Source organism: Indicator indicator, chromosome 1, assembly GCF_027791375.1.
Source record: "Indicator indicator isolate 239-I01 chromosome 1, UM_Iind_1.1, whole genome shotgun sequence".
Lineage (NCBI taxonomy): Eukaryota > Metazoa > Chordata > Aves > Piciformes > Indicatoridae > Indicator > Indicator indicator.
Window position 1 is genome coordinate 120,615,658 of NC_072010.1, and position 144,179 is coordinate 120,759,836.

Genomic DNA, 144,179 nt, shown 5'->3' on the forward strand with positions numbered 1-144,179 from the left:
AACTTCAAGGAGGCGTGTAGATAATTAAATGTTATCTCTGATCCTTTTGAGCTTTTAAATTGTTTTGTTCTGTTTGGGGTTTTTTGTTTTGTTTGTTTTGGTTTGTTTTCAGATTTTAGAACTGAGCAACACACAGGGAATCTGACAATGATATACCTGGAAAAAAAAAAAAAAGAGCAGAGCAGTTACCTCTGTTGTTTCTTATGGATGCTGTATTCAACACAGTGACATGAACACAATCCTTGCCTGAAGGAGTGGAAGGCACTGACAGGGTGGCGTGCTAACTCCACTTCTTTTGTTCTAGCTGAATAAGGTAGCATTTTTAAAAGAATTCAAGTGCAGTTCTGGTTGAGAAGTCGCATGTCTGAGTTAGCTCCATGTGCTGCCAGACTTAAGAACCCCTGCTGAGAGGCAAGGGCCATGTTTGCATGACTATCCAGGATTCTGGACTGGAGCTGGATAGCAAATCTTATTTTCAAAGTCACTAAGTGGCATTCAAAAATAAATATTTAGACATCTACACTTAGAAATGCACACTTGACAGGTTTATAGAAGTGCTTATGTAGTTAGGCACCTGTGAACCTGAAGTAATTAAATCCACCTAGGAATCCCACTAAGTGTCATGTTCGGTCTTCCACCTAAATATTCTACAAGATTTGGCCCAATGACTGTCAATGAAGCCTTAAGTACCTGTATGGCTCAGTTCTCTCAGAAAATGGGCTGGAGGCCTCTGTGTCATGTAAATACTTTCACTATTTCTATTGTTTTCAGCCATGTGAAAAAGAGGTCAAACCAAAGATTACACACACAATCTCTAACAAGGCAGCATCCTTACTGCTATCCATATCAACCTGTATCACTTCCTCTTCCTTTGCTTCAAGACATTATGCTGTGAGCATGAGAAGAATATGTCCAGAACAGAAAAGATACAGAAAGGTGTTGGCATGTCTAGGGCAGCAAGGAGCACACCTTCTGCATCAGAATATTTCACAGACTCATAGAATGCTTGAGGTTGGAAGTGACCTTTAAAGGTTATCTTGCTCGACCCGCCTGCAGTGAGCAGGGCCACAGAATCGCAGAATCACAGTACATCAGAGGTTGGAAGGGACCTCCAGAGATCATCAGGTCCAACCCCCCCTGCCAAAGCAGGATCACCTAGGGTAGTCCACACAGGAATGCATCCAGGCAGGTTTTGAAAGTCTCCATCTAGGTGTCCCCCAGCTAGATCAGGTTGCTCAGACCCTAACCTGTTTCACTGTTTTACCACCCTCACTGTAAAAGAATATTCTTCCTTGTATCTATTCACAATCTCCCCTCTTCTAGTTTAAAACCATCACACCTTGTCCTGTCACAAGAGGCCTTGCTAAAATGATTGTCTTCATCCTTCTTACAGGCCCACTTCAAGTACTGAAAGGTCCCCAAGGTCAACAATGTCCCCATACTGCCTTCTCTTCTCCAGACTGAACAACCCCAACTCTCTCAACCTGTCCTCGTAGGAGATGTGCTCCAGCCCTCAGAGCAGTTTTGTGGCCCTCCTCTGGAACTGCTGCAACAGCTTAATGTCCTCCTTCTACTGTGAGTTCCAGACCTGGACACAGTACTCCACATGAAGTCTCACCAGAGCAGAGTGGCAGAATCACCTCTCTTGAGCTGCTGGCCACGCTTCTGTTGATGCAGCCCGGGATGCAATTTGCCTTCTAGGCTGCAAGTGCACGTTGTTGGCTCATATCCACCTTTTTGTCCACCAGTACTCCCAAGTCCTTTTTGGTAGGGTTGATCTCTATCACATCTTCCTCCAGCCTGTATTGACACTGGGGACTGCCCCAACCCAGGTGCAGGACCTTGCACATGGCCTTGTTGAACCTCATGAGGTTCACACAGGTCCACTTCTTGAGTTCACCCAGGTCCCTCTGGATGACATCTTGTCCCTCAGGCATGTCAACTGCACCACTCAGCTTGGTGTTATCTGCAAACTTGCTGAGGGTGCACTCAATCTCGTTATGTCATTGCTGAAGATACTGAACAGCACTGGTCCCACTACAGACTCCTGAGGGACACCCCAGCCTACACTCCCACAGCCCCAGGTTCAAAACCAATTAGTAGGGCTGGGCATGCTGCTGCACAGCACTGGCACAAAGCTGTAACGCCACATGTAATGTAGCAGTGATAGTCACAGAATCACAGAATCAACCAGGTTGGAAAAGACCTTTGAGATCATCGAGTCCAACCAATCACCCAACCCTATCTAATCAGCTAGACCATGGCACTAAGTGCCTCATCCAGGCTTTTCTTAAACACCTCCAGGCAGGTTGACTCCACCCCCTCCCTGGGCAGCACATTCCAATGGGCAATCACTCTTTCTGTGAAGAACTTCTGTCTAAGATCAAGCCTAACTGGGTCCTAGAGAAAGAGGCATTTTCTGCATGAATGGAGAGCAATGTCCTTTGGCCTGGCAGGGACCTTCACAGGTCATTCTGGAGGCCCTGCATTCACAGTAATGAGGTTTCTGATGCAACTGCCCAAATTTTCCTCTCAATTCTCTCCTCCTTCTTGCATTTACTTATGGTACCTTGGACTAACACATCTGCAACAAACTCTAGGCTCAGTCACTGGACTGGCTGTCAATAACAGTCAGATGACAGCCTGGCCTACTTTATATGTTGACAGCATCTCACAGCTGAATGAAGAGTTGATTAAGAGCAATCACTGCAGAGCAATCTGTAGAGACTGTTCTACCTGTGACTGATAGGCAGACTGTGCCCCTTTCTTACCATCTGAAGGATCTGCGCTTGACCAGAGTTATAAATGTATTTATGAATTCCAAGCTTTATTCTTGTAATTCCCTACTCCTGCATATACAATTGCCAAGTTTAAAGTGAAAATCAATTCAGAACATCCCATCTTCTCAAAGGCACAGCCTGAAACCAACAATACCTCATCCTTTGTACCCTATTCTCTCCTCTGCTGCTGCTCTGAGTACTGAAAGAAATTGAAAAATCCTATTTTCCTTCCCAGTGATAATCTACCCAAGGGCTGGCTTCACAGCATGTCATTTGGATCTCCCACAACAGCTCCCATGGACAACTGTAAAGAGTAAGTTTGTGTCAGGGCAACAACTGGCTCTTTTTAGAAGTGAACAAGAATGAGCTATGCTTGTTTTGAACAGAAATCCAAGGCAATTTCTTCAGCTCTAGTCCTGCTATTTACCATTTCTGAGGGATATTTAGACTGCTATGAAGAGTGCTATAGAGACACATATTTAGAATAGGTGAGAGGAAATTGTATGCAGAGCCACAAAAATGATTCCTTTGGAGGAGAGACTGAGGGAGCTGGGGCTCTTTCGCTTGGAGAGGAGAAGACTTTCCAAGGGGTGACCACATTCATGTTTATAAACATGTAAAGGGTGAGTGCCAAGAGGATGGAGCCAGGCTCTGCCCAGTGATACCCAATGACAGGACAAGGGGCAATGGGTGGAAGTTAAGACACAGGAAGTTCCATGGAAATATGAGGAAAAAAATTTTCTGTGAGGCTGACAGAACACTGGAACAGGCTGCCCAGGGGAGTTGTGGAATCTCCCTCTCTGGAGGTATTCAAGACCTGCCTGGATGTGTTCCTGTGTGATCTGGTATAGGTGATCCTGCTCTGGCAGCAGGGTTGACTAGGTGGTTTTTTGAGGTCCCTTCCAAACCCCTAACGTTCTACGATTCTGTGAAAATACACAGATAGGAACACACATCTCCATGCATTCTTTTAAAAGCTGCTCAATTTACTAGGTACAATAATACAATCCTGTATTCTGGAATTATCCTGCAAAGGTTTGAACTCCTTCAGAAAAAAAAAAAATGACTGTTGCAGTATGGGGGTTACTAAGTACTTACCACAAACACCACTGATAATTAAACCACTTTTCCCCCCCTATATTTATCCATTTAATAACTCAAACATCTTTCTGCAGCCAGCTGAACTCCAGCTGGTACAGGCCACATCTTGAAGGGGAAAGCTGTCAGCATAGGAGGCTCTATGACACAGTGCAATGGGCACATTTCATCTCAGGGGCAAGATGTAGCAAATCCCAAGGGAGCATTGCACTGTGGAATTCACCTCATACTCTCATACAGAAAATGCCCCAGAGTTTGGTGGCATGGCAAGGGGCCAATGGCTCAGCTATTTGAGTAACATAATGGCTCGTGTCTTCCACAGCAAAAAAAAAGTTGTACCTGAGAGGTTACAACCAATACTGATTCTCAAATTACACTTTCAGCCTTGCTGTTGCAAGAGGGAAGTTTCTCGGATGTTGCATTATCTGAAAGCCAGAAAGTCAGTTGAGCAGACCTCTGAGGATCCATTGATTATTTTAAAAAGCTTCATGAAAGGTAATTATGAAAATATTTGTTACAGGGGGGGAAATCCTTTGAAATCTATAAGGGGGAAAAAAAGCCTGAAAATCACAGGTTTAGACTGCTGCCCTCTTCTTCCTTTCTTCAAGCCTCTACTGGCAAGGCATGGAAATGCTTTCAATTATCTCCAAAAATGACAGAAAATGAAGGCACTCAGCACCTTGCACAATCAGATGCTTACTGTCCTTACCTTCCCTGGGGCTCTGCCACTGATAACAAATGAACCGATAGCTCCTGCTGCTCCCACCAGCCTGGTTCTCTGTGTCATCCACCTACACACACTCACAGGTTTATTCTCTCCTTCATAATTTATTAATTCAATTTATTTATTTATGTAGGTCATTTTCAGTAGTAGTTTTACAAATAATGGCAGAAGTGAAAAGAATTTCTGACAAGATCTACACCACATTAACACAAGGGATAACTTCTTTACTGTAAGGAACAGGCTGCCAAAAGGTTGTGGAGTCTCCTTCTCTGAAGACTTTCAAGACCCATCTGGATGTATTCCTGTGTGACCTGCCCTAGGTAATGCTGCTTTGGCAGGGTGGTTGGACTCGATGATCTCCAGAGGTCCCTTCCAACCCCTACCATTCTATGATTCTATGATTTTTCTCCTCAGTCAGAGCCTGAGCAAATTCCAAGTGACGTCAGCTTCACCAACCTCTGCTCAACACTGACTTCATACAGTAAATACACCTGGTGCTCACTCTCTGCTCTATGGATTTACATGGTCTGTCTGATTGTACTTGAGGTGTTTCAGAGCTGTCTGAAGACTACTTCCTCATTTAGAGATCATTACTTTGGTATTCCAGACATTTACCCATTTAGTTATTATGTATTAAAGCTTTACTTTTTGAAGTAAAGAACAGGCATATTTACATTGCCTAATCTATGCATTTAAATTAGATTACTTCTCTATATTTCTTTTTCAGTCACCCTCTAAAGAAATTCCTTTTTCTACAGTGATTCCCCAGGAACTCTAAGGAAAATTGCCTTCCTAAAGATGTAATCAGACAAGGTGAGATCAGCTAATCTTAAGGCTTTTTGTTGTTGAAAGAAGCAGTCTTATTCCTTCATCTTGTGTTCTTTTTCCTCTTCCTTCCCCGAATTCCATCCATGCTTCCTCACGTTACTTTTGACACTCACCTGACCCCTTGCTGAGTTGATTCAGCTCACTGAGCTGGCAGAATATAAATCCAGAGAAATTTTAAAAAGGGACCGTTTTCTGATGGGTTAATGAGCTGGATAAGCTCAGTGAATATGAAAGTCAGCCCAGGGGTGAGTCAGGATCATGTAGGAGGGAGTAAGAGGAGGAAGGAGGATTGACCCTTCTCATAACCGAGAGTGATCAGAAGAGCTCAGCTTGTTTCCACTAACAGTATCCCTACTGAGAACATAATATAGATGCCCAGAAACAGAGGGAATTTATCCTCTCTTCTAGCTATGCAGTAATGAATTGCTATGCCATTTTCTTTCCCTTCTATGATCAGTTGGCATATTTTACTACAATCCATAGCCTGAGAGTGTTTAAGAGACCTCCTTCAAGCACAACATTTTACAGCAAATACATGAAACACTAAGAACTATTAACTATGACCTGGCTTGTTATGGAATCTGGTAGAGGAGTGCATAAGTGGAGCAGCACAGTTGTCAAACTGTGAAAGTGATTCTGCTCTGAAATGAAACCTTGGCCGCTCCATCTTTTCGTACCTTCAGACCAAGACTGAACACTTGCTTCCAGAAACATTAGGTCAAAGACAAGGTATACTACATGGAACCTGTTATGCTCTGTAGCAGGGTTAGTTTGTGAAACCAAAGGGTCTGTGATATATAGTGGAGGTCAAGGGAGATAATCTTACACTCCAAAAATCTGTGAAGTACAGATTACAAAGGACAAAACCAAACCAAAGCAAAACAAAGACCAAAAAGACCAAAGCAAGACTTTTCTGGGTAATGAGCATAACCAAGTCCTGTAGTTCTTTCAAAACAAAGATTTCTCACTGTTCACTTCATCTCGGACTAGTAGTTCATCCCTACTGATACCACCATCCTTCCTCATGTAACAGGATGAGAGCTCCCTCTTTTTTGAGCTGTGGACTTGAGCACCAAACCAGCAACTGCAGAAATTGCAAGTCCTGTTCAGAAGTTTGGGGTTTTTTTAATGTACACGCAGCATCTCAGCGTTCTCTTGGGAATGCACTGGAAATGCTTTTGTCATTTATGCTTCTTCCATGACAGTAACAAATGATGTGCTCTGACTCAACCTTTCGTGCTCAGACTGTGATGAAAGCACATGCAGAGTGCATACTCCAAAAGGTGCAACATTACATACCAAGTGGAGATCTCTGAATCCCTCAAAATGTAATCTCTATTCTGATGACAAACTTTGTGGAAGATACTTTATTTTGGCAAGGCTCTCAGCCTCTCTTCATGGGTTAAGCAGAAATACATTCAGCTCCTATCTTCATCATAATTTTACACATTCAGAATGCACACAGAAAAATAGTCTGAACAACAGGTATTGAAGCACTAGGTGGCTGCCCTAGCAAGAGATTCAATAAAAAGTACTTTTTTTTTAATACTCCTTTAACCAGAGTCCTCCAGTGGCCTAATCAGCATCCTAGTTAGCTCTCATTCCCATCAGTCATGACAAGTTAGGTATCACATTTCTCCTGCCTCAATTTAAAAACATTCTGGCTTCTTCTCTGGCATCCTAAAATGTCTTCATTTCTTTAACTTTCTCCTTTTTTTCCTATGACTAACATTTTTTTTCTGAGTCAAAATTCGTCACAGGAGTACTGTAAATAGTGAGCCTCTTTCTATAGCAAGTTGGTTTCCTCTTGCTGCATCACACACTGAGACAGTCCACATCTGTTCAGTGATGGACCCGTTTTAAGAACAGTTATTTGTGGGTTGTAGAACATTATCAGTCATTGAGAGAAAGGGTTCAAATGACTCCTAAATAATTGGGAGAGTAGGGAAGGCTGCCTGACATACTGAGATGCTGGAGTTAGGTGAGAGAAATATCATTTGCAGGTCAATAGTTTGAGAGTTTGAAAATGAAACAGTGCTCTGAAGGGACAGGCTGTTAAACTGACTATTGAATGAAATTTTTCTGGGCTGTAAGACAGGCTTTCCTACTTTTTGGAGGCAAGAGGGGTGGCAGGGAAGGATGACAGCCCTTATCTTCAATGCTCTTTGCTATTTCTCCTGCACTTTCTGGATACTGTGATTTATGACCCTTATCATTGGAGAGATGAATGGCTCTGGTTAGGTTCAGCCCTCCCTGCTGCTATGCACTGTGTACACAAGACACACACCTCCACTACCCACATCTGTGCATGTGCACAGAAGCTGAATTCACATCAGCTCCTTCGGGCATCAAGATTAGGTGCAGTTCAGAGCATGTGAAGAATCCAAGTTCTCCCATACTCAGGCATGCACATAAAACACTTACAACTGATAAACACTTGCCATGTCATTCACTTGTCCTTCTGCCTCCCTCTCCAAGAGGTGTGTATACAATTTACCAGCATAGTGAACTCCTAGAAACAATTTACTCAATTTGTTTGTAATATTACAAACAAAGCAATGATATAATACAAACATAAGCTGTGAATCTTTTTAACAGACAAACTTGGGGGTAGAATGGAGAGCTCCATGAGAAGGCTCACACTCAGCACTCTCTGGAGAAGTTTTCATTGTTTTCTTGTCACATTTTAGACTGACAAATACCTCTTATGCATAGAGATGTGTTGCTTTTTTTCCAGACTGTACTAACTACAATTAATCTAGAACTTCTTTGCATAGAGGAATGAGTCTAAGCAGCTATTCTGCAGCATATTACACATATTCTGTACTAGAGGACCATGTGGTCTCATTTCACTTTTCAGAAACACATTAAGATAACTGCAAAGGGACACTGTATGAAATTAAAGGATCTATGGAGGGGAAAATACAGAATAATCAGGGTTTAAGTATATATATCAATGTTTATAACTACATAAAGGGCGAGTCCCAAGAGGATGGAGCCAGGCTCTCCTTGGTGGTGCCTGATGACAGGACAAGGGGCAATGGGTGGAAGTTGAGGCATAGGAAGTTTCGCGTAAATATGAGGAAAATTTTTTTCACTGTGAGGGTGATGGAGCACTGGAACAGGCTGCCCAGGGAGGTTGTGGAGTCTCCCTCTCTGGAGATATTCAAAACTCGCCTGGATGTGTTCCTGTGTAATCTGGTGTAGGTGATCCTGCTCTGGCAGGGGGGTTGGACTGGATGGTCTTTCCAGGTCACTTCCAGCCTCTGAAATTCTGTGATTCTGTGATTCATTACATCTATTTAGAAGTATATGTATGAAGTAAATATATTTTATATTCACTGATTTCCTAGAAGCTTTTCCATATACACAAACCCATTCCCAGAAATGTTAATTTTCTTTTTATCTACCTTCTAGCAAGATGAAGGAAGAGGAATTGGTTTTGCTTTGTACTCCTCCTTTTCCTTCAGACAATGTTCAGTGGGGCATTACTGTTCCATGTTCTAAATTCTTACACCCTGCTATACTGTATTTTATGTACTGCACCTCTGACTAATGCTCTACCAGACACTAAAGAGTCTTTTGTGTATGTCTCTGTAAGCAAGGCCATCATAGATTTAGGGGGGAAAAAAAATCAGAAAGACCTCTGTAAGATTTTCCCTGCTGCAGAGCAGCCTTAACATAAACTACCTGATAACTCTAGTTTGTATGCTTGTGAAGAGAGCAGGTTTCCAAAGACCTGTCCCTGACAGCCCTGATTAGATGATACATAACAGAGAGAAGCCATGGTTTAGAAGACTTTGTTTTCATTTGCAGCTCATTAGAGGCAGCCCAAAGCTAACTTTAGCCTCCTGGCTGGGTGATACTGGATCAAGATAAAACCAGGCACAGACAAAACAGGACTGTTTATGGTTGATGCAGCTGTACTCTGAGTTCCCACATGACCACAAAACACTGAGCCACCGGAAGGAAGACGAGCTATCTTCAAAAGCCTCAAACCCCATCCCTTCCAGTCGCTGCAATCCAGTACTTGCAGAGATACTCACAGAGGTACTTGCAATACAAACTGCTCAAGGGTCATTGCCCTTTGCCAAAAAGGCCTAAATCTAGGAAGGTGACCTTAGCCTCCCAAAGCGTCAGACTGTGAGAGGTTCTACTAGAGCAGATCCAGAGAGGGGATTCTACCACTTTGCTCTGGTGAGACCTCACCTGGAGTGCTGTGTACAGGTCTGGAGCCCTCAATATAGGGAGGACATGGACCTGATGGAGAGGGTCCAGAGGAGGGCCATGAAAATGATCAGGAGGTTGGAAATGATCAAGGAGTTGGAGCAGCTCTGCTACAAGGACAGGCTGAGGGAGCTGAGGTTGTTCAGCCTGGAGAAGAGAAGACTCTGGGGAGACCTAAAAGCAGCCTTCCAGTACCTGAAGGGGACCTACAGGAAGGATGGGGAGAGACTGTTTACAAGGGCCTGGGGTGACAGGACAAGGGGCAATGGCTTCAAAGTAGAGAAGGGAAAATTTAGATTGGTGGATATCAGGAAGAGGTTCTTCACTATGAGGGTGGTGGAACACTGGAACAGGTTGCCCAGGGAGGTAGTTGAGACTCCTTCCCTGGAGGTATTCAAGGTGAGGCTTGACGAGGCCCTGGGCAGCCTGATCTAGTTGGGGATGTCCCTGCTGACTGCGGGGAGGTCGGACTGGATGACCTTTGGAGGCCCCTTCTGTCCTGGACCATTCTGTGATTCTAAAGTCTCCTCCCGCTGCAGAGGATCAGACCCATGGGTGAAGGCAGACCTCTACCAGTTTTACCTACACTGCAACTCTTCAGCCAAATCAAGGCAGCCACAGAAGGGAGAGGAAAAGGAAGAAGGTGCAGGTTTAAATAATTCCATTTCTAAATTAATTTAGTTAAATCAGTATAACTTTTGTGTGTGAGCAAGGTTTATTGTTGGAAAGCTTATCCTAAATTTGAATGAGAAATAGAGTGGTGTCAACCATTACAAAGCAGACATGGTCTCAAAGTCCTGCTGAAATGCAAGATAGCTTCTAAAAATACCAGAATGCAAGGATTAAGTACAAGTGACTCAATAAGGTACTACACTGCATTCTAAAGGCTGCTTAAAATTATCTGTGACTGCACTTTTGCTTGTCCTAAATACACTCCAGAAAGACACTTTTGGAGGAGTTTTTTGCATCTTTCAGTCCTTTTCTGAGCTGTCATACTCCTAAAAGTCTGATTCTGTAGGCACTAGAGGGAGAGAGATAGCTTCAGTACTGTTTTTCTTTCCAATCATGCTTTCAAGCCTGAAGGAAATCAATTCTAATAAGCGATGTATGGAGGTGAAACTCACTCATTTCCCCATGTGATTTATTCTGTGTGTGCTACAGTGCCATTGTACAGTGCTGTTTTCTGTTCAGAAGGCATTTCCACAAGAAACACCCCTTTTCAGGATCAGATAATTTTCTAATAAACAAGCAAATACAGAAGGGGCTACAGCTCCCCTGGCTGAACCTCAATTAAAAACATTGCTTGGATTTACTGAGTTTCTACTGCATTTTGCAGATTCATTTTGCAGACTCACAGAGCACTGCAGCATGCCACAGGTTGTCAATCACTTCCACAATCAGTGGGGCAGGAAACCCTCTTCTTCTAAGCTAAAATGTAAGTTGAATGAATTGTAAACCACATACAGACCTCAGGACATGGCCTGGGCCCCATAAAAGTCCCTAAACAAGTGCTAGGGCAGGTGCTGCCTAACCCCATACAAAGCACTGCATATGCCTCTAGTACAATAGGCTGTATTTAGTCAGGTTTAAGAAGTTTGTGCTTCCAGAGCTAGGATCCTTGCACAAAGGTGATTCCACCATCAATCTACATTGTTTGATCTTCTAAATCTGTTGCTGAATGGAATTGCTGCCTGTGTGCATGACCCTGTGGCATCTGAGAGCAATCTGCTCTTGTTACCCATAAGTAAAATATCCTATAACTCATCAGAGGACCAGTATTCCTGCACTGCAACAGATAAAACATCCTGACTTTTCACTGAACTTTTTTTTTTCTATTTTCCCAGTTTCAATGGACAGTGACTAGTTGCTGGAGTTCACTTAGTCAACCAGGTTTGCAGTCATAGAGTTAAACATGCAATCAGCTCTTCAGTCCCCAAACCCATTCGGGCATCCCCTTTTGTCAAAGCTGACATCTTGGGAGTTTTGTGACAAAGGCAGTTTAGATAAGTTTCTTATAACTGCCATACAAAGTGCTGGTTTAGCCTTTATGGAAGGGAAAAAGAAAGAAAAAATTCCTGTTCCAGAAACTGTGTAAGAAAAAAAACTTCTTGGAGAGCATATTAATCCAGAAACTTCCTTGACATCCAAAGACTGGGTGGAGAATGGCACCTCAGGCATAATTCTATGTGTCCTTGCCTCTGAAAGTGAGGGCCAGCATTTAAACATTATGACCACAGCTGCAGATCTACAAAGCATCTGCAATTAAGCATGTTCTGGTACCCACCCTTGTCTTTAGAAGAGCGTGAGAGCTTGCACTGTCTGAATGTATTAGCCAGCAGCAGTTAAACACAATCGAGCTGTCTACTTCTAAGTTTAGGACAGAACACTTCACAGCTGCAGTCCTTCTCCCACTGGGTATGACTAATCAGATCTACTTCCCTGATATTCTCTCCATCTCTTTAGATGTTTGCAGAGATAAATCCTCTCAGCCAAAAGTACATTCATGTTGAAATAAGTGCTCACTTTGTCTTTTTCTAGGATATGTGTATTTTTTAAAATTCTGTGAATAACACTCAGGGACTTGTTAGCCAGGGAGAAATCACAGGTTATGGATAGCATTGTCAAGTTGTTCAAGTCAATGATTGAACAGTGCAATTCATCACTTCATTGCCATGTGCTAGATCAGGGGTTCTTTCTCCTTTGTTAGCTTTTCAAAGATGCAGGGTTCAGAAAGGATGTTACTGGTTTGCTCCTATTTCACAATTACTTGTGAACAAAGCGGTTTTTTTTCTTTTAACCCACAGGAAAAAAAAATGCAGCTGGTATAGCTGAAATAGTAAATTGAGTTGTAATTAATTTAATTACAATAATAATGAAAATACACTCTTTTGAGGATAAGCAAGGCTTTTAGCTAGCTTTAGTTCCAGTCTGACAAGAAACAAACCAATTTAAAATTTACAGTAGATATCAACACGCTGGTAAAGAAGGCCAAAAAGAAGCTTGGACTTAATAGGACTATGCTCAGCATTTGAAAAAAATGCTCCATGTCACATTATTTTAAGAAAGGGGACTTTTGTAAATTCAAATATAATCAAAGATTCTATTTTATGACTTGGAGAATGTTTCTTTTCTTAGGTTGTTCACAACGTATAATTAGAACCGTAGTGTGCTTTACTACAGGCTGCTGCACAAGAGATTCTCTGTCTCCCAGCAGCACACTGTCTCACAAACCATGAATGACTGACAGAAAACTTTCAGTCTGATACTATAAGTTTCCTACCATTTCAAAAAAAAGAGCTGCCAAGCTTAGTCCTATTAACAAAGTAGATAGGAAAAAACCCCAGAGACATAACTGACAATTCTAAAGCTTAGAGGTTGTTTTGGCTTTGTTTCCCTTTGTAGCCCTTTTAACAGACAGAAAAAAAAGCAGAGCACTTGTGGAGCAACCAGCTACAACCCCCCCTTCTTTCAATACACACACATACACTTCAGCAGAGAATCCTTTACTGTGGGTACAACAGCCCTGCACAATTCACAAACCAGCGACTTCTGCCATGAAGTACTGAACTGTGAACGAGTAAGGCTATCACTAATAAAAGATAGAGGCCATAAAACAGTCTTATAGGCCATAAAATAATTTTTGATGGAAAGGCCATAAATATTTTTTCAATTGGACTTTTAGCATAAGAGAGGAACCTAATGAGGTTCAACAAGGATAAGTGCAGAGTCCTTCAGCTGGAAAGGAATAATAAACTGCAGCAGTACAGGTTAGGAGGTGATCTGCTGGAGAGCAGCCCTGTGGAGAAGGACCTGGGAGTCCTGGTGGATCACAAGTTATCCATGGGTCAGCAATGTGCCCTTGTGGCCAAGAAGGCCAATGGGATCCTGGGGTGCATTCAGAGGAGTGTGTCCAGCAGATCAAGGGAGGTTCTCCTGCCCCTCTACTCTGCCATGGTGAGACCTCACCTGGAATATTGCATCCAGTTTTGGGCTCCCCAGTTCAAGAGGGACAGGGATCTGCTGGAGAGAGTCTAACAGAGAGCTACCAGGTTGATTAAGGGACTGGAACACTGCCCTATGAGGAGAGGCTGAGAGCCCTGGGGCTGCTTAGTCTGGAGAAGACTGAGGGCAGATTTGATAAATGTTTCTAAATATCTGAGGGCTGGGTGTCAAGAGGGAGGGGGCAGGCTCTGCTCCATTGCACCCTGTGCGAGGACAAGGGGCAATGGATATAAACTACAGCACAGGAGGTTCCACCTCAACGTGAGGAGGAACTTCACTGTGAAGGTCAGAGAGCACTGGAACAGGCTTCCCAGAGAGGTTGTGGAGTCTCTTTCCCTGGAGACTTTCAAGACCCATCTGGACGTGTTCCTGTGCGACCTGGTCCTGCTCTGGCAGGGGGGTTGGACTTGATGAGGTTTGGAGCTCTCTTCCAATCCCAACATCCTATGATCCCATCACAGAAAAAGTCTTATGTGCATACAAGTGCTACAATGGAAAAGTCTGAATATTTTTTGGCTATTGGTGTGTGTTTGATGTGTAGCAATGCATGAGATCTCATTAGAACTTAAACACATACCTTAACTTTTATTATCAGGTTAAAGCTTTCTTTGTTCATAGTATCAGCTACTGCAATGCTGCATATCATGTGTGGCAACGCTCCCACACCATATCTGATTCTCTGATATCTTCTGAAAAGGATGAAAGATATCAAGCTGCTATTTAGTCACAATTTATCTAGGTGTTTGGATGTAACATTGCTAAATGTCTCAACACTTTGTAACTCGAGTAATTTAACAAGAAATCTTTGTACTACATACAATAATAATACAACAACAACAATATGCTTAAATGTTAAATTCAGAAGATGCCTTATGTGATTAAACAGTTCTCTGATTAAAGAATTGACAAAGAAATGGAATGGCCAAGCTCTAAAACACACACAGGAGGCTGTCTCATATGTCTCATGATACGGTCTACCTCCCCTCCCACTTAACATTTGTCCCATGGCCCCAAAGAACAGTAAATGTTTAACTTCTCTGGAAATAGAAAGTCATCTGCTGTGGTTCCCATTAGCTCTATAAGGTTGTTAGCTCCACAGCTAAATATCAACAGGTTTAATCAACCAACAAACCCCTATTTGAAGTTAGGCTTCTAGGCTCAACATTATGGCAACAAGGAAGAGTCAATTTAAAACACCTGGCTGCATGTTTGGATAAATATTCATGTACAGAGGGGTGCAATGACTACTGTAGCTCTTTCTCAAGAGGGGAAGCTGAAGCATGGAGAAGAAATGGCTTCCCTTGGACTCACAAAGTATATTAATGATGATGTTGGAAGGGGTAGTCAATGTTCTGATTCCTCAGCACAAGGGAGCTCTGGCAGTAGCCTTGGGCTGGGAACAGCCAAGCCATTCTTCAGCACAGGCATCACAGAATCACCCAACATTAGGGGTTGGAAGGTACCTCAAAAGATCATCAAGTCCAACCCCCCCTACCAGAGCAGGATCACCTAGAGTAGGTTACACAAGAATGTGTTCAGGTGGGTTTTGAATGTATCCAGAGAAGGAGGCATCCTTTAAGGCAGACTAAGCAATGCATCATGACAGCAGCACAGTCCTGATGTAGTAGACTACCATGCTGCCTGTGCAACCTGACAGACAGAGAGACACACAGCAGAGCATCTGATGCACATCGCAGGAGCTGGCCAGGCTGATGTCTGGAGAAAGGCTGCAATGCTGGGCAGTTCCCCAAAGGCCATCACTCTGTGCCTACAAGATCCTCCTGCCAGGCACTTCCCCAGTTCCTCTGTGGCTCTAAGGCCTTGTTCCATGATGAGATGAGCCAGGTAGAGATGACCATCAAGATAAACGTACGGAATCAGCCAGTCCTGGCACAAAAGGTGACTCAGCTGGAAAGGGCTCCCAGTGCTGTACTTCATGTGTGTGTGACATGTTGCCTGTCTACAAGAAAGCCTGAGGAGAGAGCCAACTACATGCAAGAGACTCACCAGGCCTATTGCTGGCGTTAAATGGCAGAAGATTGAAACCTGCTGAATTAAGAGAATGAACACAAATGAAAGTACAGTAGAAACCTGTATGTAAATAGCCTGAAAACCCCACATGAACACAGCCACCCCTCTCTGCCCCACAAACAGGCACTGCCTACCTCTTAGCAAGAAGCCAACAGAAAGCAGAACACAAATCTCAAGGTTGTTAAAATGTCACTGCTTTAAAAAAGTGCTCCCCAGTGGATTCAGAGGTTTTGCTAAAATAGCATAATCCCAGTAATTAGGCTGTATAGAAACAGATCAACTATAATCAGAAAAATAAAACACACCTACCAAATAAAATCAGATTATATGTTATGACAAATTATCCTTTTACCCTTGCAAACTGCAAAGATTTGTAGCTCAAAATGAATCTCCCAGGGCATACAATTTAGCGACATGCACTACTGTATGAAAGAACACAATTTGGAGTAAGTTTCAGCATGATTCATTGCTTCTGCTTGACTACTCTCCTGAAATGCACCATTGTATTGTATCTGGAATCTGCAGGTGAACTGCATCTGCAGAGTGCTATTTATTCTGAAGTATTAGATTTCAGACATTTTGTTATCTATGAAGACGTTTTGTTATCCAACAAGTTTTCCTACGTAACAGGCCTGACCTGCAGTCCACAATCAAATATCACAGAATGTTAGGGGTTGGCAGGGATCTTGAAAGATCATCTTGTCCAACCCCCCTGCCAGAGCAGGATTATCTAGAATAGGTCACACAGGAATGCATCCAGGTGGGTTTTGAATGTCTCCAGAGAAGGAGACTCCACAACCTCTCCGGGTAGCCTGTCCCAGTGAAAAAGTTTTTCCTTATGTTCACATGGAACCTTCTGTGCTCCAGCTTGCACCTATTGCCCCTTGTCCTGTCATTGCACATCATTGAGAAGTGCCTGGCTCTGTCCTCCTGACACTCACCCTTCACATATTTATAAACACAAATGAGGTCACCTCTCAGTCTCCTCCAAGCTAAAAAGCCCCAGCTCCCTCAGCCTTTCCTGGTAAGGGAGATGTTCCACTCCCTCAATCAAACACATAATTTTTCATCAACGTACTTAAACAGTAAGAAATCGAGGATCTGTATGATTGCAGGACTCAACAGCCCCAATCAGAACTGAAGCTTCATCATCCTTTTTAATACCCTGAAAGATCCAACTCTGTTCATCACCCTCAGGGAGAAGGATACATCATACAGGGGTTATCATCTGCCTTACAACAATGCAATTCATCAGGTCCATGTGAAAGCGCTGTGCAGCAAGCCTTCTCTCCCCTACAAGTCCTGTTACTCTTTCTAGTAAACCCACTGCCCCAGCTTTTTCCCTCCCAGAGTTTTGCCTTTGCCATCCCTGACTTCTGAAACCTATTTCCAGTTCCTGTAAGCTGGAGTTTTGAGTTCAGAGACAATGCTCATCCTTCTTAAAAGCAATTGTATCAACAAAGAGTGGTAGTGCTGCCAACCTCAGAAAAGCAAGAAGCAATAAACATATATATATATTTAATTTTACACAAGTATTACATAGGCCAGCCACCTGATTTCTGAACAGCTTACTGTTAACTGATCTTGCACACAAGAATAAGCCCTGAGCTTCTGAAATTCCTCTGCAGCTGCTCCTCCTTTGAAAACAGCATTAAGAGCTTCTTCCCTATGCAGTAACATGAGAGAAAAGTTCAGCATGATGCCTTCTGCAGATCTCATAAACCTCTCCTCTCCAGAACTGGAGAAAGGCATCCAAGCTGAGGAAATATTCCCCCTCTCCAGTAAGGCTGAAAAACTTACCAAGAAACCAGAGTTTCTCCAAGCAAGAACAGCTCTAACAAGGACAAAGTCAAATTGCATCACAAAAATTTCCCACCTGCCTTTTTATCAACAAAGTCTGAGCCTGTGCTGCTGAAATCAATGAGAATTTTATTAGGGACTAAATTGGAAGAGCAGAGATGGGAAGAAGGGAAAAGAACAATAAAGAAAGCCTGTATGTCTAATTTATAGTTCTCATAGATAGCCTAATCACATCCCAGTGCACATAAGTCAGTGTTTTCTTCAACTGTACCACTACTTGACCATAAAATGTCATGCATGGTTATTCATGCATATAAAGGATAAAAAAAAAAAATCTTAAGCACACTTGGAAAAACACATCTTTGCAGTAGGAAGAACTTAACATACACTAAGCAAATAACTATTTTGTAGCAAAATATGATCCAGACAATATTTGTCATTCTAGCCTTTTCAAATTAATTTTTATCAATAGCATAAAGTAGGCATCTCTTCCACCCATACCGAAAAAACCCAAACAAAACCAAAACAGCTCCTTTCACCTAAACAAAAAAGAAAGAAATGCAAAACTTATGTCTAAAAACATTCCAGTGACTTTAGGACTACAAAACTCCCTACCATCAGCACCCATCTCCCACTCTAAGGCTCCCAGGTTCATCTCCTTACCACTGAAGCAGCTCACAAAACTACAGGCCAGCAAAGCTCTCCAGCACTTCCACTGCCACTTCCAACCCTGGTGGGTTAGGCATTGCACTCCTCTACAGGTGGTATTTCTTTGCTCCTTAGAGCTGTGGCACCAGCTGTGCAGCAACACAGGAGCTGGTTTGCCAGCCTGGAATTAACAGTCCACCTTCTTCAATACACCATTTTATGCTCCACTATGGGCTATGGGAGAGCTTGGCTGTCAGTTCTTAGCTGGTATCTGGCTCATAACCCGGAGCAAGAAACACACTCCCAGTAGACATATAACTGACCATTCTTGTCACAAATACTTTTAATTACTATTAAACTGTCAGTTACACACTTTACAGTTTGAAAAATGCTCCCTTCTATTTTTTACTTTCCCAGTCGAAAGAGATGAGAGGCTTTTGCAGTCAGGATTTAACAGAAAACAAGTCAGACCTTTTCTTCATTTTATTAAACTTTGAAACGTTTGGTTATTTATAGTCTATGATGTGCCTGTTTCAGGTACTTCTTTGTAATCCCAAAGCAAGAATTTAACACTTGAGTGACTGTGATGGTTTGAAACTGTCTAATTTTTCTTCTCAAAGTTCAAGCAGAGTGTAAATAAGTCACTATTGGGTGTAAGAAAAGCAAAATAATGATTGTTCTAAACACTTCCATTGGATAGATAGAAATGTTTAAGAATTATTACTCAAAACAAAGTGGGCACTCTGCAATCTGCAGTTGGGGCAGCTTGCTGGGGTGTCTGGCTGCTGTTTCTTCTTCTCTTCTGGTTGAACACACTGACCTTGGCAAGCTAAGTTGTTAACTTTTCTGCTTTAGCTAACTCTGCTTTCTGCCAGGGGGGTCTGGGGGGTGGGGGGGAGGCCCCTGGGAGAGAGGCCCCTTGGGAAAGGTCCCCTTTGGGGGGAAGCAAAGGGAGCTTGGTTGTGTTTTTCTATTGATTGTATACATTTGTAAATGTTGTGAATTTTGTATATTTGTACATATTCATTGCATTTCATCATAGATTGTAGATTTTGCTTGTAAATACAGCTTTCACTTGCTTCCAGACTGAGCTAGCCTGGTTATTGTCAGTGGGAGGGAATTTCAGCTCACACTGACACAGTGACTTCTGACACAAAACACAGGGGATTTATGTTGTTCCTTTCCTTACACAGCCTACTCCGGTAACCAGTACATTAAAAAAAAAAAAAAATCAATTTTCGGCTGTTTACAGACCTTCCCTCTCCCTTCAGAGGCGTCAGATAATCTGGAAGACAGAAATATGCCAGGGTTCCCATAGTTTTGTGTTTATCACCAGACCTCACCCACCACTCTGCTGCTCACTGCTCCTTTTCCTAGCTTTAACAGCGACTCTAAAGGGAGAACGTATAGTTCACTACCTCTGGTCCTCATTACCCGGCATCGCTTTGCACCCTTTACAAATGTTTCACATTTCCCAAGTCATTAGAAAGGGATTAGCCAACCCTGCGCCTAACACGGAGCGTTGTTTCCTTGACAGCCTAAAGAGCCGCATCAAAGGCTCTCTGAGGCGCTTAGTCTGTGATCTGGTTCTCCCTCACCCCCTATTTCATTAACACGGCCAAATACAATGGAAGAGCCATCCCTAGTTTTGCCCCCATTATCTTTTACAATGTTTCAATGGGGCGCTGCCGGGAAGCGCTTCTCGTCAGGCAGCCAGCTCCAGCCTTCGTTCCCAGCGCACCCTTCCCAGAACCGCGCCATTTCCCCACACTTCCGCGCCTCCACCACGCTGTGCCCCACGACGAGGCAGCCAAGCTAGGCTCCCCAGCTTCCCCGCCCACCAGACCGGTGAACGACGCGCAAACCGCCTCCCAGGCACAGGCCACCATCTCACTTCACCCCGCCCGCGGCCTAAGGAGAGGTGTGCCGGGACAGGCGACACGCCAACCCGCCACCCAGCCCCGCGTTCTGACCCTCAGGCAGCAGCCACACCGCCCCGCCCCAACGGCTCCGCGGCTGCAGAGCGCCCCAGCGCTACCGCTACCGCCACCGCCTGCTGGCACCGCCCCCCCACCCCCCACCCGCCAAGTTAGGCTTTCCCGGAAAGGTTCTCTTTCCGGTCCGCCACAGCTGTTAGCTTCCGGTTCCGTGCCCCCAACATGGCGGCGGCCCCTGCACCAAGCGGGCTCTGATCGCTGCGGAGCCCCCTCGGTGGTGCCGCCGCCCGCCCCAGGGCCGGGGCCCGCGCCTGTCCACGCCGCTGGCCTCCACGCTTTCTCCGTGCGGGGCGAGTCGGGCTGGGTGCTGGTGCCGCTGTGAGCGCCGGGCACCCCGGGCTGCTCAAGCGGTTCCTGCCCGGGGTTGAGGCGCTGCTGCCGCCGCCGCCATGGCGCCGGTGCAGCTGGAGAGCAACCAGCTGGTGCCGGCCGGCGGGGGCCTCGCGTCAGCCCCGGCCCCGCCGGCCCCCGGGGCAGTGACAGCTGCCGCCAGCCCCGGCTATCGGCTCAGCACCCTTATCGACTTTCTCTTGCACCGGACCTACGCCGAGCTCACCGTACTGGCTGACCTGTGAGTGTCCCAGATTCCCCCCGGCTCGTTCCCGCGCCTCTTCCAGCCCTGCTGCCAGGGCTACCAGTGCCACCTCCTCGCATCCCAAGAGGATGAGGAGGCCTCACTGGGCATCTGTCCTGAACCAGCGCCAGGGATGGAGTGGGGGGGGATGTGGTTTCTTCTTCCCTTTCTTCCACCCTGGGGACATGCGGGCTTGTCTCAACATCGGGCTCTGTTCAGGGGCCGAGTGAAAGCTGCTGAATGATCAGTCATACACAGAGAAAATGATGTGAGGAATGCAGATTGTCTGGTTAAATATTTAAGTTCCCCCGGCCCCCAAGTTACTACGAAAAAACCTAACTAGCGTTTGTGCTGGTACCAAAATACACAAAAATGAAATGTGTGAAACTGACATGTTAGATTTCAAACGCTGCAACTCCTTGAGTTACTAACGTGTCTTTGAAAATACCATTGTATTATTCGGGGGAAATAAAAGTAGTTATTTGCGTTTACTTTATGAACTGCTGTGTGCTGATGTTGTTGTGTTTGAAGTGGCAAAACAAAGGGATGTTTTTGGGCCAAGAAAAACCTTCCTGAAAGCGTTTGGACTCTGAATAAACCTGTTCCCCTTTTACTTTGTTTAACTTTAGAGGTTCTTGTGGGGAGCCAGTATGTTGTAAGACATGACATACAGAACAAATGGGGATGGGGGGGGGAAATGATGTAGTTCTTGTAAAATACCATATCTGATAAGTATGCAAGCAGTTTTGCTTGACTAGGGGTTAAGAGCATTCAAACTCTAGAAAGGATGAGGAATTTGAGAATTTGAGTTTGCTTTGGAAGAATTTCTAAAATGTCAGTCAAGAATTTTCTCCTGTATGTCTATGGTGTGTGTAAACAATAATTGATACTTACGCATTTTTGTATGAGCAGCTGCCTGTGATGTCTTCTAGTCTTGTTTTAAGGTGTAGAACAGGTCTCTCAGACTTAAATACGTAATTAAGGTACAAAATAAAATGGGTGGTGTGAATGCTTTGGGAACTTTGACTCACCAAGTGGTTTAGAAGCTATGGTTTTGGCTAGTAGAAAGTCCAGCTAGGAAATATCTTCCTCTTTCCTTCAAAGGAAATATTTTCTACTTCTTTCACAAGCATCAGTCTAGTCCTAGAATACAAAAAAAAAAAAAACTTTTTTATTGAGATGCCTATGGTACGTGTAGAACGTAAGAAATACATTTCTCTCTCTGCAGTAGTATCTGTCTGATCTAGTTGAGGATGCTTCTGCTTACTGCAGAGGGGGATGGACTAGATGACCTTCAGAGGTCCCTTCCAACCCAAACCATGCTATGATCTGTCACACAGGGTGTTGATAAAGTTCGGGTGTTTCATATTTCTCCGCTTCTAGATTGATTTTTAAAAGGAAGAGAAACTTATTTAAGGCAAGTCAGGGCAGAGCCAGCTTTCACACCTGCTGCAGATGTTCTAGGATTGCTGCTATTAATTCATTAACTCTAGTCATGGATGCTTAGTGAGAGTTACCAATTACAAATATGTGGCTCACTAGATGAGCAGAAGTCTTGAGATGTCAGCACCCTTCATCCACCTTTGAAATTAATTTGACCAGTTCCATCTTACCTAGCACAGAGTAGTGGCAGGTGTCTTGTGGTACTATTATACACCTGATTTTATTTCTTCCCCCCCTTTAACTGGGCTGCTTTCTAGACCTTCTTTTAGCAAACATGTAACTTCATTGTATTGAGGAAACATTTATAATTGTAGAAATTTTGAAATGCTTTTTATAGGTATGTAGAAGTTTTTCTTGTATTTAGTCAAAGGTTACTAACTAATTTTCTTGCCATTTGAAATGTAATAGAACATTAAGTAATATGCATTTTTTTTCTCTCACCCCCCCTTTTTTTTAATATAGATTACCAAGAAAGACTGATATGGAAAGGTGAGTTACAATAAGACAAACTATAATGCATGTTAAAATCTAGAACTTTACTTAGGATGTTAATATTCATACAGAACTGTTCTAATAAATATTTTCCTCCTGATTTTAGATGTTTTTTTTTTTTGCAAGAAAATTAGCAGTGTCTGTCTTGCTGTCACTACACAGTTTCAAGATTTTTCTCAGCATCAATGGTGTTACTGGTTTTTGGTGTTTGGGTTTTTTGTTTTGTATGTATGTGTGTGGTTTCTTTGGGTTTTGTTGTTTGTGCAACAAAACCAGAAAGCCCTGTTCAGTGACACAGTGTTGCTGTTGGAGTAGGTGAACTCATAAAAGCATTTTTCTCTTCATGAATCTTGAAGCAGTGAAGTGACAGTAAAGCTGATGTGAAAGGAAACTAGAGAACCTAAATAGATACTAGTTAGTGTGATAAAGAAACTTTTTGTTCAGAAGCAGCAGCTCAGCAATGAAAATGAGGTGAAAAGCCCTCTTTCCCATGTTACTTGATCTTTCTTATCATAAGCACTGTTATCTGCTTCTGTTCTATGTGGTTTTAAAGTGTTTTTTTCTTCCTGCTACCACACCCCTCAAGATGAGAGAAGCTGATTTACTATTTTTTGTTTATTTTAATAAATTTTATGGAACTTGTGAGAAAATAATTTCCTATATTTGTGTTGACATGCTACTTAATCTAATTTTCTTTAGAGACTTAGAGCAACTATGATACTCCTAAGAATGTTAATAAACAATTCCATGTGCTGGATGATCATTGATTCAGTTATCTCAAATATTTCAAAACTGTCATAACATGTGGTAAAATAAATCCCATTTTCAGGGAATCGTTCCTTGTTCCCCTTTTCCCTATAACTATTTTATGAAGAAAACCAATATTGGTTAGTGATAGGACTAGGGGGAATGGAGCAAAATTAGAAGTGGGTAGATTCAGATTGGATGTTAGGAGGAAATTCTTCACCATGAGGATGGTAAGACACTGCAACAGGTTGTCCAGGGAGTGGTGGAAACCTCATCCCTGGAGGTTTTTAAGGCCAGGCTGGATGTGGCTGTAAGCAACCTGATCTAGTGTGAGGTGTCCCTGTCCATGGGTTGGAACTAGATGATCCTTGAGGTCCCTTCCAACCCTGACAGCTCTGTGATTCTGTAATTTGGGGGGTTGGTTTGTTTGTTTTGCTGGGGACTTTTTTGTGGGTTTTGTTGTTATTGTTGTTGCTGGGTTTTATTTGTTTTCTTTGGGTTTTTTTGGGGGGTTGGTTGTGGGGTTTTGAGGGAGGGGTTTGGTTGGTTTTGTTCATTTGTTGGTGGTTTTTAGTTTTCACTCTATTTGCTAAGGAAATTACATTCCACTGAGGTTGAGAGCTCACTCTCATACTGGTGCAGAGGAGACTTTTTTCACCTAGCTGGTTAGCATTTCTTGGTGAAGCTGGAATCTACGTTGTAGGGCACACAGGTCTGGAGTAACAACTTAAATCCTAATGGATTTAAGATAAAAGAAAATAAAATAGCCTTCAATGGTTACAAAGAATGTCCTGCAGTTGAAGTTGCCTTGAAATTAAATGTTCCCATTGTTGTTAGTTTTGACTTAGAACTCTTCCTGGTGAAGGGAGACTTTCTAACTCTTGGCCGCTCATAGCTTGGATGGGTGTATGCTTGTCTGGATAAAAAGCTTACTGCATGACCAGACCTAAAGTGTGGTGGTGAATGGAGTTAAACCAGTTGGTATCTGGTCACAAGTGGAGTCCCCCAGGGCTCAGTGTTGGAGCTTGTTCTCTGTAATATCTTTTATCAGTGATTTGGACAAAGGGACTGTGTGCCCCCTCAGTTAGATTGCAGATGGCACCAAATTTGGCAGTAATGTTGATCTATTTGTGGGTAGGAAGACTTTACAAAGGGACCTGTGCAGGCTGGATCAGTGTGCCAAGGCCAACTGTGTAAGGTTCAACAAAGCCAAGTGCCTGAAATTGCACTTCAGTCACAACAACCCCATGCAACGTTACAGGCCTGGGGAAGAGTGGTTGGAAAGCTGCCTGGCAGAAAAGCACTTGGGAGTATTGGTTGACAGCTGGGTGAGTGAGAGCCAGCAGTGTGCTCAGGTGACAAGAAGGCCAACAGCATCCTGGCTTCTATCAGGAATAGTGTGGCCAGCAGGAGTAGGGAAGTGATTGTCTGCCTACCCAGCAGTTTTGGACCCATCGCTACAAGAAGGACATTGAGGTTCTGGAGCATGTCCAAAGAAGGGCATGCAAAGGTGGTTGAAGAGTTCAGAACATAAGTCTTGTGAGGAGCAGCTGAGAGAACCAGGGTTGTTGAGCCTGAAGGAAAGGAAGCTGAGGGGAGACCTTACTACTCTCTGTAACTGAAAGGAGGTTCTAGTGAGGTGGAGATCGGTCTCTTCTCCCAAGCGGTAGGGAGCAGTTACAAGCAGTAGGACAAAAGGGAACAGTCTCAGGTTGTGCCAGAGGAGGGTTAGGCTGGACATTAGGGAAAAGTTCTTCACCAGAAGCGTTGTCAAGCACTGGAACAGGCTGCCTGGGGAAACGGTGGAGTCACCATCCCCGGAGGTTTTTAAAAGACACATAGATGTGGCACACAGGGACATGGTTTAGTGGTGGGAAGTGTGGTGGGAAGCACTTGGAAGTGCTAGGTTAACTTGGTTTGCAACCAAACAATCCTATAATCCTATAAAGTCTCTAAGGAACGTAGTTTAATTATCCAAGTTATTCTATTTTCCTAACTTTGAGAGCTGTAAAAGCAGCAGTAGTTAGGCTTCAAGCTGTGTTTCTTGAAGTTAGCCTGGAGACACTGCATGCATACTTTGGTGCAAACATGGTGGTATTATCCTCTAATAAAGTTCACATAAATCTACATTCATTACTACAGTGCCTAGCTGAAAGATGTTGTCATAAGAAAAACTGATAGGAAATCCCTTATTGTAGCATAATATGGCTTTTCTTTGTAAAGGGTCATTTATTTGGTTATCAGTGATAGGAAGAAATAGCTTTTGCTACAAGAAGGAAGTGATAGGATTGAAAAAAAACTTTATTATTGTGGTATAAAGTTAGCAGTGCTGAGTTCTGGGGAAAATCCAGGGGTTTGCTTCTTGATAATGGAGACTCTTTTTTGCTCAGTATTCTTAATCTTCTCCTTTTTATCTTCCAGTGAAGTGTAGTATGTGGGAAACTTTTGTCTAAATACAGTAATGGATGTTTAAGATTTAACTGGAACTTGGATTATAGTAATTTTGCAAGGCCCTATCCTCTGTTGTGGGGAAATGGAAGGTAAAACCTTGTACCTGCATTCCTGCTGAGTTCCTGCTGAGAAGTTATTTTTAAAAGAATTATTGTTAAATTACTATATAAGTACTACATAAAAACTATGCATGCTGTTTTCCTAAAAACAGGCAGTTTTCCTACTAGCTTTGCAATAGTGAACAAACTTGAAGAAGACTCTACATCTCCACAAAATGGAAAAAGAAAACCCCAACAACATAAAAAATCCCAAACAAACAAAACCCCAAATCCCCCAAAAAACCCCAAAACAACAAACCCAAACCAGTCATAACTCTTATAAAAACCTGGTATTAGTGGCTTCAATAACAGTGCAGTCGCACACGTAATGTTTGTCAAATGCCGAGTTCCATTATCTGCTAATGACAAAATTACTCATTTCACTCCTTTCTTAGAGATAATAATTTTGGTTGGAGTGCCACTTTGGAGATACCTAGTCCAATCCTCTGCTCGAAGTAAAAGACAGTTTCAAAGTTAGCTCAGGTTGTGTTCTAAATAACTTCAAGGATGGAAATACTGCAGCCTGCTTCAGTGTATGCTTGTCTCACTCTGTGTCTCTGTTTTCCTGATGTCTAACTTCTCACTGGTTTTATTTCTGGCTATTGTCCCTCAGCCTTTTGCCCTTTGGAGAATAGTCTGGTTGCTTCTTCTCATTAACACCCCTTTAGATGTTTGAAGGTGGCAGCAGGATCTCACCATAGCCTTCTCACGCAGAAGCAGACACAACTTCCTCAGCCTCTCATTGTCATGTGCTCCAGCACCTAACCCACTTCTGTACAGCAGTCTCTTTCTTGGCTAGGGAGTATAAAATTGGACATAGTGCTTCAGATGTAGCCTCACAAATGCTAACTCAAGGTGAATAATTGTCTGCCTTGTCCTAGCTTGCACTGGTGCTAATGCAGTCTCTCATTGTTGCAAGGGTACGTTGCTGATGCCTGTTCACCTGTCCACCAAGACCCCACCCAGGGTCTATTTCTGCAGAGCTGCTTCCCAGCAGCTGCTTAGTACCCAGCCTGTGCTGTTACATAAAACTGATTCCAGATGCACATAAACTTCATGAGGTTCCTGTCAGCCAGTTCCTCTCATCAGTTGAGGTCACTCTGTTTGCACACACCAGTTTGGCATCACCTGCAAACTTCCAAAGACTGCATTCTGTCATACCATGCAGGTTGTTAATGGAAGTGTTAAATTGTATTTGCCCCAGTACTGACCCTTTAGGAACACTATTAGTAACCATCATTAAAAAAATCCAAATCGTAGCCTGCTACAGCCTTTTATTCCTGTCAGTTCAGCCAATTTTTCACCCACCTTGAGTTCCACTTACCCATGCCATATCTCACCACAAGGATACCACAAGAGATCTTGTATAAAGCCCTTCAGAAGTCAGTGTAAGTGCCCCTTCTGTTCTCCTCCTGATCGCAGAGCTGTTCATCCTTTAGAAGGCAATTGTGCTAATCAAGGATGCCTCACATCTTGGCAAATCTTTGCTGCCCGTTCCCAGGCTACTTTAATGTTTGTTATTGTGGTGGCTTGAAAATTCCCCCGCCCAACATTAACTTTGCCAAACCAGCTGTATATTGCCAAATGAAAGCTGTACTTACAAGCAAAACTATAATCTACAATGAAATGCGATGAATATGTACAAATATACAATATTTGCAGGTATTTACTATTAATGAAAAGCACAAGGACCCCCCTGGCCAAAGACCAGGGGAGCTGCAACAGCTTCTCCCTTCCCCGCCTCTTCCCCTACCCCCTGTACACAAGGGACAAGAAGCAGAGAAGTTAATACCAGTCAAAACAATGCAGCCACGGTCAAGCAGAAGCAAATTAGTCTTTCCCAGAGTGAAGAAGCTAGAAGAGGGAGAGGTTGTTTTGGGAACCAAATCTTGTGGTAGATACCTCTCCAATGTGATTGGTTAGAATTAGCTTTATTTTCCTTTTACACCCAATAGTGATTTATTTACATTTTATTACTTTCTGTTCAAGATCTGTGAAAATTTTTAAAGGCGTAGCCTAAAGCTACCACAATGATTTATCTGTACTTAGCTTCTGGAAGTACTTGTTTTGTGAATTTTCATCTTAACTGAGCTTAGGTCAACTGACCTATAGATCCTTCTTGAAGAGCATGATGTTTGGTACTTCCCAGTCATCAAGAACTTTGATCACTGTGACCTTTTGAAAATGCAAGAGAGGAGCTTTACAGCAGTACATGCCAGCTCTCTCAGTACCTTTGGGTGCATCCTATCCAAACAATTTACTTTTGTATCCCAGGCTTGCTTTGGTGGCTCTTAACTTGATGTTCTTCTGTAGCTAGTGCTTCACGCTCAGGTACTAATCTGAAAGATCTGAAACCTCTCAACTAGTGCTTGCCAGTAAAGAACACGCTGAGAACCATGGCCAGTAGAAAGACTTTTAATGTGCTTTATTTTGCCTTTGTAGGTCTTGTAAATGTCCTCTTTCCTTAAGTTTCATCTTCCTTGAATAAAGTTTTTGTGCAACCCAGCATAAGTTCCTGTATCTATAATGAGGGACAAAAAAAGACCACAAAATTGGATGAATTTGGTCTCTTGGTAGAGAAGTAGGTGGCTGTGAATTCCCAGTGCAATTGTCATTCAGGGGTGATTATGGTGGTTTTGGAAGCAGGATTCTGTTAATTAGAAGTTACAAGTCTTCTGTGAGTTCATGTGTGTGTTACTAATGGAACAGTTACTGGAATACTTTGTCTAGTTTTATCAATAATTTTCATTATTAATTTGCTATACTTTATTCTGGTTTGGGGGTGATGTCTCTGCCTTTGATTTTCCGTCACAGAACAGCAGTGTCGATTTTTCTTGCTAGCTTGCTCTTTTCACTACAGAAGTTCGGTTGATACAACTACTAGATTTTTAGCAGCTTCTATGTGGAGTTTGTCTAAGAGATACAATTTTCTGAAATCTCACTGTAGACATCTTCCAAATTCCATAAAGTTTTTCTTGAATCCTTCAAAATTTTCTACATCTTGTTTTCATAGTGGGGTTAGTCTTAGAGCAGTATGTACACATAGTGGCTTGTCTGCATCTTGAAATCTTAGTATCTGGCTGAGTGACATTTGAAAACATATGCTCTAGAACACAGGGAAGTTACTGGCTTAATGCCCAAGTTCTTGGATGAAGTTTATAGTATGTAATGCAAGAAACTGATCCAGATGGTATTAGTTGTGCTTCTAGCCTAATTGTTCATCTACTGCAAGTAGATTATGCTTTACTTAGTGCACAAAGGAGTTAAACTCATTACAGGAACACTTTCAGCAGAAACAGGCTCTGTCTATATTGTAATCATAGAATGGTTTGGGTTGGAAGGGACCTTAAAGAGCATCTGGTTTCAACCCCTTTGCCATGGGCAGGGACACCTTCCAATTGATCAGGTCCTATGTCTGGGTCGGGGCAATCCCAAGCACTGATACAGGCTGGGCAGTGACTGGCTAGAGAACAGCCCTGAAGAAAGGAACTTAGGGGTGCTGGTGGATGAGAAGCTCAACATGAGCCAGCAGTGTGCACTGGCAGCCCAGAAAGCCAATGGCATCCTGGGCTGCATCAAGAGAAGCATAGCCAGCAGGGTGAGGGAGGGGATTCTCCCCCTCTGCTCCACTCTGGTGAGACCCCACCTGGAGTACTGCAACCAGTTCTGGAGCCCCTGTTACAAGAAGGATCTGGAGGTGCTGGAACATGTCCAGAGGATGATCAGAGAGCTGGAGCACCTCTCCTATGAGGAAAGACTGACAAGAGTTGGGGCTGTTCAGTCTGGAGAAGAGAAGGCTCTGAGGAGACCTAATTGTGGCCTTCCAGTATCTGAAGGGGGCTACAAGAAAGCTGGGGAGGGACTTTTTAGGATATCAGGTAATGATAGAACTAGGGGGAATGGAGCAAAACTAGAAATGGAACTAGAAAAAAACTAGAAATTCAGATTGGATGTTAGGAAGAAGTTTTACACCATGAGGGTGGTGAGACACTGGAACAGGTTGCCCAGGGAGGTGGTAGAAGCCTCATCCCTGGAGGTTTTTGCAGCCAGGCTGGATGTGGCTGTGAGCAACCTGCTCTGGTGTGAGGTGTCCCTGCCCATGGCGGGGGGGTTGGAAATGGATGATCCTTGAGGTCCCTTCCAACCCTAACAATTCTGTGATTCTAGGAGTGTGTGTAGATTGTGTTCTACAGATTAGGATCAGAAGGAGGTGCAACTTCTGTTTGGTAGAGGCCGATGTCTATTGCACTGATTGATGTGCTGGTTTTTTTTTCCCAACGCTTTTGTTACTTTAGAAAGCTGTATGAGGAAGACATCTTGGCTTTGTAGTTTTGGGGTTTTTTTCAAAGTAACTAGAAAAAACATGGCAAAATAGTGAATGCATAAAAAGGGAGGAAAACCCTTATAAACAGTAGATGAAATGGTATTTCAGAATGTAAAATATTATGGATCTACACTGTAGATCTGCATGTGATCTGAGATGATTCTGCCACTCTACTCTGGTGAGACCTCACCTGGAGTACTGCGTCCAGCTCTGGAGCCCTCAATATAGGAAGGACATGGACCTGATGGAGAGGGTCCAGAGGAGGGCTACAAAAATAATCAGGGGGTTGGAGCATCTCTGCTGAGGACAGACTGAAGGAGCTGGGGTTGTTCAGCCTGGAGAAGAGGAGGCTCTGAGGAGACCTAATAGCAGCCTTCCAGTACCTGTAGGGGGCTTACAAGAAGGATGGTGAGAGACTGTTTATTAAGGCACCTGGGGATAGGACAAAGGGCAATGGCTTCAAACTAGGAAAGAGTACATTTAGATTGCAGGGTCTTTACTATGAGGGTGGTGGAACACTGGAACAGGTTGCTCAGGGAGGTGGTTGAAGCCCCATCCCTGGAGATAGTCAAAGTGAGGCTCGACAGAGCTCTGGACAGCCTATCTACTTGAGGATGCCCCTGCTGACTGCAGAGGAGGTTGGAATAGATGACCTTCGGATGTCCCTTCCAACCCAGACCATTCTATGATTCTATGTCTTACCTGCTGCAGCTACAATGCAGATCTGTAATGAAGGTGGAAAAGCTGGGTGTGCCCCTGTTTTCTCTTAGGAAAAATAACTCTTAAGACAGGCAAAAATACACTGTCTCATTTTGACTATCTCACAGAAAGTACAGAAGGAGAAATACTGACTATCAGTAATTTCTTCTTACTCCAATTTCTTTACAAGACAGAAAGGAATGGAGAGGAAAATAAAAGTATGGGAATTTTCTGGTGATCTTCAACACCCCTTTTCTTGGCAAAATGGTAGAATATTGTAACATACTGTGTAAATACATCTTAAAATTACTAGAGTGATATTTTTGTTTAGTATCTGATTTATTTTCTTTTTCTTTTTTTTTGGTGATTGTCACTGTAATGTTACTGCCTGGCAGTGTAACCCTTAGGTGTATTGTCTACTCTAATTATAAACCCTGGGGAAATCCTGTAAAAACATTGAAATAATTCAGCTGAGTTCACCATGGAATTGTTTCTTCTAAAATTAATTCTCCTGAGTATCGTTTTTGTTTGCTCAGATAATCTTGGCTGGTTAGAATCCATTTAGGTACTCAGAGTAATGACCTTTTTATTTTATTTTATTTCCCCCTCCCCATTCTAATCAAACAAACCATTGATTAGTGACGCCCACATTAACAGAATTAGATGTTATCATTACGGCTTTTATTATTTGCACAAATTTAAACTGCAGCTTTACTATCTATCTGAGCCTTGGCTTGATGTACATTTGGGGGTTTGGGTTTGTTTTGTTTTGTTTCAGAAAAATAGAAATCGTGCAGTTCGCAAGTCGCACTCGGCAACTGTTCGTTCGTTTGTTAGCCTTGGTCAAGTGGGCCAATAATGCTGGAAAGGTGGAAAAATGTGCGGTAAGTTAGCAACAGTTTGGTCTGAAATAATCTCTTAAGGGATGCAGGATTTAGTACACATTCTTACTACAGAAGTTTTGGGTTTGTTTTTTTTTTTTTTTTAAGCCTATTTCATAGGCTTATCAATATTCAATCACGTTCAGTTTGTTCCCATTTAGAAATTACGTAATCTTTTAACTCTTTGTGTTCCCAAAAACTCATCAGTGGCAAAAAAAAACCTAAAAAATGAAAGGATTAGTCACCGCATGGTTTCAGAAGTGCTTTGGGGGAAAGGAAAATGGTGATCTTGGTGTGTCAGTTCTTATCACTTTCATCTTGCACTAGGTTAAATAAGAATAAAGTCCAGAATGTTGCAGAAAACAAGCCCTGAGTGATTACGAACAAGCACAGTTGCATTCCAGTAGTAGTTATCAGATAAAGAGCTGTGAGGCTTTACAGACCCTCCACAGCATCAGAAGTGACATGCAGATTTAAGGTGTCCTTGCACACAAATGTAACAAATGGGCAGAATATTTGTTCTTTCTGTGTTTTATAGATACAAAATTACTTGAATTGGAAGTGGCAGATAAAGTCATCTCAGTCATATGCACTAGATGAACTGAATATAAATGGGTATTGACTGGTGCATTTTATGTTGGTTTTTTTTTTCCCCTCCTCTCCTCTTGCCCTCTGTAGATGATATCAAGTTTTTTAGATCAGCAAGCCATTCTTTTTGTGGACACTGCTGACCGTCTGGCATCGCTAGCTAGAGATGCTTTGGTTCACGCTCGTCTACCTAGTTTTGCTATCCCCTATGCTATTGATGTCCTGACAACTGGATCATATCCACGGCTGCCCACCTGCATTAGGGTGAGTAATGCTGCCATATATCAAGGTAGGGGGGAAACCCCCTATGCAATACCAAATGCACGTTAATAGAACTAATCTGTGTGCAAATGGAACTGTAGTTCATAATACAGACCTGGTGCAGTCCCTGTAGTGTCAGTTTTTCATGCAGAGGACTTCCTGCTTGAACAAGCTGTGCTTTCCCAGTAAAACATTCTCTCCATTTAAACCAGTTTTGCTCTAGGCTGCACATAGTAGCAGCTCCTCTTCCTTATTTCTTTAAGTATTTGCACAAGCTAAGCCACCATCCTAGAAGGATGAAGGAGGTACTGACATCTATTCCTAGAGGTCTTGCATGTCTTTGGAAATATACTGAAATACTCCACAGCTGCTGCATTTTCTTACTGTTAAAATGCCAGAATAACAGGATTTTGTGGAGTATCTTGAAAGTAGTACCTGTGACTTTGACTTGCAGCTACAGATAAGGATTGGCTTTCGAATCTTAGTATTTAAAAACAAGTTTAGAATGATATAAGGCCCTGACTTTATTTAACTGATCCAAGCTGAACAGTTTTATTCAGTGGTCAGTCTTGGGTAAAATGTAACCAACTAGGAAACAAATCTTAGTGTAAGTTATAAAACTTAACTGATGTAGAGGCCTGTGGCATTTAGATTTTCTAGTCTGGTGAGTTTTCACCACTGCTACTGAATTACAGCTTTGAGATACGTGGATTTGTTTGTGTTGATTGTAACAGGATAAAATAATCCCTCCTGACCCAATAACAAAGAGTGAGAAGCAAACCACACTTCATCAGCTCAACCAGATTCTTCGACATCGACTAGTGACTACAGATCTCCCTCCACAGCTGGCAAATCTTACAGTTGGTAAGTACTGGAATTATCTTTTGAAGAATACATTATTGCAGACTGATTTAAATGTGTTGCTTTAGTGCTGAAGTAAAGCTAAAAGCTTAAATGAGACCATTAGGTGTGATTCATCTATTAAGACTGTGATACTGTCTCTGTATGTACATCAAAATATGTATTTTCTCCTTCTGAGAAATGATGGCACTGATAATACTGATGAAATACTATTTGCCTTTAAGAAGAAATCCCATGCAAGTAAAAGGAGAAAAAGCTGTAGACATTGTCGTGCTCTTTCAGCAGGTGTGTTAGGAGGGAGTCTTAGGCCTTAGTTTTGTTAACAATGTAATGACTTTGAAAATGCAATTTAATTAAACTGTTAGGTCTTTCTGTAGAAACTCTTTGGACTTTAGCTTAAACAAGTTACTCTAATGTTGCCTTTTTGATCTGTCTTGATAGTCATCTTCATGCACAGAATATCTTCATATTTATCCCTGTTTTTTGTTCCTTGGCTCTACAGCAGTGACTGAGCTGTTAATCTTTTTTCAGATCTCCATTTTCATCTAGCCCAAGTAGTGGTGGAAATTAAGATGATGTTGTTTTGCAGGAAGGGTGGCTCTGTATCGGCAAGGTTATTGCAGAATCACAGAGAATAGGGCTAGAATGGACCTAGTCAATGTTTTTCATGAAGACAAGGTTAGCCATGTGTAAACCATACTCTACAGATCTAATCTGAATATTCTCTTTCTCACATGAGAACAGAGTTATAATATTTTAAAGTTAAATAAAAGTCTTTAGTGAGATGTATTTCTGTGGCTAAATTTCTGGCTAGATTTCAGTCTGGGCTGAGATCATGTTCTGAACCTCTTTTGAATATTACTTAAAGTAGACATTGTTGGTACAGCAAATAATAGGAGAATTTACCTTTTGTCATTGCAACTTGTCAGCCTAGTAGTCAACTCAGTGTGACTCTATAGCACAAAGGTAAACAAATCATTGTGGCCCAAGTACTGCTCTTCAGGACAGCTTGGTATGGATGTCCATGCTACTGGTTCTGTTGTGAAGTCTTAAGAGTTGCACAGAAACATGCAGCAGAGCAGAAACCATAGAGAAGTAATCCATAGCCAGGAGCTACCATACTAATATTTTGAGGCATCTTACAAATAAATAAATAAACTGTATGTATTTATTTATGTGTGTGTGTTTGTTTGTTTGTTTGTTTTCTGTAATTCCTTAGCCAATGGCCGTGTGAAGTTCCGAGTTGAGGGTGAGTTTGAGGCCACATTGACGGTGATGGGTGATGACCCTGACATCCCCTGGCGCCTTCTCAAACTGGAAATTTTGGTTGAAGACAAGGAAACTGGTGGTAGGAAAAATAATAAAATCAAACCTTTACATGTGCTTTTTAAAAACATGTTGTTCATCTCCAATGCTACATAATTCTTGCTTATACTGGGTCTTCTGCATATCTCACTTTAAGACAATGAATCTGTAGATACTTTTTGTCACCTTGCTCTATATGCTTTTAACACCTTAACAATGGTAGACTGAACAGTGTTGTAGACTGAAACTTCTGGAATAAACCAAAGATTTTGTTATTTTGTTAGAAATTATGGTAGGGAAAATTGTTCGCTGCAGTTGTATATGTTTTTTATTTTAATTTATTAAGCATTTTAAAAACCTAGTTTCCTGATGTCTATTTTTAATTCATGAAAGATGGTCGAGCCTTGGTTCACAGCATGCAGATCAACTTCATCCATCAGCTGGTCCAGTCACGGCTGTTCGCTGATGAAAAGCCACTTCAGGACATGTACAGCTGTCTGCGTATCCTTCTGAAAGCTGCTTCCAAATAAGCTGTTTAATGTAGCTTCACTCAGCCTGGTAGCTGGAGGTCAAGAAAGGTGGATCCCCTATTAAGCTAGAGGGACATGTCTGCTCGTGGAGTAAAAATTTTTGCCTTGGAAAAAGTTATTGTCAGGTGTTAGCATGTGAATTTTGATTTTACACACTTAATCAGCAAAAGTAAAGGTGGGGTACTCGAAGCAGCAAGTTGTGTGTTAAGCCAGTGTAACAGCAGCTGGCTACCTGTGCTGATTTCAGAGACACATACAGTGCTGACTTGGAAGGTAATGGCTGTTGCTACCAAGAACTGCACTAAGGTGATGATGGTGTGTTAATTGTATTGCAGCTGTGTGAATAATAAAATGAGATACAGCACATGCAGGAAGTAGTGCAGTGATTTTCCTGTGTGCAAAGGGGAAATTGCCTAACAATGTGAAACAGTTTCCACAGAAACAACAAATTTAAGTTATTTTAGTGACCATGGGAGATGGGCTTAGTGATCACTGTAGAGTGAATATAGTATAAATCAATGGGCTGAGGTCAATGGAATGAAGATTAACAAGACCAAATGCTGGGTCTTGCACTTTGGTCACAACAACCCTAAGCAACTCCCCTAAGCCCCTACAGGCTTGGGGAGGAGTGGGGCTGGAAAGCAGCCCAGTGGAAAAGGATCTGAGGTTGCTGATGGACAGCTGGCTGAACATGAGCCAGCAGAGTGCCCAGGTGGCCAAGAAGGCCATCAGCAAGGACAGTAGGAGTAGGGAAGTGATTGTGTCCCTGTACTCAGCCCTGGTGAGGCCACAGCTTGAATAATGTGTTAAGTTCTGACCACCACAGTATAGGAAAGACACTGAGCTCCTGAGTGTATCCAGAGAAGAGCAACAAGGCTGGTGAGGGTTTTGGAGGCCATGTCATATGAGCAGTGGCTGAGGGAGCTGGGATTGTTTCTGTGGAGAAGAGAAGGCTAAGGGGAGGTCTTATTGCTCTTTACAGCTACTTGAAAGGAGGTTGTAGTGAGGCTGGTGTTGATTTCTTTACAGAATCACAGAATATTGGGGGTTGGAAGGGACCTTGAAAGATCGTCTAGCCCAACTCCCCTGCCAGAGCAGGATCACCTAGAGTAGGTGAATGTCTCCACAGAAGGAGACTCCACACCCTCTCTGGGCAGCCTGGTCCAGTGTTTTGTCATCCTCACAGTGAAAAAGTTTTTCCTTATATTCATATTGTCCCTTGTCCTATCACTGTCCTGTCAAAACCCAACAGTCAAACTAACTACAGTTCCCATTCATTCAATCTATTCCTGAAGCTACTGCTACTATTAATGTGCTTTCACTCTTGAATCCGGATTACCTTATTTCTCAGCCAGGCTTTCCCCAAGTAACTAGCAATAGGACGAGAGGAAATGGGTTTTAAGTCGTGCCAGGGGAGGTTTAGATTAGACATAGGAAAACCTTCTTTAATGAGAGAGTGGTGAGGCATTGGAACAGGCTGCCCAGGGAGGCGGTAAAGTTGCCATCCCTGGAGGTGTTCAAGACTTATGTAGATGTAGTGCTTCAGGATATAGTTTAGTGGTCATGGTAGTTGGGTTACAGTTGGACTCGATGATCTTAAAGGTCTTTTCCAGCCTTAGTGATTCTATGAATTTCTTTGTTAGTAATGGCATTGTGACATTCTTGTCTTAACACCATGCCCTAGATAAGACCCAAAAAAACCCAAAGGGGAAAATAACACTTTGAGAAATCTTTGGTGCTGTTTATAGATCTTTGTCTGGATTAGTACATCAGTGTGTTTTCAGAGGACATTTTGTTCTGACTTTTGTGACGAATGGATTTATGCAGTGGTCAGAAACAGATGTATGTATTGTACAGACTTTTTGGAGGCCTTGTGTTTTCTTAACTCTGTTCATTAAGACTCCTTCTGCCTAGCACTTCAGCTGGAAGTCTTGCATTCACAAACACTAATGCTGATTCGAGAGCGCTGGGGTGATCTCGTGCAAGTGGAGCGATATCATGCAGGGAAATGTCTCTCGCTCTCTGTTTGGAAGTAAGTTAATTTTTAAAGGGCTATTAACAAATAATGAATGATGTAATAGGAGGGTTCTCATTTACCAAGCCAGAATTTTCAGAATTGTGCTTTCTTTTTGATGTGAGACTTCTGAGTTCTTGTCATTAAGTACTGAAACATGATGCTTGACTTGCAAAGAAATGAGGGATGTACATTAATGTACAGGAGAACAATGGATGCAGTTATAAATCAGCCTATATGCAGACATCTAAATTCATTAGTTGTCAGTCCTCTACTATATTTATTGCATGACTTACACTGGAGAAAATGTTAAAAGCAGTGCTTTTCTGATGGTGTTGAATTTGCAGCCATCTAAAACTTCTTTAGATAGTTATAGTTTACCAGCAGGTCTGCATTAAAATGGAAACTAAGACAAATACTTTTTTCAAAGTTATTTTTAACTGGCACTCTCTAGACTAACCTTTCAGTAGCCAATCAAGGATTAGCTACTGAAAAGCATATTTTCAGCTATTCCATTTACATGGTTTAATTATTCTCTTTATTTTAAGTCAACAGGTGCTTGGCAGGAAAACGGGGACTGCATCTGTTCATAAGGTCACTATTAAGATTGATGAGACTGATGTCTCAAAACCCTTACAAATATCTCATGAGCCACCGCTGCCAGCCTGTGATTCCAAACTGATGGAAAGAGCCATGAAGGTAGAGGTTCGCTTTGCAGTAGGCATTTAGTTTGTCAGTTTGTCTCACTTTGACTCTATTTAAGAGCTGTTTGTGGGATTTTTAATCAGTAGTTACTGTAGATTATGTTCTGTTTATATTGGAACCTAAAGTTGTCATTACAAATTGCTGGCCTTGACTTCATCTTAAAAATTGCACCTACTTGGCAGTGTACTATGTATGAGAGAGAACACTATGTATGAGACAGAATGCTGAGCCTGGGTGGGGTTGGAAACAATAGCAAAGTTTCAGTTATGCTTTGCATTTGGTTTGAAATGCTTTCCAGGGAGGCAGTTCTTCCCTTTCCTGTCTTGGAGATGGTGTGTCAACTTCCTCTGAAAATCAGGTTCCCCATGCCACTTGAGTTGGCTACCGAACAGTTTGATTTGCTTCAGAAAATCTTACGTTATGATTTGGAAATCCTGTGTGAAAGATCTAAGATGGTTTGCTTGTTACAAAGGTTAAGTGAATCTTGGGTTTACATTTTCAGTAACCAGGTTGTCATGTGGACTGTTCGGATGTGGCTTTGTGTTGTTAAAGGTGAGATGGTTGCTCCAAAATGACTGACTGCAGTCAGCTTCCTACTTGGATGAGGCTTCACTGGTGATAATTGTAGATCATGGTTAATGATAGTAAAGAACAGAGAAACTGCAGTCTAGGTTTTTTAACAAGTCTTCTGTAAGTTTCCCAGCAAGTTTGGCTGTGATATATCAGGCTTTAAGAGTTAATAAACTAGAGCGAATGGTGTAGTTTTCAAACTTTCAGTACAGTTTTTCTACAAGGTAGAACTCTCCAGCTTAGATTCTTCACCTGGTTTACACAACTTTCTGCTGCTGATAGCCTTCACATACTTTGTATCTCAGCCTCTTGGGCCATCTTTTTTTACCAACTCCGACAGACAAGTCTCTGTATGGTAAATGTCAAGAATTTCATATAGCATCATGGAAGGGTTTGGGTTGGAAGGGACCTCTAAAGGTTGTCTACTCCAAACCCCTGTAGTGAGCAAGGACATCCTCCACTAGATCAGATTGCTCAGAGCCTTGTCAAACCTGACCTTGAGTATCTCCAGGGGTGGAGCCTCAACTACCACCCTGGGCAACTTGTTCTGATATTCCACCACCCTCATGGTAAAGAACTTGTTCTTCACATCCAATCTAAATCTGCTCTTCTCTGATGTAAAACCATTGCCCCTCATCCTGTCACTGCAGGCCTTCGTAAACAGCCCTTCTGCAGCCTTCTTGTAGGCCCCTTTCAGGTACTGGAAGGCCACTATTAGGTGTCACTGCAGTCTCCCCCAGGCTGAACAGCTACAGATGAATATGGGAAACTTAGTGGAGCATAGTAGTCATCTGCTGCTAGAGTATCACACAGTATCACAGCACATTAGAGGTTGGATGGGGACCCTCAGAGGTCCTTGGGTCCAGCCCCCCTGCCAAAGTAGGATCACATAGGGTAGTCCACACAGGAATGCATCCAGGTGGGTTTTGAATGGCTCCAGAGAAGGAGACTCCACAACCTCCCTAGGCAGCCTGTTCCAATGTTACAGTTATTGTAGTAAATATATACCAAATATACTCATTTAATAGCTTAAAAGCCCACATTTAGGCTACTCATTATATAGTTACTTTAGCGACGATACTGTATTTATGCCTAAATCCAGGAAAACGCTTTATCTAGAACTTCTGCTGAAGTTCCACTGGAGCTGATGCAATCTGAGATCACTGAATCAGGTCTCTGTAGATTAAGATAGGAGGCCACTGTAAATTTGAGAATTATGAAAGTTAACACTGACTCCCTCTATAACTGCATGCTCTCAGCTTAAAATATCAGTGGTGGTATATGCGCTGCTGTCCTAGTGTTTGATAACGATCTCAGCTGCAATGACGTAGGTAGCACACTGTGTTTCTGTTTGTTCAAGATACTATATAAAACAGTGGTGTGAACAAATATGTTTGAGCAGGTTATTATACATTAACCTACTGAAAATTGGATGCAGCTACGGAACATGTAGTCACTTATTTGTGAAGAAGATTTAACTCGCAGCAGCTGCTAGTTGAAAAGCTCCTGTGGATGGATAACCACGTGATTTGGAAGGCCTTGTCTTGGAAAGCTAGCCTTTAAGGGAAAGGCATGCACTGAAATTCTGTGTAATTTTATTCTGATATGAACCTCTTCCTTGTTTATCTCTTATGCTAAAATCTAATTTGAGTTTAATTCACCTTGAACAGTTTTCAAAGCAATATGAGGTTAACTAAGAAAAAAAAAAAAGGTTGCAGTAATTTGCAGCTTTGCTTATGCAAAATATGTAAATAATATGACTGTAATGTGCATAATATAAAAGCAAATGCTTTATTTCAGGTTGCACAAGTGAATTACAGTGAATATAAGTAGTGGCATAAGCTTCAGTGCTGGCAGTGCCTCCAGCTGCCCTAGATCAAGCCTCTAGATGCTCCTAGGTTCAGTAGGGTTGCTCCTATTCAGTGTCTGCCACTACATCTTCACTGCATTGTTACCCCATTAGCAGGGCTAAAACTAGTGTGTTGTATTTCCTGCTAGAGCTGCATGTGTGTTTGTGTAGAGGCAACCATATTCTAATTGTGTTGTTTGGGGGAGATTTTGTGGTTGTGATTTGTTGTTTTGTTTTTTTTTAACGATCTTAAGTTAATTATAAACAGAGAGATGCTAATCTGGAAAATATTCTAGGCTTGATCCACACCTAGAGCATGGTTTTCTCAGGAAGGATTGGACCAGATGATCCTTGAGGTACCTTCCAACCTGATATTCTAGGATTCCATGATTCACAACAAGTAGGTTTGCACAAGGAGTGGAAACAGTATAGTTTAGGAAATTTCTTTCTTCTGTATTTTCTCCTAGTCTTCTCTCAAAAAAACTCTCCCATTCCCTGCTTCACAGACAGAATCTTACATTAGTTTGCTGTATTCATAGTGATCCAAATAAATTAATAGTTTCTTCGGTTCATCACACTTCTAAGCAAATTCTTTCCAAAGTGATTGTTAAGTGACTTTGTTCCAGTGGGCTATTGCATAAAGTCTACACATCAAATTTGAACTTACTCAAGTACATTCCGTTTGGTTTTTTTTTTTTTTTTTGCAGATTGACCACCTGTCAATAGAAAAACTCCTAATAGACAGTGTCCATGCAAGATCTCATCAAAAACTCCAGGAGCTGAAAGCCATTCTTAAGAGCTACAATGTTAATGATAATTGTATGTGTTTTCTACTGACATTTGTTTCAAGTTAATTGCCATTTGTGCCGAGGAATGATTTCCTATTTCCTTGGTCTTTCTTGCTTTCATTAATTTACATTTTAAAATATGAAAAAAATAAAGGGAGGTGTGTTCTGCATTAACAAGACTTAGCTTACTCTACGCTGTTAGTTGTAAAATACTCCTACCTCTGAAGGCAGTACAATATGTGAAGCTGGTAGTACATTAGAGTCTGAGTTGAAGGGTTAAAAGTTGTCTCCTGTAAAACTTGTATACATTCAGAACTGAAAGTAAATTCTTCTCTGTCTTGAGATAGTTTGGGGTGAGTCTTTGCTTAAACTGTTGTAGAAACTATGGGGATTTGAATTGAGTTTATAATTGTGAAGCAGTGAGTTAAAAGATATTCAAGGGTTAATAATCTCCTCCAAATTTGGTCTGTCTTCTTGTGTCACTTTGTTACTCTCACGATTTTCACAATTCTCTTATTTTTGTTAACAGTCTAATAATGTGCTAGTGAAGATTGCTTCAAGAAAAACAAACAGGTTTTGTGGTTATAATGGGCTAAGGTTTTAACTTGATGCACTTGAATTTTGTGTCAAATTGTTAACACCAATTTTTGTTCAGCGTTCATTGAGACGGCTCTTCCAACTCTTGTCATTCCAATTTTGGAACCATGTGGTCGATCAGAGTGCCTGCATGTATTTGTTGATCTCCATTCTGGAATGTTTCAACTGATGCTGTATGGTGTTGGTAAGTAAGTGCAAAACAAGGCTGTATTTCATACTGTGCAGTAATCCTGCATTGTGAGGTAATTTTGTGTGAACAGTTCTGTCAAATCTGCAAATTTCTGTGAGCAAATAAGGGTAATGCAAGTGAACACTGCATTTGAGTCATCATCTAGGTATTGGACTTTGGGGAACGGAGGAGTGGATCTCTGTGCCCAAAAATCACAGTTCAGTTAGGTGGATTTTAAGGGGACAATAAATATTGTTAGGCATCATTGCAGTGCATGTTCTTTATACCTCATGATTCCTGGCTTGTGGTGTTAATGGATGTGGTCATTTTGTATGGACCCGATTGAGAGCTGTGTTATATGACCTAATACACTTGGAGTTACTGCTCAAGTCTGCAGGTTTCAGATCTCTTAAGAAAAGAAGGAAAGTGAGTTCTTTCAGTGTGTTTTTTGCCTAATTACATACTGCTGTGGCTTTACAAGTGTTATGGATCTTTTGTTATGTATTGTAATCTCTTTCTTCACAATGAGCCATGTGGAGAAAACAAGGGGTAACAGTTACAAGTTGCACCAGGAGAGGTTTCATCCAATATAAGAAAGAAGCCTTTTACAGTGAAAACAATCAATCACTGGAACAACCCCCCTAGGGATGCAGTGGAGTCCCCATCACTGGAGGTTTTCAAGATGCCATTGGACAGGGTGTTAGTTCCCTTTCCCGTGAAAGGTTGGACTAGATGATTTTTTTTTAAGGTCTCTTTCCACCTGGACTGCTCTGATTCAATGTTTGTTAAATTAGATAAGACACTTTCATTAGAAGGTCAACATTTTGTTTGAAGAGCAGGTCTTGAGACCATTCACTCACCTAATGTTCTTGCAGATCAACTGACACTTGATGATGTAGAGAAGTCTGTTAATGATGATATGAAGCGTATCATTCCTTGGCTCCAGCAGCTTAAGTAAGTGATTTGGATGGTTCACTTAATTTGCATAGAATAAATCACCCTGTTTATTGTTTGGATGATCACACTTGCATGGTTTTGTGTTTTACCCCAGTAAGGGATAGACTTCCTCAGGATTCTAAGCAATCTTGAGTATTTGCTATACCCTCTAAATGAAGGAAATTCTGCTTTTGCTTGGAGCTGATTCCATAGTCCTCCTCGAGTATTCCCCCTTGCACACAGCCTCATGCATTGCTGTGCACGCACTCTGCATGAAGTCTTTTTCACTTTAAGTCAGTAGCAGTCCACTTGCTTCCTGAGGGTATCATTTTGTGATCATCCCTCATTTTCTGTCTCCTTTACTCCACTCTGTTTCTACAGCTGAACTCTGCTTGTTTCTCAGCAAGAGCAATCTTCCCTTCTCACAATACAGAGGAGAAGCAAGGAAGTGGCCTAGGGTGATTTAAATAATAGCTATTTATCTTCTGACACTTTAAACCTCTAATCTTCCTTCCATAAAGCCCTGGGATTTAAGCACAAGATACCCTTGGCTCCTATAAGAGGTTGTAGCAAATAATACAAATACCATTTGCATCTGCATGAAAAAAGTTCCACCTGCTCTGTCATTTTGGAAATTCCCAGTACTCTGAGCTAATTGCAGGGTGAAACCTCTATTTGAGGAATTTTGCTTCTAAAAGGAGCATTATGACGTGTGAAGCACTGGCACCCCAGAGAAATTAATCAACCTCCCTTTGTTATTAATAATGCACTTGAGATAATGGCTTGGGTAGTGCTAAGGCTTTTGAGGAAGCCAGGCAGTCCCATGAAAAGTCCTTTAGGACAGCTAGATCTAGCATGTATCTACAAGAATAAACCTGGTGCGTTGTGATGGAGAATTGCTGAGCACCCACACCTCCTACTGCTGGTGTTGAGGGGAAGTTTGGCTGAGAAACCAAGCCACACATTTCTGACCCCTTTTTCAAGCCTAGCTAGTCTTTCTGGCCTTGCCACTATAGCGAAAGTCAGTTGGAGGAGGACAAAATTGAATTCCAAACATTAGAATAAATGTAGTGTCTTGTATGTAGTTGAGTTTGTTTATAACATAATCCAGAGTGACAGCCAGCTTTTCCTGGCAGCCAGCATGTGCAAGCAAACATTTTCTTTTCTATACCAAAAAATAATCAAAGATTCCAAATTGTAAAATAACTCTAATGTGCATGGGGTTTAATTTGTCCCTTCTGTTTTTTTTATTCTCATTTCATGTTGTGCATAAAAATTCGCTTATGTGAATAACTTCAGGGCTGCTTTTCCTTAAAGTAACATTTCTTTGTTACTGAGGCTGAAGACAATATGTAAAGGCAGTAATATAAAATCCTGTGATTTTCTGTATGTAACTTGTGCAGCAGTGATAGATGTTGACTTAGAATATGACTGACTCTTGATTTGATACTAATGTTCCAAACAACAGTAAACTAGAATAATGTCAAACAGCCTCGTGGTACTAACACTGTTATTTCAATGCAAGGTTCTGGCTTGGACAACAACGTTGCAAACAGTCTATAAAACATCTGCCTACAGTGAGCAGTGAAACTCTCCAACTAGCTAATTATGCTAGCCATCCAGTGGGAAGCCTTTCCAAACACAAACTGTTTATCAAACTCACTCGCCTTCCACAGTACTACATCGTAAGTAACTGAAAAATGTTTCCATCTTTTGCTCCCAGTCATGGCTCTACTAGTTAGTCTTTTGGACTGTTAATGCTAATGTTAAGAATCAAGTGATTGATGTAATCCTCAACTCTCCCTTCTTAGTCCCTTCTCTCATTAAGTGGGTTTGTTAAGCAGTCAGGTTTATAGAGGAAGGGGCATAAAGATTTATTACTCAGCAACCTTCCCATTCTTTTTTGTTTTCTGAAAGTTTAGTCTCCTTTCTCTTCCTGGATTCCTTTCCTAGCCACAGTATAAATGTCTTGAAATATTTTCCCCACTTGTTTGAAGGGGAGAGGGTAAAGAACTGATGCAGCCATTCTTAGCTTGAGGGTCTTCTCAATTTGTTATTTTGTTTAAATATAGGTTGTAGAGATGTTTGATGTTCCTGGCAACCCCACTGAGCTAGAGTACAAGTACCATTTTCTCTCTGTGAGCTATGCTGAAGGAGATGACAGCCCTGCTACTGCACTTTTACTACAGCAGTTCAAACCAAACATTGAAGAGTTGGTACTAGACACAAAAAGTGGGAAACCAATGAAAAGCGGTGTCAAGCGCAAGGTATGTGCCTCAAAAGCCATTGGGTTGGTTAGAGAGCCTGAAAGCTAAACACATGCTTCTGAGCATCAGTACCAGCTTTAGCAGTGTTCTTTCAAAAGTTTGTATGGCTGGCATCTTACTTGTATTGCAGCTTGGTTCTCTGGACCACTTCCCTAGGGAGATGTTGGGAAAGTATTTTGCAACAGTTGTCTTCTAATTCATTCCAGAGAGCCAAGGCAGAACACAGTGCTGAGGAAGCTAGAGCTCTGTATATGCAGAGCATTGGTATCTTAGGGATATGCTTTATGCAGGTGTAGTCTTTGAAAGACTTGCAGGGGCTGATAAGAGTTACTTCTTGGGGTCAGGCTAGCATGGCTTGGCAATATAGTAAATACTGTTTTAAGGAGGGAGATGATTATAAAATTACTTTAACTGAATTGCTGTAGTCCTGAAGTGGACCAGACCCTCTTAGGAGCTTGTGCTCAGGGTGTGATTCATTTAAAACTTGGATGAATGGGATTTTTCTCTGACATCTTTACAAATACATACTCCAAATGTGCAAGTTCCTTTGTCTGTATTTTTATTCTAGTTATCTGGTGATCCATGTTCCATAGAGCCTAAGAAACCAAAACGGTCGGGAGAAATGTGTGCCTTCAATAAAGTGCTAGCTCATATTGTAGCCATGTGTGACACAAATATGCCATTTATAGGGCTTCGTGTGGAGGTATGTATTTTAAACCACGTTGTTTTCTTCTTCCCTTCTACTGCTCTTGATTCTTTTGTCTAGATGCAAGTATTCAGTAAACTTGTGGTCATGTGTTCACTTTGGAGTTCCCCCACCGGCTGATACTGAGCCACTGGTCTTCTACGCTGGGTTGCTCTAGTCTTGCACTGCAAGAAATCTTGAAAAGTTAAGGGAAAAGGGAAAATGAGAGGGTGAAAGACATACTTATGGGAGACAACTTTACACCAATTTTGCACAGACTGCTTTTTTTGGCTTTCCAGTGCTTGAGGATGTGAAACAGCTGTCACCCTTATGGGGAAAAAATCCTGGGAACATTTGCAATTACTTTGCTTGACTTTTTGCTTGGGATAACATCTTTCTTGTTTCTTCCTAGTTATCTAATATGGATATTCCTCACCAAGGAGTACAAGTAGAAGGAGATGGCTTCAGTCATGCAATACGTCTATTAAAGTAAGAGAATATGCTCCTTTGTTTCATTTTATTACTGTGTATGTAAACTTGAAAGAGAAAAAAGGATTGTTTGGCAAGTAACACTAAAAATATCAGGACAGGGGAGGATTTTTGGTTTTGAGAAGGGTTGTGCTTGGTTGCTTTAATTATTGTCTTGCCCTGTCAGTGCTGAAGAGACAGGAAAATAAAAGTAGACACATTTCTTTTGTTAGCCTAAACTGGGGAGCTCTGAAAACAGTCTGGCAGTCTGCAATCCTAAAATCCAGACAATACTAAAGAAGATACAGTGATGATTCATGAACATGTAATTGCAATTTTAGATCAGGTCAGAGGCCTACATATTCCATATGTTACTTGACAATTACCAGTATGTGACATTGCAGAGGAAGATGCAGGGAATCCCAGAAAAGACATTGCATAGCAAAAATCTCCTAGAGGAAACATCTCAGAATTTTAATTTAAGAGTGGAAGAGACCTGAGGATGTGGTCTGGTCCATCCTTACGCTCTCAGTCCCACTCTGTGCTGTTGCTTGAGGTTATTTAGGCCCACGTGCAGGACTTAGCATTTGCTTTTGTTGAACTTTGTGAGGTTCCTGTAACTTGTTCCTCCAGCCATCTGAGGTCTCTTTGAATGGCAGTGCCAAGTGCTCCCTTCAAAAGTTTGGTGCCATCTGCAAACTTGCTATTCCTTTGCATTAAAATGCTTGAAAAATTGTTAAAAGGTATTGACCTCTGTGTTAATCCTAAGGACTGCCAGCCACTAACTGGACTAGCAACTATTGACCATAGTGCAGTCCAGCTGGTTTTTCACACTTCTTGGAGCCCACTTCAAGCCATGCCAGTTAAACTTCGGATTTTTAGGAAGTAAAACAGACTTCTTATATGCTGCAGAAATCTACAGTAATATAAAGACATCAGTCTCTAAATGCATCAGACCCTACCTTTTTAACTCTTCACATGAGCAGAAAAGTACTGATAAAACTGTGAGCTTCAGTTAAGGCTTGTATGTGAAATTTCTGTATAGACTTTCAAGGGATTTGGAGAAGTGTCTGGCATGTTTTTACTTCAGCTTTATTTAGTCTGTCCCCAGAGTTCAATTCTCACATTGGGATATGAATAAATTAGTGGGTTCTAAGATAACTGCCAGGTTGTGCATTGCTTTTAGAGTGAGGTTGTTCTAGAGTTCAGGTTGCCACAGAACTTTCTCTCTTTCTCTCCTTCTCTCTTTCTCTCCTTCTCTCTTTCTCTCCTTCTCTCTTTCTCTCCTTCTCTCTCTCTCTCCTTCTCTCTTTCTCTCCTTCTCTCTCTCTCTCCTTCTCTCTCTCTCTCCTTCTCTCTCTCTCTCCTTCTCTCTCTCTCTCCTTCTCTCTCTCTCTCCTTCTCTCTCTCTCTCCTTCTCTCTCTCTCTCCTTCTCTCTCTCTCTCCTCTCTCTCCTTCTCTCTTCTCTCCTTCTCTCTCTCTCTCCTTCTCTCTTTCTCTCCTTCTCTCTCCCTCCCCTTCTCTCTCTCTCTCCTTCTCTCTCTCTCTCCTTCTCTCTCTCTCCCCTTCTCTCTCTCTCCCCTTCTCTCTCTCTCTCCCTTCTCTCTTTCTCTCCTTCTCTCTTTCTCTCCTTCTCTCTTTCTCTCCTTCTCTCTTTCTCTCCTTCTCTCTTTCTCTCCTTCTCTCTTTCTCTCCTTCTCTCTTTCTCTCCTTCTCCCTTTCTCTCCTTCTCCCTTTCTCTCCTTCTCCCTTTCTCTCCTTCTCTCTTTCTCTCCTTCTCTCTTTCTCTCCCTTCTCTCTCTCTCTCCTTCTCTCTTCTCTCCCCTTCTCTCTTCTCCTCCTTCTCTCCTTCTCTCCTTCTCTCCTCTCTCCTTCTCTCCTTCTCTCTTCTCTCCTCTCTCTTCTCTCCTTCTCTCTTCTCTCTCCTTCTCTCTTTCTCTCCTTCTCTCTTTCTCTCCTCTCTCCTTCTCTCCTTCTCTCTTCTCTCCTTCTCTCTCTTCTCTCCTTCTCTCTCTTCTCTCCTTCTCCCTCTTCTCTCCTTCTCCCTTCTCTCTCCTTCTCCCTTTCTCTCCTTCTCCCTTTCTCTCCTTCTCCCTTCTCTCCTCTCTCCTTTCTCTCCTTCTCCCTTCTCTCTCCTTCTCCCTCTTCTCTCCTTCTCCCTTTCTCTCCTCTCTCTCCTTTCTCTCCTTCTCCCTTTCTCTCCTTCTCCCTTTCTCTCCTTCTCCCTTTCTCTCCTTCTCCCTTCTTCTCCTTCTCCCTTCTCTCCTTCTCCCTTTCTCTCCTTCTCCCTTCTCCCTCCTTCTCCCTTTCCCTCCTTCTCCCTTTCTCTCCTTCTCCCTTCCCTCCTTCTCCCTTTCCTCTCCTTCTCCCTTTCTCCTCTCCTTCCTCTCCTCTCCTTTCCCTCCTTCTCCCTTTCCCTCCTTCTCCCTTTCCCTCCTTCTCCCTTTCCCTCCTTCTCCCTTTCCCTCCTTCTCCCTTTCCCTCCTTCTCCCTTTCCCTCCTTCTCCCTTTCCCTCCTTCTCCCTTTCCCTCCTTCTCCCTTTCCCTCCTTCTCCCTTTCCCTCCTTCTCCCTTTCCCTCCTTCTCCCTTTCCCTCCTTCTCCCTTTCCCTCCTTCTCCCTTTCCCTCCTTCTCCCTTTCCCTCCTTCTCCCTTCTCCTTCTCCCTCCTTCTTCTCCCTTTCCTCCTCTCCCTTCCCTCCTTCTCTCCTTCCCTCCTTCCTCCCTTCTCCTCTCCTTCTCCCTTTCCCTCCTTCTCCCTTCCTCCTCTCCTTCTCCCTCCTCCCTCCCTTCTCCCTCCTTCTCCCTCCCTCCTTCTCCCCTTCCCTCCTTCTCCCTCCCCTCTCCTTTCCCTCCTTCTCCTTCCTCTCCTCCCTTCCTCCCCTCCTCCTTCTCTCCTTCCCTCCTTCTCCCTTCCCTCCTCTCCCCTTCCCTCCTTCTCCCTTCCCTCCTTCTCCTTCCCCTCCTCTCCCTCCTCCTTCTCCCTTCCCTCCTCTCCCTTTCCCTCCTTCTCCCTTTCCCTCCTCCCCTCTCTCCCTCCTTCCCCTTCTCCCTCCTCTCCTCCTTCCCCCCTTCTCCTTCCCTCCTCTCCCTTCCCTCCTTCTCCCTTTCCCTCCTTCTCCCTTCCTCCTCTCCCTTTCCCTCCTTCCTCCCTTCCCTCCTTCCTCCCTCCCTCCTTCTCCCCTCCCTCCTCTCCCTTTCCCTCCTTCTCCCCTCCCTCCTTCCCCCTTCCTCCCTCCCTTCCTCCTCCCTCCCTTCTCCCTCCTTCTCCCCTTTCCCTCCTTCTCCCTTCCCTCCCTCTCCCTTCCCTCCTTCTCCCTTCCCTCCTTCTCCCCCTTCTCCCTCCCTTCTCCCTTCCCCTCCTTCTCCTCCCCTTCCTCCCTTCCCTCCTTCTCCCTTCTCCCTCCTCTCCCCTTCCCTCCTCTCCCTCCCTCCTTCTCCTCCCCCTTCTCCTCCTTCCCCTCCTCCTCCCTTCCCTCCTTCTCCCTTCCCTCCTCCCCTTCCCTCCTTCTCCCTTCCCTCCTCCTCCCTTCCCTCCTCCCCTTCCCCTCCTTCTCCCTTCCCTCCTCTCCTCCCTTCCCTCCTTCTCCCTTCCCTCCTTCTCCCTTCCCTCCTCTCTCCCTCTCCCTCCTCTCCCTCTCCCTCCTCCTCTCCTCCCTCCTCCTCCCCTCCCTCCTTCTCCCTCCCTCCTCTCCCCTTTCCCTCCTTCCCCTTCCCTCCTCTCCCTTCTCCCTCCTTCTCCCTTCCCTCCTCCTCCCTTCCCTCCTCTCCCTCCCTCCTTCTCCCCCTCCCCTCCTCCCCTTCCCTCCTCTCTCCCTCTTCCCTCCTTCTCCCTCCCCTCCTTCTCCCCTCCTCCTCCCCCTCCCTCCTCCCTCCTTCTCCCCTCCTCCTCTCCCCTTCCCTCCTCTCTCCCTCCCTCCTCTCCCCCTTCCCTCCTTCCCCCTCCCTCCTCTCTCCCCTTCCCTCCTCTCCCCTTCCCTCCTCTCCCCTTCCCTCCTCTCCTCCCCTTCCCTCCTCTCCCCTCCCTCCTTCTCCTCCCTCCCTCCTCTCCTCCCCTTCCCTCCTTCCCCCTTCCCTCCTCTCCTCCCCTCCCTCCTCCCCCCTCCCTCCTCCCCCCCCTTCCCTCCCTTCCCCCCTCTCCCTCCCTCTCCCCCCTCTCCCCCTCCTCCCCCCTCCTCCTCTCCCCCCCTCCCTCCCCCCCCCTCCCTCCTTCCCCCTCCCCTCCTCCCCCCTTCCCTCCCCCCCCTCCCTCCTCCCCCCTCCCTCCTCCCCCCCCTCCCCCTCCTCCCCCCCTCCTCCCCCCTCCCCCCCCTCCTCTCCCCCCCTCCTCCTCCCCCCTCCCCCTCCCTCCCCCCCCTCCCCCTCCTCCCCCCCCTCCCCCTCCTCCCCCCCCTCCCCCTCCTTCCCCCCTCCTCCCCCCCTCCCCCCCCCCCCCTCCTTCCCCCCCTCCCCTCCTCCCCCTCCCCCCCCTCCCCCCCTTCCCCCCCTCTCCCCTCCTCCCCCCCTCCCCCCCTCCTCCCCCCTCCCCCCTCCTCCTCCCCCTCCCCTCTCCTCCCCCCCCCTCCCCCTCCTTCCCCCCCCTCCCCCTCCTTCCCCCCCTCCCCCTCCTTCCCCCCCCTCCCCCTCCTTCCCCCCCCCCTCTCCTCCCCCCCCTCCTCTCCTCCCCCCCCTCCTCTCCTCCCCCCCCTCCTCTCCTTCCCCCTCCTCCTCTCCTTCCCCCCCCCTCCTCTCCTTCCCCCCCCCTTCCTCTCCTTCCCCCCCCCTCCTCTCCTTCCCCCCCCCTTCCTCTCCTTCCCCCCCCCTTCCTCTCCTTCCCCCCCCCTTCCTCTCCTTCCCCCCCCCTTCCTCTCCTTCCCCCCCCCTTCCTCTCCTTCCCCCCCCCTTCCTCTCCTTCCCCCCCCTTCCTCTCCTTCCCCCCCCCTTCCTCTCCTTCCCCCCCCCTTCCTCTCCTTCCCCCCCCTTCCTCTCCTTCCCCCCCCCTTCCTCTCCTTCCCCCCCCCTTCCTCTCCTTCCCCCCCCCTTCCTCTCCTTCCCCCCCTGTATAAAAGCTTTATATCAGTGTGCCATTGCTTCACCAAGAAATGGGGGCAATTCAATATATCCCTTAACAGTCTTTAATTTGTAGACATTGAATCCATACAAAATTGGTTTCACCTCTGACTGCTTTTAAAACACTTAATTTATTACAGACTTCAGAGAGGCATAGGATATCTCACTGTGCAGTCCAGCTGTCTTGGCTGTTGATTTGGCAATTCTTTCATGGCCAGACTTTAAAGACCTTCAGGAAATGTTAGAAAGTAGTATTTTTTATTTTTACTTTTGGAACTGTACCGTGTGTAACTGAGTTTGGTGGGTTTTTTTGTCATGAATAGAATTCCTCCCTGTAAAGGTGTAAATGAGGAAACTCAGAAGGCTCTGGACCGATCTCTTCTTGATTGCACTTTCCGATTACAAGGTAGAAATAATCGCACGTGGGTTGCTGAGCTAGTGTTTGCAAACTGTCCACTTAATAGCACTTCATCCAGGGAGCAAGGTAAGTTTTATTTAGGAAGGCTGGTACATTTTGTTTCTTTATGTTATACCTTGCCTGTTCCAGTAGTTCTAATGTTTTGTCATTACTGGACAACTGTTTGCTCTTAAGATTTCTAATAAATGGCAATGTAGAATCATAGAATGGTCCAGGCCAGAAGGGACCTCCAAAAGTCATCCAGTCCAACCTCCCTGCAGTCAGCAGGGACATCCCCAACTCGATCAGGCTGCCCAGGACCTCGTCGAGACTCACCTTGAATATTTCCAGGGAAGGAGCCTCAACCACCTCCCTGGGCAACCTGTTCCAGTGTTCCACCATCCTCATAGTGAAGAACTTCTTCCTGATATCCAATCTAAATCTGCCCTTCTCTACTTTGAAGCCATTGCCCCTTGTCCTGTCACTGCAGGCCCTTGTAAACAGTCTCTCCCCATCCTTCCTGTAGGTCCCCTTCAGGTACTGGAAGGCTGCTTTTAGGTCTCCCCAGAGCCTTCCCTTCTCCAGGCTGAACACCCCCAGCTCCCTCAGCCTGTCCTCGTACCAGAGGTGCTCCAACCCCCTGATCATTTTGGTGGCCCTCCTCTGGACCCTCTCCATCAGGTCCATGTCCTTCCTATACTGAGGGCTCCAGAGCTGTACACAGTACTCCAGGTGAGGTCTCACCACAGCAGAGTAAAGTGACAGAATCACTTCTCTGGATCTGCTGGCAAAGCTTCTTTTGATGGAGCCCAGGATGTGATTTGCCTTCTGGGCTGCAAGCTCTCACTGCCTGCTCATGTCTAGCTTCTTGTCCATCAGCACTCCCAAGTCCTTTTCCACAGAGATGCTTTCTAATGCCTCATCCCCCAGTCTGTATTGATAATGACAATTGTTCCGGCCCCGGTGCTGAACCTTGCACTTGCTCTTGAACTGAAATTTTGATTGCTGAGTTGATTTACTTCTAATATTTAACTGTGTTTCCCAGTCGCTTGCTACAGTTCATTCATAGTCTGTAAACCACAGTTTAGGAGCCACTAAACTACAGCACAGGAGGTTCCTCAACATGAGGAGGAACTTCTTCATTGTGAGGGTCACAGAGCACTGGAGCAGGCTCTCCAGAGAGGTTGTGGAGTCTCCTTCTCTGGAGGCTTTCAAGACCCATCTGGATGTGTTCCTGTGCGACCTGTGCTAGATTGTACAGTCCTGCTCTGACAGGGGGGTTGGACTCGATGATCTGTGGAGGTCTCTTCCAACCCTTAACATCCTGTGATCCTTTGATCTCCTAACACTGCAGGACCCACCCGTCATGTTTACCTGACGTATGAAAATCAATTATCTGAACCAGTCGGAGGTCGCAAAGTTGTTGAGATGTTCCTTAATGACTGGAACAGTATTGCTCGGCTGTATGAGTGTGTCCTGGAGTTTGCACGATACTTACCAGGTACAGAAATCCCCTCGTTTTCATTACAATGGTGTGTTTACAGACTGCTAGGATCTTCTCACTCTGACTCTTCTCCCTCCTCTCTTCAAAGACATACCCAACCACTTGAACATTTTTTCAGAAGTTCGTATCTACAATTACCGAAAACTTATCCTTTGTTACGGAACTACCAAGGGGAGCTCAGTAAGTAACACCTAAGTGCACTTAGTGTTTGAAAACAGAACAAGTAGCCTTAGAGTTCTCAGAACTGTGCTACAAAATATGCCCTTGTAGTACATTATTGTGGAATTATTTTTGATCTGAGTAGAAAAGACAGAGAGTGACAGATTGCAAATGTGCTAGGTTACTAGATGCTCACAAATTTTGACGAGTTGTATAAGATGCTTTCAAACGTGGGAAGGACAGTTGTGTGTTCCTGATAGGTTGCTACACCAGCTATCACCATTCTCTGACAAACTTACAGACCATTGCTACTGGTCCCTGCTGTAATGGGATATATGGATATAGAACTCATTTTAGTTGGAAAAGACCTGTAAGATCATCGAGTTCAACCATTACCTGACTCTACCAAGTCTGGTGATAAATACATGTCCCACAGCACCACATCTATGTGTCTTTTAAATGCCTTCAGGCATGGTGATTTAAATGTTTATACAATGGATTTCCTAAGTATTATGTTTATAAGCAAAGTCTGCTTCATGAAATAGAAGGTCTGGTAACTGAATGGAAGGCATAGGTGCATGTGCAAGCTGCCTAATTCTGCCTTAGAAGAAAGAATTCAACTTTAAATGTAGAACTGTGCTTTCAAACTAGGTGGCCCTTAATTGTTTTGTAGCAGTGCTATTCACTTGTTCAAACCTCTAACTTACTCTGTAGTATTCGAATTTACAGCTTATTACTTGCTTTGACTATTTGCTAACATCTTTGCCTTAAATGCAAGGTAGAGGAGGAAGTAAGAGCACATTTATTATAGACTAAGAATATATTTTTGTGTACAACTGATGCAAAGTATCTTGAATTTGCTTCGTGGGAGGTGTTTGTACTCATATTCTAAGCTGAAATTTTAAGAGTATTTTTATATGCATCTTACTGGGACAGTTAATAAGTAGTAGCAGTATGGATTTTGCATGTCACTTGCTTACAAATTAGTGTGTCCAGAGCAGCATGAATCTCTTGAGTTTTGATTTTCTCTATCTCACCTTTGTCAGACAAAGATTTTTTTTTTTTTTTTAGATTGACTTGCTAAAATAATTCCCCACTTTTGTGACTGCCAACAATCCATCTAGCTAAATGGCTGTTAAAGCTAACAGCACTTTTTTTTTTTTGCTTTGTTTTGTTGTTGTTGTTGGTTTTTTTTCCCCTCTCTCACAGCCTCAGCAAGCTTTGGGGAAAGTGAGTTAGGAATCAGATGTTTGATGAAAAATGGGGGGGAAAAATTAAAGCAGACCAGCTTTCTTGTAACTTCATCATTGTTCTAGCTTCCAAGGTAATTCTATGTTCTTGACATTGCAGATCAGCATTCAGTGGAACTCCATACTCCAGAAGTTCCACATTTCACTGGGAACTGTTGGCCCAAACTCAGGTTGCAGTAACTGTCACAACACGATTCTGCACCAGCTCCAGGAGATGTTTAATAAAACACCAAATGTGGTGCAGTTGTTACAGGTAATGTTTTTAAAACTTCACTCAAGGAAAGTGCAAGAAAATTAAGAGCTCAGTTCTGGTTAAACTGTTCTCTCCAAAATTACATGTATCACAGAGCAGTACATTAGGGGTTGGAAGGGACCTCAAAAGATCATCAAGTCCAACCCCCCTGTCAGGGAAGGATTACCTAGAGTAGGTCACACAGGAATACATCCAGGTGGGTTTTGAATGTCTCCAGAGAAGAAGCCTCCACAACCTCTCTGGGCAGTCTGTTCCAGTGTTTTGTCACCCTCACGGTGAAAAAGTTTTTCCTTATGTTCACATGGAACCTCTTGTGCTCCAGCTTGCACCTGTTGCCCCTTGTCCTATCACTGCACATCAATGAGAAGAGCCTGGCTGTGTCCTCTTGACACTGCCCTTCACATATTTATAAACACTAATGAGGTCACCCTTCAGTCTCCTCCAAGCTAAAGAGCCCCAGCTCCCTCAATCTCTCCTCATAAGGAAGATGTTCCACTCCCCTAATCATCTTTGTGGCTCTCTGCTGGACTCTTTCAAGCAGTTCTCTGAGGTCCTTCTTGAACTGAGGGGCCCAGAAATGGACACAATGTTTCAGATGTGGCCTCACCAGGGCAGAGTAGAGGAGGAGGAGAACCTCTCTCAACCTACTAACCACTCCCCTTCTAACATACCCCAGGATGCCATTGGCCGCCTTGGCCATAAGGGCGCATTGGTGGCTCATGTATGTCATGATTGTTTGTGGATCTCATTGGCAGAAGGTGGCTTGGGGAAGGAAGATTGTATCCCGTCCTGTGACCTTTACTTAAAGGTATGCTTCCTGATCTCTCAATATCTGTTCTCTCTCTCAGGTTTTGTTTGACACTCAGGCTCCCTTAAACGCCATCAACAAACTCCCGACTGTGCCCATGCTGGGTCTGACTCAACGCACCAACACCGCCTATCAGTGCTTCTCCATTCTGCCACAGTCACCCACGCACATCAGACTGGCTTTCAGGAACATGTACTGCATCGACATCTACTGCCGGAGCCGTGGCGTCGTGGCGATACGCGACGGGGCCTACAGTCTCTTTGACAACAGCAAAATAGTGGAAGGCTTTTACCCTGCGCCTGGATTAAAGGTGACTCTTTCTGCGGGTTATTGGCACGTTGTATATAAATCAGCTTCCGACTTGGAAGTGCACAAATCTGTCACGAAGAGTTTGTGAAGGGTTTTTTGTGCGGGGCTGCAGTCTCAAGCTGCAGGCAACCAGTGACAGAACGAGAGGACGCAGTCTCAAGCTGTGCCAGGGGAGGTTTAGGCTGGATGTTAGGCAGAAAGTCTTCACAGCAAGAGTGATTGACCATTGGAATGGGCTGCCCAGGGAGGTGGTGGAGTCACTGTCCCTGGAAGTATTTAAAATAAGACTGGATGAGGCACTTGGTGCCATGGTTTAGTTGATTAGATGGTGTTGGGTGATAGGTTGGACTTGATCTCCAAGGTCTTTTTCAACCTGGTTAATTCTGTGATTCTTTCAGAAAATCTGGGCAAAAATTCTGTTTTGTCAGTATATTTGTTAACTAATGTGAATGAAAACACTGCCCTTAAGAAAGCTAGCATCAAGTGTCAGGTTTTGGGGTGTTTTTTTAGCTATCTAATAAAATAACATAGAGGCTACTTTTAGGTATCGTTTTGTTTAAAAATCGCTGCAACATTGTGACTATCCTAGAAGTGTTGTCCAGGATTAAAAACAACTGATCTTCTCAAACTGTGTGGCAGAACAGTGTTTGCACATTGCAGATGAGGATTTTCATACTGCAGATGAGGAAATGCTCCATGTCAGATAATTCTTGACGGAAACTTCTTTTGAAATAGTTTCCATCAGTGTGTGGCAGGAGCCTGTGGCTTTGCTTCAGAATACAGTGTTGGTTTGCTCTTTCTGAGAAGTGAATCTGTGCATGCTGATAGAGTACTGTAATGTAGGGCAGCTTTTACCAGTGCTAGTTGTACTTGAGTATTGGAAAGTGGCACCCATTGTGTAACAGGATAGTTTGCTATTTTTTTTTTTCCTTCTGACAGCTGCAACTGAACCCTAATTTTCTGGTACTACATTTAGCTGATTCTAAATATCTACCTCTTTCACAATTTCCACATGGAAAGCTAATGGGAAGAGGAAGGGAATTTTAGATACCAGTGGAAAGTGCAAGAGAAGGAAAGTAGGAAGGTAAAGCAGGAAGTATGACAAGAGGACTGGCAAATTCCTCTGGGTACAAGAGCATGTTATGGAGGAGGTGACCTGGGCATTCTTACCAAACAGGGCAGTTGTGGGTATGATACAACAGCCACAGGTTCTGAATACTGATGAGTTGTTCTCAAACAGCTGTTTCCAGGTGCAGGCTTTTCCTTATTTTTAAGGAAAAAAGAAGAATGTTGATAGATATTTAATGTTACTGAGCAAGGTTTTTTGTTTGGTGGCAATCCATAACCCCTTGTTTTAAAAAGAAAATAAATTTAAGCTTAAATATCCACTGAGAAGAGAATATCCACATAGCAGAGAAGCTCTGCTATGAACTGATATATTTTTCAGACTATTCATACTGTATATAGTGAATCTCCACTGGCAGTAAGTTCTAGAGACCTGCCTGTTTCTTATGTTCCGTAGCTGATCGAGTTTGTGTTCAAGCTCAGCAAATACTGTTGCTCAGTTATGTAATAGAATTCAAACAGAAAAATTGCTAACAGAATCGATTTTTCCACAGACATTCCTGAACATGTTTGTTGACAGCAATCAGGATGCACGAAGAAGATCTGTAAATGAAGATGATAACCCCCCTTCTCCTATTGGAGGAGACATGATGGATTCTTTGATATCACAGCTTCAACCCCAGCAGCCACCACAGCAGCCACAACAGCAGGTACCCTGCAGGCAAAATAAAGACATTTCTATTGTCTTCCACAGCTCTATGTTTCTAAGAACTTGCATTCTAAAAGGATCAGCAGTAAAAAAATGGAAAGGGAGACTATAAAACCACTCTGCTGCAGAACTCCCCTTGGGGCAAAACGTATTAATTTATTTTGCCATTTCTCATGCCAGTGTAAACAGCCCACAGCATATGAACAGCAGCTTTGGAAGGTCACATGAGACTTGCTGCCTTAGAAGAGAAGGACTGAGGGAGGGAAAACAACTGTTTCAAATAAAAGATGGGGGAGGCAATGGAAGAGTCAGTACATTTGGCCCTTACAGGGGGGGCAGATAAAAAGGAATGAGGTGCAGAGGTTAATAGCTCTGTCTTGAGGGGAAGCAGCAAAACATCTCTGAAAGGAATAGTGAGTGCTGATTAGGTGATAGAGGTAATCAAGCAACTATGGTGATGGACCTGTAAGATTCATGGGTGGGGACCAAAGTTTCATTTGTGTTCTCCTGCACATACTTAACTTTAACTTCAGTTTTAGTACAGAATTGTCAAAAATGTTCATTGTCTTTTTGTTGACAATTTCAGCCTTTTGCAAAACAGGCAGGAGCATCAGGAGCATATCCTCTTACTTCACCACCCACCTCCTATCACAACACAGTGACCCCATCTCCCTCTATGATGCACACACAGTCACCAGGTAAGGTGGTACTAATGGTGTGCTGGAAATACACACATGTAGCTCTTTATTCATGCATGATTTTTCTATTATTTGAGCTGCATTTAGCTTCAGGTTCACCAAGACAATGCACCTTATATTGTGAAAAAATAGCACAGCAAAGTCCTGCCATGCATAATTTGGAAAGTACATTTTGAAGCTAAAAAAGCCCCATGCAGTGAGACTATCATCTTTAGCTGTGCTATGCTTGGGACTGTTTCATTCTTGTGGCTTATAGCTTGCTCAGATCAAAATCTGTTAATTTGAAATACCTGCTTCTTCAGAAAATCTTTTCATCACCAAAACTCTGCCTTCTGCTTCCAGCTCTTACAGTGCCTCAGCTAAAAGTATTTAAATTAGGGGAATGGCTGGGCAGGGGGGAAATGCCATTCTTCAAGCCAAATGTCTTGGAAAGCTTCCTTTGGGTGGTGAATCAGTCTGGAAAATATAACACTCGTGCATGTAGAAAATAAAGCCTTTGAGTGCAAAAATAAATTCTCATGAGTTTTGTTTTGCTCTCTCCCTAAAAAGGAGATAGATATAGCAGTTGATAGGAAAACTTATAACAGAAAACCAGGAAATGTGTAGGTTGAGTGATGTGATGTCTTTGATTAGGAAATTTGCATGCTGCAAGTTCACCTAGTGGAGCTTTAAGAGCACCATCACCAGCATCCTTTGGTCCAACTCCTTCACCTTCCTCTCTTGGAATCACAATGGGACAAACAGCTAACTTTGCCAGCCCACATGGTGAGTTCTTTACTGGCAGGTGCATATGTAGTGACAGGGAAGGCTTATTTGCTTCTTAAAGTTAAGTCTTCCAGAGCAGACCTAAGTTAACTGAAAAAGGTTTGGGGTTTGTAATTGACTTAAGTAGCTGTTTTCATACCTGTGAGTGTAACTTTCAACAGCAGTCAAAAGTAGCTGCATGGGATGATGTGGGGTTCCTCATGTTTTTAAAATTCACCATCAGTTACTCTTTCCAGCTTACTAACATGGGGAAATTACACCTGGTCTTGTAACAGAGCAATGGCTGCAGCCTTTAATGAGCATTGTCTATTGTTAGAGTAATGTATTTTCACTGCTTATGTTTCCTGCAACTAGAAGAGGTTAGAAATTGAGTTATTGACAATTTTAAGACATTGTCCAAGTCTTTCTGGCTTGACATACCTGTATCCAAACAACATGCCTTTTGGTCCTTTCCTTTATTAGGATTTTTGGAAAGCTGCTAAGCAATCGTTTATTGTAATCACAGTGCATTGGAAACCATTTCATCGATCACATGAAATGAACAGTTTGGATTTGTAATTGTAGCACACCAATGTAACTGTCAAGATGAAGAAAGTGAGATAGATATTTACAGATTTTACTAAGCCTTGTTTACACTTCTAGATTGGAAAAGATCGTGCTTAAAAAATAATAACAGTCTTGTAACATCTGCAGGTACCATAGACCCAAGCTCACCATACACCATGATGTCACCCAGTCAGCGTGCAGGGAACTGGCCAGGATCTCCCCAGGTCGCTGGTCCATCACCAGCAGCACGGATGCCTGGAATGTCACCAGCCAACCCTTCCCTTCATTCACCTGTCCCAGATGCCTCCCATTCCCCACGGGCTGGAACAAGTAGGCTTCTTTATCAGTGTTATGACTGTAAAACATTAGAGTTTAACTTTTCTAGTTCTGTTCTGTTTGGTGGTTTTGTGTGTCAGTCTAATAGTCCTGTCTGCTCTTGTGCAGGGAAATATCTAAGGAACTGAATCCTTTATTCTGTCCTAGTTCAAATCTGCCACAACTTGGAAAACCTATTAAATCATACAGCATGAACTTCAGTGGGATTGATACTTCTTGTTGCGCTGCAGAAATGAGTCCTAAACTGTTAACTGAGAAAATTCTTCAGAGTGAAAGCAATCATAGGCATATTTACCTACTCAAATACCAACTTTTCACATGGTAGAGTTGTAATGCTGCTGTTGCACAACTGATTTAGCCATCTTTACATCTCATTGAGTTTGTTGTACAAACCTGCTACCTGCTGGCATGCTGCAGAAAGAGGAAAAGGGAGCAGGATTTTAATGTTACTGAGACTCTTTGAGTTTGTCTTATCTATTGCCTATCACCAGGCAGATAAATTCTTAGATAAGAAGGATTAAGCTTTAACTCAGAGAACTGATTGCTCACAGTGACAACGAATACAGTGAACACATATCTTAAGTTTCAGCTTAAATGCTTCCTTGCTGCAAGTACTTTTTCTGTATCAACAGGCTCCCAAGCAATGCCGACTAGCATGCCTCCACCTCGTAAACTACCTCAGCGCTCTTGGGCTGCCTCCATACCTACAATCCTTACCCACAGTGCCTTGAATATTCTGCTGTTGCCCTCTCCTACCCCTGGGCTCGTGCCAGGACTAGCTGGCAGCTATCTTTGCTCCCCTCTTGAGCGATTCCTTGGATCAGTTATTATGAGGAGACACCTTCAGAGGATTATACAACAGGAAACGGTATGGTTTAGGTTGAAGTTGACCAAGTATGACTTCACAGCTGTTCTTTTTCATGCTTCTGTATTCCATGTCTTCACATGTAGTAAAAATTTGCTGCTGGGCTTGTGCTGTACTTGTGAGTCTTGCTGTCTGAAGTGTCGACACGTAGAAAAAACATTTAGTTCTGCTTCTTTTCCACACAAATCAGAAGTGGAAAGCCTGTTTGGTCAAGTGAGGTTTGATAACTAACACGATAGCAAGACTATGACCAGAATTTCATATGTGGTGGCTTCTGTGAGTTTAGCAATGTCTGTTTAGCAATGTCTAGCTAACTAGAACAGCCACAGGGTTACTATGGATGCCACACTTGGCAGAAGTGCCCAAGAAATTAATTACCAGTTGACACTAACTGAACTACTCAGTCGTGAATGCTGCTTTAGGGTTTGGGACAGACAATGTGTGCTGCTGCTTCTTTGGCATTGAGTCAGTGATGAAGAAAGAATCAAAATCTTACAAGCTTCATTCTCAAGGCAATTTTACCCATATAAAAATATCATTCATTTCTTTTTGGAACAAGGGCAGATTTACCATCAGAGTCTTGAGACTGAATCTGTGTGCCTGTGTTCATACAGTTTAATGAATGATTAATTGAATGTGATACTTGTTTTTATGCAGCTACAGTTAATAAACTCCAATGAACCAGGTGTAATTATGTTTAAGACGGAGGCATTGAAATGCAGGGTTGCTCTCAATCCCAAGACCAACCAGACTTTGCAACTGAAAGTAACACCTGAAAATACAGGACAGTGGAAATCTGAGGAGTTACAAGTTCTGGAGAAGTTCTTTGAAACAAGGGTATGTACTCAAATCCTTAATGTTTAGGCTTTGTGCATTGCTTTTAATCTCTAGTAGTGTTTTGAGTGGTACTGATGACTTAACTGGCATACATAAAGACTGCAAAATCACAGAATTACAGCATTGTCAGGGTTGGAAGGGACACCTCACACTTGATCAGGTTGCCCAGAGCCCCATTCAGCCTGGCCTTAAAAACTTCCAGGGATTGGGCTTCCACCACCTCCCTGGGCAACCTTGGTTCCAGTGTCTCATGACCCTCATGGTGAAGAACTTCTTCCTATCATCCAATCTGAATCTACCCACTTCTACTTTTGCTCCTTTTCCCCTAGTCCTGTCACTATTCGACTTCCTAAAAAGTCCCTCCCCAGCTTTCTTACAGGCCCCTTCAGATAGTGGAAGACCACAGTAAGGTGTCCTCGGAGCCTTCTCTTCTCCAGACTGAATAACCCCGACTCTCTCAGTCTGTCTCCATAAGAGAGGTGCTCCAGCCCTCTCATCATCCTCATGGCCCTTCTCTGGAATGTAAAATGTAAATTAAGACCTGTGCATGCTGGTTACCATACTAAATTGCATAGCTTATTATCTCAAGGGTCAGTACTAAATGTTGTCTTTTTTTAGGTTGCAGGACCACCTTTTAAAGCAAACACACTAATAGCCTTCACAAAATTGCTAGGGGCTCCAACGCATATCCTCAGGGACTGCGTACACATCATGAAACTTGAGCTGGTAAGTTAGCTGTTCTATTTAGTTCACCCAACTTCAGTTGTTATATTTAAAAAAAAAAAAAGTGCTGTATTATTATCTTTACCTACAAGCACATAACTTGCTCTAGATTTATCACAGAATCATAGAGTCACCCAGGTTGAAAGGGATCTTTAAAGGTCATCTAGTCCAACCCCCTGCAGTGAGCAGGGACATGCTCAGCTACATAGGTGGCCCAGAGCCCTGTCAAGCCTTACCTTGAATATCTCCAGGGATGGGACCTCAGCCACCTAGAAATATAGATGTAGATATATAAATGTCAGTTAGTGTTAATAAACAAGTTTCCATTTTACTGCTAGCTGTCCTAGAAACTTCCAACATTTCTCTTTTAAACTGATGATTTGGAGACACTGCTGATGTATTCCTGCATAACAGGCACATGGGTAGGCTGGCTGGAATCTTTCTGATGGTGTTCTTGTTTATCCTGTGCTCAGTTCTTGCAGAGTTATTCTGAATTGTGCTAAACCTGACAACATCTGCAAGTTTGGCTAGAGACACATTCTGCTCTCTGATGCATCCCTAGTTGATAGCCATGTATGTCACTGATGTGGGACCTCTGCTGTTCTTTCTCTGTGCTGCTCTTTCTAAACAGTTCCCTGATCAGGCGAGTCAGCTGAAATGGAACGTGCAGTTTTGTTTAACAATTCCTCCCAGTGCACCGCCAATTGCACCCCCAGGGACACCTGCTGTTGTGCTGAAATCCAAAATGTTGTTTTTTGTAAGTAGAGAGATCTGTTTGGAAATGTTGTGGGCTGCATGTCTTTGAAACCATCCTGGGTTTAGTAGCAAATCATAACTATGCTGTATCTGTCAACCGTAAGAGCTAAAAATGTTCTGCCATTTGGAAGCTGAGATTTGCATGCATCTCTCTTGTAATTAGTTCAGTTAGTGTTCATACTCTCCTTCCTATAAAAGTACAGCAACTTCTTGTGTTTTGTTTTCTTGGAGAATTCTGGACCATATAAAGTTCTGTTCTCTCTGGGCTGAAGGTGTCTTAGGATGCTCAACTTTAGGGTGTTTTGCTCATCTCTGAGGTGCTAACCACTTAGATTAAGTGTTATGCTCAGTGGTGCCAGAAAAGGATAGCAGGAGTTAGATGTTTAGAACAAATCTCTATTAGTGTTGCCTCTGAGGCAATGCTCCCTGTAGGGTGCTTCTGAGAAGAAGAGAGTCTATACCTGATTGATAACTACTCTGTTGCAGAATCGAAAAGCAAGGAGGTGGAAGTGCATGCTGGATGTAGACCTAGAGTGTTTAACTGTATCAGAAATTATGTTGTGAAGTATGTGGTCATTCAATTTACACACTTTTGTGGTGGTTGTTTGTTTTTTGTTTTTGTTTTTTTCCCACAGCTCCAGCTAACACAGAAAACAACAGTCCCACAGGAAGCTGTTAGTATTATTGTCCCAATTATTTATGATATGGCTTCAGGTACAACGCAACAGGCTGACATTCCCAGGCAGCAGAACTCTTCTGTTGCTGCTCCAATGATGGTTAGCAATATTCTAAAGAGGTTTGCTGAACTGAATTCACCACGACCAGGTACTGTACATGTCCAGTAGATATATTCTCTTCACCCAGACATCAGTGACAAATCTCCAGTGTAAAATTAAATCTCTCTTAAGTCTGAATTCTTCTTGGTTTCTTATCATACTTCTTTAATGATTACAGACTCCTGATGTGACAGGCAATATATAGCTTACTAAGTACTGGCAGCATAGCAGAAGGTTACATGGATTTTGCTGTTCTGGCCAGGTGACAGAATTTGAACCTCTTGTTAGCCCAACAGTAGATGATTTTTAACAAATGGGCCCAGAATGAGTTGTAAGAAATATGCTATGGTCAGCTGTCAGATTTCTTGGGTAATTATGGAGTTACTGAGCTTAACAGTAGCATATAAAGGGATGTTAAAGTAGTTCTCAGAACTTGTGCACGTGCTGTGAACAATTGAAAAGTAATTGAAGTGATAGTGTACACGTGGACTAAGGAGTATACAAATTGGGGAGCATACTGTTCTGTCCACCAGACATGCTGTGAAGTGTTTGAGATAAATAGGTTGTTACAAATGTTCTTTGGCCCGTAGGTAGTGCACTGAGAGTAGCATTGTGCTTTATTTTCCCTCTCATTTGTCATGTTTTGCTTTTTTTTTTTAAATCCAAAATACTGAACAGCATTAGGAGGTTCTTTGAGCAGCATGTTGTCTGTAAGCAGTGGTTTTGAAGTCCTAATACACAGATGGCTCATAAGAACAGTAATTTTTTTTGGTTCTGCTGTAGTTCCATGCTGAAGAGCAAAGCCTTTTTTCGGTAACTGAATAGTTTGAAGTTGTGAATCCAGAGGCTGAATTCTGCTTCTGCTCTGTATAGTTACTCATCTCGTTGTTATGAGGTAATTTTAATGGTGCTTGGTGGTTTATTTTGATTGCTAGAACATGAGCAATGTTGATCTCAAATCAGTGTGGATATGCAGACACTTCTGAAAATTATGATGAGATTGAAATAGGCATTTTCAGTTTAACATATAGTAATAGTGTAGGTTAATAGGAGAGATAATAGCCTTGAGGGCATGTGGGCTTACATGTAATAGTTCTGTATGTGGTACAGAACTGTTGTTTGTGTAGCATATTTTATTTCAAGAGAACGTTAACTAAACTTCAGGTGTTTCTTTTGGAATGTGCTTCCCCACTGAGCTCCCCTAGCGTGGGGAAGGGTAGGTACTTGTTTTGCTGTTTGTTATTGCACTAAACTATGTTTTAAGGCAAACCCTCCGCAAAGTACCACAGCGTAGGGAGTAACTGTCAAAGTTGTTCTTGAGTATCCCAGGTGAGGTGTCTTAGATCAGGATAGACCGTTTTTGTTTGTCACACAAGGTTTGAAGTAGTTTGTGAACGTGGTACAGGGAGCAGAGTATAGACAAGGGAGAAGAATGCATATAAAAAGGGTTTGTTGCCCCAAGCAGGACCTTATCCAGGCAAAGAAGAAGGTAGCTAGCTGAGCAGATGACATTTCTAGTAGTCTTTCTTCTGACTTCTGAAAGAAAGAATGAGTCTGTATGGATTGATTTATTTGTTTATTTCCACCACCCAGCTAAAGTAGGATCTTCCCTGAGGACACTGGAAATGCAATTTCCTGTGTCCTTACTGTCAAAACTGACATCATTATATCAGACAAAAGAGAAACTTTTCTTGGCCATTGAAAGGTGAAGGAGAGCCAACAGATGAAAATAGATAGTTGGGAGACTTCTTTTACAGTACATGGGGGGATCTCAGGTGCATATTCTTTCTTTTCTGATGCTATTGTGCTGTACCCAGGATTTTCCAACCTGTGTTAGCTTTTCTGCTGCACTAACTGCAATTTGCTTGGTTAAGTGAATTTTTCACCATTTCAGTCAGAAAGGACTAGGGCTTCCCACCGTGCACGTATGATATTACTGGCACTTTCATTGTAACCCATAATCAGTGTTGCCTCATTTTGGCTGTATCTTTTTTACCTTTCTCTCTTTGTGAGAAAGTATTTTGTATCCAGCTTAATTTTCCTCTTAATAAAATGGTAGTGCCTGAAAAGTAAGTTCTTTTGGAAGAGTTTTCTTTTCAGATCTGTGGGCAAACACATTCTGCTGTATTTAACAGTAAAATGTTGACTCATTGTGAGTATGCTGTCTTTCTGAGGTCACTTTACCTATGCCTCCATGGGGAAAAGAATATTTTATTTTGGGGCAATAATTATACAAACCAAGATGGAATCAATGCCTTGGAAAATTAGGGTTAAACATGAGCTGTATGTCCACAGCCTGTATTATGTAGCGGACATAAACTGGTAAGGAAACGAAAGTTCCTACAGATGTTGGAGGTGACCCTTAGAGAGGAGCTCAAGGGTCTTGTGATATGTCTTAAAGCACTTCACAACCAAGCGTTTTTTAGTGATGCAGTGGATGGTGTTTAGCCCTGATTTTTGTAGCTTTGGTATGATAATGCCTTGCCCAAAATAATAGCAGAAATCCCTAGTTTGGCAGTTAGGACTAACACATCTCAGCAGGCTCCGCTTTTACCTCTTTGCTTTTACACTGTTGCTCCTTCAGCAACGAAATTCAACATCTTCTGACGGTTCTTGAAATATGCAGGAAAAATTCATCCCAGAGTAACCAAGGAATGATGGTGTTAATTGTGTTCTCTTACCAGGACATGGTAGATGACATCTGCCTAATGCTCTTTTTTTGTTGTTCTAATACATCTTTTGTTACTGTAACGAAACCCTTCTGATTCCATTGGTTTTAACTTTACAAAGCTATTTCAGAATGCTTGTGTAGTTTTTTTGGTCAAAAAAATGATGGTATTCAAAACTTGAGACAGCTGTGTCTGGTTTTTCTACTCTCTATTAGATCTCAGCTGGTTGAAACAAAAGTCCATTTGCTCTTTTATTTAGCGGTTTAGATGTCATGGGTGAGGCCAGAACCAAATGGGTGCAAAGAAGCAAATTACTGATTTTTGCCTGGTCTTGGAACTGGAAATGTTTCCAAAACGAGGCTTAGAACAGAAAACATCATCCAGCTGTTTAGTTTAGTTTCTGCTCTTCATCAATACAAATAGAACTTTGACAAAGTTAGGGGGAGGTGGGTGTGTTTTACTTCTTCTTTACAAGACACGGTGCTTTTAATTAATAACATGCAGGAAAAAAATCAGATACGTTCTAGTACAGGTTCAATCCAACACGGGAGAGCAATGACAAGTTAAGAGCTCCCTGCCATTTAATGCACAAGAAGAGCGGGGTCTGCGGGCAGGCCGGAGCTACATCGCTGAAACCAGCTGCCACGGCCTCGGAGGCCTGCTGGGCCGGGCGGAGGCGGGCAGCGAGAGGGGGCGCTGTGCGTCGAGAGGGGGCGCTGTGCGGGCTGAGGGGGCGCTGTGCGGCGTGTGTGCTAACCTGTCTCTTTTCCCTGTTCCAGGTGAATGCACAATATTCGCGGCCGTTCGTGATTTGATGGTTAATCTTACGCTGCCCCCTGGTGGGCGTCCCTAAGACACTTTTAAAAGAAGGCTGAGACTGAGACAAACAACCCAAAAAAAATTTTAAATATATATATATATGTGCTATATATATATATATATATATATAGCAAAGCCTTCAGTTAAAAGAGGACATTTTAATTTCTTTTTTTGTTTTGGTTTTTTTTTTATTCCCCTCGTAAGAGCTAACTATAATAAACTGGCAAACTTTCAGGGATGCACTTTCATCAAATTGAGTATCACCACGACTTTTGTATAGTGCTGTTGTATAGTGTGTTTTAATGAGAGACACTTCAGACAAGGTAATAGATTGAAGTATCTGGTAATAGATTTAATATTCTGTTTTATACTATAAAGACTATGAAAATGCCAAACTTGTTTGTTTGTTTGTTTTTTCCTGGGTTTTGGTTTGTTTGGGTTTTTTCTTACGTTTTGGTGTAACAGTCCTTTTTTAAGGCAGGTCTGTCATTTTTGAATACTGTAAAACTGTGACAAACTTTATATTGAAGCTGTATTTTAATATGACTGCTTTGAATCCTTAAACAATTTATTTGGGCTTGTTGTAAACATGTCCCCAAAAAGCAATATTTAATAAACTGGATTAAAAAAACCCTTCAACTGGATACTGTATAATCTTAAACTTCATTCCTCTCTATTCTAACCACTGGCCAGACCTCTTGTATTCACACTTAACTTGGCTGTCTCTGTATGTGGTCTTGTTTCCATCAACACACACACACTCTGCTAACTGAACAACGAAACAAAAGCTTACTCATTTATTCTGTGGGTTTGATTTGTTCCAGGCCATAGGAAAACAGGGTTTGTTAATTTTCCTAATTGTAAAAATAACCAGCAATTAGTTAAAAGAATGCTTCACTTCTTACAGTCATAAGAACCTACATCCTTTCTGTTCCAACAGCAAAGTTTTGTGGAAGAAAGCACCTTTTTTTGATCTGTCATGGAGTCTGTAATTATAGCCACCCTGATAATAGTAGACTCTACTTTTTTTTATAGTAAAGGCAGGTAAGGTTGAAGATTGAACTGTGTACCATGACATTGGAGAGGCTGACCTAAAAAAGAAACAACCTCACATTTAATTCTTTGAGTTGGATGTTTCTAGATGATTTTGTCAGTGATGACTGAAGACTCTTGTAATTGAATACAATTTCCATCCTTGGGAATCACTCTCTCACTTAACCATTTGTCCTCATGGATCAGTTATTATTTCTATTGAGTTCAGGTTGGTTTCCTGACTTCCTGCAAGAGAAGCTTTCTGCTCTACAGCCTCACTCCCTTCACAGAGCTCTGTCAGCTCCCTGCTCAGCAGATGGATTTTTTTTAAACTAATTTTAAAAACCTCTGGTGGATGTAGTCCAGCCTGCCTTGCTGGCTCTAAGGCTGTCCATTGCCCTTACAACTGTTGCAACACTTCTTTCCCTATGAATTAATTAATCTCTTGTGAATTAATCTCTTTCAGAGCTCTTGCCATTAGAAATAATCTTTTGGTTGGTGTCCAATTCAGAGTTCAGCCTTCAACCTGTGTTTTTAGGCATTGGTACTGTATCAGTATTTCTCTTCCCTGTGTGTGTATATAGCTTCTGCTTCTGAAATACAAAACTCATCCACTGGAGGGAAAACCCTGGCAATCTTTAAATGTTGCTGGTGCTGCTCAGTTGGAAAGAGCTAAATGTTATGATATTTTTTAAATTGAGAGGTGATACAAGTATACCTGGAAAAAAAAAATAGCTGTTATGGTGGCTACTGCTCTAGATTTAAGGTCTGAGTATTGCCACACCTAAAAGCAGCTCTCTGATACACAGAGAAGTATCTCTGGGTCGAGGGTTGGACTGGATGATCTTGGAGGTCTCTTCCAACCAGCTGTGTTCTGTGATCTGCTGGCCCCTGTGTTAAGGGGCAGATGAGTGTGCTGGTGCATAAAGGCCCTCACCCTTGAAAGCCTCAGCACTGCTTGAAAATAAAAGTGAGAGGGAGAGGTCTCCCTACAGGGCAGAGAAAACAAAATACATAAACTAGTGACAGATGGCTATGAATTGACATTCCCAATCTGAGATTATGGGAAGATCAAATGTTATTTTATGCTATACTCGCCACCCCTCTTAACACAAACACATACCAGTTTTAAGCTTTCTTCCTAAATAATTTATTTCTTCAGGAAAATGCTCCTGGTAAAATGAAGTGTCTCCTGCTGACCAGTGGCACTGGTTCCTTTCAAAGAAACGAATGTGAGTATTTACAAGTGCAGTTGTAAGTTTCTTTCTACATGTGTTCAGCCTAGGGTTCTGGCAGCCAGATGTTATACCCACCTGCTGCATTGGGACTGTTTGTAAGTTTTCATCATTACAGGAGATTTCTCTGTCACTTGGTTTCATTAGAAGGGCTGCAGCAACTCCATGTCCTGCGGTAGCCTTAGATTGTTTCTCATAAACCTGCCTGGAGAGCAAGCATGAGAGAAACTGAATTGTACAGATCCACAGATCTAGCCTAGCAATGTTAGCCAGTGTCAAATGGGAAGAAGACTTTAACTATCCAAAAAGCCATTCCAGGTGACAACAGTAGACTTTGTGGCTTCCCAGATAACAAATACAATTTTCAAGCTTTTCTTAATATAGAAAGGATGAGAGAGACCTTTATTGAGCCCTGCAAACAGTCAGACAAGTTGTTGAATCGGGGTGAGGTTTTGAGGGTTGGTTTTTTTTTTTTTTTGTCCTTCAAAACTAAGCTTAAATTACTTGCTGTTGCACTTTTGAATGTCCCTCAGGCTGCCTTTCAGACAGCAGATGTTGTAAGTAAGCTTACAAAGATTGCAGGAAACAAATTCTGATAATAAGTAGCTGAAACAAACAGCTCCATAGAACTAAAAGTTGGTTTTTTTTCCCCCAAGAGCTATAGTTCATCTCTAAGCATCTGCTCAGTTTTGTTAGTCGAAAGCTGCTCTGGTCAGCTGGCATTTTAAAGCCAAATCTTATGTATGAAAAATAACAGACTACTAGGAGAATATTTGAGTCATTTTTATCAGGTTTATGATTAAACTGTGAAATTTGCACTTCCTAAGTTGTGCTATACTTGTGGGCTTAGATCAAGTGGTTGTAATTGTTCCCCTGACCCAAATTTTCCATGCACCATGGAATTTCAGATGTTTTTAAGGTATAATGGGATGGGTTGAAAATTCCCCCCAATATAAAATTGCCAGACCAGCTCAGTTGAGCAAATCCACAATCTAAAATACGAAATGCAATGAATATGTACAAAATATACAATATTTACATACCTGTACAATCTATAAACAACACAAGAACCCTCTCGCCCCAGACAAACCGGGGGGTTACTAATAGCTTCCCTGCTCCCTTCCCTTCCCCCTGCATACATGGGACAAGAGAAAGAGCAGAGAGTTGTTTGTTAATACTCAGCCACACCAAAGCCACACAGCCAAGGTCAGCAAAGCCAGCAGAGGCCAGAGCTAGTAGCTGCTAGAGGGAGGAAGCTGATAAGAGAGAGAGTTAGTTTCGAGATCTAACTTTTATGTTTGTTACCTGTCCAATGGGATTATTTCTCATTATTTTCCTTTTTACATCCAATAGTAATTTATTTACATTCTATCACTTTCTGCTCAAGATCTGTGGAAAAAATTCCAGGCACAGCCTGAAACTACCCCATAAGGTAAGAATGTGCTGCAGTAAATTAAAGTGCAATTGAAATGTGTTAGCTGTACACGGCATCTAGGCTGCAGTTCCAAAGCTGTAGCTGCTGTGCTAACCACATAATAGCAATACAACAGAGAGTTTCATCTGTAGATGAAATCCCACTGACTTCAACTACCTGAGCTTTTCCTGAGACGCTCCAACAGCTGCTGGTGGTTTGGATCATCACTTTTTGAGGAATGGTTTTGAGACTCAGCTTTGGCTCCAGGAGCATTGCAGGCCCAGGAAGTGCTGCTGCACTACCCTTCTGCTGCGTGACCCCTCTTTATGTGTGCTCCTGGCCCTTCACATTCTTCCACAGCAGTCATTAACTCATTTGGGAAATGACCCTGTGGAATAGGTTTTACAGGAAATGTCCAGCTGCTGCTCTGCAAGATAAATGCTGAGTGAGGATTGTGCTTGTGGTGGGTGGAGTCTCTGCAGAGCAGCATGGATGTAGAAAACTATGGCAGCTTAAGCCTGGACAGCTTAAAATGATCTTTGGAGGAGCCTCCCCAGGTGGTGGAGGCAAAATCCCCCCCTCCCACCCCCGAAAAGAGGGCTGTCCACTTGCTCTTTGCCAGACTCACTGCCTGAACCCAGGAGCAACTAGCACAAGCAGGTGCTGCAGGGGAAAAGATCTCAGCTGTGTGAAACAGGGCAGTCACAGCGTACAGAACCCCTCACAGAATTCCCAAAGGCTTCCCAATCCTTCCCTTCTCCCCACCTGAGGGTAAACCCAAACCCCCAGGGCTCTTTCTTCCCCCTCCCGCTGCTAGGCAAGTCTCAGGCTGGCCAGGTCTGAGACTGCCCCCCCTCCATTCTCCTCCTGGCATTAGGCCTAGACAGGCCTAAGAGGCCTTGAGGATACTCCCCCAGCATTACCCGATAAGAGAGGACATCTCCCGTGGGAGCAGAGAGGGAAGAAAGAGGAAGAGAATGACTCTGCAGATGGCTTTATAGGGTGCAGGATTTATGGGTAGAAATACGCCGTTTCCTGTGTCCACCCCTGTGGGTGGGCACCCAGGACACCAGAGGTGTATCTCATGCGGCAGTGGCAGGGGGCACCCAGCCTAAACTGCCACAGAGGAATTTGCCAGAAACTTTAAAAAGAAAAGGTGTTCTAATTGGCCATTCTGAGGTAGGAAACATTTTGCTTGCATTCGTGCCACATGTTGGGGCAGGCAGCTCCTAGGGCAGAGGAGATCCAGGTGAGAAGGGGTCCCCTCCCTCTCTGTCACACCTAGGGATGTATCTGCCTCCCTGCTGTCTAATTTCTCTTGGGGTCACTACAGCTAATCAAAAATTCATTAAATGAAGAATCCTACTCTACCCTGAGGAAACATGCACTGACATTGAAGCATTCATGTCTCTGCATTGCCACAACCTGTGTATGGGCAGGGCAGCCTAGCACCAAGCCACCAGCTCTTCCCCCCAGCACCCCCACCTATCTGGTGCCCTGCTGGCAGGGACCCCACAAGCTGGGATTTGCCTTCCAGTAGCCTGGCCTGGGCTACTCCATGATCAAGCAGTGTGCTTCTTTCTTCACCTTTATTTTTTGGGGATTCCTTCATGATGAATACAGCCTTGAAAGCAGCTGACAAGGTTGCAAAGCAGCAAGCAGACCATAAGCACTGCATTTAAGAGAAACAGAGAAAACCACCTTATTATTTGAAGCTGATTTTGCAGCAGAGGGAGGGAAGGGGCAGCTGAGGGGCTCCAGGCCAGCCTGGGCCTTGCTGTGCTTTCAGCACACAGCTGTGCAATGTCAAATCCAGAAAACGCAAATGGAGCCAGCCTGGCACAGGGCTGGGAGCTCCGGCTGGTGTCTCTGGTACTGCTGTGTATAGGAGCTCCTGCCCTACTCCTCAAGGTGGGATGGGATAGGATAGGATGGGATGGGATGGGATGGGATAGGATAGGATAGGATAGGATAGGATAGGATAGGATAGGATAGGATAGGATAGGATAGGTATTTTGATTGAAAGGAACCAACAACCATCCACTCTAAAGCATGTGGTTAAGGACATTGTTCAAAAGCCTCTTAAACAATGGCATGCTTGGGGCATCAACCATCTCTCTAGGAAGCCAGTTCCAGTGTTTGACCACCCATTTGATAAGGAAATGCATCCTGATGTGCAGTCGAAACCTTCTGTGCTGCAGCTTTGAACCATTCCTGTGCATCCTGCCACTGCATACCAAGAAGAGAAGGTCAGCCCCACCTTCTTCCCTTCCCCTCCTCAGGAACTTGCAGAGGGCAGTGAGTTCACCCCTCAACCCCTTTTTCTCCAAACTAGACAAGCCCAAAGTCCTTAGCCACTCCTCACAGGACATTCCTTCCATCCCTTTCACCAACTTTGTTGCCTTGCTCTGGATGCATTCAAGGCCCTCCATAGCCTTCTTAAATTGTGGGGCCCAGAACTGCACACAGTACTTTAGGCAAGTCTTGCTCCAACCCTGAGTACAGCAGGATGATCACCTCTTTTGACCAGCTGGTTATGCCATGTTTGATGCACCCCATGATGTGGTTTGCCCTCTTGGCTGCCACAACCTGCAGTCAACCAGCTCCCTCTCTGCAGGGCTGCTCTCCAGCCATTCCTCTCCCCGTTTATGCTTGTTACCAGGACTCTGCTCGTGAAGTGCTGTAATGTTGTAAGAATGCATCACAGTTTTCATGCACAGCTGAGCAGCTATGTTGTTCATTGTGTGCCTCCACAGAAGGAATTCCACAATACTGAAAGGTATTGCAATTATCACGCACTGGTGCTATTAAATAAGAGCTAAAACTTTGACTTGCTGCTCTGTTAAAATATCACCTAGCAGGATAAACTAGGTCTTGTTTAATTACATCTATCCTATGTCCTCCCATCAAAAGCTGACAGGAAGTGTTTTGTGCCAGGAGAGGTTTAGATTAGATGCTGGGAAAATTTTCTTCATCAAGCACTGGAAAAGGCTGCCCAGGGAAGTGGTTGAGTCACTCTCCCTGGAGGCATTTAAAAGACTTGTAGGTGTAGTGCACAGGGACATGGTTCAGTGGTGAACTTGGTTGTGCTAGGCTAATGGTTGGACTCTATCTTGAAAGCCCTTTCCAACCTAAATGAGTCTGTGACTCTATGTGCCATAAATGAGCTTGGGGAAGGGGGAAAAAAAGGTAAAAGGGGTATATGTTTTAACTATTTGGATAGCCTGCAAAGCTGTTTCCTAGAGATTTAACTATGTTGAAATAGCTACTTTAAAAACATTTCTGTGTGAGAACTGAAGTGTAACTTCAGCTAATACTGAGCTATCCAAACCTCTCTGCTGAAGCAGGCTGGTTGAGCCCACCTTAGCCATGAGTCCTGCTTAGCTGTCACCTCAGTGACAGAGGAGAGCTGCCAGCCACTAGCTGAGACCTATCCTATATTTCAACCTGGTTCTACCCTTTCCACCTACTCTACACTCTTGGGTTCAAGTTTTTCCAGTCCAGCTCTTGGTTAACATGTCAGGGACAGCATATAAGAAGCTGTCTGCTGAGTGGCTCTCCCAGCAACACCCTCCTAGCAGCTTCTGCCATGGGAAAACATCTCTTGTGTTCTCCACCCTGACACACTGGACCAGCAGGGGTGCAGGAGTTGGCTGGAGAAACCAAACTGCAGAGCTTGGCTTTTGCTAGGCAGCTTTTGGGAACAGTCATGGTATTGAGCTTCCTGCTTAGCAGGTGCCTCTAAAGGATGGGCTCCATTTGAGCTTGCTTTCCCCTGCTACATAAAAGTGGGGCTTGCCATGCTGGCCTGCAGACCCTGTGTGCTAGTGAGCTTACCAGCTCTGTGCAGGACTGCTCTGGCTAGTTCTCTGCAAGCTGAATGTGCTCAGGGCATGTGTGGGAGGGTGTGGGTGTAGGTCAGTCAGGACCTGGTGAAAATCCCTCATCAAAATACTTACACTGGTGCAAAACTAGGATGGTTAGGGGACTTGAGCATCTCCCCTATCAAGAGAGATTGAGATCCCTGGGGCTGTTTAGTCTGGAGAAGAGAAGTCTGAGAGGGGATCTGATCTATGTCTATACATATGTGAAGGGTGGGTGTCAAGTGGAGGGGGCCAGGCTCTTTTGGGTGGTTCACAGTGATAACACAAGGAACAATGGGTTCAAACTTGAACGTAGAAGATTTCACCTCAGCATGAGGAGAAACTTCTTTACAGTGAGGGTGACAGAGCACTGGAACAGGCTGCCCAGGGAGGTTGTGGTGTCTTCACCTCTGGAGACTTTCCAAACCCAGCTGGATGCATTCCTGTGCAGACTACCCTAAGTGATCCTGCTGTGGCAGGGGGGTTGGACCTGATGATCTCTTGAGGTCCCTTCCAACCTCTGATATACTGTGCTACTATGAATTCATCTTAGATTTGAAAGCACACTTGTTGATCCTGAAATCAGGTTTGTTAAGTTGCTTTCCTCTACATGCTTATGCACTTGTTTTTCTGCGTTTGCTCTGTTGCAGATGGATGCTTTTAAAAATAAACCAAGTTAGCCTACACATCCCCTGCCTCTTGCTTGCTGCACAGCGTGGCACAGTATGGTACCATTCCCATTCAGCTCTTAGTGAAGAGTCAGCTGTTCAAAAAGGGAAAAAAATAACTCTGAAGGAATCAATCTTTTATTCAAATGTGCTGTTGACTAGCAAAAAGCACAGTCTGGGCATCCCAGAAGAGGATTATTCCAGTTTGTTTCATTCACTTCAGATAATGAAGGATGATCAGAGGGCTGGAGCACCTCTCCTATGGGGGCAGACTGAGAGTTGGGGCTGTTCAGTCTGGACAAGAGAAGGCTCCAAGGAGACCTTTTTGTGGCCTTCCAGTATCTTAAGGGGGTCTACAAGAAAGCTGGGGAGGGGCTTTTTAGGGTGTCAGGTAGTGATAGGACTAGGGGAAATGGAGCAAAACTAGAAGTGGTTAGATTCAGATTGGATGTTAGGAAGAACCCATGAGGGTGGTGAGACACTGTCCCAGGTTGCCTAGGGAGGTGTTGGAAGCCTCATCCCTGGAGGTGTTTAAGGCCAGGCTGGATGTGGCTGTGAGCAACCTGATCTAGTGGGAGGTGTCCTTGCCCATGGCAGGGGGGTTGGAACTGGATGATCCTTGAGGTCCCTTCCAACCCTAACAATTGTGTGATTCTAATATCACCTTGAATTGTCAGTGGCATTCATGGTTGGGTAGTGACACTGGACAAACTATGAAGCTGAAGCCCAAAGTGACCCAACAGTCATATGGGTTTGGGTTTTTTCGTGCAGGTTTACCTAGCTTGTGGCCAGATGAGTGTGTTTGGATCAGTGTGGTGGGACACAGCAGCAGTCCTCCATATTTTTAACTTTTATAACTGCCTCACAGACAGCCATCAGCAGAAAGTCACAGAGTGTTCCCAGAGAGTCCTCTTTTCTTTCCTAATACGTAGTACTCTACAGCCCTGTGTTGTGCAGGGTGTTGGTCAGCAGCAGTAGCAGTGCTGGGCACAGAGCAGTGGTGGCTCTGTAATGTCATTGCATCTGCCCTTCACCTTCTCTTTGGGTAATTGGAGACTACAATGAACTGATGCATTCTGCAGAAATTAGAATTTCTTCCTCCTGGCTGAAGGGGTTTGGGAGGGAGACCCGAGGTTCACTTTGTGTGTTATAGAAGATGTCAGAGGTCATACAGCTATATAAAAAGGTAGGCCAAGGGGTTCTACTTTGCATTTAATGAGAATTACAGGGCTGGCAGTGGCCTCCTGTGTCTCCAAACCCAGATCTATTGCAGGCAAACACGCTCTAAAATGTTGCTTATAAACTGGGCAGGCTCTAGCGTAGAGTTACGTGCTTTTGCCTAAGCTCACAAGTCCTCTCTGCATCCTCTGAGACCAAAACTCTTGGAGATCCTCACTGCTCTGAGCTTTGTGCTGCACTACAGAGATTATGTCAGCCTCAGAAAGATGTGAGCATGAGGTGATATCTGTAAGCATCCAAGGAAAGAACAGCCCTTTTCCCATCTTGTTGCTGTGCTTCAGTCCCTTTGGGCCGAGTCAGGACACAGTCAGGCAGCAGCTGTTAAATCGTGATTCTAGAAGCATCTTGATTCATTCTTCTGCAAGAACAACAATAAAATCCACCCAGCCACAGCTGTCTTTCAAAGACCTGTCTTAAAGTTTGAGAGGAGCAGAGGGGGCTGAAGGGAGGAGAGCAGCACAGGCTGGCCTTGAGGTTCTCATCATCCTGCAGAGGACCCACCGTGGTCTGGACAGAGGGACTGTTCCTAGCTGCTTCGCTCCCTCCTCATGGCTGCTCTCCAAGCCCAGGGAGAAGGACACACTCTCTACAACTGGGAGGGAGTGGTCATGTCTCTAATGCACTGACCTTGCCTGTTGTGTTCTGCTCTTCATGCCCTGGACAAGTTCAGTCATAGGGTAGGGTTGGAAGAGGCAGATCCATGAGGTGGACTGGAAGGAGATATGGGAGAGTGCTCGATCTCCATGCAGGTAAATGAAAGAGAAGAGGAATTAATAAAGAAGAAACTTCAAGGGATCTAGATGGTAGTTGTCTGAGATGGTACTTCTGGACTCCCTGTTGAACTCATCTTGTCATTTTAGAGAGGTTAGTTTTAGGAAAGCAGCAGGCAAACAGCTCTGTAGGACTCATCTGACCTTAAACAAAATATTTGCTGATGAATTTCCTTCCTTCCTTCCTTCCGAGTTCCGAGTTCCTTCCAAGTTCCGAGTTCCTTCCGAGTTCCTTCGGAGTTCCTTCCTTTGGAGTTCCTTCCAAGTTCCTTCCTTCCTTTCTTCTGAGTTCCTTCCTTCCAAGTTCCTTCCTTCTGAGTTCCTTTCCGTTCTTTTCCCTGTAACACCTCTGTTTCGTTGTTGCACCTTGAAGTCTTTGGCAAGAAGACTTCCCTCAGGAATAAGAAACTGGGGTTCAGGGCTGGGGTTCTGTTGTGAGCTGCTGCCCACATTGGTAATTTCTGACCTTTAACTGTGGATATGCTCTTACAAAACCTGTGCTGTCAGAAGCCCCTTTGCCTGCTCTGCATAGGACTGGCTTTTCACAATCTCTGCTGTTGGCTGGCTAGCAGCCCTCCTCCTGGCACAGCTCTTGGTTGTTTTCTTCCATAGACCAGGACTTAAAATAAAGATTTTTAGCAAATGTAGCATTTCCTTCTCCTCCTCCACTCTTCTATTGTCACAGATGACTTGATGGAACAAATCTAATTTTACCTTTAGCAAGTGGGTTTTTTTCCCTCCTCGTTTTTGTTGTTTTAAACAGCAATTCTTATAGTGAAATGTTCCTTTAAATGAAGAGTTGATTTTTCTCAGGAAAAATATCCTCCAGCATGGCTTCCTCTGGTTCCACATATTTTTTTTTTCCTAAAAATTGTAGTAAATTTTCAATTTATATGAGCACTTTCAACCTCTTGGCTGCTTGGGACATACCTGGATCCACAAGAAAATGAAAATAAATATTTTTCCCTTTGCCTCTTTAGTACATCACAGTTACTTGCTATCTGGCTCTGCTGTGTACTGAGTAAGGACACAAAAGTATTCCTTCAGATGGAATATTTTCAGCATTTCAAAAGTAAGATCTTTGTGTTGGAGGGGGTTTCTTGTCCTCTTTGAGGAAGAGTGCCTGCCCTATACAAAGTCCCCTCCATCCATCCCTCCTCATCTCAACCACCAGTGCTCCACTGCCAAAATCTGACATTTCATAGACTTTAATATGAGAACCTTTGTTTCATTTCACAAATTATCTTTGTGTATTTGTTTCTGCTGTGGAAATTCAGTCATTGCCCCTGTGATCTCTCAGCACCAAAACCCTGCTGGTGTTTCAGGGTTGAACACAGCAGAAATGTTTTTGTCTCTCTGAGCTCTTGTGGAGATGTGGTCCAGCACTGCCCCCCAGCATGTATGCATTGCATAAACTTATCGTTGTTCCCAGGAATTGCTCAGGCAGCAGGAGTTCCTCAGGGCAGCAGTAGGTTTGCCAGGTCCAGACAGGCATTCCTTGGAGCTGGAGTTCCTGGCATCCTCGCTGCTTTCAAGGGCAGCTTGGTTTAAAGGCTGCAAACTGTTTTTCTTTTTCAGTGCTGTAGCATAAAAGAAAATTTTACAATCTCAGGAAATTATTTTCTGTGGACTGTGCATATTGGATGGCTGGTTATTAACTGTTAGTTTACTCCAGTCCACTTTCACAAACACAGCAGAAGCTCAGCACCCTTGCAGCCACCCTCCCTGCACACACTCAGGCAGGCAGGGGAAATGCTGAGGAGGGCTCAGCCCATCCTGGGGCAGGTTCTGGAGGATATAGGTAAAAATGGGGCAAGGGCAGCTGAGATTGCCCTCCTGTTCTGACAGCAGGGCTTCATATGCAGTGGTACATAGCATTATCAATGTAAATTACCAAGTGAGATGGTGAATGATCTGTGCCACAGGTGGCTGGGGCAGTGCTGTGGCAAAGTGATGTAGTTGTGCTGTTGGTCTGAGTTTGAGGGGCCAAGAATCATAGAATGGTTTGGGCCAGAAGGGACCTCCAAAGGTCATCCAGTCTGACCTCCCTGCAGTCAGCAGGGACATCCCCAACTAGATCAGGCTGCCCAGGACTTCGTCGAGCCTCACCTTGAATATCTCCATGGATGGGGCCTCAACCACCTCCCTGGGCAACCTGTTCCAGTGTTCCACCATCCTCATAGTAAAGAACTTGTTCCTAACATCCAATCCAAATCTTCCCTTCTCTAGTTTGAAGCCATTGCCCCTTGTCCTATCACTACAGGCTTTTGTAAACAGTCTCTCTCCATCCTTCCTGTAGGTCTCATTCAGGTACTGGAAGGCTGCTTTTAGGTCTCCCTGGAGCCTGCTCTTCTCCAGGCTGAACACCCCCAGCTCCCTCAGCCTGTCCTCATACCAGAGGTGCTCCAACCCCCTGATCATTTTCATGGCCCTCCTCTGGACCCTCTCCATCAGGTCTATGTCCTCTCAATATTGAGGGCTCCAGACCTGTACACAGTACTTCAGGTGAGGTCTCACCAGAGAAGAGCCAAGTGTCAGAATCACCTCTCTGGGTCTGCTGGCAAAGCTTCTTTTGATGGAGCCCAGGATGTGATTTGCCTTTTGGACTGCAAGCTTACACTGCCTGCTCATGTCCAGCTTCTTGTCCATCAGCATCCTCAAATCCTTTTCCACAGGGCTGAGTTCTAACACCTCATCCCCCAGTCTGTATTGATAGTGGGGATTGTTCCAGCCCAGGTGCAGAAAAAAATGGATCTTCCACTTACCTCTGTCTTCCCAAGACACCACTTTCATGGTAGCCTGTGGTAAATGCTGGCTCTTCAGATGGAGAAGTTCCAGAACCTGACCAAAACCAGGGCAGTTCTTAACACTGGGAGGTGTTAACCAGTCTACCATCACCATAACCTGTTTGTTTCAGGTGTTTCCTATATCTTGTTCTTTTCTAGCTGCCTAGTCTGATTCATAGCTTTTAAAATAACTTAACCACCATTAGTTTTTTTTGCAGTTCATGGGAAAGACAAAAATCAGAAAAATGTTTTCTTATTTTTTTCTGTCTAGATAACACAGAAGTTTCCATTGGACGTAGATAACAGGAAAATGAGCACTTTATGTGGCAATACATCAGCATGTTTTTGACTGTGCTACTCCAACACCTTCAAGAGAGGCAGATTATAGACAACTTTTTGTAGGATGGGAGTGCAGAGGCTACAATGCTTTGAAAACAGTAGAAATGTCACCAAACCAAATCTTAAATGAGACTGGAGGGGAAGAGCATAAGGAAAAGAAATGAAGGTAAGAACATAAATATATTTATTTTCTGGCTAAGGTTATGTGGCATGTTACAGGAAAAATCATAAAGGAATTTGGCAGGTGGTAGGATTTAATGACCTAAGCTTTTTAGATTTTTTTTTTCCCAATTTACCAATTAGTTAATTCAGGCTACAGTAACCAGTGACTCATACACAGTGCTGGAAATCATACCAGCTGGGACTTGTTTTACCATTGCCAGCAAACTGAATACTTAAGCAGCTGTGGAATTTGTTCAGAATCAGGTCTGTGGCATGAAAGTGGTCAAATATGGGGTGGAAAGAAGAAATAAAGCTAATTCCTGTATGGATGAATTCTTAGGGACTTCTGGGATAATGGGGGGGGGGAGGGAAGCATGAGGGAAAGAATAAAGAAAAAAGAAAAGGGAACAGAGAAGGAACTAAAATGCAGAATGAGTGTTTGTGATGTTCACATCTAGAATGTCCATTTGAAACAAGGAAACCAGTCTCATGGTAAGGAGCATGACTCATAGAATCAGAGTTGTCAGAGCTGGAAGGGACCTCAAAGATCATCCAGTTCCAACCCATGGACAAGGACACCTCACACTAGATCAGGTTGCCAAGAGCCCCATCCAGCTTAGCCTTAAAAAATTCCAGGAATGGGGCTTCTACAACCTCCCTGGGCAACCTCATGATGAAGAACTTCTTCCTGACATCTAATCTGAATCTATTTTCTAGTTTTTGCTCCTTTCCCCCTAGTCCTATCACTACCTGCTATCCTGGAGAGTCCCTCCCCAGCTTTCTTGTAAGCACCCTTCAGATACTGGAAGGCCACAATAAGGTCTCCTTGAGCCTTCTCCTCTCCAGACTGAACAACCCCAACTCTCTCCAGGTGGCCAGCAGCATCCTGGGGTGGATTAGAAGGGGAGTGGTTAGTAAATGGAGAGAGATTCTTTTCCCCCTCCCCTGGTGAGGCTGCATCCAAAATATTGTGCCCAGTTCTGGGTCATTCACTTCAAGACCTCAGGGATCTGCTTGAAAGAGTCCAGCACAGAGCCACAAAGATGATTAAGGGAGTGGAACATCTCCCTTATGAGGAAAGGCTGAGGGAGATGGGGCTTTTGGCTTGCAGAAGAGGAGACTGAGAGGTGATCTTATTAGTGTTTACAAATATGTGACGGGTGAATGTCAGGAGGATGGATCCAGGCTCTTCTCCATGGTGTCCAGTGACAGGACAAGGGGCAATGGGTGCAAGCTGGAGCACAGGAGGTTCCACATGAACATAAGGAAAAACTTCTTTCATTCTGAGAGTAACAAAACACTGGAACAAGCTTCCCAGAGAGGTTGTGGAGGCTCCTTCTCTGGAGACATTCAAAACCCACCTGGATGCATTCCTGTGTGACCTGCTCTAGGTGACTCTGCTCTGGCAGAGGTCGCTTCCAACCTCTAACGTTCTATGATTCTGTGGTTCACCAGCATGGCTTAGGTTATACCAACTTGCTTATTTGCAGCACTGATGACTTTCTGGGGGTTAGCTGCCCCAGTTAGAGATGATAGTCCAGCAGCTCAGCTATGGGGAGCACTGGCAGTGGACTCCAGCTGCCTCCTCCTGGCTCTGTCAGCTAGCTGAAACATTTGAGATAGTCTATTGAAACTAATTGGTATAGCTATTTTTATGGGTTTTTTTCCTCTTTTTTCTTTTTTTTGTCTGCATCATAGACTGAGTGATAGAAATAGCAGCTGAGACCTTTCTGATCACTTACAGGTATTTTTCTCTTTCCAAGCTGATGCTGTGCAGAGTCAGAATTTTGATTGATGACCTCCCGTAGAATACAGTTAGAACTCCATTTAGCTCTGCTGTGTTCCATATGCTGTCGTTGATTACACAGTATTGCAGTAAACCTTGTTTTATCAATTCCTTGGATACTTTGACCATGTCATGTTAAGGAAGTACTTAAAACAAAGGAGTTGATCAGGTAAGTAGGTAGGCAGCCCTCAAGTCTTTCAAGTCAGTGACTTTACAGTGTTGGCTATAAGCTACCAGCCCAATTACTATGCATTTATCTTAGCCATACTGCTTGTACCCTTCTTGTCTAATGAAAAGCAGATGCTCACTTGATTACAGGCATGTAAATTTGTCATCATAAATCCATGCAGTGGAGCATAATTAAAGTGGAATTTGGCTACCTTTCTAAACACATTTGGTGCAACCATGAATTTTGTTTTCCTTATGAAGCATTCTAAATACTTTATTATGCATGTTCATGCCAAGAACTTGGCTAGATATTGTCAGTGATGTAGGGTGACATCAGTGGCATTAGTGAGTGATAGGATGAGAGGCAATGGCTTCAAACTAGAGAAGACTAGATTAAGATTGGATGTTAGGAAAAAGTTCTTTACCATGAGGATAGTGGACACAGTGGAACAGCTTGCCTGGAGAGGTGGTTGAAGCTCCATCCCTGGAGATATTCAAGGTGAGGCTCAACAGGGCTCTGGGCAACCTGATCTAGTTGAGGATGTCCCTGATTACTGGAGGTGGGTTGGACTAGGTGACCTTTGGTGGTCCTTTCCAAGACAGACCATTCTATGATTCCTAAATTTTGTTACCAGAGTCCTTTAGCATGAAGCTGTTCTTCAGCAACAGAAGAATGTTTAAACTCTGAAAGCAGAATGGCAAGTCCTTGTTTCACAATGGGATTTATATTCTAAAAGCTGTCCTCAGCCATTCTTGAGGGCAGGTGCCCTGTAGCATGCCTTTTTGACCTATTCTAGTAAAGAATTCCTGATAATGTTGTTATAGACACCTATCAGAATCTCTCCAGTTTAAGAGCACCTCTTCTTTGTTCCTGGGTTTAGACAGCCTTGCATCAAACCCATCATGTGCTCTATGAAGAGAAGCTGAGAGCCCTGGGGCTTGTTAGTCTGGAGAAGACTGAGAGGGGATTTAATAAATGTTTATAAATATCTGAGGTCTGGGTGTCAAGAGGGAGGGGACAGACTCTGCTCACTTGCACCCTGTGAGAGGACAAGGGGCAGTGGATATAAACTACAGCACAGGAGGTTCCATCTCAGCATGAGGAGGAACTTCACTGTGAGGGTCACAGAGCTCTGGAACAGGCTGCCTAGAGAGGTTGTGGAGTCTCCTTCTCTGGAGACTTTCAAGCCCCATCTGGATGTGTTCCTGTGTAACCTGTGCTAGATTCTATGGTCCTGCTCTGACAGGGGAGTTGGACTCAATGATCTTTGAAGGTCCCTTCCAACTCCTAACATCCTGTGATCCTATGATCTCCTGCCTGTCACAGACAGACACCATCTGTAGTGGTCAATTTTCCAGCAGTTCAGGTAAGAGAGTGCAAGCTATGTGGATGCATGGCTTTATGCCATGGATCAGTTTCTGCTCTGTTTATTTGAGAGGAATGTGGTCACCTAAGCTTTCTGTACCTTGTACCTCATCACTGGTTTGGCAAGGCTGTGTGTTGCACAAGTCTGAGCAGAAAGAAGAGAGCAGTGACTTCAAAGTAGCTGCATTGTGCCAGGGCACATGTCTCTGAGAAGTATGGGAAGTGGTGTAATATCTGCCAGTTCTCCACTGACTACAGATGTTTCCCCTGCTCCAAAAAAGAACACAAGCTGAGGGACCCAAATTTGTCACTAGATCAGGAGATTGCAGTCATGTACAGGAAGACCAAGGACTTGCCCAGGAGTGATCCTAGCTCAGAGACCTTCTGGGGTTGCAAGCAGTGCTTGGAAAGGGTTTGGTGGTTGAGGTGCCAGTGTCTGTGCTAGCTCTGCAGAAAGGATGTTGTTGGAGTCTCTATGTCAAGTGACACACCACATAGCAGTCCTGCTCCTGCAGAGACATGGCTTCTCTGTACCCTGACTACCTTTCACTCATTTCTCTTCCATCTTTCACACCGTGGGCTGCAGAAGCCCTTTACAGTTAGTGCAAGCAATCATAGTTTCTCCAAAGCAACTTGCATTAGAGGCAGGACATGAAATAAACTTCTGGGTTTCCCATTCAGTATCTTTTGTTCTGCTGGATTTGAAATCCTATAGTTCCACTTTGGTCTTCCTTGAGCTGTCTCCTTTTCTGTCCTGCAATACTTATATGGATCCCCTCTCTCCCCTCTACAAAGATGAAAATTCTTAAGAATGTGGGGCAGGGCCTGCAGGAGAAAAAAGATGCAGGACAGTCCCCAACCTTTAGTGAAGCACAATTTTTTTTTTTTTCCTAGAGAACACTTGTGAATTTTAGCTCAAAGCACCCACTTCACCATAGTAAAAAAAAATTTGTGTCAGCATAGGATTCAAAATGTCTTTGTTGTGGTATTTTCTAGTTTGCCTCCTTGCACTAGGCTCTGGCAACATCCTTGTTGCTGTTGCCTCTATTAAAGCTGGCCTATAGAGCCCAGCAAACACTTGCAAGGTTGCTCAACACTTGCATTTCAAAATGGTTTCTTCATTTCCACTTTTTTTTTTTTTTTATAATTCTTTGTACTTGAACCTAACATTCACACATTTCAGACCTCCTTCAGGCTTCCCTTGCCTGAGTGCTGCAACAGGAGTGCATTGGCTGGAAGAGCTTCAAACGTTGCCATGCATGCCACAGAGAAGTCTGGAAAGTCAGATTCTGTGAAGATGTCCCTGCTGACTGCAGGGGGGCTGGACTAGTTGACCTTTAAAGGTCCCTCCCCACCCAAACCATTCGATGAAACTGGGACCTCCATATGCCACCCTAACATTAAATACTAGTGGGTATGAGAGATCCTTCAGGTCCAGCCACAATTCACAGCAAGTTAATGGTACCAGGGTCATCCTAAAAACAAATGGACAGGCTGGAGAGGTGGGCCCAAGCCAACCTCATGAAGTTTAACAAGACCAAGTGCAAGGTCCTGCATCTGGGTTGGAGTAATCCCAAAGACCAATACAGGCTGGGCAGCAACTGGCTTAAGGGCATGGGGGGAGTGGTGGACAATCTTCTGCCTGCCAGACTGCTTACAGTATGGTTCAGTTGGAAAGATTCTACTGTCCCCTTTCTTACCCTAGGTCATGCTTTCTGCTGAAGTTCTGGAGTACTGTCTTCGAAATTGTCTCTCAAAACATGCAAACAAATTTAAATCAACCTACAGACTATCAAGTAATAGTTTACTTAAAACCTTAGGGTTCATGCCTATCAAAGAGGATCACAGAGCTGCATTTTCATTGTTTCCATAATAAAGTCATGCAGCTTTATAAAACAGATTTGATTCTCACCAGAACACTGCAGGTGTGTTACAGAACATTCAATAATCAGATTACATATTCTTGTCAGAGAAACTGGCAGGGCAATTCTTCCTTTCAATCCATTCATCCTCATCATCCAGAGTTACTTAAAGTGCCATTAAAAATAATTTCAATGCTTGTAACTGGATTTCCTGAACTTGGACAAAGCTGCAGCATGTTACTTAATTCCACATAAAGCGGTGTCCTGGAACTGCAAGACATGAGCAACTTAAACCCCTGCAAATCTGACACTGCCAGTAAATTGAGACAAATTAATTCAATGAGCAGATCTTTTCTGGAAGTAGAACAAATAGTTCCTAACAGTAGGGAAAGTTAAGCACATTAGAGGACATCAAGATGAAAAAGAAGTGGTTTCCACTCACACTGCTGTAGTCTGGCAGAATTCCTTTCACCACAAGAGCAAATGAGTTTCTGAAAAGTTGCTAGGTTTAAAAAAAGGACTGTACAGAGCTTAACCACTTAACTACAATCACTCTTTGGTTTAGGAAAACTAATCCATACAGGGTTATCTTCCAACATTTACTTTTGAAAGGCAATTTAAACTGAAGTGTTATAGATTCAGGCCCACTGTCATATATAGAAAGCTGCCAGTACCTACTCCATTCATATGAGTCAATACTAAACAGAAGCAGATACCCCTATGAAGCCACAAAAATAAATGTCTTCAAGAACAACTGTTCTTTATTTTATTGAATGGTTGAAGCAGGACTATAATCCAGGTATATTTAAATCAAGTGTTGGTCCACTCTTATCCTCAAAAAGATTTTTTTTTAATAATAACATCCACACAAATGGAAGGAATATGAAGCATCATAATAGGAACTTTCAACTGTACATGACTTTTGACCACAATCAGACTGGTACTACTTCAGTATTGATAGACTCTGCACTGTATAGACCAGCCACACCAGTGTTATTTACCTCCAAATCATTAAAAGTTCTAGGTAAAGGATCCTTCTTGCCTGCAGCTCACATCAGAGCCATCAACATGAGATCAAAATGCCACTTGAGCCACTAGAAATATTGTAGAAATATTTCTGTATTGAGTATTTTACTAAAGAATAATTACTATCCTCTCTGCAGTTACATACAGCCATTACAAATATTTACATCAAACATTTACAACTGGTTCATAATATACAACACAACAATTTAGCTAGAATTTCTAATCTTCCAGTGTAAAAGTCTCAAACACCATGTTGCTATCATCATTTCAATTTATCTGGTTTGCACACAGTCACAGGCAGTACAGGGCATCTCAAAAAACTCATGTAACATGATTTTAAAAAAATGGAATGATGTTCCTTTAATAACAATTACTTTGGGGGTTGTCATTTGGGGTGGGTTGGGGTTGGGTTTGGGTCTGGTTTTTTTTTCTTTTTTTTTTAAACAAGCAGATTTCAATTTCTAAATACCATCTGGTACTACAACTAACATTTAAAATAGGCTTGAGAGGGGGGAAAATACTTAGAAATAAATACACTTTTAAAAAAATTCCACAATTAACCATGTTAGGATATTTGTTTTCCACACAGTTTAAAGGAGACTTTACTCTTCCTCGTTTCCTTGCGCTGGAGCACAGTGCAGTTCAATCCATTCTTATCTTCTGATTTGTCATCCTATATATAATGCTGTCATAGCCAGGATCCATGTTCCAGAGGTTGTAGGAGATAACTATCACAGCTAAAGCAAGGCCTATCATCATCCACAGAATGATGTTGAAAACCACAGCGTAGTTGTAGTTATATGGATAGGCAAGGTTATAGGGATTGTCTGTTTCACTCTGTAAAAAAAGAAAATGGGCACTGAAGTTAGCTTGCATACAAAACACATCCTGACTACCTCAGAAACCTGAGCAGTCTGAGTAGGAGAGAAGCATTTTTCACCTAGACAATTCTGGCAGTGGCACACAAGATGCAGAAAAAATGATTATGTGACTGACGTTAATGCAATCCAAAGGAATGAGCTTACAGGAGCCTGATGTAGTTCAGCTAGAACGCCTGCAAAGCCCTGCAACCCAGAACAGAACAACCTCACTTGGCAGCACAAGCTGGGGACTGATGGGCTGTGCACTGACCAGCTGGCAACAGCTCTGCAGAGAGAGCCCTGAAGGTCCTAGTGGACATGGTGAAAGAGGAGTCAGGATTGTGCACCTGCAATGACACAGGGCGACAACATTCTGGGCTGCACCTGAAGTGTAGACAGTAAGCCAAGGAGAAAATTTTTCCCTGCCTGGGAGGCAGGGCTCACCAGCACTGCTGCACTGGGGAGAAACAGGCAAAAATGCAAATTCTAACAAGGCATAAATGGGAAAAGCCTTCACAGTGAAAGTGGTGAAGACTTTGGACCAGGCTGTACAGCGAGGCCCCTGGACTACCAGCCATAGACTTCTTAAGAACTTGGCTGAACAAGAACCTGAGCAGCCTGATAAAACTCCTAAATTAATCTTCCTTTGAGCAGCAGGCTGGAAAAGATGACTCCAGAGGCATTCTTCTACCACTATTACTATATGATCAAGTGAAGATCCAGGCAAGTAAGCTCACCTCTTCACACCCATGCCTTCACATCAGTCAGTGTTCTAGTCCTTAAAAGAAGTGATGCTCAAAGAAAAAGAAGTGATGCATAGAGGATCACTTTCAATAAATGCACAGCTATTACCTGTGAGGACTGGAGGATGGAGCGAGTCTTCCTCATGAGGGGAGAATTAAATGCCCTGACAGCCACCACTTCTACTACTGCATTCCCACTGTACAGATTAAACATCTCATCTGCAAACTGGAAAATCGAAAGTGATTTGAATTAAAATCTAGACTGTAGCCAGGTATCAAGGAGAGCTTTGTTAGCAAGATGTACTAAACTGTAAGATGTCAGCTTCAGGAGTAAGAAGTTTATGGAAAGTTTACATTATTTCAGAATTCCAGTAAGTGCAAACTTTCACCTGCTTTCCAATATCTCTTTGAAACCATTTGACAACTATCCAGACAGTAGCAGATTATGATTATTTCTGGGCTGAAACTCATTCTTTCATCCCTCTTACAGAAGACCTAATCACCAGTGTGTTTCTTAACTGTAGGTCTGTCAGTTTCAACAAAACACTATGAACCTGAATATTGTAATCTGGTCCAAAGAGTAGTAGTCTGTGAACATGAGGAAACATTTTTTTCACTGTGAGAGTGACAGAACACTGGAACAGGCTGCCCAGGGGGGTTGTGGAGTCTCCTTCTCTGGAGATATCCAAGACCTGCCTGGATGTGTCCCTGTGCGATCTGGTCTAGGTGATCCTGCTCTGGCAAGGGGGTTGGACTGGATGATCTTTAAAGGTCCCTTCCAGCCCCTAACATTCTGTGATTCTGTGAACACCTACTAAAGAATCACTTTCTTATGGACATTAATAGATGAACAGCAGTTAGTTTTGAGGCTTGGATGTTCAGATTTACATGGCTTTGTGGGCAAGAGGGAACTAACCACTGTACCGTGAAATCAAGATTTCCATCACTCTGAGCCAGTTTTTGTGAGACTTCCTGGTGGTTTAAATGCAATGTAGTTATTTAGGAAAAACATATTGAGTCATGTTGGTATGTTTTCAATATAGTCTTGCTTCTTTACACAAGATATTTAACACATTGCAGAACCATGTCAACACTTTCCACAGTGACAAATTGTAACAATCAGTTTTATAAGCTAACAACTGCATTTTAGAAACCAAACAAGCCTGAGTCAGGCCATCACTAATGAAGTGACAATTCAAAGCAGAAGACAGTCAATACACTAACTCCCTTTTAGTTGACACCAAAAAGTGATTTCCTTAGTGATCCTGTGAGTTTGATTCATTAAGCAGAACGTATACCTTTTGCAAAGAGTCTACAAGAATCTGGGAAGCATCCTTGAACTGCTGAGAGTCTTCCCCATATCGTTTTCCAACCTCTTCCAAACCAGCCAGTTCCAGAGAATACAGGTCTGGAGAATGATCTTTGGCTAAGTGCTTGTGTCGAGACAGCTTTGGCACACCATTGAAGGCAGAAAGAAAGAAAATGATACACATGTTACTTGAAAAACACATTTCAGAGCATCTTTTTGCAGTGACTAATCCAGCTCCACTTTCCACAGTCATACTCCATACTGATTAGGAAGTAGAATTTTTTGCCAACTTACCTAGAAGATGGGGAAAATGTTAAAAAGAATAACAAATAAAATAAAATCTTACCAGGCTCGGAATATCACGTAGGACTTGTAGTTCTGACAGAAAAAGCAAGTCAACCTAGAGAAGAGGCAAGGAAAAAAAGAGACAGGTATTTTCTTTGATGAAACCATAAGTTAGGGAAGTCTAACTTTGTTCCAAGGCTCACTATTTTATAACAGGTTATGTCTGTTATGGCATCAGAACACCCTAGAAAGAAATTACTCTTTCACTAAAGTTACTTCATTTTTTACTTTCTTTTTTTTTTTTTTTTTTAAGCTCACCACAAGTCCAATTTACTTCTAAGCATTCAGTTAGAAAAAAAAGTAAAAGTGGGCACTTCTAAATAACCCAAGAGGGGGAAAAAAATAAAAACAAAAAAAAATCCCCAACAACAAAGCAAAAGCTAAGATAAGAAAAAAAACCCACTAAAGATTCCCAGTAATTTGAGTTTTTTTACCTCATTGTTTCTGCTGAGGGAGTTGAGAGGAAGGGAGCTGAGAATGGAGTTGTCCTGGAATAAGCGGTTTCGCAGTTGGCGTAGCGTGACAGAGAGGTCTTCAAACACAGAGTTTGCCTTGCCCACCATGTACACTCTCTGCAAGAATAACCATTGTTTGGTAACAACAGAGGTTAGTTTCTAGTTCTTCCAGTCACATGTTAATAATAATCAATCATACTTGAAATCTCTCTCCAATGCAAAATATTTTATATCATCAATTGCTTGTTCTCCAGCCACTTAGCACATGTGGAATCAGAACTGAAGCAATACTCACTTCTTCACTGGGGGCCAGCTGCAAAACCACAGGAGTTTCCTCAGAGAACAAAGTATGAATGGCATTTGCAACACTGTCAAGACTGAAAGGAACAGCCTGGAAGACAAAGCCAAATTCAATTATGGGCTAAAATAGGGCCCTCATGATATAAAAGGAGATAATCCGCTTAAACTACAGAAGTTTGGAAACATAGGACAACCTCTCTTCAACCAAAGAGTACAAACACTTCCAAAGTGATAACAACAAAGGAGGAAATGTGCAAAAGAAAGCTTCAGCTCTGTGTCTATGAGCAATCAATTTACTTGTATGTATGGCAGGCAGAATATATTTTTAAGAAGTCTGTGGGGTCATGACTGTAAAATTAAGAGGCTTACTTAAGCTAAGAGTACTGCCTTGTCAATCAGTAAAGCAAGACCATCAAATGTAGAAGCAATGTAAAAGGAGAACTCAATCTTAGTGCAAAGGTAAAGTTATGTTTTAAGTCATCAGAGTTCAGGGGTTCATACCAGTGGAAGTACTAACTGCTGAAGCACAAAGAAAAGAGCCTTATAAACAATTACTACGAAGAAAACAAATCCTAGCACAATACATTTACTAGCAAGCTAATAAAACTATCTGTTTTTCTAAACACTTACTTTAGGGTTTCATCTAAACAGAAGCAGAGTGACACATTTTAATTCACTAGTTAGACAATATTAAAATACAATTTTTCTAAGAAATTTTAATAAGTCTGTAAGCTAGGATAATTTGTACCCAGCAGTCCTGAACAGGGACTCAGGGATTTTCATCTGAAACTATTCTTGTACACTGGAGAATGAGTATTTTGCCAGTGCACATTTGGGGCACCCAATTTGAACCCATGGCAGCAGCAGTTAATTGAAACAATTAAAGCTTAGGAATATTCATTCTTATTATGAGAAATACAGAAAATCTGCATTACATGCACGTAAGAACCTTATAAATAAAGATTTAAGTGTAAATAGGACTGAAGACTTCAAGTATAATCAAGGTTTCCACAAATCAGCAATGTCTACACAGCTAGGTGCAGACAATCCTAGATCAGTTTTGGTCCAGGCACCAATTCAGCAATGGCAGCAGGTTAACTGTGCCTGATCTAGTGAGCTGTGCTTGAAAGCTGACATGAAAGCAGACCTGTGTTAAGCTGAGTTTGACCTGAGTTCAATGTAAAGCCACATAACATTAAAATTTAATGACAGTCTAAACAGATTAAAAGACTACTTGATAGTTGTAAAAACAATTTCATTTTGGGGTGTGCAACAGGGTGTCAGTATTAAACAAAATATTCTTTCATGTTGTCAGTGAGGTTTCCACAGTGCCTGAAATAATAAAATGATAAATAGTTTGCAACGGGAGCACAGCAGTTGCACAGAGCCAAAATGCATGGTAAACTGATACAAAACAAAGTTTTCCAAGATGGGCAGAAGCAGAATTAACCAACTAGACATAACCTGAAAAACAGCTTCTTTGAAAAGGGTCCGTGGGTTCATGCTGGACAAGCCACAGCTCAGCATGAGGAGCTGGCCCAATACTGCAGCAAAATGGACTAAAGCAGACAACATCATAAAGGAGAAGCGAGAAGACACCCTACAGTTACTCTATTTTTCCTAAGTTACTGTGTTCCTGTTTAAGATGCCTGTGAACAGAATCATACCACAAGAGAAGAGACAGCGGGAATAAATTTTAAACCAGGAAATTCTATCTGAACACACACAAAAAAGTTTTTTTACTGTAAGGGTGATCAAATACTGGCACAAGTTGCTGCCCAAAGAGGTTGTAGACTGCAGATATTCAAAACCCAGTTGGACACCGTTCTGACAGCCTGCTCCAGATGACTCTGCTTGTTGAAGGAGTTGGGCCAGATGATTTCAAGAGGTCCCTTCCAACCTACCTGATTATGTGATGTGGTAAGTGTAAGAAAGGAGTCTCAGCAAAGACAGTGACAGGTAAATGTAATGCTTGTTGTTTTCTGATGCAGTACAATTGAATTGTGTCTCAAAGTGCAGTATTTCACAGTACTTGAGGAAAAGAAAACTCAGTCTACTTAGAGGGTAATACAATACATCAAAGAATCAACATCATACAAAATGCTGTGACACAGCTGAAGCAAGAAAGTTATTAATTCTGAATATAATTCAGTAACTTAACCTGGGAAGAAGTGGATTCTCTCTCTTTTGGTATAAACATATCAAAATTAAGACACCTTTCAAGGAGAACATGCTTTGTTCAAACAAGTCACTGAACTCAATAAGGAGTCCCTGGGTGATCTTAAAGGGCCTCTCACCTTGTACAGGAGTCTGACTGTATTCTTTATCAATACAGCCTGATACATCATTCTAAGGGGGTGGCACGTGAACTTCAAGTGAAGTAAGGAATAAATGAACATCAAGGGCTACAGTAGAGAGTCATGTAATTGTCATTAGCTCACAAGAGTCACAGAAATCACACAACAGTTCCAAATGTGGATACTTACATTCTCAATAGGGTAAGAAACCCCTTTCACAGGCAATGTCAACTTGTCTACTCCTTTCACTGTTACCAGCACAGTAGCTCGAGGTCTATGAAACAGATCACCCACTGCAAGCCCAGGCCAGGAAAGCTCCTGTTATAAAATAGTAAAAAAAACCTTTTATTTCATGGGGAAGTAAGTTAACGCTAGAATGTTTTCATCTTGAATAATATTGTCGCAAGTGAGCCATGAAGAAACTGTTAGTTTAAAAGCTGCCAATGACTTCATAACAAAGTCTACACTGAGAAAGCATTATACATATTGGCTATATTAAGAGTTATTTCCCACAATTAAATCGGGAATGTCGTAGTTTGTATGTAATAAGTGAAGGCTGAATAAAAAAAAACACCACAAAACCAAAACAAACCCTTTCAGAAAACAACACAAAGAGGCTTAAGAACATTAAAACACTAATACATTGACCTTTCCAGTAGGAGAAAGAAATATGAGGAAAAAAGGGATGGCAGTGTGAATCATTTTAACAGCCTACTAATCTGAAATGTATGAATTTCCACAGAAACGTGAAAAGATTCCTTATTAGCTTACTTCAGTTATGTATCAGTAAGAACACAGTGAAGGCTACCTGGCTTGTTTATTCAGGCACAAAATACAAAGTCATCTATTTAGAATTAATTCAAAGAGATTTCTCCCTTTGTCTAAAAGACATAGCCACTTAAATTTTATGAAACCAATTTATTTGGATTTTAGAATTAAATGTCACTGACATCATGATCTGTATCACCTTGAAGAAACAAAAGAAAAACCTTTCAAAGTATTATCAGGGACAAAAAAGGGGTTGTTTTATCTTAACAGGAGAGGAATGTTTTTGAGGATCTCCAACATGATACAGCAAGAATTCTACTTTCTCTACAATGCATCTACTGCACTGTCAGTTTACATTCCAACAGGAACATAAACAGCCTTGACTTAAAATTGACTTACAGCCTTGATGCAAACTGCAAAAAGACTGTTTGGGGTATGCAGTACTCTCCAGATCAGGGCTGGAAGCTGCCTACACAGTGAGCTCTGCCTTGGTGACATTCTGATAACTTTCCATTTCAGGGCTTAACTGAACAGAGTAATTTAAACACATCCTTCTTTTCCTGCTTCTAGAATTTGAAATAATACTATTTCACAGTATTATGTAAGGGATGCTACGGAGCCATCACAGAAACTGAATTCCAAGCTTTGATGCATACTGAAATGCCTTTTTTACCATGATAACCACAATGTACTTCCAGATGAGCAGTATGCCAAAAGTCAGGCATGCAAAATGGGCCAAACCCTACTGTTTTGCTGGGAGTTTTTCCATGCAATGCACACAGTACCATCTGATGTACTGTTTTTTTCATGATAAAATAACTAAAATGTACTTAAATATACTATTCCTAAGAGTTTATTACTAGCTTAAGGACAAAAAAAAAAAAAAGACATAAGTAATTGACAGTAAGGTATTTTCAGACAAAGCCTGAAGCACGGGCTAACCAGACTTGCATTCAAATGAGACTTATCAGACCTCTTGCCAGGATGCAGTATGGAAAAAAACCTGACCTCCCTTGCCATCATTGTAAGAATATCTCAGCTTTGTAGCTTTAAGTATCTGGCAGCACACAGACACTGCTAGAAATGCTCAGCTACTAAGCTTTCACATGCTTCTTCAACAACCACTTGTGCCTGCTGCAGCCCAGTAAAACATTCGGTAGGCAAGATGGAATCAATCCAAGGGCTCCTACTCACATGCCTCACTTTAAACAGCAGTAAAGCCATACTCAAAAACCTGCCACAAATTAGGTTTTCAAATCTTTGGACTACTACTAGATACTTCCTAAGTATCTAGTTTACTTGTTCTTTTTAACTATGCTCAGCAGACAAGTTCATTGACTGGACTAACACCTGAGTAGCCAAACCATTTCTCACAATCTTCAGAGTACCCAAAAGGAGAGGTCTGCAGATAGCTCCTAGACAAAAAAGGACAGTGGGTTCCAGAGATTCTCAGTATGTGACCGTGGATGGCAGGATACAGCATGTGGCTGAGTCTCTGAGGAAGTGAAGAACATCACAGTAAAAACTCCACAGACTTGCTTCCTTCCTTCTAGAGCTGATGATTCAAATTAGCCAGCTAGCATAGCCTGCTGCTGCCCATCTGACTGATACAGCTCTATGCTTGGAAACCACTCTCTGACAAGTCATGCATTCCTCGAGACAAACAGGATGATATATATAATACTCCAGCACATGACAGGAAGATTTAGAGGCATTTCAAAAAAATCAAGACTTGAAACATACATCTTCAACAGAAAAGCCCATGGACAACGCAGCTATGTCCGGGATCCGCTCGCCAGGAACAGGCCAGCTCCCATCTCGAAAAACTACTGACTGAGGCGATCGTAAGACACTAAATTCATCACCGCATACACCTAAAAAACAAACATAAAAAGCTGTCAGAGTTCTTGCACTCTTTCTCTTGCATAACACAGAAAGACCATTTTAGAGTTCTGATTCCTCCTTCCTCCCTCTCCTGCCTATCATTTTATGTAACACAAGCAGGGAAAACCTGTTGTTTCAACGCTCTGGAACAGAAAATAAGGATTCTACCCAGCAATGACTAAGTATGGACAAATCCACATTAACAAAAGCAGAACAATTATTCAAGCAACAGCACAGTACACTTCTGTGTACTCACTAGCAGGTTGTGAGGGGTGTTACAGTTCAGACTTGACAAAGCTATCTCCCTGTAAAGCCAGGCAGACTTCAAAATCCTGCTAGCTCACAAGCACCTATGCACCAGCTCAGTTCTGTTTGCTTCCAGGACTGCCTGGCACAACATGTCATGTAGACAACAGCCTGAGCCACTGTACCCAGAGTCAGTGCTGGCTTAAACAGAGCACTGCCAGGAACAATCTGGCTTCTGCAGAACCACGCCAGTGTCTCTGCTTTGCCTTCTCAAGCATGCGATGTTGTGAGCTATTTTTCTTCCTTGAATGCAGTACTGGACCTAAGCTACTTGTGCAAAGCTACAATCTTTCATACCTCTCATGCTGGGTTTCGACTTATTCAGGAACCCCCTTCTCTCTCTTCCCCCATTACTTTTGAGTAGCAAAACTGACTAAAATCTTATTTCTACAGTGTATTGTGATGACAGTAATTTCCTGTGCAAGTAAGTCAGAAAGGACTCCGCAGAAGCAAGAGATGGGCTTATTTCAACCTAGCTTTAAAATACGAAGTCATAGTCATAAGTGCAACACTATGCACACAAAAACTTAAATAAACTTTAAAAATTATTTGATGTATATAAGCACTGAAACATTCAATGTGAAATTTCAGACATATCCCCCACTACGAGCAATCTGTGTAGGAATTTTAACAGAAAACTAATCTGATACATAAACCAAGAGAGCAATAAATATTTGCAGGTCATCTAAGTTCTATTTATACAATCAGTCTGACTGCATACTTCAAAACTGCATGAATAAGATAACCACCTAAAATAAATTGAAGTATTTACTCATAAGATCACTGAAAATTAGCTATCAATCCAAGCAGCTATACACAATAGTTTTCTAGGGCATCTGCACAACTAATGGCTATTTACAAAAATAATGCAATATTAAATTGATGTGTTATGCAGTTATCATCATCCCTAACATTAACTTAACCACTCTGACCTTGAAGATGCTGTTTTAAAGCCTGGGTCATGATCCTGCATACAAATGTTGACAGTAAATCTCAGCTATGTTATGATAAACATACTAAAGGAACAAAGTACTACAATGCAGGTTGGAAAGGGTAGCCAAAGGAAGGACACAGGCCAAATGAACAGATGCACACAGAGGAGATTCAAGCATTCTTTGTTTTAAATTAATGTGTTCACTGCATGGCCTGCTACCAATTTTAAGGGTGTATCTGTCTCAATTTCCAGATCAATTTGCTTAAGATGGAATTTGCAGAATTGGTACACATATTTTTTCCTCAGTCTGTAGAATTTCACATGTTGCACTGCACAAGGTTAGAGGCCAGTCACATTATTTAGGTGAATAAAATTAGAGCATTACCCTTTTCCGTGAAATCTGCCTTGCCAGACTTGTTCCAAGTCTCAATGATTACACCTGAATCTGAACTTGGGAGTGCAAGCCTCTTCCTCAGACACACTGTAATTGCTTGACCACAATACCCCACTAGGCCACATAATCAGTGAAGCTTAGACAGTAAATTCTGCATAATGCTACCGACCCACCTACAGAATATATAAACTTCTACCTTCCCGAGATTGCACCTCTGGGGAGCTTCAGCCTTTAAAAGCCTTTGTGAGCCTAGGCTGAAGAACTGAAGCACATTGAGTGAAAACTACTTACGGGGCCTAGATGCCTTAAGTGCTCATCACAAGCCTGACCCCAAGCCATGAAAGCGAGCCTCCAGCGATCACCAAAGCAGCACGACATGGAAATTTGTACATAGCATCAAAACGACGTGTAGCTCTAAAACGCTCCACAGGGCCCTTTGCTAGGGTGAGGGATGCCTCCCACTGCGTCCGGAGCAGATGGGACAGGTATGGGGGAGGAGGGAGGGCTGCCCCTCGAGCGGCTGCCGCTCCTACCTCTCAGTCCTGAAAAAGGGCACAACTACACACCCCTCCCCACCCCCGAGCGCTGCCCGCGGATGCTACAAGTCCCGGGGCTGTCTGAGAGAGTTAGCGCCGGGCGAGGCTCGCCCTCTGAGGGTGCGCCAGGTGCCGCAGCGCCCGCCCAGGGCCGCGCACTCGCCGGTAACCCCTGGAAGGCTGGTGTCCCTCACCACCAGGGAAGGAGCTCAACACCACCCTAGCCCCACACTCCTCCGGCTCGTGTTCCTCTTTCCACCGCTGCCGCTGGGCTCATCGCCCTTTCGCCCGCAACATCCCTCCGCAGGGGCAACCCAGCCCTACCCGCCCCCCGCGGCGGCTGACCAGGCCAGCGCTTCCCCATGCTGGCTCGACGAGGCTTGCTCACCGGCGAGACAAGCCGATGTCACCAACACTGCCACTTCTAGGGCCCAGGGAACCACGCCACGCCGTCCCATGTCCCCCGCCGTGCCGCGAGATGCCGCTGGGTAAACGCAGGGCCGCACCGTCGGACACAGAATACCCCCCCGACTACCCCGCCCACTGGGGAGCGCTGACGGACAGTCGGCGCAGCAAATCGAGAGGTGAGATCGGGGAGGGTAGGCGGGACTCTGCAGGAGTGACGGACGGAACTGGCCACTCGCCAGTGAAGCCCACCCCCACCCTAGTCACGGGGCTGAGCGGTCAGCTGAGACGCTATGTCGCCGGAGGGTGGAGTCCTCGCTTGATTGGCGTTTCCAGTCGGCCAATCAGATCGTGAGATATCTCTGCACCATTTTCCTCTCCGTACCGCAAATTCAGAGGGAAGTACTGAGGGGGTGGAGCCTCGCCGGAGTGAATTGACGGGTGATTTGGCCAATCGGAGTGCGAAAGATGGAGGCCTTGCCGCTCCCACCGGCCAGCTGCATGACCGCGGCGTGAGGCGGGAAGCAGCTCTGATTGACAGTTAAATGCGCCATTCAGAGAGCAAGGACATGTGCTCCACCCTCTTTGCACCTGTGTAACGAGGGCTTGTCTGGCGGTGAGGATAGGCTCCTTCTCGCAGTGGGTATGGTGGTGATGGGAATTCCCCAGGGCCTCTCTGGCTGTGCACCTCTCGTCCTAAGGCACGGAGAGGAGGACGAAAATCATGTTAAAGAGGAACTACTCTGGGTATTTGATGGGGCTTGTTTCAGCAGGAGAAAGGGGCCTGTTAATGGGTTTCCATTTTGTCAGTGGGGTTTGAAATAACAATTTTCAAGTTTTTGTTTCTCATTGACCTCAGTACATCAGCCTTTAAAGGCAAGTGAAGCAGCTGAGTGGGTGGGTTGGGCATGTCCCCATTGTTCAGGGTTGGGGTGTTCATGGGGGAAGCTGTCTCGCTTGGGTTCACTAAGCTGGGTGAAGAGATGGCCCAAGGTGAAGTGTTTGGAAAATCCCTGTCTGCTTCCCCCAGTGTTTGTTGTTGAGGGTAGTTAATGCAGTGGTCCAGCCAAGCCCATCTCACTTCAGCTGTTCTTATTTGTTACAGAAACAGTCAGATGGGGGCCTGCTCTTCGGTGTACATGTGAGGCCAGCCAGAACGGGACAAAAGAATGAGACTCCCACAAGCGGATTGGAGGGTGATGGAAAGTTTAAATGGAAAAGCGATTGGTGAAGCTACAGAGAACTACAAACTACAAAGCATAGTGGAAAAGAACATCCTGAAGCATACAGAGCCCCTCACAGAATTCCCAAAGGCTTCCCAATCCTCCCTTCCTCCCACCTGAGGGTAAACCCAAAACCCCCAGGGCTCTTTCTTCCCCCCTCCCGCTGCTAGGCAAGTCTCAGGCTGGCCAGGTCCGAGACTGCCCCCCCTCCATTCTCCTGCTGGCATTAGGCCTAGTCAGGCCTAAGAGGCCTTGAGGATACTCCCCCGGCATTACCCGATAAGAGAGGACATCTCCCAGGGGAGCAGAGAGGGAAGAAAGAGGAAGAGAATGGCTTTGCAGATGGACTTATAGGGCGCAGGATTTATGGGTAGAAATACGCCGTTTCCTGTGTCCACCCCTATTGGGTGAGCACCCAGGACACCAGAGGTGTATCTCATGCAGCAGTGGCAGGGGGCACCCAGCCCAAACTGCCACAACACGTAGTATTCCTCTAACACACCATGAACAATCTAGTTGCAAGTATTTTGTGGTGTCTTTGTCCATTTTTAAGCTTGATGAGATTCTCTACAAGTTGAGTCAAAGGAAATTGGGATTTGAGGGTTAATTGCCACATAGCACAGGGGCTTAAGATCTGTGTTTCGTTGTGGAGAACATCCTATGATCAGGACTGTCTTACTTCTATCCTGGATGCTTCAGAAAACAACGGGCATAAGTTCACAGGAAATCCAGTGGTGCTATGGAGTATTTTGGCTGCCTGACTGGAACACAACTGTGTGACATCCACAAGGTAAGGCTGTATTTATGACTTGAACGTAACAAAGATTACTATCCATACAGCTATGTGGCCAGAGCTTTCTGCTGTGTGTTTAGAATTTCTAACAAACTATAGAAATACTTTGCAAATATGCCCAAGCAACATTTCTGTACACACACAAAAAAAAAAAAGGTCTGTGTGTAGTAAACTTGGTGAATGAGTTGGGGAACAGCAGGTAGTAAAATGGAAATGTGTGTACAATTGAACACTATTTTAAGAGAGTAAAGTTATATCTCTGTATCAGCCACATGATAGTGTGTGATGATGGGCAAATCACTTAAATTCATTTTTTTCATAGATAGCAGGCAATAATAGTCTACTTATCTGTGAGATGATTTGTGTAGATGAAAAGCAGCTACTTCTCCCACTGTAATCAGGAGGAAACTATACTTTGAATATGAAAACCATGCCACATACATAGAGTGCTCTGAAATTCAGCAGCCAGGCAAGTTGTGAGCACTTCAAATTAGTACTCACTTCTTCTTTACTCTGTATTGTGCATCACAAAACCAGCACTGCAAAACAGCTTTTGTAAAATAAATGTTTGTGGGATTACCTGGATAGTGTAGCAAAGAGTATGATCAAAATAGTTGTTTCCTTATGGGATTTTCTGCCTGTAGAACAGGATTAGAAGAGCATGCAGGAGACAAGGCCTGGATCACTGAACAGCAAAGGTATTGAATGATTGCTTTTTCAATGAGCTCAGCCTATTCATGCACTGAGCAAGGCAATACAATATTAAAAAAGCAGTATCCTACCTTGTAAGATGACAATGATACCACAATATATATGCCCATTGGTTATGGATTAAGGTTATGTGGATTACCTTATTTTTGAGGCATTTACTGGCTCTTGGATGCTTGACTTTGCAAGGGTAGTGTGCCATTTATTGCGCATTTTAATTTTAGTGCCAATTCACAAAGTTTTACCTATCTAGAAAAATATGTTCCCTGCACCAAGATGCTTGTAATCCAAAGTAGGTGATCATAGGCTACCAAATACACACTGAGTTGTCTTGTCACAGTAGCAGCTGTGGAGCTGCATCATCCCCCTTCACCCTCCCTCCCCTTCAGGTTGGGTCTGGACTCAAGAAGTGCACTGAAATAAGAGGAGAAGGGTGGCTCAAAGCAGTAAGCAAGATGTCAAACTGCTAGAGGACATTAGGTGGATGTGATGATGGTTTAGGTTGGAGTTTAACAAGAAGTGCAGAGCAGGGAAAGGAATGTGTGGGGGAAGAAGTTTCTCCCATCATCTAAATCAAGAATTTCTTACAAATATGATGTGTAAAAGAAGGGGGTAGGGTGAATAAGACTGTTTTAAAGAAGTTGCTTCTTTTGTATGTCTTACTGTCTCTGTGTCTCATATCTATTCCTGCTAGCAGTCATTTCAACTTTTGTTATGAATATGCTGACACAGCTTTCCATAAAGGATTCACTCTGGCAGTCTTGATATGACCAAAGACTGTCATGTCATTTTTTTTTCATATCTGCAGAAGGAATTATACATTTGAGATTTTAGGAGTCACATTTCCCTTTTTTCATTTTTGAACTCTTGGTGCTAGCAATACTGTAATTCTAGAAACACAAGAGAAATCAGAGCTCTGTATTTGGATATTCTTAAATTCCTTCTCTGCCACTTTTCTTCTTGAAATCACAATTAAAACATGGTATGTGAAGAATTCCCTCTTCTATCTTGTTTTTCTGTTCTCATATTGGATTGTTCTTTGAGAAAATGTTAAATAGAAGCAATAAATTTTGTTATGAAACAGTCAGGTCTCACTAACTCTGTACACTGGTTTTCATTGCCCATTGGGTATATCTGTATGTCAGTGAAGCCCAGTATAAGAGATTAATACCATCACTTTACAGGCCTGGCAGAGTTCAAGCTATTTTCTCTAGGCTTAATTTAGATCCCAGCTGTGCTTTGAAGAGAGTGAGTTTTGTAATCCTGTAAACAATTCTTGTGACAAAATCTGCATACTGTAAAATTATTCTATTAAATTGATTTCACCCTGACATTCTGCTCAGGGCAAGTAAAAAAAAAAAAAAAAAGGGACAACATGCACGTTAGGTCAGAAATAATTTTTATAGGGCCATATCCTGCTAGTAGAAGTCACAAAATCAAACTGCTAGCTGTAGGCAAAATACCAATGTTCACTAGGTCTTTCAATAGTGTGCTGTGCAAAAATGTCTTTGGCTCATGTGGTGTTTGGATGCTGCCTTTGCCTAGAGCCTTTTCTGTACTAACAGCATTGCATGTGAAATGGGTGGTAGAAGAGGGAATATGAGGAAAAGGAGAAGTCAAAAAGCCAGCCATTTGGCTGTCCTGGACTGCTGTGTTGTTGTTTGGTTTCAGTGTATCACTACTAAATCTAGTGTAGTTGCTGGCAGAAGTAATTTTCTCAACCGTTATTTCCAAAATGGTGCTTTAACTGGAGAACATCTGCCTAGCTGCAGCAAACACCAAGCCAGTCGTGTCCTAGGGGAAAGAAAGAATTCCCAGTGCTGGGTACCATTTATTGCTACCAGGTTCGGAAGCACATAGGGTGAGCAATGTCCACCTTGGTACTAGGATTTATGGTCTCACAGAAAATCTGTGCACAGAAACTTAAGCGTAAGCTTTTAAAATAAAACTGAGAAGATAAAACACTGTTTTCTGTGATGCTTTCTGGCCTTGGCATGCTAATGGCACATGTGCTTAAAACAGTACAGTTAGTTTGGCACCCCTTGTCCTGATGTGCTGGGATAATGGGACAAGGATGGTATCAGGCTCTTGTGGATGATGCCCGATGACAGGACAAGGGACAATGGGTAAAAGGCATAGAAAGTTCCATGGAAACATGAGGAAAAAATTTTTCCCTGTGAGGGTGACGGAACACTGGAACAGGCTTCTCAGGGGGGTTGTGGAGTCTCCTTCTCTGGAGATATTCAAGACCCAGCTGGATGTGTTCCTGTGTGATCTGCTCTAGGTGATCCTGCTCTGGCAGGGGGTTGGACTGGATGAGCTTTCGAGGACCCTCTGGCCCCTAACATTCTGTGAAGTTTGAAAGACTCTCCTTTGGGGTTGTTAGTTTTGGGGCTGCTGATATACTGAGAGACTGGGAGGTGAGGTGCAAGACTGTTGTGCCTGTCAATTTATACTGGTTGCAAATGATGGACAGGTCTCATGAAAAGTTGTTAGGCCTTGCTGCAGAATTACTTTGTAGCCTTGACTCTCCTGTCCCTGTTTGCAGATTCCATCTATGGTAAACACAAACAATTGCTCCTACAAATGTAGACATCAAATGTAAATGTATCACAGGCAGATAAAGTAATTTCTGAAGGACTCAAAAAAACAAACCAACCAAACAAAAAAAACCCCAAACTGAGAACAATAGTTTTAAAAACAAAACCAAAAATGAAAAAAAACCAAAACCCACCCTTGTTACTGAGATGAATCTTAGACTGCATCACAGATGATTTCTTAAAGACTCAAATTATAAGCAAAATATAAGAGCTATCCTCTCTAAAAGCTGGAGAAATCTTCTATACCTCTTTCTGAAAGGCAAGAAAAGTGCTTTTCTCATTTATTTCTTCAGTCAACAGCTGCCTTTGTGGTCTTAAAGAGAATTGCAATCTGTGGCACTGAGCTACAGTCAGAGCCTCCAAATACGCATGAGGAGCCCGTTTTAGGGTTCTTTTTGCTAGGTTCTATATGCATTCTGTGTGAAAAGAACTACACATCTTTTTGTTGTATATCAGTACAAAGATCATAATTGTGATCTTACTCTTCCTGTAGACTCTTGGCATTTTCTAACAGTTCTTTCCATGGCCTTGTTTATGACTTCGCCAGCACCTGAAGGCTCACTGGGGGTGGGAATGTCACAGTGCTCACGTTTTGTTAAAGGCAGTCCCTGTCCTGCAGTCTGAGTAGCAGCAGTGGCTGGACCAGAGTATTCCTGAGGTGACTGGCTTGCCCAAGCTCTTACAGCAGATCAGTGGAAAGGCAAGGATCTCGACTTTCTTGCCTGAATTTTGGCCACTGCTGCCCTTTTAGCTCCTGGAGGGACTTCTCTGCCCTCACTGATCACAGCTGATTTTTAAAAATACATTTCACAAACATTTGTTCCTGTACACAGCTCTGCAGTCTGCTGAGTGGAACAAGCTGCCCAGGGGGGTTGCAGAGTCTCCCTCTCTGGAGATACTCAAGACCTGCCTGGATGCATTTCTGTGAGATCTGGTATAGGTGATCCTGCTCTGGCAGGTGAGTTGGACTGGATGATCTTTCAAGGTCCCTTCCAGCCCCTAACATTCTGTGATTCTGTGTAAGAGTATGATTTTGATGTAACAGTTCTGAGGAAGATGGTCATCTGTAATCCATGCAGAAGATATTACTTAATTTTACGAGTTTCAAAGTAACATTAATCACTACGTTTTAATTAATTCAGCTTAATCAAAACACATTTTTAATGTGCTATTTTAAGGGCCTTAAAAGTAGAAGGAGAGTATGGGCATTTGACATAATTAAAGGTTAACAGCTTCTGTATGTTGAGGTTGTAGTGTTAATGAAGAAGGAAGCCTGGGAGAAGGAAACTCAGTCTTTTCCTGAAATTTCAGAGTGAAATTAAGATATGTGTGTCATGCATACGAATCAGAGTTGATTTGTTCCTCACATTTTCATTCACCTTTTCTTAGTAACTTTAGCAGCAAGGACTTGAGCAAAACAAAGATTAGCCAGCAGCCTTTGGTGGGGTTTTTGAATAGGCATCCCTGGATGGTGAGCACCTCGGGTACCATCTGGTGGTCGAACAGACATCTGCAGCCTCTCTGGGTTTATGTTTACACACTCGAACTGAAAGTTAAATGAATCGCAGCCTTTCTTTGCCATTTGGTGTGGCCTCTGTAGATTACTTGTCTGTCCCACTACCCAGCTTTTCCGTTAAGATCCAAGAGCATCACTGAAGTGGATGACAGAAACTGACTCAGGACAAGGAAACACAAACCTTTGGTTGGAATTGGGGTGAAATCATCAATTCACTGTTTCCTTCCAGGCCAGTGGAGAGTTTAAGTTTTTCTATCCCACCTGTTTACCTTACAAGAGGTAAGAAGATCATTCACAACAATTTATTATCTTATGTGCAGGAATTTGCCTTCAGCACGGCCAGGCTAAATTGTACAGAAAATCTGCAAAATCTCATAAGCTGCACCATGGAGAGCTTAGCACATTTTAGCTGACAACACCTAAAGTATCTCAGGATCGCAGGATGTTAGAGGTTGGAAGGGACCTCTGGAGATCATTGAGTCCAACCCCTCTGCCAGAGCAGAACCATAGAATCTAGCATAGGTCACCCAGGAACATATCCAGTCTCCAGAGGAGACTCCACAACCCCTCAGTTCTTAATTCTTGTTAAAGACCAAAGCTCATACCTTTACTCACCCAAAATCTAAAAGAATAAGTTAGACTGTGTTTTTATTTGACACACAGCCATTCATAGAGGTTCTGAGCATCTTCTAGAAAGGCCTTAAATCCTTCCTATATACTTTCAGTCTCTCAAGGGGAAAAGCCACAAAGCAGAAGAGAGGCCTTGGTTATATGCAGTAGGGAAACACTGCAAATCCTCTTCTCAACAGCCTCTGTCCTGTTCCAGTTCTTTCTCTGCCCGATCTCCCACAGGCAACTTGGATATTTGGGATAGTTTCTACAGTTCCCCTCAATTTCCAAGAAACCCTAGAGGCTAACCAGCTAGAGAGGAGGCTTTGAGGGTTTGGGTGACTGGTTTAGGTAACGTGAAATGACATTCCTCCATCTTATCCTAAATGCTGTACACAATGTACACACACAATGTACCACAGAATGTACACAGTCCCTTCTCTGGCAAAATACCTAATATTAACATCATTAACATCAGAACCCAACCTGAGCTTGTAGGTGTAGGCTGCTCAGCCACTTGTCACACAGTAAGTTGGACAGTGACTCTCCAACAGTTCAGCAACTCAGCAGTAGCTACCTGTGTGCAAACTCATACACAGCTGTGACAGCAGGGCAGGGTGCTCCATGTTGGTGAAAGGTACAGCTAATTTACACTTTCTCCATGGCTTGCAGGCTTTAGAGTTGGCTTCTGAAATCTGCCTTTATCACTTCTCCAACTGAGAAGGACAAGTGTGGTCTTTTATGGTCTCGGTTAATGAGGTCTTTCTGACCTGACCTCTTGCATTTTGCAGCCCCACAAACCTAATACCTGTTGTGACTACTCAGCCTTTCTGGAAATGCACCTCTTCCAGTTTGAGAAGATTTAGGATGTGGTGAAAGAGAGTTGAATTTGACATTCTTCCCCCTATATTTGAAGAGATTTAATCGAAGGAGGGAAGTCCCTACCAGCAGATAAACACCTTAACTTGCTATTTCTTCTAAAATGGTTAATAGTGGAGTAGTTAAGACTTAAAATATAATTTGTTGTCATTAAGCTTTTGTCTTATCTCCATTGTGTGTTTAATAGAAGCTCCTGTCAAAAAGTCCAGGTGCTTTAGATATGTCCTGTATTTTGAAGGTAATTGTTGCAACCATTGCTGAGCTAAGCTTATAGCTTCTTGCTTTTGAAAGGGGTGATGATGTTTCTAGTCTCCCCCAGGTTTGGTCACACCCCACTCTGTATTGCACTGACTGTGGGTCTCGTCTCCGTTCATTGTGTGATTATTCTGACCCAGCCTTTTTGTGGAGTTGGATTTCTTAAACTTCAGGAAAACTGACTTGTTGAGAAGAGAGATGAATATCAAAGCTAGGGCAAGGGAAGGGGCAGGAGTGCATGGATGGGAGAGGGGAAAGTGGGATCCTCCCTGTTTTGCTGCTCTGCTAGCATTTGATCAGCACAGGCTGCATTGCACCTGAGTTCTGGGGCCATAATTAAACAGTCATTTTAATCCAGTCACAGCTGTTGCCAGAAAAATTCCTGAATTTCTCCCCTTGTTTGTGCTATCTCCCTTGTGCTAAAGGTCAAGTTGAGAGAGCTTTTCTTCCTCTGAAGTGGGTCACTTCTCAGTGAGATCAGCTGTGTGAGCTAGGTCGTGGTGTGGCCACATGAACAGGGACATTGCTGCATGTAGTGAAGTAGGAGCCACTGGCTGGAGGTGGGGCTGCCTCAGCAGCGATGCTGATAGATACCTGAATTGAGTGTCTATGTATCTATAGCTTTAAGCCAGATTTTTGGGTTTTGTACCTTTCAAAGCAGGCTTCCAAATGAGATGCCTAAATACAAAACATGCTTACCATTCTCCTGTTAATCACACTTTCTATACTGGTGGGTTAATGTCTGTAAAAAGCAGTCCAGTTCTAGTCAGACATGGTTGTGCTGCATCCTGGGTCTCACTTTTGCTGATACTTGTGGGAAGAGATAGCATGCTTGAGAGCTGAGGGGATGGCAGTGTAGTAGTTAACATCTGTGAGGCCAGAAAGTGAACTTAAGGAAGATAATGAGAATGGTTTTGGTAATGTACCATATGAGGAACTGACCCTTTTCCCATTGCATCTTACCTCATGGAATTTGAAACCACAGTGTAGCTCCATGCACCTTTGGGAGGATAAAGAAGGATTCAGCATTTCAAATGTAAGCCAAAGAAAGGCTTCTCAAGCTTGCAATATCTTTGTCTGATTTAACAATTTCTGTAAGTAAAGTTTGGTGCTTGCTTAGGATATTTTCCCTAGTGGTCTCCCAAACGGATTATGGACTTGTTCAGCTGATTTCCATCCCATGGTTTTCTGTCTGTCATTGGGTTATTGGAGAGCTGTTGTCAGATTTAAAATAATCATTGGGGAAATCCTCTGTGTTTATAAAAGAAAAAAAAATCTGTTCATAAATTGAAAGAGAGAGACTGTTCAAAAGGGCTGTAAGCTATGGGTGAGGGAGCAGCCTTAGCAGCAGAAAATGCAGGGCTTTGCCTGATCAGTTATGTGAAAGAACTCTCCTAGCCAATGTGGACTTAGGATAACCCAGATAACCTCAATGGGGTTGAATGAAGTTTACATTTTAGTAGCTTAAAATGAAATACAAAGGTGATGTCTGAAGTGTATTACTCTCATAAGCCTCTATGAAATATTAAACAAAAATATTTTTCACATAATGGTGCAAGAGAAGCTGAGCATCATGCCAGAAGAAATAGAGCCTTGATGTAAACAATTTTGTTATTGGAACTGTTGGCATGGGAAAGAATAGTGGGAAAAGGGATTTTTAAAAAGCCACCCAAAAAAACAAACCAAACCAAAAAAAGGAAATAAAACAAAACAATTTTTTTAAAAAAAAGTATGACCTACATAGGGGATGAGTCAAAGATATTTTATACTGACTCCTCTGATAAAATGTTGCTTATTCTTTTTCTTAAAAAAACAAACAAACAAAAACCCAAAATCAAACAAACAAACAAAAGACAGTAAGATCCATAAAAATAAGGACCTTGCTGACAGAAAGTGTCTTTTTTGGGGGACCCTCCTACACAGGCACTGTATACTATTTTTAGGGATGCTGATCATGTCACAGAGAATGTCTGGGGCACATTTTCAAGATTCAGTATCTTTTTTTTGTTTTCTTGACTCTCTATACTGTCTGTTCTTGGAGCACATTAAAATATTTGCCTCCTCATAAACCACTCAAAGCGTAAATGAAGCCCAAAGAACTGCTACATCCATTAGGAACAGGGTAGAAATGTAAGCCAGGGCTGGAAGTCTGTGATGCCATAGACACCTGCCTGAAAGGAATAAGTGAGATGAGAAAGGCTCTGAAGCACATCATAGCAGTTCTGGTGCTGAAGAGGTTTTGTAATTACCTGCTGAAGTCGAAGAACTACTCAATTAACAAGCAATTTCTAGTCAGAGTTAACATGTGGGTAGTGGTGCTGTTGTGAGGGGCAGCTGGGGGACCGCAGCATGAATACAAAGAGCACCTCTGCGATATTTCTATGCCACTATGCAAGAATTCTATTCCTATTTCTTTCTCCCATGTAAAGTTGCAAGGGCTTTGTCTTACCTGTAGTAACAGAGGACTGTATGCTTTGGCAATTCTGTTGCTGAGATCTGTGTAGTCAGGCTGCTAGTAGTCATGACAGAGCTTTGAAGTTATTTCCCAGAAGCAGCTCAGCTTGCTGCTGCTGCTTTCTCCAGCCTGTGTTTTTACTGTCATCAGTCTCTGAAGAATTGGAAAAGTTACTTTCACTCAACACTGAACAAGGAGCTTTGTTCAAGTAAAGGTTGCCCCCAAAGCTGTGCTGCCTCTTTCATTGGAAAACTTCTGTCTAGAACACTCTGATGTCGACAAACACGGCATTCCAGCACAGTGATGCTGCGGTGACACTGCATTGCACTCTATTGCATTTGGCTGTTAAAAAGGGACATTGTAGTGGGAATAAATCACAGTACTTGTCCCAAACACAAGAGCTCAGAAAATTCTTGCTATGACGTCTTAGGCCAACGCTCTGGAACACTGCAGTGATTTTTGAAAGCTCGTTTGGTGTTAGTTAATCTATAAATTTCCCGACCTGAGATGGCACTTTTGTAAAACTTGTGTAATAAAAATTAAATAATGGTAATGTTTTTTTCAAAAGAGAGGCAGTAAAAGTGCCCTGTTCTGCAGACCAAAGCAATAATATGTTGGGGCAGCATCAATGCATTAAACAAGATGGTTTGCATCATTAACACTGAATGAAATGGTTTAACAAGCCAATGAAAGATGAGAATAAAACAAAGTTATCATACGATACAGTTCTTGAAAGTACCAGAAACAAATTTTCTGAGGCAAGTAATTTTCCAATAAAACTGGATGGAATTTAAGGGAGCATGGTTTTTTGATTACTGAATGAGAGATCAAATATCACAGTTAAATATTATTTTGCATATTCAGTGTATGGTCTTCATAACAGCCTAGTGAGGCAGAAAGGAAGAGGGAGCATCATTTTTCTTATTTTGTAAATCAGGCAAACAAAGGACTTGCATCAGGAAGACTGGAAAAAATTCTTTCCTCACTCTGAAACCCATATGGTAGTTAAACCTTGAAGTCGTTCTTTTTCTTTGTTTTCTAAGCCTGCAGAAAGTCTTTACACGTTACATTCTATAAACAAGGAGAACAGTACTTCTAAAAGTAGTGCTCCACTATGGAAACTGCAGTTTCTACAGTGTGATGTGTATGTCTATTAGGCTTTACAGTTATAGACAAGATAAAGTTCATGCTCCACAAAGCTTTGTCTAAGGCAAAGATGGGAAAAAGTGGCTGTTGGCTGTCTGTGACCTGTGACTTAATTCCATGTTGTGGAACACCTTTCATTTTTAGATAAGGTGAGTGATAATGGGGCTAGAATCGTCTCTTTGACCCTCAGCAAGGAAAAGGTTTCTCACCCTTGGGCTGACTTTAAGTCAGATTAATATGCTTCTCAGTCCTACTTTGTACCTGCATGCATAGCTACTGTCCTGGGAGCTAATTTTTTTTTTAATCCCAAATTTATACCTCTTGCTTTAGGTTATAATTTTTCCTGTACCTCTAAAGACTACAACATGGCAATGATGAACCTGATTTTATCAAACTCATTACTGTAGAGCCTGCAAACAGAGTTCTGAGGTGACAATATATATCTAAGTATACTAATTCTGTCCTTTTGACACTTTGCAGTATTGTGCTTTTAAAACAAGCCCTTGACATAATGTCCATGCCCAACAAAATTCAGCCATGGTGGTGCCAGGCCTTCTCCAGTGACTTCAGTAAATTATAATTAACATTCTACTGCTATATACCATTTTCTCTTCTAAATTCCAACTCAGGAAAACACTTGTGTAATTACAAACATCTGTTGAAGTCCATGGTACAACCCCACAACATCTTCTCCATAAGCAGGAGGGTGGGGAAAAGTTGCTTGGTTGGTTTTTTTCACTAAAGTAATTTTCTGAGGAAGAAGAAAAAATATTTCGACCCATCCCTAGAGGAAAAAAAAAAAAGGAATAGATTTGGTATGGTGATTTCTTAGGTCGAGTAAGCAATAAATTCATGCTAAGAAGTAGCTGAAAAGGCTTCTGGGACGATTGTGGATTATATTTGCCTTCAGTTAATTTGTATTTTGTATTTAATTTTATATTAATACCCAATTAATGTTTTGCTGAACTGGTGTTTCCAACAGGTATTATTCCTCTCTCAACACATTGCATTGAAAGTAATTTTGAGACAAACCCCTCATAATTCCCCAAACTCCTCCAAACACTGCTTGCATGTGATTTGACTGATTATGATTGTTCATCTCTTCACAGCAAACCCTACTCTCCTTTACTAATATCTTGGAGAGCATTCCAGAGCCCTTTGCCCTGCAGACACAGAATTTAGAAAATGAGTGAAAATTCTTTTCTCCCTTTACCTGGTACCAAGTGGGGCAATGGGCTGCTCTGTTCCTCTGCTGGGAGATAAATTTAACAGAAGTATGCTGTCAATGGAGAGAGTTTCGAGGTTATTTTTTTTTAATTATTATTCCCTCTTGCTGCAGGGGAAATCTCCGTGGTGGTGGTGGTGACTTTCCTTGCAGAGAAGCCCCAGCAGAAATTGCCTCTTCCCCACTGATGGTTTCTCTTCTTTGTATCTTGCTCTGAACTGTCATCGTGGTGGCAAGCACTTTTTTCCTCTTTACTTATGAGGGTGAGGCTGGGGTCTTCCTCTGAGGGGCCTAACACAGAGCTGGATTTGGGCGCAGCTAGGGGCTCATCTGTGATGGATGTTCCTTGCAGCTGAGCATAATGATGCTCCATTCTGCAAGGTTTAGGTCATGGGTACAAGCAGCCACAAAATCTCAAACAAATAGAAAGGGCTGCAAGCAAAATTAAAGCTAATATGAAAAATAAAGCTTTAGAAAAGAGATTTCCACATTAAATTTGGCAATTTATTCTGTTTTGTGATCTTTTAATTAATGTCTTGTCAAAGACACGTCACAGACCTACACCACCAAGCCCTACAGCAATGACATTTTCTTTCTGATTCCAGAGGGCCTTTGAGTCAGGCCCTAAATGCTTTGAACCTGTTCTTGCCTGTCTTTAAAACCAAATGATGGATTGATCGGTGAAATGCAGAACAAAACAACAGGGACTTTTGGAGGTCCCTTTCCACCCTGAGCTAACTGTCCAGAGGCAGTTGGTACCTGCCCATTGTGGTCATTGCTTTCATTGTGATGTCCTCACTCTCATAATATTTGAGTGTGATTTCTTCATTGGTGAGTGCAGTTGAGCTTGATTTTGTAAATGCTTTTAGGATCTTGGAGCATTGTTGGTCAGCCTTCAGTGGTGTGTATGTGACAGCATGAGCATCTGGAGGGTTTGTGTGCAGATAAAGCATCTGTGATGTTGGGAAATCATTGTAGTGTTTTTGCCAGACTGAAGTTGAAATGTCCATATCTAATTGAATGGCAGCTTTTGAATCACAAACTGGAACTTTCCATGCTACAAACACACACATGGATCTTATGGCAGAAAGAACAGTTTCCAAATCAACACTGGGAAATTATGCAGCTAACTCCTTTGCACAATTAGAGAGTAGCAAAGGCATGTGAAAACAAAAGTCATTTTTAAAACTAACAGAATAATCACAGGTTGAGGTTTTCCACAGCTTTCTAAAATGAAGCCAAAGATCATTTCAGTGCCAGGTAAAAAAAAAAATAAAAATAAAAATAAATCAGTCCATAAAGAGCAGCTGTGTTGTGCTACTTTACAAAAGCAAATAAGCCAGTAAAGTTCTACAGTAGATGGATATACTAGACTCAACATGCCTAACAAAGAGGCCCTGCTAAAGAAAAAAAAAAAAAAATTGTTACCTAAAAGAACTTCTGTGTTTCTATGCTTTAGAGAAGATGATTTAAGGGCTGATGTCTTCTTGGTTAAGCTGCAAGTTGAATGTTCTGAGAGACAATCTAAATGGAGAGACTGCATGTTAGCTGATGGATGAAGCTGACGTAATTAAATTCAGGTCATCATAATGTAAAAAGAGTTTCATTGAGATAAATAGTGTCTGTATACCTCAGCAGGTGATGATTATACATCCCCTGAAGTGCTAATCCCAGCCCTTGTTCTATCTGGAACTGTGTGGAGTGACTGAAAAGGCAAAGCAATCATACTTCAGAATTGGCAACCCTTTGTGAATTAACAATGGTGTGCCCATAAATCATCCGTAGGAGTTTACTGTAGTGTTGCTGGCCCTTTCCAGCTTCTGTCCACAAAATATTTAGGTTTGAATCTGCTTGGTAGAAACAGGTGTGTGGCAAAGAAGTGTTTAAAAGGACTTTACCTTAACATTTGCATTACTGCTGTGTTTAGGGTGGAAAGTAGAAAACTCCAAGGTCTATCTAGCTGTTGTGAATGTTAAACAACAACCAGGAGTTGTTCTCAGACTCCTTATTGCTTTGGGGCTGATCAATCTGGCAGGGGGGAATTCTCAACTTGCCAAGGGAAATTAAACTGGAGAGAGGGAGAAACTCCACTCTTGGTGCTTATCTGGCTCCAGCCCTACAGGGACCCTGTCCAGTTCTCACACATTGAAGTACCCCATGATGAGAGAGCCTGGGCAAGGGCCAGCATCGTCTGAGAATCAGCACAGGCTCCCTAGTATCCCATCCTTTCTCTTGGGCTCAACATATCTTGGCAGAGGGAGCAATCTGGCCCCCTCCTCAGAAAGCTCATGTCACTTCTTCCATGTCCTGGATTAACCGAGTCCCTCCCAAGTGAGCAGGCAGATTGGCTTCGCACAATGCACATTTTCATTTGGTTTCTCAGAGAGAGACTGTGTTTCAGCTGAATTCAAAGCAGCTGTATGGTCAGGAAAAAAACATTTCTGCTTGTCCCTTGTGTCTGTCTAGCTCTGGCAGTCAGTATTTTAGCACGTTATTATCTTAATTTCCCACAGTTATTGGGCATTGTCCAATTTGTAAAATACAGGCCTGTTTGTATCTGGGGTAAGGGCAGTAAAAACATGAAGAAAGACAGCAGAGGGGAAAGGTTCTCATTTTTTGCTGAACTGTAGGTTCAGGTTTGGTATAAAGGTTTCAGTGATTCTTTTGCTGTCGAAGTGTCTCAGACAAAGAAAAGAGTCTTGAGTTGGAGAATTTCACAGAATTTAGTTTACTGGAATTAGTGTAAACTTTTAAGTCTTGATTCTAGGACCGAGAAATACAGAAGACAAAAACTTAAGGAAAACAGCACTTCCCTCTGAGAAACTTTTCCTCCCCTTCCCCATCCCCAGTTCCTTCCACATCATGCACCTCATGCTTCATCCCTTTGAGAAGACAGTGGGCATCACGGGAGAAGGGGGGTTCTGTGCATGATTTTTCTTTTCTTTCACTACTCTCTGTTTATTTCCCAAATGCTCTGACAAGGTTCTTCCACAGGCCATAGTCCCCTCAGAGGCATACCTGCTCTAGGGACTCCTCACCCCTGATCAAGCCTTTCCTCTTGCTCTGCCCATGCTTTGCCCTGAATCAGGATCCTCTTGTTCCGGCTCCTTCTCCAGCATCTCCCCTGCTCTGGTCTCTCTTGCCCCTGCTTGGGCACCTCTTTTTGTTCTGTGTCTGCTCTGACATCCCTCCTCCTCTGGCACTGCTTCTTGTTTAATTCTTGTTACTGCCTTTCTTAAATATGTTTTTTGCAGAACCACTACATGCTCCTCACTTTGGTTTTGGTCTTGGTGCACAAGTTGTTCAGTGCTGTCCATTGGGAAACCAGTTGGAAGCAGCCCTGCAAACCCCCTCTGCTACCAAAACTTTGCAATCACGTTCAATATAGAAGTCATTCCAATTATCTCCATCTTTAATATATATTACACTGATCTCTGTGAACACATCCATTCTCTTGACTTCAAGTCCATCTGGCTGTGGTGCTCAGCACCTTTCAGAGCTGATCTCTGAGTGAAAACGGTGATGACTGTAGCAATTTGGTCTAATAATTTATCCTGCGTGTACACATGCACTTTATTTGCTGGCAAAGAAGCCTGGGAACTACCTATAAATAAGAGCAAATAAATGGGAATATGTAAAGCAGTTTAACACAAATGTGAGTATTTTTGAGAACTGAGGAAACATGACTAATTTTCAACATTAATTTTTAACAATCTTCTAGGTTTTGCATCTGTTCATGGATTTAAAAGGCAATTAACATCACTGTGACATTTCTAATTTAAACAGTGAGAAATATATCATATGGGTATATGTGTTACTACACACATACAAAAGACCAGCTTATGAGGTGAAACTCTGGGGTATTTGATCAAATCAGCCTTGAGGCTTTGTGTTGAGCTCAAGTCAAATCACTAGGTCCATATCTAAATAAATACCTGAACTATTTCTGATTGATGAGATACCTGGTGCCAGACATAAATTCAGTAACCCTTTGTGACTTGCTCTCATCTCCAGCTGCTGAAACTGTTTAAAAGTTCAAGTAATCCTGTCTGGTGTCCTCTTTTCTCCCTGTTACTTGGATTATGGCATAGTCTGGAGCAAGGAAAAGTGAGTTTGTGCAGACATTAAGTACGGCAAACAGCCATAAGCTATATATGTGCCCCACATGCTCTTTATTTTATAGCTATATATTTCGAAGCGTTTATCTTTTATTGTTCAGAGGTAGGTATAAAAAGTTACACCTGCAGGAGGGTACAAAGCCACCACTAGGCACATTAGGTGATTAAGCCTGATATTTAGAGCCTCAGCCAGAAACTTACTGAAATGAGACAGGATTACCACCATCACTGCTTCTTCAGCACTCCACTCTGGTCCTGAACATAGCACTGGTGTTCACCTCTCCCTGCCTGTGTGGGCAGCCAGGGTACACCAGGCACCCCAGGCAATCACCAAACCACTGTCCTCTTTCCTGGACATCACCCTTAAAACTACCAACTGGTAATGCTGCAACTCTGGAGCTACCTAACACTAGCTCATTGTATTATCTCTGCCACTTTAAAGTGAAGTTTAGTAGCTGTCAGAATTTCTGAATGCTATCACCTGAGCAGTCTAAAACTTAAAATCATTTACCTTAGAAATATAATGCACAGGAGTGTGTATATGTGTATACCTGTGTTTTTAAACACCCATAGAATTTGTTTCTGCTGTTGTGGAGGCAGTTGCATGCAAAGCTAGCACAGCTCCATTGTCCCAAAATAGCCCTATCCATGCTGGTACTTATTTTAGGAACACATATGGCCTCTCTTTCTTTAGCATCTGAGCATCTCACAGTCCCTGTGAGACTTCTTTGTTATTGTCTCCCATTTTACACACGGGGGACTGAGGCACAGAGATGGGGTGATTTAAAATGATGTGGGGCACTTTGCTTTCCCAGTGAGGAGTTCTGTAGAAAATGCAAGTACTGCTGTCTTGCCTCTGGTAGGTTAAGGAATGGACCTGGGCTTCCTGAGTCAGAACATGCTGTTTAACCATAGAATCATACTTTTCCCATGACAAACCATTCTTTTATTTTAAAGAAACATCACAGCTAGCCAGAAGCCACCTTTTGATTGATTTTCACCATAATGTGTAGGAGCCAAATCAGCTTTAACAGATGTATTGAAGGCTCTGGAACACAAGCCCTATGAGGAGAGGCTGAGGGAGCTGGGGTTGTTTAGCCTGGAGAAGAGGAGACTCAAGGGAGACCTTATTGTTCTCTATAACTATCTGAAAGGAGGCTGTAGTCAGGTGGGGGTTGGTCTCTTCTCCAAGGCAACCAGCAACAGAACAAGAGGTCGCAGTCTTAAACTGCATCAGGGGAAGTTTAGGCTGGATGTTAGGAAGAAATTCTTCACAGAAACAGTGACTGGCCATTGAAATGGCCCAAGGATGTAGTGGAGTCACTATCCCTGGAAGTGTTTAAAAAAAGCCTGGATGAGACACTTAGTACCATGGTCTAGTTGATTTGATGGTGCTGGGTGATCGGTTGGACCTGATGATCTCAAAGATCTTTTCCAACCTGATTAATTATGTGTTTCTGTGAAAAGCATCCTAGTTGCCCTGATTACTTTCAGTTTTGAGAGTAGTAGAGCCTTCTTTAGTAAGAAGTAAAAGGCCAATAATTCTTGTTCCTTCCCTACTCCACAAACATTCACAGCTGAATACATATAAACACTTTAAACCTATTTGAAAAGTCTTGGTCCCACCGTAGGCTTCCTATCCTTGGCCTTACAGCTCCAAAAACTGTGTTCCACCTTAAGCAATCGGATTTGTGGATTTATAGTCCTAACGAAGTACAAGACCGGCCAGAGTTTTTGACCTCTGCTTCCCCTTCTTTCAAGGTCCAAGGGGCCCCTGAGCTCTTGCACTGCCCCTGTGTCACGTTCATCTCCTAGCAGGACAGCTGCAGAGCTCTCAGTTGAGCAAGACCCATTGGCGTGCACATGGATGTTCCCATTAGCTTTCTATGAGACAAGAGCAGCTTTGGTTGGCAAGCGCTGGCGAGAGGCCTGGCACTCCAGCTCCCTCCTCCTGTGCATAAGAGGCCTGGCCTGCAGCCACGTTCTCACATTCCCTCAGGCAAGGGAGGACTACTGACATGGGAGAAATCACTGGCTACAGACCTGGCTTCCAATACCTTTTCTATGAGGGAAGATCACTTGAGGCCCAGCCATTCCTTTTCTGTATGACGAATAAGGTCTAGAAAGTGCATGGTTATTTATTTACAAATAGTCTAAAATAGAATCCTTTGGATATGTGTAGCACTCCCATCTCTGGACCAGAAAACACTTTATAACACATTGAATTAATTAAACTTCAGAAACACTCCAGGGATACAGAAGTATTATTACCCATATTTTAAAGATGAGGAAATGTAGATAGAAAGGGGATAAGGAACTGGTGTGAGAACACAGGATGAGTCAATTGTAAACTCAGAAATTAAACTTAAACTCGAGATATTATATCCTTTACTGCTTGCAACTAGAATTGGCTAGAAAACTGAAGTTTTCATCTGTGAAAGCTAGTGCTTCTTTCTATTGTAAAAAATAAACACTTTTAATCAGAATATTTTGCAGGTTGGTTTATGTCTCAAATTTTATATAATGGTTCTCATAAACATAGTTTGATTTTTTGGTATCCATAAATCTGAAATGAGTGTTCTTGGCAAGGTGCTGAGAGGAGAGTTGGAGGTACAACTTCCCCAGGTTCTAAATAATAGGACCACATTCCTGGTAATAAAACCAAACCAGATAAAAGTTTATTTGGGTGCAGAAAATTCAATTAAGACCTGTCAGTGGTGAATATGAGAACAGCAGATGCTTATTTGCTCTTATACCTTCAAATTCTAACTTGCTAACTTCACAAGAGACACCTTCTCCTAATGACTTTTCATTTATGCTCATGCTGGTTTTGAGAATTAAACTAAACTCTTTACTGCTTGCTTAGCATTGCTCATATTAAAAATCCCTAGGGGTATATAAATTGAAGCTAGAAAATAGAAGTAGGTTTCTAGTAATCCAAATAGTGTGGTTCTGGAAAAGTGTCCGAGTAAGTGGTGGTGGTGGCAAGCAATGTAGCTTATTATGAGACTATATTTGGTAGTTTTATGAAAGATTTTGTGATGTAGTTTCTGCGATAAAGGACCTCAAATTCAGTGGTCCATGAGATCTTTTCTACTCCAATGTTGTTAACAGAAAATCTTAATGATAAAGCAGGAGTTGGGATAGAAGTTAGCTCATTATCTCAGATCAGAGTTTTCTCAAGTGGGCTGGGGATGCAGTGGTGAGCAGATGCTCTTGTCTATAAAGTGCATATATAGAGGCTACATCTAAACCATGGTGAGTCCTAAACTCTGGCTGTGAATGATCACCCTGATTATGCCTGAACTACATGCAGAGGGAAGATATGGAGGCTCACCTTCTGCCCTGAGCCCTACATGAGCCATGGCTTCCATGGATGATAGATCAGGGATACATTCATGGTGCTCTCCAAGAGGTCCCTTGGGAGCAGTTGGGGAATCACAGAGCGCACCTCAGCCATGAACCTCCCTTGCTCTGCAGTTTTGGTGCACAAGGAATGTGAAAGTATCTTTTTTGCATAGTCTCTTTTCTCTACTGCCTTGATACTTGAAGTGTTCTCACTTTTTCAAACCCATATAGAACCGCAGTCAGATTTAACATCAGGGTGTCCTGAGCAATGCATCATTGGAGAAGTTAGGTTTGGCTTCCAAGAGCAAAGCTTAAGACTAAAGAGAACAGCACAAATAACAACGGTGTTGGAATTTTAAAATGTTAATATTGCTTTAGAGAACTTTCTTGCCACTTTAGTTATTAATTGATCTCCTGCCACTAATGTGTATACGGAAATAATCACAGAAAGTGTAATCACAGAATCAGCCAGGTTGGAAGAGACCTCCAAGATCATCAAGTCCAACCCTATCCAATCAACAAGACCATGGCACTAAGTGCTCATCCAGGCTTTTCTTAAACACCTCCAGGGACATCGACCCTACCACTTCCCTGGGCAGCCCATTCCAATGGGCAATCACTCTTTCTGTGAAGAACTTCTTTCTTAGATCAACCCTGTAGAAAGCACATATCAAAGTAAAGGTTATGATGGTGTTGCCTGTTTTAATTTACAGTGTTGAAAGCGTTAATTTCAGCTTAAAACACTGCCACTCTTGGCACCTTCCTTGGCTATGTTCATTTAACTTAGCCTAATGTTGAAATGAAGTAGTCCATGCAAATGATGTCATTCTATAATCAGACTTTTACTACTTTTAAATTAATTTCAATTAACTGTTGGGAAAAGGCTTTTTAGTGTCGTCTTTAACTGTGGAAGTATTTCATTCATACTGAGCTATATATCCCCATTAGAAGGAAAAGTGTTGCCAAATGGGTTGGATTGTGGGCTAGACCCAACTTGTAACATAATAATTTGAATCCAAAATTGTTCCACTAGAAAGTGTCCCCTTCTGTCTCTCTTCCTGCAAATTCTATTAGTTTGGGGCTCTTCAAAAGACAAAAAAATGCTGCTTGTGAAAGGTATCAGAATCAGGCCCAAATGATCAGGCTTCAGAATATGATTCAATGCATTAGAAAAATTGGTACCATGTCAAATGTCGTGCTAGGTTGAAATATACCAAAGATTTGAGAGGTTTAGTGTAATGTTTGGGGTTTGAATCTAACCCTATGGGTCCATTAGTCAATGCTCTTACTTTTCAGTTTCAGTACCATCTGTGTTGTGGTGAAGGGTATGTGAGGGTAAAAATGACCTCCATTAATCTAAAGTTCAAAGCCTGAAATCCACAAGTAGAGGAGAGCAAAGATGTCTTTTTCTCCACAGTATTATGGATGTTTATGCACCTTCTTAGCTGTGAAACAGAGGAGGGCTTTAAATGCTTTGGAGAATCCTCCCTACTTTGGAATAGTGGGCACAGATCAGTTGATTGAACCATCTTCCACCATTTCTCCTTGTTAACCCCTCAGAACTTCAGTTCTAGTTGGGGAAGCATCTCCCTCTGGGTCACTTGACACTTTTTTCCCAGCTGGTAGCTTATGTAGCTGAATGCTCCAAAAGTAAATACAATTTCTCAAACTAACTGACCTTTCCCTGAACAAGATCACAGGGGGTACCATGCTGTCACTCTGCATCCTGAAGCTCAGTGAAATACCCTTTGGTTGTATGGTGAGGACACGATCACCAGCGTTTCATCTTATTTTGCAAATAACTGCACCTTGTACGTGCAACTTCCCCTGGCATGAAAGCGATTGTTGATTGTTGTAGATTAAGGGAAATCAAGAGTTAATTGGTATAACCACAAAGAAAAGTCCTCCAGAGGCTAGAGAGTCCCAGGGGGACAGGCAGTTCGTCCCAGGTTATTGTAATCTGTTATTCTATCTCATTTTCCTGTATCTCTCTATTTAAGGGAGTGTACAGCCAAATCTCTTATCTTATGGTTTCTCTTGGCCTTGGCTGGCAGCAAATTTCCAGCTATGCCACTGGGTCTGTTGAAGCCTGCAGTAGGCCAGGGTCTAGGAGGGTGGGGTGTGTGGTGTGTACAATTTGGCTGCTGAAGCTGAGTGGGGTGGAGGTTTTTTGGAAGGCTCTGGAAGGTATTGGCCTCATAGGTCCAGGACTTCACTGAGCCTGATTTGTGAATGTATTCCTTTTACCTGAATACCTTTTGTATATATTTGTAAATAGAATTTCCATTTAAACTTCCAATCCAGTGTGGAGCATTTTGATTTTACTCCTTTGGAAGGGGTAAAGTATCTTTTCTGTCCTTTTGCCCTAGGCAGCTCGTGGCTCAAAACTAGGACACTGTTGATGTGTAACTTGGCAATTTGCACAATGGAAAGCAATAAAGACTTATTCCTAAATCTGGATGCAAAGTTCATGGTATATAGTGAAACAAACATACAGTTCTTTAAATGCTCTGTTTTCTTTGGCTCTGTAAGATCTTGAGCCACAGTACTGCCTGCTGAAGTACCCCAGGAGTTTGTGTGCAAGATGTGTTTGTTACAAGGTTATTTATATTGGGTAAATGTGGAGGTGCTTTTGCAGTTGTTTCACTTTTCAGTAAACCAAGCTATCTGTAGATACAGCAGTTCACCTGCATTGGTGTGGTAGTTTCAGGCTTACCTGAAATTGGGCAGACTGGCAAGAGTAAGACAGTCATAGAATCATAGAATTGTTAGGGTTGGAAGGGGCCTCAAGGATCATCTAGTTCCAAAACCTGTCACACGGGCAGGGACACCTCACACTAGATCAGGTTGCTCAGAGCCACATCCAGCCTGGCCTTCAAAACTTCCAGGGATGAGGCTTCTACCACCTCCCTGGGCAACCTGTTCCAGTGTCTCACCACCCTCATGGGAAAGAATTTCTTCCTAACATCCAATCTGAATCTACCCATTTCTAGTTTTGCTCCATTCCCCCTAGTCCTGTCATTACCTGACACCCTAAAAAGTCCCTCACCAGCTTTCTTGTAGGCCCCCTTCAGACACTGGAAGGCCACAAGAAGGTCTCCTCAGAGCCTTCTCCTCTCCAGACTAAACAGCCCTAACTCGCAGTCTGTCTCCATAGGAGAGGAGCTCCAGCCCTCTGATCATCCTCGTGGCCCTTCTCTGGACACCTTCCAGCACATCCATATCTTTCTTGTAATAGGGACTCCAGTCTTCCATTCAGGGTTTCTGATGGCATTTTTTTGCTCAAATACCCCTAATCTACTGGAATGTAAGCACAGTTGGTATTCATGGTTGTTCTTGACAGAGGAGATGCTGTTACAAGAGCTTTGTTTCTAGCAGCATTTGTTGGCAATGATGTCCTGTAGCTTCCTCCTTGAGGCTCAGGACCCCTTTCGTTATGCCCACCAAGTACCTTCCTGAAAATCCTGGTTGTGCTACTGTTGATTCCTTATTCTGAATGCGACTGAGTGGAGCTGCTGGCTGAGGGGAAGCCTGTGTTCATGGGGCTGGGGTTCCAGAGGCTAAACATGCCAGCAACATCATCATCTGATGACAAGAGGCCTGGCATAGACCCTGCCTTGCATTATTCCTCAGTTATGCCAAATCCGTTCCAAGACATGGCTGGCTCTGCCACCACACTCTGGGAGCCAGCCACTTCTTGGAGAGTCATTTCAATAAAGCCACCAGCATCTCTTTCAAGGGGAATATTCCAACTCTTGGCTTTTTGATTTGAGAATTCAGCTGTTACTGCTGGATTCTGTGCCTTCAAAGAGCTATGGGAGAGAAGTTAGTATGTCACATATAGACACAAAAAGGGGGCATCCATATCCTTCAGCTGTCCTATATCCTTCAGCTGTCCCATATCCTTCAGCTGTCAGTCTTTTAATAAACCACCATCCACCATCATGTGCTTTCATACGACTTTGCCATTTTTGTCCTATTTTCTGCTTCTTATGTATGTGGTGCCAAAGCCCCAGGAAAAAAAATAGTTCACTTATATCAAATCTGATCCTCCCATGTGCTGAGCACTTAGTAACTTACAGGCATTTTTCCAATGTCACAAAAAAGAGATTAATGTAGGGGTATTAGTCTGAGGTGTTTTAGGAGCAGCCATCACCTGAGTATCCAAGGCTCGAATAATGAAGACATTACAGGTGAAGCAGGTAGTAACTCTTTCACTTTAGCTCAGCTGACACCTCCCACTGTAAGCCTTTTTTTCAGACCTCTTACCAAACTTTAGCTATTGGAGTTGCAATTTGCCATTCTACATACCCTAGGTTGATTACAGTTTCTTTCTGGGAGGGAGGCAGGGAGGATGAGGTTTTGTATCAGGTAATTTAGCCATTTTTCAAAGCAAAACTGCCTATAAAACTTTGGTCATGTTTTCAACTTGCATGAGGATCAATACTGGAAAATCAGTGTTTGAATAGAGAAATGGTGCAATATTTGAAAATAAGATCATTTACTATTTAGTGATTAAAAATGCAAAGGATTTGTTTTGCTTTTCAAGGATGGAATGTACCCCACTGAATTAGTGGTAGATTTGAAAAAAATAATTAAGATGATTATTATGATGAATTACAGTTTATCAAGTATCTATGAAAAGAATGTTCAGGAGACCCAGGACTGACTGATTAACTTAGAAAGATGACTGCAGATGAATATTTTTTAGGGCTCTCTGGGAAGAAAGAAAAGGGAAGAGCAGAGTATTAAAAGTCTGCTTTCTGTTAGTACAAATATGAGCAAAACTCTAGGATGCATCAGGCCTGCCTTTGTCCCATCTGCCCCCTCACCCAAGAGGAATTAATTTCATTACATAGAGGCATTCCTCTTGGGCGTTGTAACCAAAAAGAGATTCCTGTTTGAATATATCATCTGTCACTTGCTTCTTCCACTGCTTTCCAGCTTCATTGGCAATCACATTTCCACAAGAAAGCTCAGCCTTTTAGCTTCTGCAGGTAGGACTGTGTCTTCCTTGTGAGACAAGCCCCCATCAGAGCTCAGGAGCTGCTTCTTCAGTGGTTGCCTGCCATCTTCCATGTGCAAAAGTACCACAGAGTCCATGCATGGCCATCCAGCTAGAATCTGCTTAATGACTCAATCTGTGCACGAATGTTTCTGGCGTAGTGGTCGTTGCAAATGTGCTGTATGTGTTTGTTTACTTGGCATAACACAAGGCCACAAGGAGGCACCCAAAATGGTTTCCAGTGGGGCTAATTGGGCCAGGTGGAGCTTGGCAGCAGTGCAGCTATACTGCCCTGACTAGCACAATAGCTCTCCTAAAACTAGTTTGATAGCTCTGCAGGGCGTTGTGTTGTGCAGCACACTCCCCACAGTCCACAAAGTGTCTGGTTTAGCAAGAAAGGGACCTTCAAAAGACTCATGACCTCCTGCAGGTGGTGAGGACTGTAAGGGATACCTCCTTCTCTCAGGGAAGTTGAGTTCTCTTCAGAGATCAGGATAGATCTCGGGGGGGTTAAGAGTGGAACCGCTGCCTGCCAAAGCTCTGAGCAGAGAGAAGCAGCTTTGTTTCTGTTGAGCACTGCCGAGAGGTTGTCTGGTAGGATTCATTAAGGTAGGGAGTGAGGGGTTTCCCTGGGGAGCTGTCTTACCTACTGGCCACTTTCTGCTTGCTTCCTTCTCTTTGGCTAGCATTAGTTGCTTTGCAGATCGCTACTTGCCAACCCTTTGTTAGACTCTGGGTGGCTGCTATAGACCAGGATTCATGCTGATGAGGAGCAACCTAAGTGGGATTTCAGCACTCTCTGTGCAAATCCGCTCATTAACACAGACAGATGTTGCAGTGGGGAGGGCTGGATGATAATCTGCCTGTTTTCCTGCATGCTCTCACTTCACTGTCTGAGGTCTCAGACAACTAGTAGACAAGATCCCCATTTAACATGGGGATTACTGTCTTTTATTATGGGAAACAGTCAGTTTTCTGGCAATCACAGTCTGCTGTTTTCACATCCTCTTTTACAACTTTATGGCTTTCAGGACTGAAGGCTACAGCATCCAAAAAACTGAGTTGCACTTTTTCAGCCTAACAGTTAAGACTGAGTTATAGGGGTTTTTTAAATAAAACAGGTGCTGCTATGAGGTTGAAACAGAAGCTGATTTAGTTGTGTGCTTGCTCAGATAATGAACTGCTCCCCTGTAGATGTCTGCTTCTGGTACATAAAGCTGGGACTCTCAGGAATCAAATGCATTGGCAATTTGGAGAGGTAAAAGTTTTGCTCCTGAACTCTGTAATCATAAATGATACATTCAGTACATTGCAGCTTCTTTTTTTTTTTTAATTTCAATGTTTTTAAAACTGATTTATTCATCGTATTTTGTATGTCTTAACCCATTACCCCTCCCTTTAATTCCACAAGCATTGCTCCCCTGAAAATATGAAAATGTAAAAGTCACTGCTGTGCTATATAGAGGAAGTGTTAACTGAGTGTTAATGAGCTGCCACATCGGCTCCAAGCCATCTCTGTAAGCCAGCACAGTAAAACACAATTTAAATACTATCAAGTCCATTTCGTGGCTGTAAGTCCTGACCATGTTTTACACTGAAGTAGATGTCCTTATTATCTAGGTGCCAGCTAAATGCTGCCAGCTTAATGTGTGCAAAGAAGTTGCTTTTCTGTGCCTGGAGAGATTATTTTACTCTTCACACCTCATCTAGGCACTAGTCGTCACCCAGAGCACATCTGCAAACTGAGGAACGGCAAAAGCTTTTGGTTCAAGAGGAGACAGCAGCAATCCTAAAGACCACTGCGTGCTTGACATGAAGCAGCTGCAGAACACAAGGAGAGAATGGCTGGCATGCGATGGTGGCTAACAGCCTTTAAACACATCTAAAAAGCTCTTTGAGCTCAGTGTGGCAGAAACACTGTTTCAGCTGAAAGTGAGCTGTGGAAATTCTGGAAACAATTATAGGGAAATAAATAAAAAGAAAAAACCAACCAAACAAAAAGCCTCATTTACAAGTAGTGTCCCCTTCATATTATGCTACTGACTGCCACTTTCACAACAAGCCATTCCACAGAGCACTGTAGAAGGCAGCCAGGTCTCTATTTTTGTAAGTATGTTTTCTCTTCACCTTTTTAATCAAAGTGAGAACAGTGCTAGTAGTAACTTTACCTGACTATAGGAAAAGAATGTAAGGAAAGGCAGCAAAAGGAGAGCCAAACAAATTGCTGTTCCTGGCAGTGGGAACTAGGTAATCATTGAGCATGATGATAGTAATTGCCCTTGGGTCTCCCCTTCCTCTTTCTATCTAACATAGTGATAAGTGGTTTTGAAGAACCTATATGGGATAAAATAATCTATAAAAAAATGAGAAAGTTATGGTTTTGGACTCTTCCTTGTGGGGAAGACCAGCCAAAATACAGACACTTGGTGAATTTGATGTACAGAACACTCAAATATCAGTTTTCTTGTGGCCATCAGGTGGGTGCCACTCATATCCACATCCTTGCATCAAGTGGATTGTGGGTACGTGGTGAACATATTCAATCTACTTCTGCTCATACCTATGCTAGTAGAATAAGGTCAGATGAAGATGCATTGAGCCAGCTTTATCTGTGCCAGCTTGTGACCAGTAGCTGTACTGTCTTGCTGAGATGTGAAGACTATTTGCCTGAGCTCAGTGGCATGAAAATACAACTGTACTGGTTCTCTAGTTAGGATGTGTATATCCTAATGAGATAGAGATGATAGCTAGAGATATAGAGGTGATAGAGATAATGATGGAGATAGAGATGATAGAGATAGAGACAGATGATAGAGACAGAGATGATAGAGACAGAGATGGTAGAGATAGAGGTACATAGAGATAGAGATGATGGAGATACATAGAGACAGAAATGATAGAGATAGAGACAGAGATAGGGATGAGATACACAGAGATAGAGATGATAGAGATACATAGAGATGATATAAAGATAGAGATGGTATATAGAGAGAGATGATACAGAGATGATATAGAGATGATACAGATCTTAACAGATACATGTTAGGATACAGCACACCATATATAAATCAAAGCATCTCAGGTCTTATCTTGAAGACTGCTGTCCTATGCTATGTTGTGCTGTGTGAATATGACTATTCAGGTGTCAGAGGGAGCTGAAGGAATTTGTGTTTGGAAAACAAGTTGGATGGATCAGAAGCTAAGCTGTATCACTTTTGAGCTCACTTTTCCAAGCCAATCTGAGTATGCAAATGTAGGATGTCTGCCTAGGTTCTGTAAACAGCCTGGAAGTAGTGATTTTTTTTCTCTCAGTTTACTTTAGGTAGCCAGTAAAGAACTTGCCACTTAATACACCTTTGGTGCTACATTGCTAGTGATAATACTGTTGTAGAGTTTTACCTCTCTTCAGTGAAGTAGTTAAGCACATATGTAACTAACACTAAATATTTAAACTGACTTAGGAATTAGAGTATTTATTCAGACCCTGCTGTAAGGCTTGGGTTTTTTTCTCAGTTTCTTGCTGCATATCCAGCCAGATAGTAATCTGGTAATCCATGGAAGGGAGCTTTATAAGAAGAGTTGTAAAATCTGAGATGTAAAATCCTAGATGCTGAAATTCAATTTTTTTTTCCATTTGGGTTGAGAAAACAACACCCCATTAAAAAGTATTCTCTGAAAATGAACATTAACCTTCTTTTCCCCTTCCAAGAAAAAAATAATTCCAGCCTGAAGAGCCAGTTTTTAATTCTATGTCAATCAGCAATTTCCTGCAAAAAACACACTGGAAACTGGTATCCTCTGGAGGCCAGTAAATAAAGTATATATATCTGCTTTTCAGCCCTGTGGGCTGTGGTTTTTCCGTACCATCAAACTATAATCCTCAGATGGTTTAAGAATATAAAGTAGTTCAGGGTGTGATTCAGGAAAATATTTGATTACATGTATGCATCTTACTGAAAATCGCTGATTTCAAGGATGATTTCTGAATGGAGATAGATTTATACCTGTGCTTAGCCACAGTTCTGAATTAGGGCTTCAGGCTCATTTGCATAGAACATTCAACTTAATTAGTCCAAATTCACTTAAAGTACAAATTGAAAATGGATTAAGCTTTATACAAAGCTGAATTAAGGCTATTTTAATTTTGAGAATTCTTTACAGGGTTAAATGCACTTTAACTAATCTGCTTTAAATTAAGCCTTTGGTTAATTTGCATTCATTTTCCTGAATATCTTTGTGAAGACCAGCTCAGAGTTAGGATCCAGCCCTACAAATGCTCACCAAAATTCTTCATATTAAAGGAATTATTCCCATGCTTAAAGGTAAGAATGTGCATAACGTTAGGTATGCAGTAAGGTCAGAATATTCTTTAAGAGCAATGCACATCTCTGCAGCATGCAGCAACTTGAGACCAATTTAAATGTCTGCTCATGAACGAGTTTTTGCCCTGTTTGATCACTTTGTCTAGTATCAGCAAGCAATATATAGAAAGATTGCCTGCTTTCTGTATCATTTGAACAATGTATGAATACCCATGGACACAGCCCATTTGATATTGTCTCCAGCCTCATTCAAACTGGGCCTGGGAAGCTATGCTAGAATATTCAACAAGGTTCAACAAGACAAAGTGCAAGGTCCTGCATCTGAGTCAAGGAAATCCCAAGCACAAATCCAGGCTGGGCAGTGACTGGCTGGAAAGCAGCCCTGAGGATAGGGACTTGGGGGTGCTGGTGGACGAGAAGCTCAACATGAGCTGTCAATGTGCACTCGCAGCCCAGAAAGCCAACCAGAGCCTGGGCTGCATCAAGAGAAGTGTGGCCAGCAGGTCAAGGGAGGTGATTCTCCCCCTCTGCTCAGCTCTGGTGAGACCCCACCTGGAGTACTGTGTCCAGTTCTGGAGCCCCTATTACAAGAGGGATATGGACATGCTGGAAGGTGTCCAGAGAAGGGCCACCAGGATGATCAGAGGGCTGGAGCTCCTCTCCTATGAGGAGAGACTGAGTTAGGGCTGTTCAGTCTGGAGAAGAGAAGGCTCCAAGGTGACCTTATTGTGGCCTTCCAGTATCTGAAGGGGGCTACAAGAAAGCTGGGGAGGGACTTTTTAGGCTATCAGGTAGTGATAGGACTAGGGGGAATGGAATAAAGCTGGAAGTGGGGAGATTCAGGCTGGACGTGAGGAAGAAGTTCTTCCCCATGAGAGTGGTGAGAGCCTGGAATGGGTTGTCCAGGGAGGTGGTTGGGGCCTCATCCCTGGAGGTGTTTAAGGCCAGGCTGGATGAGGCTCTGGCCAGCCTGATCTAGTGTGAGGTGTCCCTGCCCATGGCAGGGGGGTTGGAACTGTATGATCCTTGTGGTCCCTTCCAACCCTGACTGATTCTATGATTCTAATATTTGCTGTATGTTAATTTTGTATTTCCTTCTGATGTTCTGGTGTTCGTGATAACAGAACACTTCCAAATCCTTACTACTGATTAGTTTATTTAAAATAATTTTTAAAGCCAAAACAACCTCGTGCCCATGCTTTTGATATGATTGATGTATTCTTGGCCTGTTTAATTAGTTGTATGGAAGGGATGAGATCTGCTTCCATGCAAGTCAGTTTGTCAGATATGAAAAATGTCCCAACAGAAGGATTCCTGGAAATAATTCTTGGCCCACAGTTTGTCAGTGAGTAGCTGCCATCAAAGAGTTTGCTGCTGGTTCATTTTGCTTTGAACATTGTCACAACATTTTCGTGCTTAGTCTTAGAAGGGATGTAAGCTCTGAAGTCAAGTCCTAGGCAAATAATTCTTCCTTAGTTTCAACTAGTGACATAGGAGTCCAGTGAATTAATTTGCTTGCTGGAACTGAACTAAGCTTCTCCTTCCCTGCTTTAGGAACAGTAAAGAAGATGAGGACTCGTTCTCTGTGCTCACTTGAAGAGTCCCATGCCTTAAAAAGGGAGAATGTGTACCTGTTCTCCATTTGCCTTCAGCTTCTAGGTTTTAGGTTGTCCTTGCAATGAAAAGGCTAAAAGAGCAGTTAAAAGCTAAATGGAGATGCCAGAGCACAGTTGCACAGGAATGATTTCCCAGCTATAGGACTGCAGAATATATATATGTAACACTCATTATAGTGCAATTGTAGCTATCTGTAGTCTCAGTTAAGTTGTTTGAAGTGTTTAAAGTCCTGCTCTGGCTAACAAACGTTGTGCAACATTTTCTTTCCAGCACTTGATGCACTCAATACACTGCACAGGATGAAATCTTGCTGGAGGCTGCTATCCCTTTTGCTTGTTTGGGTAGCTCTTTGCTCTTCTGCCTGCAGTCTTAGTCAGGTCAAAGCAGTATGGACAATACAGAGGTTACATGCAGAGAAACCTACTCAGGGCAGTTAGGAGCAAAGCAGAGCAGAGAGAAGAAAAAGTCATTACCATCTCTTTGAGGTAAAAGAGAGGTGGATCTTTACTACCTTGTTAAGAGACAAGGTTTGGCCCTGGTTAATCTTTGTTGTGTTGCTGCCAGTGCTGCAACAACTGTAGCTGGAAAGACCTTACATTTGTTCCTGCAATGAAGAGGGAAGCCTGCTCCTGATTCAGTGCAGCTCAGTATTTTCTCTCTGGGATGAGGTGAAAATGAGGACAGCAAAAGAGTTTGCTATAGCATGCTCCATGTATGGCCTAACTATTGAGAACCAGCATCATCAGCACCTTCATCTGTAACTGCTTACAGCCACAGAGGTAATCGACCCCAAGTCTTACTTCTGATACCTGACAGATCAGAGACCTATTTTTGCACAAGGTTTGTAATAATTTTATAGGCAGATATTGGAAGGAAAGGTATTGTGGGATGTTTCAGTTTATGTTTTGTCAAAAAAAGAATGTCTGTGTTTCCATATGAGGGTTTTGTATTTAATTTGTATATTAGTTCAGCACCTATTAGTTAGGGTGCTGACTGATGAACAGCACAGAAGGTTTACAGGGTATGTCATAAAATCTGCAGCTCTTTGAGAGTCTGTGTTTATAAGCCACTTAGTGCTGAAGAAGTGTGGAGTGCTATCCCATGTACAGGTGATAGTAAGGAGCTTATAATGTTTCTGAATTTCTAGAGCTTACAAAATTCCCACACCACAACCTTGGAGGCCCTGTGTATTTACCTTGACTTACTTAAATGGAATTACACAAGGCTACAATTTGCTACATTGCTTCCTTTAAAAAGCTTGAAATGTTCATATACTTTTTTTCATCCCTTTCTCTAAGTGAGAAACAGTTTTACTCTTGTGGATTTTGAAGGCCTTTTATGAAATTGATGGTATAGGAGAAAAGATTATTTTTATAAAGCCAGGGTCCCTTGTGTTGCTCTGGTTTTGATTAGTCTGTGTGCTTTGAGACAGACTTCACGGTGAGTGACTCGTTTAAATGCTACTTAGCTTTTAATATTTCATTTGTTGCCTTTAGAGAAAGTGAGATGTCCGTAGGAACTGCCATTAACATCCTTTACTGTGTTCCCAAAGGTTACTTTCCATAAGAGAGATTATTGATTGTGAGTCTTTGAAGGAGAATTGGCCAAAAATAATCTTTCTTGGTAGGATTTCTTCTTGGGACAGGACCTGAGAGGGAGCGGTTTAACAAAAATAGCAAACACAGTTACAAACAAAAGAGATTTTATTTCAACCTCATGAAGGAATTCAGTGGATTTTGCTGGTTCTACTAATACATCAACTTACTGTGCAAAGTCTGCTTCCCACTGCAAGGTGGTAAAAGAAAAGCTGCCTTTTTTTCATACCAGGGGCCTTTTACATCAGCAAACAGGCAATATTACATTCCTTAAGAATTAGTGCTTCAGTGGGTTGGCACAAGAAAGAAGGGAATTACAGTTCTGTGTCCAGGGACAAGATCTCCTTTCATGAATCCCAAATTGTAGTGGATTGGCAGAACTGGCCTATGAAGCACAGACAATGCTCAGAGCATTCCATTCATTTTCATAGATCTGTTTCTCCATGTGTCTGCACTGGAGATATTCTTCAGGGATCTTTTAAATGTAGACAGAGTTCTTCCTTCAAAAACACACAATAAAAACAGTGGCAGGTACAAGAGGGTTGGGTTGGGGGTTTATTTGAAGGACACAGAGGACTTCCAAAATGGTGAACAAAACAAAATACCTTGAGACAAATGGAGACACAGCTTCCTAATTTATAGAATCATAAAATTGTCAGGATTGGAAGGGACCTCAAGGATCATCTAGTTTCAACTTTCCTGCCATGGGCAGGGACACCTCACAATAAATCAGATTGCTCAGAGCCCCATCCAGCCTGGCCCTAAAAACTTCCAGGGCTGGGGAAGTACATTTTGAAAACAGCAAAATTAGGAAACACTGCAGAATTAAAACTCTGGCCTCTGAGTCCAAGAGGCAGCTGATCCTGAGTAGGTTAGCACTCTTACAATTGCTCTAGGCTTGTAAGTACTACCTCACATCTTAACCTCTCTCCCTCTACCTTTTTCAAATATCTGCAATAGATAGTAGAGGAAAAGTGCCACAAGTCACAAGCTATTTTAAACCTTTTTGTGACACCCACGCTGAGGAAGAGAGAAGAAAATCCAGGCAAATGTGGAGGTGTAGTTTCCTCAAGCTCAGTTTATGTGGCTGATGAGACAATTAGACACTGCTGTGAAGAGAATAATGTCAGCCCTAAGGGAAGAATATCAGCTCTAAGACTTGGTCAAGATTCAGTTTCTGCATCTGACTCTGAGGTCCTGTACATCAGTGAACTTGGGCACCACTGGAGTTGTGCTGCAGGAAGCAGTGTTTTCCCAAAGCAGATCACAAAAGGATGGTAGTAACAGTGGCAGGCCACTGATTGTAGGCTCTGAGTTTCAGAGTTTGCAAAGATTATCTTCTCAGTGCAAAGAGCTGTGCCATGTGTGTTCCTCACATTGTCCTTCCCCTGCAAGCCTCTATTTCCAGGAGTTCCCTGAATGGTATGAATTTAGAGAGCTTGAGAGAGAAGATGTGTGGCATCTTCTTCATAAGCCAATATTTATTACTGGGATTGTGTGCCATTAATTTAGCTGATTGCAGGAGTCTGCAAAAGCAGGGGGGTTGGTTAAAAACTTTAATTGAGCAGGTGTGGTTTAGGTAAGAAACTGCCCAGGGAACATTGCTGAGTATTTACCAGCAGGACCAGGGAAATGATTGTCTCCCTCTATTCAGCACTGACTCAGTTTTGGCCCCCTCACTACAAGAAAGATATTAAGGGTCTGGAGCTTGTCCAGAGAAGGGCAACAAAGCTGGTGAAGGGTCAGCAACCAACACAGGAAGCCTCCCATGTTGCAATCTGAACTTCAAGGCCCATAATACTTTGTTCCAGTTAGCACTTTCATTTTTCAAGCTGGCATGCCTGCAGCATGGTATGAATAACAGCAGCAGGTTCAGCTCAATCCATGACACACTGACAGAACCAAACCCTTTACATATCTTTTTTTTCTTGAAATTAAGTTATTCCTTCAACATTTCTCATATTCTGGAGTTTTTCCCTAAAGCTACTTCAGAGTGTTTATGATGAAAAAAATACTAGAACTATACCAAAGTATCAGAGGAACAAGTGGTGAATATTTTATCTGCATATATGTGATTTTTAAGTTGTTACTTCACAGTATCACAGTCTCACAGTATATCAGAGGTTGGAAGGGACCTCAAGAGATCATTGTGTCCAACTCCCCTACCAGAGCAGGATCACTTAGGGTAGTCTGCACAGGAATGCATCCAGGTGGGTTTGGAAAGTCTCCAGAGAAGGAGACTCCACAACCCCCCTGGGCAGCCTGTTCCAGTGCTCTGTCACCCTCACTGTAAAGAAGTTTCTCCTCATGTTGAGGAGGAATCTTCTATGTTCAAGCTTGTACCTGTTGTTCCTTGTCTTATTACTGTGCACCACTGAAAAGAGCCTGGCCCCCTCCACTTGACACCCACCCCTCAGATATTTATAGACATTGATCAGATCCCCTCTCAGTCTTCTCTTCTCAAGACTAAATAGCCCCATGGATCTCAGTCTCTCTTCATAGGAGTTGTCCTGGTTTGAGCCACAAGCTGCCCAGGGCAAAAGGACAGAAAATATTTTACCCCGAAGGAGTAAGTAAAAGCACTCATGCAGAATTAGAGGTTAAATGGAAAATACTATTTACAAAAGTAACCAAAAGTACAGAAGATAAAAAGGCATCAAGGAAATATATACACAGGCTGAAGGAAGAGAACCTGTTGCCACTTGGTGCACTGTGATACTGATCTCAGTCTGCCTGGCAAGCTGTGGTGCCCTGTGGGAAATGTAGTTCAGATATCAGATGCTCAAACTCTGTGTTCAGCAGGACAGTCTGTACTTCCCTACAGTCCCCAATGCATTGCAAACTCAACATTACACATTGTGGTAGTTTTAGAATGTGCCTGGGAAAATTTTCCACAGATTGAGTAGAAAAGTAGTAGAATGTAAATAAATTACCATTGGATGTAAAAGGGAAAATAATGGTAAGGTCTAAATAATCCCATTGGTCTGGTATCTAACATAAAGTTGGTTGTGTAAACTCTTTCTCTTTTTGACTTCTTTGCTCTAGCAGATACTAGCTGGTTGCTTGCTGACCTTGGCTGCATTTCTTTGTTGTGCCTAAGTACTAACAAACTACTCTCTGCTCTTCTCTCTCTCTTCTTTAACTTGTATAACGTGAGGGGAAGGGAGCAGGGAGGGGGAAGCTGTTGGTAACCCCCTGGTTTTGTCCAGGGGGGTTCTTGTGTTGTTTATAAATTGTACATACATGTAAACGTTGTATATTTTGTACATATTCATTGCATTTCTTATTTTTAGATTTTAGTTGTGCTTGTAAATATAGCTTCATTCGCTTTCAAGTGAGCTAGTCTGGCAATTTTATTTTGGGGGGGGTAATTTCAACCCACCACATGTTACCATGTGGAAAGCGTAGCCTGCTCAACCTGTAACAGTTTGATGTTGTAGTGTGGCCCAGATGGGTCAGAGAAGAACATCTTAGGTTAAAAATTACTGGGTTTTTTTTTTTGTTCCTTGGTCTGGTTCACAACATGGCCCCATGAGCAGCTGTTCTAGCACAGACAAGATGTAGCATGGCATAGGAGCAAGCTGCAAGGCATGGGGGATGCCTGCATTGGCACTCAGGCTGAAGGAAACTGTGGCAAGAGTTTCCTTTTCTCCTGACCTTGCTGCCAGCCATGAAAGAACTGGATCTTATGGTGAATTAATGGGCAGTCTGATGATAAGCTTATAACTAAAACCATGCCCAGGGGCCAAAATGAGACCTGACACTGCACTGGCAGTTCCCAGCAGGTTGGTTGTTTGCTATACAGGGGGATGGAGGGAAGTTAACTTGAACTCGAACAGAGGCTGCAGTAAGTTCTAAAAGATTGCAAAAATAAATGACAACTTGTGTCATGCCTAACCCCATCCCATGTGCTGGCTAGACCTAGGAGCTAAGAGAGGTGGTGGTGGTGGTCTTTGTTTAACCAGGTTTTTACGTTCTTGACACCTTGCAAGCCACATTCCCTACCAGCACATACACTACCAGCAAGCTTCCTGATCCTGCAGTAGGTGTGATGAGGTCAGTATTTCCCTGAGGTCTATGTGGTGAGCTAAGTGCATGAGAACACAGTGCAAGCCATCTCTGAACCATCTGCAGAGGGTGGTACTTCTCCTAGCTTGCTTTCCCTTTGCTTCTCAGTGTTGGCTGACACATATGGAACACAAATGATTGTTCCACTTGAGCAGAGGGAACTGAAGACAGAGGCTGTGCTCCTAATCCTTGTCTACGTTCTTCCCAAAGGGTGGGAATCAGGGAATGGGAAGTGCCTCCTAGAGAAGCAGCAATAAGGAATTGCCTTACAAAAGCCATCTCTCTGAAGTCTGGAAGTTGAGCAAATATTTTGGTTTGTACCTTGATGCTGTCAATGTTTCAAATGCTTTTCTTACCCTGAGGCCAAGGAAGTTTGTGCTTTGATTTAAACATTCATTCTGGTCTGTATTTAAGCCACCACATAGTAAACTATCACACAAGTAGGGCTCTCAAAAGTACTCATTGTGCATCAACCCTCTGGCTTCTTTTTTTGTCACAAGAGATGCAGGATTGAAATTTAATAATGGATAAGCTGTGGAGCTGGCCTGGGGGAGCTAGCACTGTCACCTGGGCTCTGAGTGTCTGGCAAAGGACTTTTGCCCAGTACGTTTCTCTAAAGCCGTGCAGCAGTCAGGAAGCAGCTTAGATAAGCTCCATAGGAAGCCTCCTCCAGACTTTCAGATTGCTATAGAGCAAAGCCTTTGGAAAAAAGAAGTCTTTTCCAGCAGAATGGATCCCCTCAAACAGGAAAGTGTCCAGCCATTTGTTGAGTCCTCCTGCAAAGCTGAAAAGTGAGAAGAACCATTTCTCATGCACAGTCCAGCTCTGGAGTAACAAATACAGGCTGCCCCCTGTGAGATTCTCTGGGGTTTATTGACCTTTAAGGAATCCCATTGACTCCATCTGTGATGTTGAGTGCTGTATTTTCAAAACCCTTTGCAACTGTGCCTCTGCATTCCTCAGATGGCAGCCTTGTCTAAGGGTTATAATACCTGTGTGTCAAAACTGAAGTGGTTTATAGGTCATTTGTCACCAGTGACTCTGTGACTGAGTCTCTTTCTGTATCACAGCATGTCCATTTCTACACCAGATGATATTTAGTTGCACCAGAGGATGGGTTTGTGGGACTGGTAAGATGCCTGCAAGCAGTGTGGAATTTTTAAAGGAGAGATTGCTCTTTTCTTGATTAACCTGTGTACCAACAATTCTTTCTTTCTATATATAAAAAAAGGATATCATTTCTGTACCACAGTTGTCAAAGCTTCAATATAAAAGCAAAGCTGAAAGAGTGTCTCTCTCTTTCCATGGTGAACAGAGCAATACAAATGTTGCTGTATACCTGGCATTCAGTTTAGCCAGTCAGATTGCTATCTAATTTTGAGAAAAGCAGATTTAGTTTTGTGAGCTGGAGTGCTCTCTGCAAGATACCACGTTCCTTAGCTGTTACTTTTTCCTTGGTCACAATCTGCATTTCAGGCATCATACACAACTAGCTTTTATTTCATAAGTGATTGGGAGGCTGGTGGAGGAGGAAAGGGTTGCTTCCTTGGCATGACTTTGCTCAAAAGTGCCCAGATCTTTCTCTCCCCTTCCAAGAACATTTCTGGTATAACTTACTTTTTAGTTTAAAATCATATTCAACTATATGAGATCATTCTTTGCCCTTACTATAGCTAAAAAGATGTACACAAGTGACTATGTCATTATGACCAGAATGGATGCTGTCACTTGTGAGGGTGGCTTTTCACCAGTGCTGTCACACCTTGTTGAATTTAATTTAATTTCTCCCTGCCCAACTCTCCAGCCTGTCTAAATCTCTAGGAATGGCAGCACAACCCTCAGATATGTCAACCACTCCACCCAGTTTTATGTCATCAGCATACCTGCTGACAGTACGCTCTGTGCCCTCATCTCATTGTGCCCTCAGAACTCATTGTATTCATTTTATCCACAGACTGGATTTCTCAACTTGAAATGAACTTCTTGAATAGAATAAAGCGAATCTGGTTTTTCTGCTTCAGCAAATGCTTGTTCCATGGAACCCACCTAGTTCACCTGACTAGAACTTCAGCAGCAGCAATATGTTGCTGAACGTTATTTTAATAAATTATTTCATTTTAAGCCTTGATATGGATTGTTTTAATTCCACATTTGACTCAAGTTTGGATTTTTTAAAGTGTTTACTTCATGTGATGTTTAACTTTGTGTGGGTTGACCCTGGCTGGATGGTGGGTGCCTATTGGTGACCACCCTATTACTTCCCTTCTCAGCTGGACAGGGGAGAGGAAGTGTGAAGAAAGAAAGGCTCATGGGTCAAGATAAGAACAGGGAGATGACTCACCAATTGTCATCATGGGCCAAACAGACACACAGGGAAATTAATTTAATTTGTTAGCAATCAAATCAGAGTAGGATAATGAGAAACAAAACCTGTATCTTTAAATAACTGAGGGAGTGGGTGTCAAGTGGAGGGGGCCAATCTCTTCAGTGATGCACAATAATAAGACAAGGAACAACAGGTGCAAGCTTGAACATAGAAGATTTCAGCTCAACATGAGGAGAAACTTCTTTACAGTGAGGGTGACAGAGCCCTGGAACAGGCTGCCCAGGGGGGTTGTGGAGTCTCCTTCTCTGGAGACTTTCCAAACCCACCTGGATGCATTCCTGTGTGGACTATCCTAAGTGATCCTGCTTTGGCAGGGGGGTTGGACCCGATGATCTCTTGAGGTCCTTTCCAGGTCCTCCTGTACCGTGATACTTCCACCCACCTCTCCCTTCTTCCTGCACTAACTTCACTGTCAGATTCTCTGCCTCATCCCACTGCAGCAGCACAGGGGAATGGGATTGGGGATTGCAGTCAGTTCATCACACATTGTCTCTGCCACTCCTTCCTCCTCAGGGTTTTCTGTCTGCTATGTCAACTACCAGGGAGGGTAGAAAAGCAGTGGCTTATGTTCTGCATAGACCCACTAATTGAGTTCCAGTTACGTGGGTTGTGAATTGGCACAAAGTTTTTGCTCTCCAAACCAGCAGACTACATTGAAATGACCTGGAAACCTCATTCTCCAGATGGAGTAGGGTATTTTGAGCTCCAGCACTTACAGGGGAAGGGAACCAGTCACAGCTGCTTTGAAAGGTTTTCAGCCCAAGGATTTTGCTGTTCCAGGGTGATATCCCAGGAGAAGGCTTGAAAGGGAGGGCAGAAATGGCTTTGCTCTGAAAGAACACTATGTGCAGCAGGTTACTATGTGATCCATAGCATTACTTGCCTTATAGGAGCAGTCCTCTTCCAACTAATATTACCCAGGGTGTCAGAGAAGGTGCTGTGCATCTCTTCTACTACCACTGCTGTTGAATTTGGCTTTTGGGCTGGGAGGATGTCCCCATCTCCTTGCTGTTTCTGAGACTTCAAGCATGGGGGACATACAGAGCACCTCCAAAAAAAAAAAAAAGGAGAAACAAGAACTAATTCTGCAGGCAGTCTTCTGTAAAGCTTGGGTTTGCATTTCGGTATGATGAGCTGTGTGGTCCTTGCCCAGCTCTTAGAACACTGACTGTTGCAGTCCTTTGGGCTCACATGCTTATCTTTCAAAATTTGCTTCACTGCTATCTGTGCATTTGCTTCACTGCTATCTGTGTATTTTGTACAGACAAACACTTTTCCAGCAAAGACCTAGAGAAATATTTCTTGATTGGCAGCTGCAGCACATGGATAAAATTGAGCACAATGTACTGCTAGTATCTCCTGGCCTGGCCAGGAATTTCCTGAGCTGAGAAATATCCACCTCTGGCAGGAGCAACATCTGGCACCATCCCTGCTCAAGTTTGGTTTGTGGTTTTTTTTTTTTTCCTCCTGTATAACAGTATAAAGAAAGGGATGGAGGTCATAGTGCCAAATAACAGTTGAGGCATAGGGCATTCCCCAGGAAATTAATGGTCCTCCAGTTTGCTTTGGGCCATCAACTCTCCCAGCTACTCATTAATCCCTAGGAAATGCCCTGTGACTCAGTTGTTATTGCTTAAGCAGTAACAGGAATCAACAACATTCTGCATCTGCTCTAGGTATTTAAGACAAGAATGGAAAGTAATAAATGTGCTTTTATTATCAAAATCTGCTGTATTTGCATCCAGAAACCTTTAGTTCTCCCACTTAACATTGATCAAATGTACTGAAAAAGAATTCCTCATCAGTAAAGTGATGTCTAAAGCTGGCAGGATCAGATGAAATGGCTCACCCTTTCACTCCAAGGTCTTTTTGCTTTAGCTTTTCCACCCCCAGCCCATTTGCAGGTTGCTTTATACCTTCACCTGAGTGGATTTTAGAATGTGGACAGTTCACATTAATGAGAAGGAAGTCACTTAGCAGATAGCTGAGTATTATGTCCTAGACAGAGGTTGCTGAGCAAGAGTCCCACTTATACCATCTGTCCACTTTGCTGGTGAACAGGCCCAGAAGTATTACAGCATTGGCAGAAAACTCCTTTGAGATAAGTGAAAAGGAAGATGAGGAGTGATATGCCTCTCTAAACAAGTGTCTTTGCTACAAGAAAGGAAAAGATCCTCATAGATATAATCAAGACTCTTGAGTTGTTTGTAGAGCAGGTGGAAAGACATCTTCCTGGGGAAAAACACTTTCTATTTTGGTTCTTCACCTGTCATTTATTTATCACAATTTTGAGCTGTGCATTGCAGGTGATAGGCACAATGCAGTCTGAGCTCCAGGGTGAAATGCAGCCCCTTCTGCCTGAGGTGAGCTGAATTCAAAACCTTATATGTGCATATTCTAATTCTGGCATGCCCAGATACTGCGTATAACTTACCATGATATGAAATTCCCTAACGTTGCTATGGAAAAGAGTCTGAATTTTTTTCAGCCACATACACTGCTAAAATATGATTATATTCCCCCCCCCCCCCCTTAAATAAGGAAATAGATTCTAGCTGGATCTTCACCCATCCGTGTGTGGATAGGTCATCACAAATTGTGGTGGATTGACAATTCCCCCAACATAAAATTGCCAGACCAGCTGAGTTGGAAGCAAATGGAACTGTATTTACAAGCAAAACTACAATCTAAAATGAAATGCAATGAATATGTACAAAATATGCAATATTTACAACATTTACAGGTATTTACAAACAGCACAAGAACCCCCCTGGACAAAACCAGGGGGGCTAATAATAGCTTTCCCACTCCTTGCCTCCTTTCCTTCTACCACCCTGTACACAAGGGACAAGAGAAAGAGCAGAGAATTGTTTGTTAGTACTTAGCCACAACACAGCACACAGCCAAGGTCAGCAGAAAGCCAGAGCTAGTACCTGCCAGAGCAAAGAAGCTGAAAAGAGAGAAAGTTAGCCTACAAAACCAGCCTATGTTTGTAATCTAGCCAATGGAATTATTTAGAATTTAGCATTATTTTCCTTTTTTTCACCCAATGGTGATTTGTTTACATTCTACTACTTTCTGTTCAAGATCTGTGGAAAATTTTCCAGGCAGAGCCTACAACTACCACACAACTCCTGTGGGTTTGCTTAGAGACTTGTTTGTTTCATCTCAGAAGTGGCATCTGCAGGCATCCCCCTGTCCCCGAGCTGAATAGCAGTAGTACACCTCAGTGGAACAAAACCAGCTAGCTGACTCATTCCCAGGCCAGAGACTGACTGGCTTGATCTGACTGCATGTCAAAAAGAATTCAAGAGGAGGCTAGTTACACACGGATGGGTGCTGGGAAAGTGTTCACAGGCATGCTCTGAAACACCACCACCACCACCAAAGTCCCATACTGGGGTAGAAGACTGAGGGAGGCAGATACTTGCTAAGTAAGAGCAAAAAGCAAATTTCAGGTCTATCTCCTTTTGAAAGGGATTTGGAAATTTTGCTCTTTCTTGTTCCCAGTACTGGGAATGGTTGTCCAGCGGTGTTATCTCGAGGCCAGTTACTTGCCTGTCTGAGCAGATAATCCTCAGATCAAATAATATTTTTTTTCCTTTTTTTCAATTAGTAGGCTCATCTAGGAGAACAGCATGGCTCACTCTCTTGTTTGGCAGAGGTTCCAACCAGTTCCTGTCAGCCTGGGTCTGCCTTTCTATTGGGTGCTGTATGTCGCAGATTGATACTAAGACAAAGCATTCCCTGTCCAGTGCCTTGTGCTGCTTCTGTGGAGGGGCTGCAGGCTATCAGGCCTCCAAGAATGCTATTCTTCAGGAGCTGCCTGCTCATTATTGCCTGCACATTATTACCTGCATCATGACTGAGTCTACCAGCCCAATGCATTTAAAAACACTCTTGTGGGTCTCAGAAGCCTCATATGACTTCTCTGATACTGCTACAGCCTATGGCAGATGAGGGAGCTGGGAAAGGAGGAAAGTGAAGCCAGAGTAATTACATATGCAGGAAGAAGGCTGAATTCTCATGAAAGAGATATTGGACAGACATGTAGCTTATGAGAATTCAACTCACATAACAGCAGCTTTGATAAAAGTCCATGGTCCCCCAAATTGCAGTAGATTATTGCTGCTCACGAGGCCGTGCACAGCCACATCACTGTTACCATGTGTTTTCATAGAGTGTTCATAAAAGGCAATGACTGATGGACTCTTAGAAACCCAGGAACTTGGTACTGGTCTGCAGTCAAAATTCTCTGCAAGGGTAGTGATACATTATCCATCACCCTCTTGGGAGTTCAGAAGCACCTTGTTCAATTTTTTGATGTCACACTTTCCCAGTGAGCCCATAAGCAGAGATCATCTTGTTGCAAAGGAAAACTTTTCATACTAAACACAAAATGTAATGTTCCCATCAGTTTCCATGTGCTGAATGGTGGATTCACCTTTTCTTGTGAAATTAACTGTTGTGCTGGAGACATGGGCAATGATCCTCTGAATGACATTCTTATGTTTGCCTTTGTATCTCATGTAAAGATCCACATCAACAGAGAAATGGTTGCTTTTTCTGTTTCACTATGTGTTCTGATTACTGACTAAAAAATAACAAGTCCTCTTTAGCTTTTTCTTTTGAGGTTTGCACTTCTTGCTCTGTTGCTGTCATTTTCCACTTGCAGATGTATGAGGCTTTTACAAATATCCATGATTTTGTAAGGGAATAATACTGTGTTCTACCCTAACAAGCCCAGATTTGCTATACTACAGTGGAATCCTTAGGGACAAATGTATGGCTGGACATGAGGAAGAAGTTCTTCCCCATGAGAGTGGTGAGAGCCTGGAATGGGCTGCCCAGGGAGGTGATTGAGGCCCCATCCCTGGAGGTGTTTAAGGCCAGGCTGGATGAGGCTCTGAGCAACCTGATCTAGTGTGAGGTGTCCCTGCCCATGGCAGGGGGGTTGGAACTGGATGATCCTTGTGGTCCCTTCCAACCCTGACTGATTCTATGATTCTATGACTATGATTCTATGATTCTATGATACTGGCCAGAAATTAACTAGTAAACAAAGATGGAGCTTGAGCACTCCATAGCCAGCAAAGTAAAAGCTCCAAGTTCTTTCCTTGGCCACTGCCTTTTGCAAGGCAGCACTCATGCCTGTGATTTTGGCAACCCAGGATGTAAAGGAAGAAGCTGGGATCCATAACTGACTCCCACTGGGCCTTTGGTAAGCTCCCCTGGTGGCTTCCTGTGATGGGCAGTAGTAAGCAATGGTGCATGCTCCTTCTTTCAAAACTATCATTTCTTCATGAGGTGCAGGTAAAAGTAGAGCAGGC

At 42.9% G+C, this 144,179-nt stretch overlaps 2 protein-coding genes across 2 annotated transcripts; one reads left to right on the forward strand and one right to left on the reverse strand.

Annotated features, from left to right (window-relative positions):
- The first annotated feature begins 20,524 nt into the window (after positions 1-20,524).
- Positions 20,525-67,792, forward strand: MED14 (mediator complex subunit 14). The gene is made up of 31 exons (XM_054400604.1): positions 20,525-20,706; positions 22,615-22,641; positions 31,742-31,847; positions 32,523-32,696; positions 33,428-33,557; positions 34,774-34,902; positions 35,253-35,360; positions 37,289-37,421; positions 37,952-38,102; positions 41,235-41,346; positions 41,971-42,096; positions 42,957-43,035; positions 44,543-44,702; positions 45,090-45,284; positions 45,853-45,987; positions 46,382-46,458; positions 51,809-51,969; positions 53,237-53,383; positions 53,475-53,566; positions 54,896-55,048; positions 55,897-56,166; positions 57,785-57,940; positions 58,526-58,637; positions 59,271-59,402; positions 60,096-60,278; positions 60,917-61,152; positions 61,807-61,986; positions 62,605-62,712; positions 63,341-63,466; positions 64,101-64,290; positions 67,690-67,792. Exons 1-31 carry the CDS (start codon positions 20,525-20,527, stop codon positions 67,761-67,763), a joined length of 4,344 nt encoding a protein of 1,447 aa, XP_054256579.1. The 3' UTR covers positions 67,764-67,792.
- A 19,411-nt stretch (positions 67,793-87,203) lies between these two features.
- Positions 87,204-99,048, reverse strand: ATP6AP2 (ATPase H+ transporting accessory protein 2). The gene is made up of 9 exons (XM_054382998.1): positions 98,965-99,048; positions 96,266-96,396; positions 93,944-94,072; positions 91,453-91,548; positions 91,137-91,274; positions 90,704-90,757; positions 90,347-90,496; positions 89,158-89,274; positions 87,204-88,282 (listed from the first exon to the last, which is right to left on the reverse strand). Exons 1-9 carry the CDS (start codon positions 99,032-99,034, stop codon positions 88,088-88,090), a joined length of 1,080 nt encoding a protein of 359 aa, XP_054238973.1. The 5' UTR covers positions 99,035-99,048; the 3' UTR covers positions 87,204-88,087.
- Positions 99,049-144,179: the final 45,131 nt, after the last annotated feature.

Coding starts and splice junctions, on each gene's coding strand:
- MED14 (XM_054400604.1), top strand. CDS start 20,525: ATGGCGCCGGTGCAGCTGGAGAGCAACCAGCTGGTGCCGGCCGGCGGG. Junction 31,848..32,522: donor GAAAGGTGGAAAAATGTGCG/GTAAGTTAGCAA, acceptor TGCCCTCTGTAG/ATGATATCAAGTTTTTTAGA. Junction 35,361..37,288: donor GGACATGTACAGCTGTCTGC/GTATCCTTCTGA, acceptor CTGTTCATTAAG/ACTCCTTCTGCCTAGCACTT.
- ATP6AP2 (XM_054382998.1), bottom strand. CDS start 99,034: ATGGGACGGCGTGGCGTGGTTCCCTGGGCCCTAGAAGTGGCAGTGTTG. Junction 91,549..93,943: donor TTTCTTACCCTATTGAGAAT/GTAAGTATCCAC, acceptor TTTGTCTTCCAG/GCTGTTCCTTTCAGTCTTGA. Junction 91,275..91,452: donor AGCTGGCCCCCAGTGAAGAA/GTGAGTATTGCT, acceptor TTATTCTTGCAG/AGAGTGTACATGGTGGGCAA.